Consider the following 144,179-nt stretch of genomic DNA (forward strand, 5'->3'; position numbering starts at 1 on the left):
AATACATACTATACGATTCCATTTATATGAGACTCTAGAAAAGACTAATCTATAGTGATGGTAAATCATTAATTACCTGAGGTGGGATGGCAGGTTGGCTGTACAGATACAAAGGAATTTGGGGGGGTTATGGAAATGTTCTGTATTTCTATTGTTGTGATGGTTACTTGGATATATTGATTTGTCAAAATGCATTGACATGTACACAAAATGAGTGCATTTTGTTGTGCATAGCTTATACTTAGGTAAATTAAAAGATGGGAAAAGATAACAAAAAATATGCTGTTTGAATATGCAATATGGAAAATATAGAGGGTTTTTTAGTGGCATAATGTCAATTTTATGAACAGTCCATGTACACTTGGAAAGGAGGTACAATCCCTATTATCAGGATATTATCAGGGTAAAAGTTTTGATATTTATCCATAAGATCTACTTGATTGTTTAAGTCTTCTGTATCTTCTTATTTTGACTCTTTGATCTGTCTCAAGCTGAGAGGAATGCATTAGTTTCCTAATATTAGTATGTTTTGTTTATTTCCCCTTGTACTTCTTAAAGTTTCCACTTGATGAAAGTTGCTACTGTGTTATTTTGTGCGTGGGTTCTCATAACTGATATATTTCTTGTGAATTGTAGCGTTTAGCATTATATTGTATCCATTTTGTCTCATTTAATGCATTTGGGCCTGAATTCTATTTTTTCTGATACTAAGAACAGGATCTCTGCTTTCTCTTTCTTTTTTGTAATGCATTTGCCTTATATACCTTTGGCTATCCTTTTATTTTTAGCCTTTTTTGTGAATTCCTTATCCCGAAACCGAGGTGACCTTGTGTGGCTTATCTTGTAGACAGAATTGCTGAAAACCAGTCATTTCTATGTGCTCTTTTTTCTTTCTTTTTCTGAGTGAGAGTGTTCACTGTGGTTGTCCTGTTCCTGTTCCAGCAATTGTGTATTTGGTATATGAGGGCAGATAATTTGCCCTCTTGGTGCATAGGTCTTTAGATCAAAAAAAGCCACACCTCCTGATAATGATACTACTAAATACAGTACATAATGATATACTACATATACATATGCTTTACCTAGATATCCTGGACTTTGAGCATGATGTCATGACTGGACAAGATTTTGAGGATGTCTCTGTGGGGAAGGGGGGTTGGCCTCTGGTAAGGAAAGTGAGAAAGTGAGCTCAATATTTGGTAACTAAAAGGGTGGAAGTGTAGCAGTTGATTTGTGCTGTTCAGCAAATATTTCCAACTCTCTGTTCTATGGACCCAGGGTAGGACTGCTCTTCCCCACCAGCTTTGAAGTTAGGTGTGGCAATGTGAGTGAAGATGACATACTCATTTCTAGGCAGACACTTTAAAAGTCATTGTGTGATTAGCTTTGCCCCCTTTGTTTTTTCTTGACAGTCATGAAAACAAAGATGGAAACTTGCTTTGCCTGGATCCCAGCCTAATGATGGGAATATTGGAGTGAATGATAAATAAGCATTTGTTATTTTAAGCTATGAGATTTGGTTGGCTTTTTGTTTGTTTTTATTACTGTAGCATAACTTAGCCTGTATCAACTGATAAAGCACATGTTAAAAAGTCTGGGTTAGAATAATTAGACAAGAAAAAGAAATAAAAGGCATCCAAATAGGAAATGAAGTAGTAAAATTCTCTCTGTTCACAGATGATGTGATCTTATATGTAGAAAGCCCTAAAGAAACCATTTTTTAAAAGTTTTTATTGTAATTCCAGTTAACATACAGTGTAATATTAGTTTCAGGTGTACCAAAGAAACCACTTGTAAACATGTTAGAACTAATTAATATTTCAGCAAAGTTTCAGGACATAATATCAACATGGAAAAATTAGTTGCACCTCAGTATACTAACAATGATCAATTCAAAAACAGAAATTAAGAAAACAATCCCAGTTTACTATAACATCAAAAAGGATAAAATACTTAGGAGTAAACCTAACTAAGGAGGTGAAAGACTTGTACACTGAAAATTACAAAATGTTACTAAAAGAATCAGGGAAGATACAAAGAAATAGAAAGACATCCTTTTGTTCTTGGATTGGAAGACTCAGTATCATTAAAATGTTCATATTGCCCAAGCGATCTACAGATTAAGTGCAATTTTTATCAAAATCCCAATGATATTTGTTTGCAGAAATAGTAAAAAAAATGCTAAAATTCATATGGAATCCCAAGGGATCCCAAATAGCCAAAACAATCTTGAAAAAGAAGAACAAAGTTGGAGACCTCACAATTCCTGATTTCAAAACACACTACAAAGCAATACTAATCAGGACAGTGTTGTACTGACATAAAGACAGAGATACAGGCCAATGGAACAGAATAGAAGGCCCAGAAATAAACACTTGCATATAATGCCAAATGATTTGTGACAAGGGTGCTAAGACTGCACAATGGGGAAAGGACAGTCTCTTCAACAGATGGTACTGGGGAAAACTGGATATGCACATGCAAAAGAAGGAAAAATAACTCCTACATCATAAAAAAAATTAAAGTAGATTAAAGACCAAAACATAAGACCTAAAACTAAAAGAACATGGGGGGGAAACTTGAGGACATTGGATTCGGCAATGATTTCTTGGATATGACATTAAAAGCACAGGCAACAAAAGCAAAAATAGAAAAATGGAACCACATCAAATTTAAACAGTTCCTTCTTTCAAAGGAAACAATCAATGGAGTGAAAAGGCCAACTTTGGAATGGGAGAAAATATTTAGAGATCATACATCTGACAAGGGATTAAAATCTGGAATTATAAGGAATTTCTACAACTCAACAACAAAAAACCAAATAACCCAATTTAAAAATGGGCAAAAAGACTCGAATAGACAATTATCTGGAGAAGATACACAGATAACCAATAAGCACATGAAAAGATGCTCAACATCACTAATCATAAGCAAGGTGCAAATTAAAACCATGGTGAGATACCACCTCACATCCATCAGGATGGCCACTATTCAAAAGAACAGAAAATAAGTGCTGGCAAGGATGCAGTCAATATGCGATTAATTGGAACACTTTCACTGTTGGTGGGAATGTAAAATGGTACAACCACTATGGAAAACAGTATAGTGGTTTCTCAAAAAAATCAAAAATAGAATTACCATGTGATCTGGCAATCCCACTTGTGTGTATATATCCAATAGAATTCAAAGCAGGATCTCAAAGAGATACTTGCGCACCCATGTTCATTACAGCATTATTCACAATAAGCAAGAGGTGGAAGCAACCCAAGTATCCACTGATGGATGAATGGATAAAGAAAATGTGGTATATTTGCACAACAGACTATTATGCAGATTTTAAAAAGAGGGAAATCCTGTTACATTCTACAACATGGATTAATATCAAACATTATTCTAAGCAAAATAAGCCAGTCACAAAAGGACAAATACTGTATAATTGCACTCATCAAGTATCTAAATTAAGCTAAAGTCAGAGACAGAGAGTAGAAACATGGTTGCCAGGTGCAGAAGAGAGGGGGGTAGGGGACATTAGTGTTTAATGGATATAGAGTTTGTTGTGCAAGATGAAAAAGTTGTAGAGATCTGTTGCACAACAATGTAAATATACTTAACACTCACAAGCTGTACACCTAAAAATGATAAAGATGATAAATTTAATGTGATGTGGTTTTTAGTACAATAAAAAAATAGATGTAAGATCAAAGCAATACACAGTCTGAAATGAAAGTTTAACTATCAAAGGAAGTCCCATTCCCATTAAGAACTGCTTCTTTGTTTGATACAGGCCTGTGGACATAAGCCCTGTTGGCTTTCAGAGCTAGGTGTTTTGGGGACCCATCCCTGGTGTGGAAGCCTTAAAAGTTGAGGCACTAGATGTGTAGTCCAAACCCTTCACTCCTCAGGAAGAAGATGGGACTTGGGGGTTCCCTCCCAATTTGGTGCTATGCTGAGGATGAGCTTCATGATGACAGTATGTCTCAGCCCTTCCTACCCTTTGTGAGGTGAGTATTTCTCATTTGCCTGATGTATAGTAGTCACTCAGCTAGTTTCTGAATTTCTCTCAGAGGCAATTGCTTTGTGTGTACATTCTGTGTGTCCACGGGAGGAGGGAAGTTCAGGAGCCCATGATGTCAGCATCTTGGTCTTTCTCCAGGATAAGGAATTTTTTTAATTATAGAAAAATGAAAAGAAGTGCTCAAAAACTGATGGGGACCTATGAAAAGAAATAGGAACCAGCTTGAAAAGGCTCATGCTGGCCACATTTGAGACAGTTTAATCATCAAAATTAATAATGACAGTAATGGATTATCACATTGATTTTTTTAACTATATTTGACATACAGTGTATAAATTTAAGGTGTACAACATGTTGATACATACTGATTTTTATTTTTTTATTTTTAAAGATTTTATTTACTTATTTGTCAGAGAGAGAGCACAAGCAGGGGGGAGCGGCAGACAGAGGGAGAAGCAGGCTCCCCACTGAGCAGGGAGCCTGATGTGGGACTCGATCCCAGGACCCTGGGATCATGACCTGAGCCGAAGGCAGATGCTTAACCGACTGAGCCCCTCAGGCAGCCCCATACTGATTTTTAATAAAGAATCCATGAGTCCACAAGATACTAAGAATAAACAAATAAAATGGGATAGGAGACCTTTCATATATAGGAATATCACAACTATTAAGTGTAGAAGAAATGATAGGAATATAAAATTGTTGTTTTATAATCACCATTGTAATACTGTTTCAGGCAAGAATCATCAGTGAATCCTAGAACCATTGGTTGAAAACTGGAGGGGAACAAGATATTTCCAGAGCCTGGAAGTATCACCCTACAGATTAGTTTACCAAATGATCAAACTTGATATTACTATTAAGGTGATAAACTGGCATAATGTATGTGATGTATAGAAGGATACAATGTGATGTGAAGTATAGAAGGATACAGTACCCATGTAATATTTTTGTCCCCCAAATTAAATTTTTTTCACCTGAATCTAATTATGAAGAAACTATCTGTCAAACCCCAAATTGAGGGACATTCTTCAAAAATTGTCTTGGATTCTTTTTTTTTTTTTTTTTAAGATTCGTTTATTTTAGAGAGAGAACCCTGAAGCCTCCCCACTGAGCGCAGAGCCCAATGCAGGGCTTGATCCCAGGACCCTGAGATCATGACCTGAATTGGCTTGGATTCTTAAAAAATGTCAATATCATGAGAGAGAGGGGAAAAAAAAAAAAGGCCGGCGAACTATTTTACATCGAAGGAGATTAACAAGGCATGACAACTAAATGCAATGTGTTATCCTTGACTGGACTCTGAATTAAAAAAAAAAAAAAAAACAAGAAGGGGGCACCTAGGTGGCTCAGTCATTAAGCATCTCACTCTTGATTTCAGCTCAGGTCTTGATCTCAGAGTCATGAGTTCAAGCCCTGTGTTGGGCTCCACGCATAAACAAAACAAACAGGGGTGCCTGGGTGGCTCAGTCAGTTGAGTGTCCAACTCTTGATTTTGGCTCAGGTCTTGATCTCAGGGTCATGGGATTAAGCCCCACATCAGGGTCTATGCTCAGCGGGGAGTCTACTTCTCCCTCTCCCTCTGCTCCTCCCCCCACTTGCTCCCTCTCTCTCTCTCTCAAATAAATAAATAGATAAACCTTTAAACAAAAACAAAAAAACCAAGAAGCCATAAGTGATATTGTTGGGACACTTAGGGAAATTTAAATATGGACTGATTGCTAGATAATATATTTATGTTAAATAGCCTTAGCGTGAACATTATATTGTAATTACATGTAAGGATACTCTTGTTTTAGGAAATACATGCTGAAGGTTTATGTATGAAGGGTCACAGTGTCTTCAAGTAACTGATGGTTTGGGGAAAGATGGATGGATAGATACATACATACATACGTACATACATACATACATACGTACATACATACATACATAGATGAGAGAGAAAGGAGGAGGAAGAAGGAGAACGTGAGAAAACGTTAACAAATGATGTGCCTAAATGAAGGGTAGAGGGATGTTTATTTACTATTTTTACAACTTTTCTCTAGGTTTGGCATTTTTCAAAATAAAAAGTGAAAAAATAAGTGAAACACACAGTAGAGAGAAAATATAACTGACAGAGTAGTGTCAAGGGATGGAATTTAGAACATGAAGACCAGCATTAACTTGGGACGGGAGAAGAGCCACTCAAAACTGGAGGATAGGAGGCTGGGGTGGCTGCCTGTAAAGATTAGTATGTAGGAGTGTGAGCAGAAGTTGAAGGAGTTTGTGCCTATTGGTCTCTCTCTGTAAAGTTGAAAGCGAGGCCATTTATTGAGGGTCAGGGCTTGAGGTAGTGGTGAAGGATTGAAATAGCTACTGTACTGAGTGGGAGAAGTCGATGACATAAAATGATGGCAAAGTAATGGTGAAAACTATGGGACTGCAGAACCTGAATTAGTAGTAGTACTAATTGAATGCTTAGTGGTTTCTCCATAACCATTCAGCAAAAGAAAGTTCAGTAAGCTATAGGGGAAATTTACAGGTCAAGTACCACAGTAGAACAGAGTTGAGGATGCATGCAAGAGAGATTGAATTGACATAACATAGGTTAAAGGATTGATAGGAAAAGAAGTAAAACCACTGAGAGGAGCAGTGAACTGGGGGTTAAGGACCAGTCAAGGGGCTGGGGCTCAAGAAGGTTGACTAACAGAAATATAAAAAATTGGGAATTGAGAGGCCTATAGAAATAAAAGATTGAGATATGTAATTAAGGTATCAGAGGTTCCAGCAAAGATAAGGGCTGATGTTGCATTACAGGTACCATTTGTGGATAAAGATTTTGAGATTGACATGATGAAAAAACTTTGAGCCTAAGTTATTCAGTGATTAATCCATCCATGTGCTGAACAGAAGCCTAGCATGAATAGCACATACACAGGTCAATTCTAAGAGGTTCCTTCAATATAAATTGCCAAATTGGTCCTTCATGATCACAAACTTGATTCTGTTAATTGAGTCAAAGTTACGGGCAAATTACCCACAAATATCCAATGTACAGATTGGCCAAGAGATCATGAGGTGGGCTGTTAGGAAAGTTCTGTCCTAAGGAAGTAGATCCTCTCTTTGGGGAATTTAGATCCAAAGACATGAAGAGTTGAATAGTCATAGACAGAATAGAAGCCATACATAAAAGCAGCGGTCCATCTAACACCAGAGTACCACAATGTTGGAGTCCCGGGGTAGGAATCGATCAAGAACCTCCTAACGCTGAGGGAGTAACAGCTACATCTACTTTGGGTCCTAAGCACCACTGAGATCCTGAAACACATTCCAATCTCTGTAAGATCCACATATGCAGCCCTTCTTGTAGTGCCTAGTAGAGTTTCTGAGTTTCCATGGGGCCCAACTGTGTGTCTGAGATTCCTGTTTCCATATGTATCCTTAGAATATATATCCAGATTTAAGTTATAGCTCTTTCAGTGCAAACAATAAGGAAATGCATCTTGAATAACAGGAATTTCAAAAGTAGTGTAGCTCTACACACAGTACAATCAGCTGAAGTTCTACATCCCTCAATTCTTAACTTGTCATCAAACCCCCCAGTTGGCTGTAAACAGCAATTGGAGCAACAAGCTCCTTGTTCACATCCATTGGAAAGAAAGAGGGCTTCTTTCCCAATCATGTAATAAAAATCCTTGTCTTCAGTATGATTGTATCAACTTTGGGTGGATGCCAACCCTTGGGTGGCCAAAGAAAGATCATGTGCTGATTCAGTTACTACAGAATCTCCCAATAAATGGCAAGAGGGAAGATAAAATCATGATTCATGGAGCTGGAGATGGTCAGCTTTTTCTGAGTGACATGGGATATATATGGGGAGATGTGAACACATGAGCAAAATTGGAATTTTATTAAGGAAGAAGGAAGAAAATGGATGTTCTGGAGGCAAACAATAGTATTCACTACACCTCATTCTCAAACACTTGAGTTTGAGGTAGAATTACACAAGTTGAAACTATGTTTTAGAGCATAGAACAAGTGTCAACAGTTTTTTCTAATTTTTCCTCAACCCACTTTAATATTTCTCCATTCTCCTTTAATTTTCCTAAATTAAAGATGTAATCCTTTATGCATTTAAGGGTATCAATTTATGTTATATATTTAAATATGCCTTTGAATTATAAAATATTGTATGATATAAATATTGCATATAGAGAGTATATTTAAGATATAAAGAATATTAGTAGGGGGCCTGGGTAGCTCAGTCGGTTAAGCGTCTGCCTTCAGCTTAGGTCATGATCCCAGGGTCCTGGGATCGAGCCCTGGGGTCAGGCTCCTTTTTCAGCAGGGAGTCTGCTTATCCCTCCCTCGGCCCCTCACCCCCAGTTCTGTTCGTGCATGCGCGCTGTCTCTCACAAATAAATAAAATCTTTTAAAAAAAGAATGTTACTAAAAGAAACACCCTTGCACCCTATCCCAATTTAAGAAAAAGGATGTTACCCATAACTTTGAAACTTTCTATGTAATCCTCCCTGATTACATTCCCTTCCCTCAACTCCACCTTACCTCTGAGGTAAACACGGTCCTGGATTTTGTATTTTTGTCCTCTTGATTTTCATTATAGTTTTACCCATCATTTGAATACCTTGACTATATGTTTGTAAGGTGTATGTTTTTGAGCTGCCTATAAACGAAATCATATATAGTATTTCTTAATGTGGTAACACAAAATTTACCATTTTAACCATTTTTAAGTGTACAGTATGGTGGCATGAAGTGCATTCCCATTGTTGTGCAACCATCACCATCATCCAACTCCAGAATTTTTTTCATTTTCCCAAACTAAAACTCTGTCCCCATTAAACAACAACTCCCTATTCCTCTCTTCCCCCAGCCCCTATCAATCATGATTCTATTTTTTGTCTCCATGAATTTTAGTACTCTAGGTACCTTATTTAAGTAGAACCATACAGTATATGTTCTTTTCTGACTGGCTTATTTCACTTAGCATAATGTTCAAGATTCATCTATGTTGCAGTGTATCAGAATTTCCTTCTTTTAAGACTGAATAATATTCCACTCTATGTATAAACCACATTTGTTTATCCATTCATCTGTCAATGGACACTTGGGTTGTTTCTACCTTTTGGCTGTTATGAATAATGCTTCTATGAACATGGGTCTACAAATATCTCTTCAAATCTCTGCTTTCAGTTCTTTTGGGCACATTCCTAGTATATATAGTTTTTTTGTTGTTATGTTTCTGAGATTCATCCATGGTAATAGGTGGAGCTGTTGTTCATTCACTTTAATTGCTGCATGATATTTCATTGTGCGAATATTAAACATTTTGTTTATCCATTCTCCTCTAGATGGTCATTTGAGTTTCCAACTTTTGCTGTTACCAACAGGGCTGCATTCTTTTACATGCCTCCTTGTACATATGTATAAAAGTATCTCTAGTCCCCGATATATACTTAGAAGTGAAATTGTGTCATAAGGCATTATATATCTTCAGTGATAATAGATATTGTCAAATTACTCTTTATGTACACATTTGTACTTGCATCAACAGCACATGAGAGTTTCCGTTGCTCCACAGCCTCATTAGAACTTGGTATTGTCAAGTTCAGTACTTGAATACAGATACTGCCAGTTGTCCCCGGTATTTTCTCTTTCATCTTCCCTTAATAATATATCTCATGAGTTTCATCTGTGTTGCCCCAGGTGGAAACTTTATTTCCAAGCCGTCCTGAGGCTAGGCAAGGCGAACCAACTAAGTTGTAGCCAACAGGATGTAACTGAAAGTGATATGTATCTCTTCTGGGTCCTTACCTTAAAAGGCATGCTCTTTAAAAGGTATGCTTCCCTAACCCATCTACTTGCCTACTGGCTAGGTGCACATTCGATGGCAGGAGCCAGAGTAGCCACTTTGAACCCAGAAATGGAAGCTTTATATTGAAGATGGCAACTTTGGGCTGCTTACCTCTGAACTGTCCTTTGAGTGAAAAATGAACTTTTGTTTAAGCCACTATACTTTACTGTCTCATTGTTACAGCAGCTTAGACTGCATCCTAATTAATACATTAATTATTCAGTTTTAAAGTCATTCCCAATTTTACCCTTGCTCAGAGGGCTTGTGTTTGTTCTCTCTCAAGATCTTTCTGGTGATGTTCTTTTTGCATTTGATCTATACTGCTAAACTCCTTTTTATGCTCCTGTCCTTACGCATATTTGCCTGACAACAGTGGCCCAGGGTAGTGGATGCTTGTTGTTGCTTATCCACATCCACTCCTCCTTCCTAACAGCATCCAGACTTTTTTGTTTTGGTTTGATTTTGGAGTGTTACATTTTCCCCAAACTGTATGCAGGATTTGGATCAGAGTACCCAGCCCTTTCGCTATAGAAGATGAGGGGAACATTGGAGGCTCTTTCTTCTAGAGCCTTCCTCTTACCAGTGCATATATCTGCAAAGGCACTGAGTGGCTAAAGGTTAAAAAAAAAAAAAAAAAAAGTTGAACTTTGTTTCTTATAGCATCCAGAGCTTTGATGATAGAATAGCTCCTGCCTTGGCTTTTTCCTACTCCTAGATCTAATTAAATGACCTTCTTGTCTATTGCATGACTCCCACAGTATCTTTTCAATAACATTTTTTAAGTTTCAGCTGTTGTTATGGATAACATCCAAAGAACTGTAATGGATACAACCACCCTCAAGTTCCAGGCTCTCCTAAACTGTGATCCATCGGGAATGGTTGGAAGGCCTTGCTACATGTTAATTGGGATTACATATGAACACCTATGGGTTTCTTTAGGATAAAGTGAGAACATGATTCTGTAATAGGGAGGGGAAGAAACACTAACATTGCCAAGGTTATGTGTGACCAGGTTACTCTTAAGTCTAGACATTATCCATCTAAAATCCTGGTGAGTTGCCTGCCTAAGGATGCATAGGTCCAATAGTAGACAATCTGCCTCTAGATCCCGTTGTTTAGAGCAATAGAAGCTGCAAGAGCTAGCAGAGATTTTTATTCCTCAAAATGGCATGTAAGCCATCAGCCAATCAGAATATGGCCTCAAACCACTAACCATTCAAATGCCACCCCCTCCTCCAGGCCCTCCCCAAGTCCCCGTAGCAACAGCAAGGATGAAACATAACAAGAAAGAAGTACAGCTGGGTTATAAAGCTAGACCAGAGAAGACTCATGCAAGTTGACTTTGACAGCACTGACAAGAGCTAACCCGCTCTGGAGTCTCCCACACAAAACCTTCTGTGTGATTTGTGCTTCAAATCATCCCTTAGTTCATTTTGAATAGGAGCACTTTATTTTTGTTGTTGCTTTTTTCATCCTAGATTAGTAAAATTCATCTCTAATAACTTGGCCCAGGGTTGGTCATATAGTGTGAAATCAGTGTCACTAAAATGTCTTGAGGAGAGCTTCTTTTCAAGAACTTTCTGGTATGGATAGGGGTTCTGTATCATAAAAGATGGCTGTGATTTTTTGAAAAGTGTGCAGGCTAGAAGGGTTGAGTAGCCAACTATATATTAGTTCCCTAAGAGTAAGAATCTAGAGGATAGGATTTCCTATAGCATCTAAAACAATTCCCAATTGGATCTTTATCTTTATCTAAACAATGAGGGGAATGTGGAAGGGCCTGTTTAAACAAAGGTGCTGTCTCCCAAGTAGGTGCTGAAAGACCCGTGGTTGTTGAGGGATGGAATAGAGGACAGGACAGCTAGAACCTACCAATGCCAGGTGGGAAAGGAAAAGGCAAAGAGAAACCTTTTACTTCCCTCCGTCTAATCTCATCTTTCTCTGTCTTCTACTACTATCACTTTCCTCCTTCCCACTTTTTTTTTTAACTTTTAAAAAAATCATGAAGTGAGTCATACAAAGAGGAAAGCACAAAGGATAAATGTACAGTTCAATAAGTTTTAACAAAGCAAATATTTGTGGAATTACTATTTATTTGGTTCAAGAAATAGAACATTGTTAGCATTTCAGAAACCCTACTTGTACCCCCTTCCAGCCACTACCTTTTCCCTCTCCCCAAAGGCAACCACCAGTCTCACTTTTAACATTATCATTTCATTTTGCCTATTTTCGAACTACATGTAAAGCCAATTGTACAGTAAATATTCTTTCGAACTTCTATCTTCCAAAAGTTTCTTGGAGATACATTTATTTAATTATACGAACAGGAAAGTACATAAATCATAAGTGGTAGAGCTGGATGAATATTTCACAAACAAAACATACCTATGTGGGCGCCTGGGTGGCTCAGTTGTTAAGTGTCTGCCTTCGGCTCAGGTAATGATCCCAGGGTCCTGGGATCGAGTCCCGCATCGGGCTTCCTGCTCGGTGGGGAGTCTGCTTCTCCCTCTCCCTCTGCCTCTGCTTGTGTGCTCTCTCTCTCCTCTGTCAAATAAATAAATAAAATCTTTAAAAAAACACAAAAAACAAACAAAAAACATACCTATGTAACCAGCACCCAGATCAAGAAACAACATTACCAGCAGCTGCCTTTTATGCCCCCTTTCAATCACTACCTCTTCACCCCAAGGGTAACTACTATCCTGAATTCTAACGTTGCATATCAATTATGTCTGTTTTTCAACTTATATATGTGAAAACATACAGTACATATTCTTTTTTGCCTAGCTTCTTTTGTTCAACATTGTTTGTGAGATTCACCTGAGTTGTTGCATGTGGTTATAGTTTGTTCATTTTCATTGTTCTGTATTCCCTTGTACAAATGTACCACAATTTCATTATACATTCTAGTGTAGGTGGACATTTGGGTTGCTTTCCAGTTTTCAGCCATTACAAGTAGTGCTGCTATGAACATTCTTGTACATATCTTCTGTATAACATATGCATGCACTTCTCTTCATTATATGCCTAGAAGTGGGATTCCTGGGTCATAGGCTATGGGTCTGTTCAGCTTTAGTAGATACTGCCAAATAGTGTTTCAGAATGGTCGCCCTAATTTACACTTTCACCATCAGTGTATGAGAATTCCATTTGTTCCACTCTTTAGCTTGCAGCTGCATAACTCCAATCTCGGCTTTCAGCATCACATGGGCATTCTCTCTGTGTGTCTGTGTCTTCACATGGCCATCTTTTTATAAGGACACTAATCATATTAGATTGACCCTATTACAATATGATCTTATCTTAACTAATTAGATCTGCAACAACCTTATTTCTAGAGAAAGTCACATTCTGAGGTACTGGGGATTAGGACTTAAACATTTGGGGGAGGGGGGTGAGGCACAATTCAATCCATAACAGATGTGATGGTAGTGAACATCTGTTGTTGATCCCAGTGGGAAAACTTTCAACTTTTCACAATTAAGTGTGATGTTTGCTGTATTTTTAAAAAATAAATACTCTGCAAGATTAGGATGTTCCCTTTTATTTCTGGTTTGCTAAGATTTTTAAAAAATCATGAATGGTCGTTGAAATTTATCATGTTCTTTTTCTTCATCTAATGACATGATCATCTCATAGTCTCCTTTAGGCTATTACTATAGTAAATTACATGTGTTTTTAATATTTTCAAAAGAATTTCAATAGAAAATATTAAAATTGCAAGTAAGTGGGATTTATGAGTTGGACAATGTCCTGTTTCTTCTCTTTTTCTTTTCCTTTTCTCTTTTAGGGAAAAGAAGGGGCACAAGGGCAGGCAGGCATCTGACCTGGCCCTAATGTTCTGTTTCTTGACCAGGGTGCTAGTTACACAGGGTGATTGGTTTGTGAAAATTCACTAACCTGTACATTTATGATGTTTAATTTTATGTATATATGTTATACTTCAATAAAAAACTAAGAGAAATGCAACTAAATTCCTATTTGAGAATGAAAACTCTTCTGAAAGATACTTAGATGCCCCACTTTCCACTCACATCTACCTCCTAAGAGAGGTGAAGATCTGGGTTGCTAAGACGGAAGGAAGGTCAGATCTTTAAGTGGTGCACAACTGACACACTGACACACTTAATATTCTCAGAGTTAGTTTTTTTTTTCTTTCCAGAATTCAGTGTGTATCAGCCTTGTTTTTCAGTGATTCACTCAAGCCAAAGTTGAGTATTATGTTGACAGATTGGATTACTTTCTAGGTCACCCTCTCCAAACAATCTTTTAATCTGGTTTTTGCTATCTTTGCTTTAGCTGAGATTCTCCAACATGAATTTTTATGCATTTAGTTATTCTAAAGAATTCCATCTCTCACCTTTTACAATAACTGCAGATGTTACCTTTCATATACCTGCAGGAATTGGTGTAGTCTTACATTCTGTCTTCGAAATGTTTCTATTCTTCAGAGATTTGTTCCCAATTGGATTTTTGTTAGAATTGAATTAAATCTATTCATTTAATTTGAGAAGAACTGACAACTCTATAATTTTTCCCTTTTCATTCAGGATCATGGTAAGCCTCTCCATTATTTCAAGTCTAATTTATTCCCCTCGGATATGATTCTGTATGGTTCTGTAGTTTCCTTCATATGAATTATACATATTTCTTATTAGAGTTATTCCTACTTGTTTCATGGCTTTTTTGTTGTTGTTGAGATTGTTGCTATTGTGAATGGAACCTTTTTTTTTTTTTTTCATTCAAAAATGAACCCGTGGAGCGATAGGATCTCTACCACCCCTTTCAGCTGTGAGACTCTATGGTTCCTCGGTTCTATGAGAACATTCTACTCGCACGTCCATTATCCAAACCTGAAGGAAGATGGCAACCGAGAGTCACCAAGCAAAGGGTCGCTCTATCTCGCCTTTGTTCTCCTCTCGGTGGCTACTGCGCAGGCGTAGTCGCTCCAGTGCCGTCCCCGCCTTCCCGGTCGCGGGCCCAGCTCGGTAGCGCCGGCGCAGTGGCGCGCTCCGTTTACACGCTCCGGGGCCTGTAGGCGCCGCGAGTTCCGGCTGTCGCCGTCGCCGCCGCAGCTCCTGGAGGTCGGTTGCGACGAGTAACGGCGCCGGGACGAGCCCTGCGCCGCCTTCAACGATATGTACCCGAACTGGGGCCGGTATGGCGGGAGCAGCCACTATCCGCCGCCGCCGGTCCCGCCGCCGCCACCGCCGGTGGCGCTTCCTGAGGCCTCGCCGGGGCCCGGGTACTCGAGCTCGACGACTCCCGCGGCCCCCTCCTCCTCGGGCTTCATGAGCTTCCGCGAGCAGCACCTGGCGCAGCTCCAGCAGCTGCAGCAGATGCACCAGAAGCAAATGCAGTGCGTGCTCCAGCCCCATCACCTTCCTCCACCCCCCCTGCCGCCCCCGCCGGTGATGCCGGGGGGCGGCTACGGGGACTGGCAGCCACCGCCGCCACCGATGCCCCCGCCACCTGGGCCGGCCCTCAGCTATCAGAAGCAGCAGCAGTACAAACACCAGATGCTCCACCACCAACGAGATGGGTCTCCTGGTTTGGTTCCCATGGAGCTGGATTCCCCCCCTGAATCTCCCCCTGTACCGCCGGGGTCCTATATGCCCCCGTCTCAGTCTTACATGCCCCCACCTCAGCCGCCACCCTCGTACTACCCGCCGGCCTCGTCTCAGCCCTACCTGCCTCCCGCTCAGCCGTCCCCTTCTCAGTCCCCACCTTCCCAATCCTATCTGGCGCCCACCCCTTCTTATTCTTCCTCTTCCTCCTCCTCGCAATCCTATTTGAGCCATTCCCAGTCCTACTTGCCCCCTTCTCAGGCATCTCCTTCCCGCCCCTCCCAGGGCCATTCTAAATCCCAACTACTAGCTCCACCACCACCGTCCGCCCCTTCTGGGAATAAGACAACTGTCCAGCAAGAGCCTTTGGAGAGTGGGGCCAAGAACAAGAGTGCTGAACAGCAAGCTGCCCCAGAGCCAGATCCCTCAACAATGACTCCACAGGTAAGAACGCATCAGCCTGAGCCGCATCTTTCACCTAGAGGGCCCTAAGTGAGCAGGCCTCAGGGCTTTAACCCGTGCTTAGGCTAATTCCAACACAATGAGTAGCTAATTTACACTCCAAAGGATTCCTTAAGAGTCAGAAGTCTGACATCGCAGCTTTTCAAGTAGCTAAATGTGGATTATTAAAAGAACAGTGTTTGAAGATGTTTCTGAACGCCACAGAGTAGTGGGGTGGCTGAAGAGTTACTAATCAGATATATTCTTTGGTTCCCTTTGACCGACCTCCTAGATTTTGTTGCTTTTGCAAAGCGCTTTTTTTTTTTTTTAAATTGTATTTTAAACTCAAATTTCCATTTGAGAGGCCGCATAAAAAAGAAGTTTCCCAAACGGCTGATACTTGAAATATATACAAACCTTATGACCAGTTAGCTTCTTTAAAAAGTTATTTAGGGGCCACTGATAGCTGTCAGCTTCGTGAATTCCCTAAGTGTTAGCAAATGAGGAATGGAAATCTTGTTCTTATCAGGAGCATCCTAATTATGCATATAGATACGTATGCGGTAGATAGGAAGTCTTTTCACCTTTGACCCTTTTGGGAGTCTCTTGGTTATTTTAAGGAGTGGACCCATACCTCCTTTTCTCACATCACTTAAAGTTTTAAGACATAACCAGTTTGCTGCATTGCATTGTTACCATTCACTCCAGAGTAACTGCCTTGGAATTTGGCCAAGGTGAAAAGAAGTTAGTGGTATGTCTTCCTTCATGAGAGAGCCATTCCTCTAAACTTCTGTTTTAAGTGATGCTTCCTACAGAGCAAAGATGGATAGGATGGCAGTAACAAATGAATTCCTCCCTTAAGAAAAAAGATAGAACTAAAGTGGAATAAATAACTTGTTAAGATTTCTTAAAATAGACACTTTTAGCAATTACTAATCTACCTTAGATTCCCTAATGAAAAGAGAGTTTTAGTCTACAAGCTCAGATTTACATATAAAAGATTTCCAAAAGATAGGGATGTGGTACTCTAATGGTTTGTCATTAGAAATTAAGAACACAAGCAAGTTGTTTTAAGTAAGTAAGATGTTGTGCTTGGCACATCATCAGGAGAAAACACTTGTGATGCTGGAGTACAATAGGAGAATAAGGGATTCTGTTGGCTTACACCACCAGGTTATTTCCCCCAGATGCCTCTATTATAGAGATGAAATTTCTGTCCCCATTCCCAACCCATTCTGAAATTCCCAGTGCTTTTGTTGTCAAACACTCTCGGAGTTAGTCCAAGCCAAAGTATAACATCCATATCCTCCTCTCTACTAGACTTTTTCTGGCCTTTTGAGAGACAAATGAATTGTTTTTGGAGGGAGGGGAGAAGGAATCAGACCCGTCTTTAATACAAATATATGAACACTGGTTCGCTGGTTTTGCTTTTCTGCCTTTGCACCCTTGTCTGTATTGAACTTCTTTCAGTACTTTGAGTATTCATTGCCTCCAATTCTTTGGTGAGAGCCAGAAAAAAAGAGTGGAAGGTGAGGCTTGAGAAGTGTGGGGGCCAGACCAAAAGGGCCTTGTAAGCTTGTTTAGGCTTTCTTACCTCTGTCTAGAATTCATCCCAACTCTCTCAACCCTCTCTCCCTGCCTTATAGTTGTATTGTTTTCAAGGTACATCTCAAATATCAGGGTCTCTGTGAAGCCATCCCTGAGCTCACCTATCTGGTTGGTTCTGTTTTTCAGATTTTAAGTCCCTTGCAGACAGGGACCATCTCATTCATCTTTTTATCCTCTGTAGCACCTAGGACAGTGCCTTGCAAATTGTAGGCTCTCCACAGAGATTTGTTGAATAGCTACAAGAGTGGTCATGTTCTAGACTTAGGGTACTTTGGCTTATTAGATCACACAGGTTTTCTTCATACCAGTGCCGATCTCTGACAATGAACCCTTCTGCAAATTTATTATTCTTTGGTTCATATTTTATTTTTGGAATATGTCATTACAAATTTTTATGGCAAAAGATTATAAACACACACAAAAGTAGAGAAAATGGTATGGCTTCTACTTTAAACCCATCATTCAGATTCAACAACTGTCAAGATTTTATCATGTTTACTTCACCTATGCCTTTTTTTTTATTGCTTCTGAAATATTTTAAAGCAAATCTTAGATCTCATGTCATTTCATCTCTACAATTTTAGTCATCTTTTTTAAAAAATGGACCTTTTCTTAGGTGAATACATTATAACACCTACAAAAAGTAACAACAGTTTCTTTGTATCATCTAATACCTGACCCATTCAGAATTCCCCTATTGTCTCATCATACTAATTGGAATTAAAAATAATTCCTTGATAGCATCCATATTAAAATTCCCCAGTGGACTCAGTCATGTTTTAATGGTTTATTCAGATCAGGATCCAATATAGACATTGTGAAGCAGGATCATTCTTTGTTGTGGAAGACAGTCCTGTGCATTGTAGGATGTTTAGCAGCATCTCTGACCAGTAACTACTAGATTTTGGTAGCAGCCTCCAATGGGAAACAAAAATGTTTCCAGACATTGCCAAATATTCCTTGGGGGTTAAAATCACCCTCAGTTGAGAACTCCTCATACAGATTAGTCTCTCCTATTCTCTTTTTCTACCCCATGCCATTGAACTTGAGAAATCTATTTCCGTTGTTCTGTAGAATGTCCCACATTCTGGATTTGTTTGCTTTCTCTTGGTTTCTTATCATTTGACCTGTTCTCCTCTCTTTCACATTTCTGGTAAACTCTGAAAGCTTAGATTTAAGTTCACCTCTCTTTTGGCAAGTGTACGTCATAACCAGGGTGGTGCTATGTATTTCATTTGCATCCCATCAGGAGACATAACAATGCCTGGTTGTCCCACTGTTAGTGGAGCCAGAATTGATCAGGGGTTTACAGTCTGGTCCCTCCATTGTAAAGCTTTCCATCAATTTTGCCTCATCTGGTGATTCATCCACTGATAGTCTTTGCCTAAGTAAATTAGTTCTTCATTGAAGGTTATTACATGGTGATTTTTTCCTGCCATTTCTTTTACTATATGGAATTCTGTAAAGAAAAACTTTCATGAACTAGGATTATTTAATTGGAAATACAGTTGGTATAGGAAAGATAGGATAAGTGCTTAATATTCTTCCATTTAATTTCTAGTTTTCAGAATAAAACATTGGTAATATAATGGAATGTGTCTTTTTGAAGAATTAACTTTTCTGTGTGTTTAAAGGACTGGCTAGGTAAAGTGCATACTAGCCTTTTTTTCATAAATTGTGACTTTATTTATCCTTTTATTCTCAAATCCAAGGTAAAGCTGTTACCTTGGATTAGAATTTTTAGTCATTTATTTAATATTCAAGTAGTTATTGAGTAGCAACTATGTGCCAAGTGCCACGCTTAGTTTAGTACCAGAGATGAAATGGTGAAGAAAATAAGACATGGCACTTGCCCTCATTGACTTGTCTCAATGGGAAGAACAAGACATTTAATAAGTAAGAGGAGTACAGGGTGCTGTGGGATTATAAAATACACAATGTGACTAGATTGTTCCATGAGCAATGGGAAAAGGTGAGGGATTTTTTTTGTTTGTTTGTTTTCTGGTTTTAAACTCACCATTGTATTTACAGTGCCTTGCTCAGGGGTCTAGCATGTAGTAGGTGAAGAACAAATATTTTTTAAGTGATTGGATATAGCTGAGAGCTGTAACCTAATTGAAGAAGCCTCCCTTTGTAAGTGATATTAAGTGAAACCTGAAGAATGAGTAGGAATTAACCAGATAGCATTCAAAGTAAGGCTTACTGAAAGCTCAAGGTGAGAATGGTAGACACAAACCAGATCAGGGAGGGCCAATGAGGACTTTCGGGCAGGAGGAAGCCATCAAATGATTTTATATAGTCGAATGTGACAAATTGGCATTTTTGAAAACTCATTGTGTTTGCTGTCTGGAGAGTGGAATTGAGAAGAGCAAGGGTGATATAGAGAGAATACTTAATAGAATAATCCAGGCAAGAGATAATAGTAATAGTGGCTTGGACTTGGATGGATGGTGATAGTGGAGATGGAGAGAAGTGGAAAGACTGGAGAAATATTTGTGTACTAGAATCTAATTGGAGATTGAGTAGTAGTGGAGAGGGAGGTGTCAAGGATGATTCCTGAATTTCTGGAGTAGACTTGCCAGGTAGGGGATGGTCCCATTTACTAATAAAAAAGGAAAACTTGGAAGAGGAGGAAGAACAGGTTTGGGAACAATGTGAAAGGATGAGTTTAGTTTTAGACCTACTGAGTTTGAGATCCTTGAGCCACATGATTCCAAATGGAGATGTTCAAATGGAAGTTAGATATAGGTCTGGAGTCTAGAAGTGAGATCTCGGGGACATGACAGACTTGTGAGTCATCAGCATAAAAATGGTATTTGGGGCACAGAAATAGATGAGGTCTCCTGAGGAGTGTGTGTAGAGTAAGGGTAGAGTTTAAAGGACATTGAGCCTAGCCCTGCAGAATCTCAGTATCTAGGGGAACCAAGAGAAGAAAGACCAAATGGGTAGATGGAAAGTCAGGACGGTGCAGTCCCACAGAAGTGCAAAGAAGACTGTTTCTAGGAGGGAGTGGTCAGCTGTGTCACTACCAGTGAGAGGTCAAGCAAGATAAAGACTGTGAGTTATCTTTTGCATTTACTGACATGTAGATTATTGTTGACCTTGGCAGGAGCAGTTTCATAGTGACTGAAGCCATATTGCATTGATTTGAGGAGTGATGGAAGGTGAGGAAATGGGGATGGTGAGTATAGACACTCTTTCAAGAAGTTTGACTGAAGGAGAGAGAGAGAGAGAATGAGGGCAGGAGCTGGAGGAAGAGGTGAAGTAAAGGAGCTTTATTTTTTAATTTTAATTTTTTTTAGATGGAACTAAGATTATCTGGTGACCTTAATTTCCTGGAGTGGAATGTGAACCTCAAATATATTGAAAATAAATATGTTTTAAATAAGTCTAAAAATGGAAAACCATTCTTTTGCCAGATTTCTCCCTACCCCTTGCTTTAGGATGTAGGACATAGTACATTTAGTGTTATAGGCATTTATAATAACCTGGATAGGAAAGGCAACCTTCCAAAATTAATCTCTAAAACATCTCTCTCTCTCTCTTTCTCTCTCCCTCTCCATCTCTCTCCCTCCCTACCCCACCTCACACATTCTCTGCTTTGTATTTCCCTGCTTGGAAAATCATTTAGTACCTAGTTTATTACTGTACTGGTAGCAAGTGGTCAGTAAATGCTTGCTGAATAAGTTAGCATCTTTTCGATAATGATATTTGTGACAAATAGTTCTTACATCCTTTTTAACTCTCTTTGTTCAATCTTTTTGAATGTGACATATGCAATGACTTTCCTCTACCTGAGAACTAACATCCCATGTGAGATGGAGTTGTCGGATATGATGGGACAATCAGAAAAACTGGCTACTAGTTTGGCTTTGGCTTCATTAGAAGTCCAAGCAGGTTTTATTCCTTTGTAAAATAGAGATAAATCATTTTTCTCTTTGGGTCACTGAGGACATGTCTGAATGATGCTCATTTGTAGAGCTTTAAAAATGTGCCGAAGCCTAGTCCTAGGACTGAACTAGATCTGGTTTCTGCTTATTGGGTTCATACATAAAATAGAAATTGACCTACAGTGCGTACTGTCAGCAAGTCAACAAGTACTTGAGCTCCTAATAAGGTTCTTAACCTTAGACTGGGTCTAAGACAAAGATGGGAAGCATTGACAATAAGATGGGTATGTACAAATTGATCAAGAATCTAGATCTGTACAGTCTTCCATGTCTGTAGCCATGGCTTCTAGTTTATTATGAAAGATGCTTTGTATCTTTTAGTGATGCTTTCAAAGCAACTAAAAACGAGGGAAACTTTTAACTTGTATTTGAAAGAGACTGAGTTTATTAGTTTTTTTAAGCTGAAAGATAAGCCTGTTGCTATTTTCATAAAATAGTGGAAGAAAATTGAAAATGTTTTAATAGTACGTTATTGTCAACTATCGTGGTCAGTGTGCTGGGTTTTTTTTTATGTTCAATAGGAAAAGTAATTATATCTCTGGAGCTGATGGTTATGTACATGGTAATTAAAAACAGAATAGCCCAATCATGACCCAGACTTCAAGATGTAGGTAGTGAGATGGAATTTATTCCTCCCAATAGTTTGGAGCAAGTTTCAGGTCATAGAAATGAGTGGCCTGGAAGGGAAGTCTTCAGTTGATCAATAACCATTTATTGACATTCTCCTGTGCTCCAGCACTATGCTTAAGCACCAGGTAGGATATAAGAAAAGCTTGAGACAGCTCTCTTCCAAGAAAATTAGATTCTGTGAGTGAAAAAACATAATAAAATATTATGTTTAGTGAGAAAAGAGTATATATTGTATATATTTTATGTATTTTGTTTGCATGTGGGAAACTGGAGAGGATGTGTAATAAAATATTAACAATATAGGAAATCCTGGTTACCCAAAGATAGTGAATCCCGGTGAATCTAAGCAAAACGAATCCATTTAACACAGGTACCAAAAGTTTTTTGTAAAAAGTAAAAAATTTGATTTGGGACACAATCTTAAAAAACAAAGCTCAAAATCGTAAGGGATAGCTGAGTCTTAGAATGAACAAAGAATAGTGTTGATTTGGTTTCTGTACTATAATTTTTGTCATAATACCAACAAAATTATATGGCAATATTGTATATCATCTTTTATTTTGGTTTTGGATATATTGAAAAAAAGTAGAGATTTATCAGTTTTCCTAGGGGCTATTATCAACCTTTGATATTCATATCATCCTCTTTTGCAGTTCCTGTTATAAAAAATGTTTTGGTTGTTAACTGGCAGGACTTCTGCTAGATCCTCAGCTATCAGTAATGGGTTCCAAAGTTCTCCAACACCACTTTCATAAAATCCTGCATCCTTATAATTGTAGTAGAAATACATGCTGTTGTTAATTATGGAAGTATAAAGGGTAGTACATGAGTGAATATTTTAGTGTTATGAGAACTTTTTTCCTTATGCAACCTTGTAACCATAGGGAGTTATGTAATGAATACTGGGAAATGAAGATCCTGTAGTTATGTCTGAGTGGTAAGATTTTTTATTGATTTTAATTAATTAGTTATTGCTTATTTGTACAGTCTGTTTTCTTATTTGAGGTATTTGTGTTCCATAAAGTTGCCAAGAACATTGAATTAGTGAATACTAAACCATTGCTCCCAGGGGAAATATGAGCCTTTGGTTTGGTCTCATTTTCATCAACCAGTTAATACATAACCTTGTTTTATATGTGTTCCTGTTTAATGACACCTTATTTAATATATTTTGTTGATTCATTAACATTGAACTCACAGCCAACAGCGTAACGCATGTCTGAATGAAATTAGTATGTAACACACAGATTTTCTGTGTGAAACATATCACAGCTTTCTTGCACTTAGGAACACTAGACAGCACACCACACTATGCTTGCAGCCATTTTAAACAGCAAAGTCACCAACAAAAAGCACAGAAATCTGAAAAATGTGGTCCTAAATAGACCATGAAAAGGACACTTATTTACAGTATGAGAGCTAAACAAAAAGGCAGAGCATAGCCTTGTTCTGCCACAGCAGGAAATGTGCAAGTCAGGCAACTCAGATTTTTCAGTGCTCTATTACACATGGCCACAAATGACAGCCAAAGTTTCCTGAGTATTGATTTTGGAGTTAGAAATACACGTTAGCAAGTAGGCATATTTGCAAATATAGAATCCATGAATAATGAGGATCAGCTGTATTTTCTAATTACTTCTGCATTAGACTTATTATTGCTGTAACTTTTTCAAAGTGGAAGTACACAACAAGCTTCCAGAAAGTTAAATTACAGTATAATTTGGAAGACAAAGCTGAGACTTTTAAAATAAATAGTATTCTAAAACGCAGTATATTCTCATTTACGTGTATATAGCTGTCATACAACAGGTGTTTAAAAGAGGGAAGGGCACTGGAGGAGAGAGAAGGCAGAGAAGAGACAGAACTATTTGGTTATATTCATTAATTACAAGACCCCTTGGATAAATCCACACCAGCCTACGGCAGGTTAAAAACAAGCAGCTGTGAATACTGAAAGGATTTCCTCTGAGCATTTATCAAAAAGATTGCTCTCACTTCCAAAAGTGTGTGTGTTGAAAGAGTAGAGAAGTATGTTGAATTAATATGTATAGTTTAACTTAAATGTATAAATTTGGGGGAGGAATTGAAAGATCTTGTTTACTTATTTACCTTTCACAGTCCAGCTTTACCTTTTCTTACATATAGACATGTGAACACAAATACAAATGCAGGTCTTTGTCAGTACCAAGTTGCAGATATATAGATTTTCAATTAAAATTCTTAAAAATGCCTTCTGTTGTAGGAACAACAGCAGTATTGGTATCGGCAGCACCTGCTTAGTTTGCAGCAGAGGACAAAAGTGCATTTGCCAGGACACAAAAAAGGTCCTGTCATAGCAAAGGATGCACCCGAGCCGGTAAAAGAAGAAGTTACAGTACCTGCCACCAGTCAAGTACCAGAACCCTCTTCATCTGAGGAGCCCCCGTTACCACCACCTAATGAGGAGGTACCACCTCCTCTCCCACCTGAGGAACCCCAGGTAACCATAAAATTAATTGCTTGGTGTTTAAGAAATTGTTTAGCTTTTGTTCTGATTCTTTTATAAATACCTTTGTCAAAATGGATATATGTTTTTGTGTGGGTTTTTTTTATAAGTACATGTAAAATTCTGATACGGGAAAATCCGATGAATGCCTGATGGAGTTTAGAAAAGGCATTTTTCTGATGGTTGAAGTGAGTGGAGAATTAGACACTCTTCGGAATTGAGGCTCTCTAAGCACTAAAGGGATTCCGGGGTGTTTTCATATTGGCAGCCCAGGGCAGTAGTAAAGAGCTTCAGCTTCTGTTGTCAAACTGCCCCAAGCGGTAGTCGAGGCACCGCCACTTGCTGGTGTTAGGGACTCTGCACAAGTTAGTTAACCATTCCGTGCTGCAATTTCCTCATCTGCAAAATGGGTATATTCAAATAGTGGCTGTCTTACAGAGCTATTGAAGCATTCAGTGTGATCATCCTTGTCACTTAACATACTAACTGAGTACACACGGAAAGTTCTCACTTTGGTCCAAAGGTATCTGTTCTCCCAAGAGCCTATGGGGAAACTTTGTTGAGCCATAATGATGACATTGTAGTCTATTGGTTAAAAGTGGCTAATGTGAAAAAGAAAAAGATTTCTCATAGAGTGCAAAGGATGTAGCTGTAAACGGACTTTTTTGGGGAAATGGTTGCCCTGTTTAGGAGCAGTGAGGTGATTATTCCAATGAAGACTATGGAATTTATAACTCCTTTGTATTAGTATTCATGATCCAGAGTGTAAGTAGAGCCAGGTCTTTTATCTAAACATAAAATAACTTTTCTCAGTCAGCCAGAGTTGTAGACATGCCGGACTTTATAATACAATACTTAATAAAACGTTCAGGCTTTTTGTTAAGTTGGTTGCTGTTTTATTCCTTACATACAAGTGTATTCCCTCTCTGATCTTCAGTCCGAAGACCCGGAGGAAGATGCCAGGTTAAAGCAGTTGCAGGCGGCGGCAGCACACTGGCAGCAGCACCAGCAGCACCGCGTTGGCTTCCAGTACCAGGGCATAATGCAGAAGCACACTCAGCTGCAGCAGATCCTCCAGCAGTACCAGCAGATTATACAGCAGCCGCCACATATGCAGGCAAGTGCTTCCTCAGCTCACAGGGGACGTTGCCCCAAGTCACTCCAAGGAGTTGTTACTCCTGAAAGAGATTGAAATGTGAGGAGGGAGCGGAATTAAATTAGGTGTTTCCAAGGGGGTTCCAAATCACCAGGGATTTGGGAAGTACAGCTCTATGAAAATGCTCTTGGGATGGGGCGGGTATAGTGGAATTTTCTGGTCATGTCAACCCAGGCAGGCGTTAGAGGACCGTTGCTAAGGGTTTTAAGAACCAGAGATTCTTATCATGTAGTTTCAAGTTGCCTACAAATCACTTCAGTGACAGACAAGCAAAAGTCCACCAAAAAGATCACAGCAACCACCACAGAAACCTAAGGAAATACACCACAAAAGATACTTGTTCTTCTTGTATCTTGAAGACACAAACTTGTGTCTGTATGTCTGTAGTAATAGATCATTTTTCAAATTCTTAAAGTGATCCATGGTGATATGAAAAACTTGAAAAACAATTATTGCTGAGATAGGTATTTGCTTTAGTGTTTAGTTGGTTTCTCCAACTCTGTGGTAACTTATAGAAATGAGTCAAAGGAAGAAAGAATGATCATCGTTAAGGAGATGTAACAAGTTTATCCTTACTAGCCTCCCAAAGTCTTTAGCGTTTTAATTTCCTAAGCCTACAAATGCCCTTGATTCATTAATATTTTAACTTATGATTAATTCTCTTACATGAATGTCTTGAAATAATTGTCACCCCTTTGTTCGTAGACCATGTCTGTAGACGTGCAGCTGCGGCATTATGAGATGCAGCAGCAACAGTTTCAACATCTCTACCAAGAATGGGAGCGGGAGTTTCAGCTGTGGGAGGAGCAGCTCCATTCTTATCCTCATAAAGATCAGCTTCAGGAGTATGAGAAGCAGTGGAAAACATGGCAGGGACATATGAAAGCGACTCAGACCTATCTCCAGGAGAAAGTCAATTCATTTCAGAACATGAAGAACCAGTATATGGGGAACATGTCAATGCCACCTCCTTTCGTTCCGTATTCTCAGATGCCTCCACCTCTACCAACAATGCCCCCTCCGGTATTGCCTCCATCATTGCCCCCACCAGTGATGCCCCCTGCCCTGCCTGCTTCAGTGCCACCGCCTGGCATGCCCCCACCAGTGATGCCACCTTCTCTGCCAACCTCTGTGCCCCCACCTGTGATGCCTCCATCTCTGTCCTCTACAGGGCCACCGCCCGTTCTTCCCCCGCCTTCCCTCTCTTCTGCGGGGCCACCACCCGTTCTTCCCCCACCAGCTCTCTCCTCAACGGCACCTCCGCCTGTCCTGCCCCTCCCACCATTGTCTTTAGCCACACCTCCTCCAGGATTACCTCCCCCGGGGGTTCCTCAAGGGATACCTCCTCAGTTAGCAACAGGCCCAATCCCACCAGCCTCCAGTTCTCAGAGTTCACAGGTTCCAGAGAAACCTAGACCAGCACTGCTTCCCACTCCTGTGTCTTTTGGTTCAGGCCCACCCTCAACCTACCATCCTCCATTGCAATCAGCTGTTAGCCCATCCGAACAAGTGAATTCTAAAGCCCCTCTGAGCAAGTCTACTCTGCCATATAGTTCATTCTCATCTGAGCAAGGACTTGGGGAGTCTTCAGCTGCTCCATCTCAGCCAATCACTGGAGTCAAGGACATGCCAGTGAGGTCAGGTGGACTGCTTCCAGATCCTCCTAGAAGCAGTTACTTGGAAGGCCCAAGAGGCCCAAGGTAGGTCTGCCTTTGTTTGGTTGGTTGGTTTGGTTTGGCTTTTTTGTTGATTTATGCTGAGTAGGCCTTGATGGTATAAAAAGCTGATTTTTATATTCTCTTTGTACTTTTCTATACAATCCTGGTTTATAGTTAATAATGTTAGTATTGTTCACTTATTAGACATAACATAATAAAATCTAGAAATAGTAACATGCCCCCATTTCTTTGATGTCACTGCTTTTATCCTACATGTAGAGATTATAGTCCAGGATGAATGTCTTGTTTTAGAGTAATGCTTATCAATTTCTTATTGACTTTTTAGCTTCAAAAGTAGTATTTATTAACTTTATCTTTTTTGGTTTTTTTCTTAGACAGATAACTGAATTGGTAACTTCTCTTTGTTAGATAATACGCAAGATGTTGGAGATAAAGATGAATAAGCCAATATTCTAGTGAAATAGGCAACAAAATTTAGTATAAGGGTAAATAGGACTTTTATCCATTTGGTCAGCAAATATTTATTCCTGCTCTGTGCTTATAGCAGTGAATATAACAGAGCAGACAAAATCCCCGCCCCCATGGAGCTTATTCCCTGTATATCTCCCTCAGTTTGGGAGATGTTTTCCTTTTGTCTGAACCACATTTTTTTAGAAAAGCACACAGAAAAATTTACTAGTAGTCTAAGGTTTTTGTTTTGTTTTGTTTTTTTTGCTTTTTAAAAAGTGTTAAATTCACTTTTCCAAGTTTGTAAAAGTATATTCCCCCCCCCACGTTGACCTAAATGTTAATTTTCCTATAGAGAAACCTTATCAATCATGTTTTTTTCCAATTGGAAATTGTGATAGAAATACATACTCCTTATACTAAATTTAGATAATATAGAAAATATTTAAAAAGTGAAAGTCACCTAATTCCACAATCTAGAGATAATAATTTAAAAAATACATGTCATAAAAAAATGGATCATACTGAGCATATTGTCTTGTAAACTTGCTTTTTCTACCCGTCAGTACGTTGGTTAGTTTTCCGTCTCAATGTCAATGTATCTATATTATCATTTTTAATTTAACCTTAATTTTGACTTTTGGAAACAAAATATATCTTTTATTTGTTCCCCAAATTTATAACTCTTAAAAAAACATGGCACAAAACTCCACCATCTTATAAGGTGTTGACAGTTCTCTAGAAAGTTTATTTCTTGCATTGAACCTAAATGTGTTGCTGTAATTTCTACCTGTTGATTCTAGATCTGCCTCTGTGGCAACATATAATTAACATGAGTTCCTCTGGGTGCCAGAAGCCTTGCCAGAGGCTTTACATATGTTATCTCATAGAGTCTTCTCAGCACCTTTGAAGGAGGTGGCATGTGAACGAGGCAGGTTCATACCCTACATTTACCCTTTACAGACTGGGGGTGAGAGGTTTGAGTAACTTGCTCAGCATCATGTAACTGGAAGAGTAGAGCCTGAGTCCACACCTGGTGGGAGGAGAATCCGGGGGGTTCCCAGAGCAAAAGCACTAGTTAAACACTGTGTTTAATGCCATGATTCAGTGATATTCATACTGTCAGTGATTACAAGTGCATTTTGTAGTCTTGATTTATTTGGCATGTGTAACTTTTTTATTAGAATTCCTACTTATCTCTTTGATTAAGCATTGCCTTTTAGATCTGGTGACTAATTTGCTATCAGAAAAGTACATTCTTAACACCTTGTGAAACATAGATCTTCTGCTCCCTTTTTTTCTATCATATTAATGTTTACTGTCTTTGCCTACCCAATCTTGTAAATTTAGGACCTATTTTAAGTTTTTTCTTACCTTAAGGTACAGTTAATAATTTCACTGCTAGGAGGATCTTAGCAATTATCTAGTGCAATATCCCCTCTATAGCAGCTCATGTTTGTGTTGCATTTTAGTGTGTCATCCTGGGTCTTGCACATATTACCTTATTATTTCTCCATAATCTCATGAAGTTAAACATATAAGGGAAGCTGAGATTTGGAGAGGTTCTAAATAAATTTCCCCAGATGACATTGCTAGTAAATGATTGAGATGGAATTAAATCCAAGGCCTTCTGGTCCACTTTTTTTTTTTTTTAAGATTTATTTATTTTGAGAGAGAGAGAACAAGCACGTGCGAGTGGTGGGAGTGGGAGGTGTAGAGGGGGAGGGAGGGAGAGTCCCAAGCAGACTCTGCGCTGAGCGTGGAGCCCAATGTGGGGCTTGACCTCACGACCCTGAGATCATGACCTGAGCCAAAACCAAGAGTCAGACACTCAACTGACTGCACCACCCAGGTGCCCCTGATCCACTTTTGAGTTCATTTTACTTCCTGTGACAAGTGGTTGATGACCTCTGCTTAACATTGGCACTGTGATAAGGAATACCACCACATAAGGTGTTGACAGTTTTCTGGAAAGTTTATTTGTGTTGAGTCTAAATGTGTTGCTTTCACTTCTGCCTGTCGATTCTAGATCTGCCTCTGTGGTGTAACACATAATGAATTATCCTATCCCCCTTCTATAACGTGTCCCTACAGTTCTTTAAACAGTGCCCTCTTGTCTCCCCCATCCTGCCATACCTGCTCTTCTCTGCCATCACAGAAACTCAGATTCTTCTTTTCTTTTCACACTAACATTGGTTCTAGCCTCCTCCTGCTACATTGCTGCTTGTCTTGTGAAGGGCCCTGGATTTGTCAGTCTCCTTCAGATGCAAGGAACCATAGAACCTGTTACCAACTTTGTTATAAATAATGTACGTGTATAGCTGAACAAATTGCTTTTTTTGGTCGGCTCCGTCACAGTGTTGACTCATGTTGGGCTTAAAATCAATTTGGCTTCCCTGGTCTTGTTCACATTAGCTGTTATTAAGCCAAGTCTCTCTCATCCCGAACTTGTGTAGGTGTTTTTTGTTTTGTTTTGTTTTTCTCTTTTTCTAAGACTTTATTTTACATTTCATCTAAATTAGGTTTGGGCCAACGTTCTAGTCTGCTGAAATCTTAATAAATGTTGATTATATTGCTTTGAGATATAAGATGTTCCTCTCTAGCTTTTTCACCTGTAACTTTCATAAGGATGGCTTTTTTTTTGTTTTTGAATTGGATCCTGCTCATATTCTCTACCCTGTTTTTAAAACCTTTCCCTAATCTAGCTTATGTCATTTCCATTTCTGTTACCCTTCTACTTCTTTTGCTCACTTAGCTCATATCGAGTATAGTTTGTGACTATTGCCCAGGCGTGGTTCTTTTTCCTCCTGTGTAACTAGGTTAAAAAAAAAAAAAATCAGTGAGAAGCTGGTAAGTGAGTGAAAGAGACTTGAGGTAGGAATAATCCACACTGTCAAGGAAACTTGCGAATTTTTCTTACTAGTTGAATTCAGAGTTTGCTATAAACACGTAACTGATACAGTAAGCCACTCTGTTTTGTTTTGTTTTTTTAAACAAAGCTGGGTAGAAAAACAAGAATGGAGAACACAGATAACTGACTTACCAATAATGCACTACTAAAATAATGTAAATTACTTTGAGTTTTTGCAAAATCCAAATTTAGGCTGCTTTCTAAAAATTGTGAAGGTTTCCAAAAAGCCAAGTGATAGAACTGCATCATGTGTAAATACCACACTGTGGAGCATCTGGGGCAGCTGTTTTGAAATTGTGTGTATGTATGTGTATCATTTGATTCATCAGGTCTTCTAGAAGACTACCACTGCTCTAATAAACTGTTAAGTCAGTGGATGTTGGTTTCCCAGAACCTTTTATTTTTCAATCATAAAATTTATTTATTAAAGGGTAACATGCAGAGATGTGCACAATCCTGAGTGTATAGCTTAGTGAATTTTCACAAAGTAAACACACTCATGTTATCACTACTGAGATCAAGACATAAAGATTACTAGGGTCTGAGAAGTCCTCCTCATGCCCCTTCCCATTTTCCCTCACCCCAAAGATAACCACTATACTGACTTTTTATACCATAGATTAGTTTTGCCTGTTTTTCAAGTTTATATAAATGGAATCCTACTGCATGTACTCTTTTGAGTCTGGTGTCTTTCACTTGACATTACGTTATTGTGAGATTCATCCATGGTGTGTGTAGCTGCCGTTTGTTCATTCCCATTTCTCTACAGTATTTTATTGTGTGAATATACCCCAATCTGTTTATCTAGTCTACTACTGATGGTCATTTAAGTTTTTTTGTTATTATGAAGAACACTGCTTTGTGTCTTTTGGCGCTGTATGTGTCCCTTTAGGGTGTGTGTGTGCACGTGTGTGTGTGTGTTTAATTTTGTTTATAAATATACCAATGATTGGAATTGCTTGATTGGGGGGTATGTATGGTTCTACTTTGATAGATGTTGTCAAACAGTTTTCCAAAATGATTATGTCCATTTACATTCTCGCCAGCAGTTTTTTTGCATCCTCCTCAACACTTGGTATTGTTAAATTTTTAAATTTTAGCAATTTTGGTGGATGTCTAGTGGTATTGTAACATGGCTTTAATTTGTATTTCCCTGATGACAAATGAGGTTAACTTCTCTTTCCATTTGATTATTGTTAAATTGAATTTCCTCTTTTATGAAATGCTGATTGAAGTCTTTTCCCAGTTTTTCTGTTGGGTTATGTATTTTTCTTATTGATTTGTAGGAGTTCATTATGCATACTAGATATCATTCTGTCTAGATTGTCTCAACTATTTCTTACTCTATAGCCCTTTGTCTTTCTTATCCTCACTATACCAAGAAAGTACTGTATAGATCCAGCGGACCCTTTTTACTTTTCACATTTTAAAGTAATTTTACAAATAATTTATGGAAGTAACAGTAAAGGGATAGTGAAAAACAATTTATTAGAAATTTTTATAAAAATTTTACAAGAGCAAAACTCTGCATCAAGTAAATTTTGGCACATAAACGTAAACATAAAAGATGAAATAATCCTGTCACACATTCTTCTGGCAAAGCAGAATGGTCCAGCTTCTTGGCACAAAATATAATGTAATGACATCCTTACAGTTTAATAACTATGTGGGGAGTACATTTCCTTTCTGTCCTTAGAAATATATTGTTCACTCATCGAATGTTGAGTAGAGAATATTAATCTAGGGTACTGTCATCTGAGGACTTACAGTTGGAGATTTTACTGATATGATCAGTTTCACATGTTTATTAGAGACTAGAGTGCTTCTGTCTCTGTGTTTATTTTTTTATTTTAACACAGCTTTCTCTCTCACTTTTCTTTGCCATTCTAGTCAGGAAATGAAAATTTCTAAATTCTCAATTGTGTTCAATGAAGCCTAAAAGTAGGCTGTAATATTTTGGGCACTACAAAGCAGGGTGAGGTGACAGCTGTTTCCACCTTTGCTTCATCCTTTAGGCAAATCCATCATTCCTTCCTTATCTTTGTATTTTAATCTTCTTTGGCATAGTTGGGGATAATTGATAAGCAATGATGAGTGAGTAATTAATTCTAGGATAAGGAAATTGCAGAATGTTTTAAGATACAGAAAAAAAGTCACTTAGGATCTCATAATGTATCTTAAATTTATGAAAGGATCTAATGGACCCATATAGTAATTCCATGATAATATAAGTTTTATTCTCTCTCTCTCTTTTTTTTTTTAAGAGCTAAATTTTCTCTTTGTTCTTGGGAAAGCCTATAAGAAAAAAGTCATGTTTTTTATTTTTAAATAAAATATTTTGGTTTAAGTGTTTATTTAAATTCCAGTTAACATACAGTGTAATATTAGTTTCAGGTGTTAAAATACAGTGATTCAACACTTCCATGCAACACCCGATGCTCATCACAGCAAGTGCACTTCCTAATCCCTATCACCTATTTAACCCATCCCTCCCACCCCCCACTGTCCACCTCCCCTCTGGTAACCATCAGTTTTTTCTCTATAGTTAGAAACTGTTTCTTGAAGGGGGGCATCTGGCTGGCTCAGCCGGTAGAGCATGGGACTCTTGATCTCGGGGTCAGGAGTTCAAGCCCCATGTTGGGCATAGAGCCTACTTTAAAAAAAAGTCTATCTTGGTTTGCCTATTTTTTTCCCTTTACTCATTTGTTTTGTTTCTTAAATTCCACATATGAGTGAAATCATATGGTATTTGTCTTTCTCTGACATTTTGCTTAGCATAATACTCTCTAGCTTCATTCACATTGTTGCTAATGACAAGATTTCATTCTTTTTTATGACTGAGTAATATTCCACCACACACATATGTACGTATATGTATATATACAAACACACACACACATCTTTATCCATTCATCAGTTGATGGGCACTTGGGCTGTTTCCATAATTTGGCTATTGTAGGCAATGCTGCTGTAAACACTGGGGGGCATGTATCCTTTTGAATTAGTACTTTTGTATTCTTTGGGTAAATACCTACTAGTGCAATTCATGGATCAAAGGGTAGTTCTCTTTTTAGCTTTTTGAGGAACATCCATACTGTTTTCCATTGTGGCTATACCAGTTTGCATTCCAACACTAACAGTACAAGAGGGTTCCCCTTTCTCCACATCCTCACCAACAGCTGTTGTTTCTTGTGTTGTTGATTTTAGCCATTCTCTTTATACTATAGTGTGAGTATAATAGACTGTCTAAAAAAAACAAAACAAAACAGTTCTAAAATTAGGATCCAGTGAACCCAGAGGAACCCCAAAGATTAATGGAAATTATTGATTAATAGAAATTATTGATTTTAATTTAGTAGTCTAATTTATTGATCTTTTCCTTCATGGTTAGTGCTTTTTTGTGTCGTTTAAGAAATCTTTGTTTACCCCAAGGCCATAAATACATTATCCTATTTTATCTGCTGTCTTTTATTGTTTGACCTTTTATTTTTAGGTCAACAATCTATATAGAATTGATTGTTAATGTATGGTATGAGGTAGGGAGTCATGGTTTATTATTTTTCATATGGCTAACTAGTTGAGCCCAGCACCATTTATTGAAAAGGTCATCTTTTCCTTACTACTTTGGTAGTATCTCCTTCATCATGAGTCAAATGACTATATGTGTGAATTTGTTTCTAGACTCTATCTGTCCATCTTTGCACCAGTGTCCTGTTTTAATTACTGTAGCTTTGTAATAAATCCTGATATCTCTTAGTGTAAGTCCTCCAGTTCTGTGTTTCTGGATCAGAGGTTGGCAAACTTCCTCTGTGAAGGGCCAGATGGTAAATATTTTTAGGCTTTGCAGCCCATGTTTGGTTTCCGTCAAATATTTTTCTTTCTTCCTTTTATTTTTCACCTTTAAAAATGTAAAAAATCACTCTTAACTGGATTTGGCCCATGGGACATAGTTTACTGACCCCTGATCTAGAGCGACTTGACTATTCTTGGTCCTCTCTGTTTCCCATGTGATGCTTAGAATCAGCTTGTCGGTTTTCGGAAACCTGCTGGAATTTTCATGAGCATTGCATAGAATCTGTTGACCATTTTGCGGAAGAATTGACATCTTTGTAATATCTCGGCTTCTGATCTGTCACACATACTTTTTGATTGGTTTTCGGATTGAAATTGTGGACCTCCTCCATTCTGTACCTGTCTTATTAGGATTAGCAAGGGATTATAAACACTATAATTTTACTCTATGCTTTCATATGTCATGGTTGTTCCTATTTATAGAGATTACTCTTGGGGGGAATTTTGATTTTAGGATCTTGGTTATACATATTAGAAAATAATTAGAAAAATTATCTCACATGAAAACTAAAAGGGCAGGAATTTGATTCCAGAATTTAATATTTTGTAAATCCCATGGTCAGCTGATTTGAGTATGGTTAGTAACTGTTGTGACAATAAGATGTTATCTTGTTTAAGGGCATTTGTATTTCTGCATACCTCTTAAGTTTTTATACCCAATTTGGAGTCTGTTTTTTTATGTCAAATCTTAAAAGTTTTATACATACCTCTAATGGTTTCATACCTAGTTTTAGGGTTTTTATTTTTTAGAAGTTTATGAAATGCCTAACTGTACAAAAATTTTCTAAATATTTAAACACCAAATATTTGTTTTTCTTTTCATCTGATCAATGGGCAATGCATGTGTTTTTATGTGATTGTATTTAGTGAATATATGCTATGTTTGTACTTTATTTCAAATGTTTTTATATGTTAAAAAGGTCATAGCATTTCATTGTATTGATGTAAATATGACTTATTTTTGTGCACACTTTTAAATTGAGTATCTCTTAATATATTGCTTTTGCAAAGGCTTAAAAATTCTTTACTTTTATAAATACAAAAGGTTTTGATAGTCTAACATTTGTTACATCCTTGAGCTTTGAAAATTTGAAAGTGCAGTATTGATAAATAATTGCCATTTACATGTAGTGTTGAAAGTATATTTCAATTGCTTTAACATTTTCACCCCCCAAATAAAAATAAAATGATGACCTTTGGCTGTTGATCAGCAGTTTAATCTGAAAGCAAAGTGCCCTCCCCTTTCAGGAAACTGCATATGTATGTGCAGGCATGAGTCTTGCAGTAATGAGTTCCTTAACTTTTATAACCTTGCCACTGTGCTCTTTTTCCTTATCTCATCTGTTAGTGCCTCTTCCTTCCTTTATCCTTTCCTCTGGCCTTGACACATGCTCTTCTCTTTGTCTGGAATCCCTTTCCTGTCAGTTTTTGCTTTACTAATTCCTATTTTTCCTGCCCTATGGGGCAGGGAGTGCTTCAGTAATTATGTGTTGAGATCCTTCAGTGAGTCAGACACTGGGGATACCTCAGTGAACAAGGCCAACATGTCCCATTTTATCAAATTGTGTGCTCATTGTTGATTTAGTTGCCTCACTCTTCCCATGGATATGAACTCCTTGAGTTAAGTATCCGTTTATTTCCAGCACTAACATAGTGCCTGACAGTTAGGTGTTCATTCACTGTTGCTTATGCCAGAATGTCTCAGTTATGGATAAAATTCTGAAGGCATTCACAGTTTGGTTAGGAAGGCAGTTCATTTGTATTCAGATTTGCTCATAATACTGGGTAATGAGTGGACAAGGGTTCTTACTGACTCCTGTACCTTGTGGAGGATAGTCTTCTCTTATCACTTATATGAACTAATGATTGCTGAATTAAATACAAAGCAGATATCTTTACACAATTTTAATGATCTAAGATGTTTTTCCAGGCACTTTGAATTAATAAATGTAACTTCAAGAAAAGGAATTAAGCCATCACAAGCCCTGAAACAGTATCATAAATAGGTAAATAAGTAAATGAGTGGCCTCCATCCTAAGCATTGAGGTGCATCCTTTGACAAGTCCCTGGTCAGCTCCTTTCCCTTTGCCCAACAATAACTGTGCCAAGCCTTCACCACTTTGCAGAGACCATCTGTACTAGTGCTGCTTTCTTTGTCTCCGCAAACATTTTTATTTTGCTTTGTATCTTTATTTTAGCTTCCTGCCTCCCAGAGAAAATCGAGGCTTTCAGGCCCAGTGAAATTCACTTCCTGCCCTTCTGTTTACCTTACCTTACTACCCTCATCTTTCTTCTTCTAGCCTCAGAAGAAGCCCTTCTTCCTCCTCTTTAGGGCTAATTTCTCTGTGCCACTTAAAGAAATTCATTTTACATTTTTATCAAAGCGGAACATACATAAAGTTTTTAAAAATCAAGCAAAACAGCCAGCCTAGATGTGTTTTCTGATGACATCTTTTAATTCTTTAGCTGTTTCTTTTGGTAGTTACCTTCCTATCACTAAATAATATGCTTCTGCTTTCTTGATTTACACATTTTAAATGTTATATATTTACTTCCAGGTCTGATAAAGATTGGTTCTTACACTACTTTAACCCCATCTGTCTAATATATTTATATCACTGTTTTTAGATAAGTAAACCATGTTTGCTGTAGACATAAGCAGTGTGTTATAATTATATTTTCTTTAGTGTAATGACTTTTCTAGGATTTCCGATTGTCTTCCTGAAAAATGTTTAAAATAATTCTCCAACCCCAGTCTCAAAAACACCAGCTCTTTTTTTCCTGAGGAGATCTCTCTCCCAAATTTATGCGTCTTCTTTCTTTTCACCTGCTGGGTTGGGTGGTTGGTTGCCCAAAATATCTGCCATATGGCTGTTACTCCAGCATTTCCCTTGACTATCCTCCTGGATTGGATTCACTGTTTACTGAATCTCATGCCTTCCTGTGGTTTAGTGTCTCTTTTTCCCAGAATGCGTGCTCAAGTAACTTACTAGGAGACCGTGGGTTGGAGGTAGGTACATTTTTTGAGTCTTGTGTGTCTGAAAATGTTTTTATTCTAACCTCACACTTGATTAATAATTTGGATATAGAATTTGAAGTTGAGCATTTAAAATTTTTTGATTTATTTAAACTAAAAACAAAATTAGTTCAACCATTTCTCCCATACCCCACCCTTGCCTCTGGCAACCACCAGCCTGTTCTCTGTATCTATGGGCTATCTCATAGATATGAGCTATCTTTGAGGTTTTTTCTATTTATTTATTTTTACATTCCACATATAAGAGAGATCATACAGTATTTGTCTGACTTATTTCACTTAGCATAATGCCCTCAAGGTTTATCCATGTTGTCAAAAGTGGCAAGATTTTATTCTTTTTCATGGCTGAATAATATTCACTTCAGTATTGAATTTCTTTATTCCTTCTTCCATCGATGGACACTGAGGTTATTTCCATATTTTGGCTATTGTGAATACTGCAGTGAACATGGGGATGCATATATCTTTTCAAGTTAGTTTTGTTTTGTTTTGTTTTCTTCAGGTATAAATACTCAGAAGTGGAATTGATGTATCATATGGTAGATCTACTTTTAATTTTTTGAGGAACCCTCATACTGGTTTCCATGTGGCCGCACCAATTTACATTCCCACCAACCGTGTACAAGAGCTCTTTTGTCCATATCCTTGCCAACACTTGTTATTTTTAGTCTTTTTGAAAATAGCCATTCTAACAGGTGTGGGGTAATATCTCATTGTGGTTTCAATTTGCATTTCCTTAATGATTAATGATGTAGAACATCTTTTCATGTACCTACTGCCATCTGTATGTCTTCTTTGGAAAAATATCAGTTCAGATCTTCTGCCCATTTTTTAATCAGATTGTCTGTATTTTTGCTACAGTTGTGTGAGTTCTTTATTTTGGATGTTAGCCCCTTATCAGATATAATATTTGTAAGTATTTTCTCCCAATCAGTAGGTCGCCTTTTTGTTTTGTTGATGGTTTTCTTTGCTGTACAGACGCTTGGTAGTTTAATGTGGTCCCACTTGTTTATTTTTGCTTTTTGCTTTTGATATCAGATTCAAAAAATCATTGCCAAGACCTATGTCAAAGAGCTTACCACTTATGTTTTTTTCTAGGAGTTTTATGGTTTGGGTTCTTACTTTCAGGTCTTTAATCCATTTTGAGTTAGTTTTTGTGTATAGTGTGAGATGGCACTATAGTTGCATTCTTCTGTATGTGGCTGTTCGATTTTCCCAGGATCATTTATTGAAGAGACTGTCCTTTCTCCATTTCTCCATCATATATTCTTGGCTCCTTTGTTATAAAGTAATTGACTGTATATGTGCAGGTTTTTTTGGCGGGGGGGCTCTCTGTTCTGTTCCATTGATCTGTGTGTCTGTTTTTATGCCAGTACCAAACTGTTTAACACCATTTACATACCAGACACTGAAGTTGAACATAATTATTCCTCAAGGTTTTAGGGTCATCATCCTATTTTCTTCTGTCACTTAGTGTAGGTGCTGTACTGTTCTGATTCTTTTCCTTTTTAGCTGACTTCTCCCTATTGCCAGAAACTTTCCCCCTGGTATTCTGAAAGTTCATAGTCGGTTTTGTTTTGTTTTGTTTTACTAATGATACTGGGTACTTAGTGAGCTAGGCCCTTTCTGTCTGGACATGGGAATCTCTTAACTCTTAAATCTTTATCCTATTTCTTTATTAATTTTTTTTCTTGTTTTCTGTTTTTTTCTTTCTGGAACTCCTCATTAGTAGGTTTCTGGACCTGCTAGATTGATTATATTTGTTTCTTTTTCATTTGGTTTTACTTTCTGAGATACTACTAATCCTTTTATTGCATTTTATTTGGAGAATTTAAAAAACTTCTGTAGTTCTTTTGGTTCTGATCCTTTTTTATATATAGCAAATTGATTTATAGGTACAGTACCTTTAAGAATCTGAGGATATTATTTGGGTTTTTTTTTTTTTTAGTTGTCTTCTGATTTTTGCATTATCTCTGTTTTCTCCAGATTTATGACCTTGTTTACCTTTGGTCTCTTCCTTTTGTTTTGGAGACATTCCTCAAATATCTAGGTATTAAAATAAATACCCATTTATATTTAAGAGTGGGGGACACAGACAAGCTAATTGGAAGCTCTGTGTATATGTGGGGAACTTACCAACTATTGTTGCTCCCACTCAGTAACTTCAGGTTTTGTTTTAGGTGGTAGGGCAAAGAACTGCTAATGTTAGAGGGCCCTCAGATTCAAGAATTTAGGGACATTCAGCCTAAAGAAAGTCTGGTTGATGGTTCTGAATATAGGTTTTATTTATTTATTTATTTATTTATTTATTTATTTATTTTTAAGTGCTTTGAATTGTATTTTTTTTTTAAGATTTTTTAATTTATTTATTTGACAGAGAGAGAGGGAACGCAAGCAGGGGAAGTGGGAGAGGGAGAAGCAGGCTTCCCGGCAGAGCAGGGAGCCCGATGTGGGGCTCGATCCCAGGACTCTGGGATCACGACCTGAGCCGAAGACAGATGCTTAATGACTGAACCACCCAGGCGCCCCATGAATATAGATTTTAATTTACATATTTTTAGCCCGGAAGTCTTATTCCTCTCCTTCATGGTATCTAAGAATTTTGACTCTCTGGGGTTCTGTGAGCAAACCAGCCCATTTTTATTGCATCCCCTTCTACTACCAGCATTCTAAACTTCTAAGCTTCTTCTTGCTCCATATGTTACCACTCATGTTTGCTCTTTGTCTTCCAGAATTTAAAAACAAAACTCTCATCTGCTGGCGGTCCCTTTTCTGTTTATAATGGGTTTATGTATATTGAAATTCCTTGTGATGACTCTGTGTTCTGTCAGTTTGACTCGGCTGTAGTACCTTTCCCAGAGTTCCCTTATATGTTTCTGATTAGGATGGGTCACAAGGGAGATTTCTGCATCTGACATGAAATATTTATCCCTGGACAACTGAAAAAAGATTCTTACCTATTCCCCAGAAAAGGATATAAAGTCCCTTTTTTGTCTTTGGAGAAATCTTCATTCTTCTAGCTGGGTCACACTCTCTCTTTGATACTCTGTAATTTAAACTCTGAGATATAAAATTAACTATTATTAATACATCTTATGTTAGATGATAAGGAAGAAAAATCAGCCAAAGATATTTGACTAATACATATGTATATATTTAAACATACTAAATTAAGGAAGAAATATTCCTAACTGTTACAGTCCTTTCTGCAACTGGTCATGTAACCATAGTTGGTATTTATAAATAACTACCTTCTTCTGCCAGCCATTTTGTAGTCCCTTTGTTCTCAGCATGCACCTCAGGTGGTCCTGGTTTTTTGCCTGGTGGAGTGACCCAAACCTTCATTCTTGAAGGGTCTGGGCTGTTGACAGTCCTGTCTGAATTGAGTTATTGTAATTTTTTATTGACTTTAATCACAGGACATGGAAGTGCTGAGAGGTGTTCTAGAGGATCTCCATTCCAGACAGTCCTCCTTACCCTCATTGTGCAGTAGTAACCCAGTTTCCTCTTGCAGCTCAGGGCCAATCACCCCCAGCCAGTACAGTAACTCCCTTCTTTGCCTGTTGATTCAGAACCCAAAGTAGCCAGGTGACAATCTCAACTTGAGTTTAATGGGAGTTACTGTTGTCTCCCCTGATGGGAGCATTCCTCCCTTTGAAACTAAAAGACTTCTAGACCAGCAAAGCCTGATGTCAACAGGGATAGGAAATAAATGTTTTATCTGAAACTGAACTTATTATTCTTCATTGATTTCCGAAACAAATAAGAGAAAAACTCTTCTCTTTCTCATTAAAAGCATGGAAGGTATCATCATCCGTTTAGGCCTAAGCCAGAAACCTTGGAATCATCCTAAATTCTTCCCTTTTGTTATCATTTTAATCTTACCTGTTAGAAAGTCCTATGCATTTTACCTTCTTTCACATCTCTCACTTTTATCTCCTCTACATCCTCATGTCAGTCACTGCCTTAGAACAGGCTTCACTTTCATTTACCCAAATTGTGGAAACAATCTACAATAAACTTTCCCACCTATCCATCTGCTACTTTTCTGCTAGAGCAATCTTTTAAAAATCAGACCATCTGTAGTGACTCTAAGTCTCATTAAGTAATTCCCAACTTCTTACCCAGCTAAATTAATTCACCTATGGTAACAAATCTAAAGTCACATGCCTTAATAAATTAGAGGTTTATTCTTTCTCCACACTTATATGATGGTAATGTCAAGAAGCCAGGTTCCTTCTAATTTGCTACTTTTCTTTTTTTTTCCTTTTTATTTATTTATTTTTTTAAGATTTTATTTATTTATTTGACAGAGACACAGCGAGAGAGGGAACACAAGCAGGGGGAGTGGGAGAGGGAGAAGCAGGCTTCCTGCCAAGCAGGGAGCCCAATGCGGGGCTCGATCCCAGGACCCCGGGACCACAACCTGAGCCGAAGGCAGATGCTTAACGACTGAGCCACCCAGGAGCCCCTAATTTGCTACTTTTCATCCCCTAGTATATTGCTCTTATCTACATGGTCCAACATGCTTCACCAGCATGTCCGAGCCAGCATGAAAAATCAAAGGGTGAAGAGGAAGATGTGCCCTTCCCTTTAAGGGTATAACCCAGAAGGACGTGCTGGTCATTTTCACTTTCAGCCCATTGGCAAGAACATGGCTACAAGTTCTAGCTGCAGGAGAATTTGGGAAAGAGAGTCAGTCTTGAGTTTGGCTAGCTTTGTGTCCACCTAAAAATGAAGAGGCTCAGTTACTGTAGGAAAAGGGGGAATGGCCATTGGAGGGGCACCAGTAGTCTCTGCTACACAAGGCATACAAGGTCTCCTAGAGATTGATTCTTGCCTACTCTTTGCCTTGTCTCTTAGTTCCCTCCCTTTCCACTCCTTTCCCAGCTCTCCCTACTCTGTCTCCTCTTTGCCAAAGCCATACTCAACTGTTGCACTTCTCTGCCTTTCCTCACAGTGTTTCCTTAACCACTTCCTTGCCACCCATTTCCCTTATCGCCAATATGCTCTGTTAGCCTGGCCTCAGAGAATTTGTCTTTCAAGACTTAATGTAAGCATCATCTATTGTATAAAGCCTTTATTGGACAGGAACCCCCCCCCCAACTCTGGTAGAATTGAACATCCCCTCCTCTCTTGCCCTTGTTATATGCAGATAGACTTCTGTCATTGCACCTTATTTACACTTAGATTCTCTTTCTCCTCCATTGTAAACCCTTTGAGGGCAACAGATGACATTTTATTTGTATATCCCTTGGATGTACTGTAGTGCTTGGCAGGGGATGTGCACTAAAAATTTACAGAATGAGCAATTAGGTCCATAGCAAATTTTCAGGGCACTGTCCAGACTTTAAAATGTCAGGGTGAACTCTTAAGATACAGCTGGCTACTGTCTTTTTGAATTTTTGTCAGTTAGTCCAGATGATAATGTTAGTTCCAACAATATTTATAATCATCCTATATTATCTTACTGATTGTTTCCTATTTAGTTTTTAGTTATATTTTAATTCTGAAAGTACTCTCAGAATTAGCTGTGGCATTTTTTTCCCCATTAAAAATGAGTGGACTTTTCTGTCTACTAAGTCACAATGTTTATAATTGCTTTTTAACAATTTAGTGTATCAGTGACTTGCTGCAGGAGATGTTTTGAAGTGAATTACTGACATGATTTCCAAAGCCTGTCCTGAGACCTTCTGAGCACTGCCATTTTAGCGTACTGATTCTAAGATAGATGCCTCAGGATTTATATGATGACTGAAAGAGTCATTTTTGTAAACAGATTCTAAGGCACGATTGCCTTAAATATTCTTACATGGAGAATATTTTTTTTCTGCTTTACTGTCTTGAGTAATATCTTTTGTTTTACTTGTAGATTTGATGGTCCTCGAAGATTTGAGGATTTAGGGTCAAGGTGTGAAGGACCGAGACCCAAAGGGCCTCGTTTTGAAGGAAATCGCCCCGATGGGCCAAGACCCAGATATGAAGGTCACCCAACAGAGGGCACTAAAAGCAAATGGGGAATGATTCCCCGGGGGCCAGCATCTCAGTTTTATATTACCCCCAATACATCCCTCAGTCCTCGACAGAGTGGACCACAGTGGAAAGGCCCCAAGCCAGCTTTTGGACAGCAACATCAGCAGCAACCTAAATCACAAGCAGAACCTCTTTCAGGAAACAAAGAACAATTAGCAGACACCAATAGTAACCAGCAGAAGAATTTTAAAATGCAGTCAGCTACATTTTCCATTGCTGCAGATATAAAGGATGCCAAGGCGGCTCAGTCAAATGAGAATCTAAGCGACTCTCAACAAGAGCCACCTAAAAGCGAAGTCTCGGAAGGGCCCATAGAGCCTTCTAATTGGGACCAGAATTCTCAAAGTATGGAGACTCAAATGGACAAAGCCCAAGCTGTTACTCAGCCTGTATCCCTTGCAAATAAACCTCTACCTTCTCAATCTGCTTTTCCCTCAAAACCAGGGGGGATGGAGGGAGGAGCAGCAGTGACAACGTCATCATCATTAACTGCAGATAATGATTTTAAACCTTTGGGTATCGGTCTGCCCCATTCAGAAAACAGCCAAGAGAAAGGGCTGCCTCGGCCAGATAATAGAGATAATAGGTTAGAAGGCAATCGAGGCAGCAGCTCATCTTACAGAGGTCCTGGGCAAAGCAGAATGGAAGACACACGGGATAAAGGACTAGTAAATAGAGGTCGAGGCCAGGCGCTCAGCCGTGGCCCAGGGTTGGTCAAGCAAGAAGACTTTCGTGATAAGATGATGGGTAGAAGAGAAGACAGTCGAGAGAAGATGAATAGAGGAGAAGGCAGTCGAGACAGAGGGTTGATGAGGCCAGGAGGCAGTCGGGAGAAAGTGCCGGGTGGTCTGCAAGGCAGCCAGGACAGGGGTAGAGCTGGCAGCCGAGAAAGGGGACTACCTCGGAGGGCTGGCAGTCAGGAGAGAGGACCTCCTCGAAGGGCTGGGAGTAGGGAGAGAGTACCACCACGAAGAGCTGGGAGTAGGGAGAGGGGACCACCTCGAGGGCCTGGCAGTAGGGAAAGGGGACTGGGAAGACCAGATTTTGGTCGTGACAGAGGTCCATTTAGACCAGAACCAGGAGATGGTGGGGAAAAAATGTATCCATATCACCGAGATGAGCCTCCTAGGGCTCCATGGAACCATGGAGAAGAGAGAGGGCATGAAGAGTTCCCATTAGATGGTAGAAATGCTCCAATGGAACGAGAAAGACTTGATGATTGGGATAGAGAAAGATACTGGAGAGAATGTGAACGTGACTATCAAGAAGATACACTAGATCCATATAACAGAGAGGACAGGTTCTCAGCACCACCATCTCGATCTCATGATGGAGATAGACGAGGCCCTTGGTGGGATGATTGGGAGAGAGATCAGGATATGGATGAGGACTACAACAGGGAAATGGACAGGGACTTGGACAGGGATGTGGATCGGATTGGAAGACCCATGGATATGTATGATAGAAATTTGGATAATGAGTGGGACAGAGATTATGGGAGACCACTGGATGAACAAGAATCACAGTTTCGTGAACGGGATATTCCATCTCTTCCACCTTTACCACCCCTCCCACCTCTTCCACCTTTGGATAGATATCGGGATGATAGATGGAGAGAAGAAAGAAATCGAGACCATGGGTATGATCGAGATTTTCGTGATAGGGGTGAGTTGAGAATCCGAGAGTATCCAGAAAGAGGAGATACATGGCGGGAAAAGCGAGATTATATCCCTGACAGAATGGACTGGGAAAGAGAACGGTTGTCAGACAGATGGTACCCATCTGATGTGGATAGACATTCCCCCATGGCGGAACATATGCCCTCCTCACATCATTCTTCTGAAATGATGGGGTCGGATACAAACTTAGACTCTGACCAAGGCCTTGGAGGGGTAATGGTTCTCAGTCAGAGGCAGCACGAAATCATTTTGAAAGCTGCACAAGAACTGAAAATGCTTCGGTAAGTTGACTACTTAAGATCATTTCTTTTAGTCAAAACCACATGCAGACTGCTCTTTTAAAGTGATGTGATATATTTGAATGGAATAATTTTGCTTCAAGTTCTTATCTTGTAATTTTTAAATTTGTAACCTGGCCATTTGGTGCTGTTTTAGGGTTAGGATATGTATTTAGGAAGTGTGTTAATTGTAAGCTTATGTCCTGAAATCTGAAAATTTGATAGCCACTCTTGGCTTTTATAAATGTGTTGCTGACATACCATTATACTTGTGCGTGTTTCAGGTGTCAAACTTCAACTCTCCAGTGCTCTGGACTTCACAGAGCTCATATGTAACATATCTTTTTTTTTTTTTTCCAGGAGGCATTTTTGTTCTTTGGTATTAGATCTGATAGACTTCATATTCACTAATCTTTGATAAAACTTTGGAAAGTGCTGTAAGGTTTTTCTCTGTTGAAGCTAAGAATGGTTTACCTGAAAGCATCCTCAGATTTGTCTAACCATTGATACTTTCTTTCTGGGGTGTTTTATCTTTCCTTATAACTAGAAGCAGATATCTCTACTTGAGGATGTTACTTGTTAGTGCATAATCAAATATTTTCTTTGTGAAATGGAGAATAGATCTTGGATTTCTTGATTTGCAATCACCTAACTATGTATAGGTATCTATATAAAGCTTCCCAGGTAGTAGCAATAAAAAAAAAGCTAACATTGCATGCTTACTATGTGCCAGGAACTATACTGAGTACTTTGTATATATTCATTTAATCCCTAAACCAACCAAATCCTGAGATAAGAATTTAGGAGTCATTGATAGATTGTCACCTTTTGAGTAATTTCTTAGGAATTAACAGTGTTTTGAGAAAATAAATTAATGGTTAGCTTTTGATATATTCCAGTGTATTATGTTTCCTTTATTTTTCAATTCCGGTCTACATTTGTGGATTATATCAATTGAAATTATAACTGAAGCTTTATGACTAGAAAAGTATAATGAGGAAAAACACCTGTAGGTGAAGATGAGACATCTGGTCTGTCAGGCAACACAGCAGATTTCTGTCTATAGAAGATATGCTCTGAGAGATTGGACTCTTCCAGATTACTCACAAAGAAGATGTGAAAGCATGCTAGAGAACATTTAGTTACTACACTGTTCACTTTTAAGTTATTGACACCTTTAATTTAATCCCCACTGTGTGCGGGGCACTGTGCTAATTGTTTAGTGTATATTATCTCAGTCCTCCTGTCTCAAATCCTTTTATCTCAAAGGCCTGCAAAGATCCTCGCTTCACAGACACTAAAGCTCAGAGAGGTTAAGTCCACTTGGCTAATCAGTGGCAAACCCAGAATTTGAATGCAGTCTGTCCAGCTCTAAAATCTGTTTTGTTTATGGAGAACACCAAGCTGATTGGTGTTACCAAGCTGCCAAGGTTTCTTTCCTTTTCTTTTTTAAAATTTCCTTTTCATCCATTATTGCTTTATATGGAAATGCTGGATAAAAGGTGCTTCTTCTTCACCATCTTTTTTTATAAAGCTCTTTCTAGGCAACATAAACATAATTAAAATATATGAAGTGATGGGTAAGAATTATCATAGTTGAATACAAGTAAGCTATGTTGTGTTGGTATAAAGTCATAATATGATTTATATGAGGCAGAAAATAAACTTTATATTTGACCCTTATTTTGTATCTATTTGAGTCACTACACCCAATGTAAGGAAAAAATTGTAAAAGGTCTGAAGAGGTTATAGATGTTACACCTGCTTAAGGTGGGCATTGTAAGGAAAAGTTAAAAAAAAAAAGGGAATTTGACCAGAGATTTGAAGACTAGCATGAAGAGTTATAGAATTACTCTTTAGGAATATGAAGTGTTATTTGTAAGCATATAGACTGACATTTGTTCTCACTGTATACAGTAGGGCCATAGACTAAAATACCCACAAGAACCAGACAAGTAACTAAAATGAGTGAAAGTGGGCCAGTACAACTCTACTTACTGAGTGTGATGAGGATTGTGGCAAACTGCTTCATCTAAAGTGGACAGCCACTACTCCAATCATTTCATTGTTGACATGTGGAAACATAGGCCAATTCATTATTACCAAATCCCTTTAAAATTTGAATTTATATGTGAAATATTTTGCTTTGTAAATAATGGCAGCTAATTCCGATTTTAAAAACTGATGTGAAAGCAAACTTAAAAAAACTTTCTAGGCCATATTTGGCCACCATTTTGCAACCACTGGTCTAGAGTCTTCAACAAAAAATATAGCGAGAGAACTTTTTGTTCAATGAAAGAAAAATATGACAAGTAGATGATATTTTAGAATAGACTAATGAGGCAGATTGTAGATTCTGCCCTTGAAGATCCTTAATAATTTGTAGTCATTATAGGTTGTAGATGACTGGTCAGTTAGCTATATAAAGGCAAGAAGAGTGTTACCCTGCAGGTGCTCTGTGGGCACTGTAGAGGGTTTTAGAACTAGGTGTTTAGGTCTCTTTTTTGTTCTTTGATATCAATTGTAGTCACTTAGGAATGGAGTAAACATGCCTTAATGTACCATGGCAATTTTATTTGTTCACAGGGAACAGAAAGAACAGCTTCAAAAGATGAAAGACTTTGGGTCGGAGCCCCAGATGCCTGACCATCTGCCGCCCCAGGATGCGAGGTTGCAGAACGCATCTTCAAGGCCTGGAATGTACCCGGTATGGGAAAATGTGTGTTCAGGGAATGAAATGATTCCTACCTTGTATGTTTGTATGTTGTTTGATTTTTTTCTATTGTAGTAAGTATAAAATTTCCTCTATAAAAAATGTAAATTTGGGGAAAGTAAAAAGCTAATGGTAATTGACCTTTGAAAATCTTTTAAATGTGGTCAGAAGTGTGACAGATGCATTTTTCCCCTAGGTTTTGATAAGTACACCAAGCACACCTGAGCTACATGGCTTCATGTTCACAAAACTGTAGAATTTTCCTAATAATCTCTTTTGTTCAAATAGTCCTGTTTTTCATCTGGGCAGTGCAGGGGCTCCCCATGAACCTTGTTCCTGTGAGCCTCCGAGTCTCCCCACCTCCTCGGGCTACTGGTTCCTCAGCTACAGAAGAGATCAAACATTATGCCCCAGTTCAGGCAGTAAAGTTCTGTTAAAGACTTGTTTGATCAAGTTCTCCCTTTGTTTTGCATTCATTTTTGTTGTTGTTTGTTGTTTTTACCTTTATGCCAATGATGGGCTTTAAAAAATGTTTTCATGCAAATAACTTTATAACAACACGAGAGAAAAAAACTCAAACCATTTCATGAAATTAACTCTTCATTTTTCAATATTCCCTTTCATCCCAATCTAACACATAATACTCATACATAGTTGTTAACACCAGCGGCCACCATGATGTCACCTCTCCATGTCCCATGTCCCGACCTGTGTGTGCATCCATCAGCATCCGGATGTGTCTCCTGTCACTCAGCATATTCAAAGTGGAGTTCATTATCATTCTCCATTAAATTTGTTCTTTCTTCTCACCATTACCTAGTCACCCAAGCTGGAAACCTGAAAGTCAGCCTTAACTCTTTCCTTTGTCCTGCCCTTCCATAGCCAGTCATTCTGTTGATTGATTTTACTACCTTTTTAATATTGTTCAGATATACTGTCCTGTACTTCCCCACAACCTCAGTTCTAGTCTTCATCAGCTCTTGCCTAGATTATTTAAGAAACATCCTCGTTCATCTCCCCATCTCATTCCCCTCTGATCCATTCTCCATTCTGCTACTAGAGTGATTATTTTACTATATTTTTTAATCAAAGATTGAGGTATAGTTTACATGTCATAACTCATTTTAAGCCTACATAGGTTGAGTTTTGACAAATATAAAGAAGAACAAAATTTCCATTACCCCAAAAAGTTCTCTAGTGCCATTCTGTACCCTTGTGCTTCACTTTAGACAGCACTGATGGGACTTCTGGCCAACTGGACATGCAAAAACATAAATCTCACTCTGTTGTGCACCCTGGCTTTAGAATGCTTCCCTATTCCCCCATGGCTTTCAGGATAAAATCTAGAGTCCTTTGCATGACCTTTTATGTTCTTCCTGACCTGGCCTGACCTCTACTTACCATTACTTAACCATTACCATCACTCTCCTACACTCTGCTTTCCTTCCACATGGAGCTTCTTACAACTCTGCAAGTGTGCCAGGCTCTTACCTCTCCATCCCTTTGCCACATGCATGTTGTTCTCTAAAGCCAGAGTTTCTTTTCTTTCTCTTCTTATCCCCTTCTCCACCTAGTTCATTCTTGTTCATTTTTAGAACTCAGCTCCGTATCTTCCCTTCCACTTGTGTAAGATGGTTGCCTTCACATGTACCCCTCTAACATCTTGTACAAGCCTCTGTCATAGCCATTATCCTGTGGTATTTTGTCTGTTACCTTGTCTGTCTTTCCTTCTAAACAGAGCTCATGGGGTGCCAGGATGGCTCAGTCGGTTAAGCGTCTTCTTGGGCTCAGGTCGTGATCTCAGGGTCCTAGGATTGAGCCCCACGTTGGGCTCCCTGCTCAGCGGGGAGTCTGCTTCTCTTTCTGCCCCTCCCCCTGCTTGTGCATGCACTCTCTGTCTCTCAAATAAATAAATAAAATCTTTAAAAATAATAATAATAATAATCTTAAATTCCCAAAGTGGGATACTTCAGTTACAGAATAAGGACATTTTTAATGATTCCTGGAATACAGCCAGGGGCTCTTGAAAATAGTTGTATAAGATGTATACCAGAGCCTTGCAAGTATCAGCTACTTAATATTTTTGGTAGATTTAATAGTTTTAATAAAATGTTTTAATATGCATTTTTGATAATTAGTGAACATGAGTTTTTTTTTACATGTTAATTATATTCTTATAAAAATTCTGTTTTGTTCTTTACCCATTTACTCTTTGACTCTTGAGGTTTTTCTTACCAATTTATATTATTAATGTAGATATTAATCTTTTCTCATATAAAACTGTAGGGATGTTTTGTTTTTTAAAAAATGTATCTATTGCTTTCACTGTGTAGTGTGAAGAAAACACCTTCTATTTTATTTATAGACATAGTCCCAAGAGTTCTTAAGATATTTGAAACAGGCCTGGATAGCTCCAGACACGATAGTTTTTGTCTTATATTGGCATTTTCTTGAAGTTTAAAATGGCATAATCGAATGTTTACTCTTAGGTAGTAACCCTTTGTCTTTAACTGTAGCCTGTAGCTATCTCTAGTTAAACAACATTTCTTATGTATTGGCCAAATCCATTTTGTTACTCAAAAAGTTTGTTTTTAAAGTACAGCCCATACATGAGTAAATATGTAAGTAATATATATTGTTGGCTGGTCTATATAAGGTCTAAAATAGCTGTCAGTGAAGAACAAACAAACCAGACACAATGAACTAAGAGAAAAGTATAGTGACCATTTGAATCAAGCTTGCAAAGATTAAAATAAAATTTGACAACTGGATTTCAATATTGAGTAGATAGGACCTATCTGTCGAGAGGTTCTACTATCTCTTTAATACATATTTCTGTTGACATTTGGTGATTGCTTTGGGAAAACAAATGTGAACATTGCACGCTACAGTGGCACTCCCTCTTGGAGAGGTTACTCAATGTCCCATTCAGTTTCTTTGTTTTGTTGTTTCCTGGTGTTGATGTTGTATGTTGGTACCAGTCTTGCCACAAACTACTCTTGTCAACCAGACAACTGAATAGAAATGAGGAGGCTAGCTCTAGTTTATTTCTCTCACTGGAAATCACTCTTTTTGTAGAGATAGGTCACCAGAGTGAGAAAGATAGTTTATAGCAGAGGTTCTTAACCAAGTGGTCAACATCAGAATTATTCATGGAGGTTTTGTTTTTAACTAATGCTAGGATCTCCCCCTACAGAAATTCAGTAGGTATGGGGTGGACCTGGGACATTTATATCTAAGTGGCTAACTCCCTAACTAGGACGGAGAAAAAGAGGGTGGTACATTGGGGGAGGGGATGGTAGTGTTGAGGACAACTTTTTTTTAAGTGGGTATTTTATTTATTTGTACTTAAACCTATAAACCAACTAACCAACTGGTACTATTATCATAATACATTAAAATATAAAACATCTTTCTGCAAATACTAGAATAATGTACAAAGTAGGAGTTATAGTAAAAGAACACAAGGGGCAGAGGAAATCCATGAAGCACATTATAGCTTAACCCTTCACCACAACAATTGAGGTTATTAACAAGTAAAGCCTCACAATGTCAGAAAATACAAATAATCCTTCATCACACACCTTTGTATTTTTACTTGCTATTCTTTTTTTTTTTTTTTAAAGATTTTATTTATTTTTGACATAGAGAGTGTACAAGCAGGGGAAGCAGCAGGCAGAGGGAGAGGGAGAAGCAGGCTCCTCGCTGAGCAGGGAGCCCGATGTGGGGCTCGATCCCAGGACTCTGGGATCATGACCCAAGCCGAAGGCAGACGCCCAACCATCTGAGCCACCCAGGCGCCCCTTTACTTCCTATTCTTGAGGTTAGATTCTAGAGCCTAAAGATATCCAAATTAGTATTGTATCTAGTTATCTGTAGCCAGAAACATGCTACATTGTCCATAGCAGCCAATGCTACTGAAACCTCTTTGATTATACTCCATTCATATCCCCTCAATTGACACAATAAGCATAGTGAGAAACAGAATATCAAGGCAGAGATACAGGACCCTAAAAGACAAATCCTAGGAGAAGTAATACAGCCACTGCCCAAATTGAGATTGAATAATATACTCATCGTCACACATATCCAGGCTCTATGTTCACAGAGTCATTTGGGAATAAATCCATTATTTGCTGGGTGCTAAGATACTTAGCAGTTTGCTGTATTACACCATGGCTTTCCCCAGCAGTTTCTAAGATAGACTCCACATCACTGACCAAAGTTGACTGGAACTGGATCTGGGGCTGCAGGGATTCCTCTCCACAGTTGTGGAGCTGATTGTTTCAGGAATTGTTGTTCCAGGCCTGGGGACACCAGGTCTGACTGTTGCAGGAATGGTTGTTCCATATTGAAAGGTTCCAGAAGTGTTTATCAGTTATCCCTAGTGATAGGAAGAGAAGCCTGGGTGTTCTGTAGTTGCTGAGCTGTCCTGAGTCACGCTGTTGCTGTTTGGCCAGTTGTGTTTCTGCCACCTCTTATTTCATTCTCTGGTTCTGGAACCAGTTCTTAACCTGCTTATAGCTAACGTTCAGAATGTTGGGAAGTTCTTGGATCTGCTGTAGACTGAGGTATTTCTGTCTCTGAAATCTGTCATTGAGTACATATAGTTGGGTCTGAGAGGACAGGGTTCTGATCTTCTGTTTCTTGCCCAGGGCCATATCTTCCTTCTTCACTGTTCCTTCCTCTATAGAAGTGGGTAGTAGTTTTACTCTGGGACTGGTGGAAGAATCGGGCTGTCCCGAATAAGCAGATCCATGGAAGGAGGAAGAGGAGAGACAGTCTCCATGTAGGGTGTCTCAGCAGATGATATTTGCAAGGATGCATAATTTTCTTCAGGCCCATAAATCTCAGGCATTGGAGAAGAGTCCCTAGAATTGGGTGCTTCAGGGCAAGGCGGACATTGGGGCTTAGCTGGATCCACACTCCTGTTGCTGAGTTGAGGGTAGAAAAAGAGTGAGATTGGTTTGTTTGTTCTAAGATTTTATTTATTTATTTTATTATTTGAGAGAGAGCAGGCAGAGGGGCAAAGGGAAAGGGAGAGAAAGCTTGTCGTGGGACTTGATGCCACAACCCCGAGATAATGATCTGAGCCACCTAGGCATCCAAAGAGCGTGATTGTAAGAAAAGCCCTAGGCTTAAGTATCTAGGTGGGAGAGCTTAGAGAAATATGAAGATCTCCAGATGTAAGAATATCAGACAGGATGAAGTGGGTCACCACTGCAATAGCAAGAGCCAACCAACCCAATCTAGCAAAAGGTTGAAGACAGTTTTTTTTCCTTTTTCTAAATAACCTAATTGAGGTATAATTTACATAGCATAGAATTTGCCCATTTTCAGTGTGTGATTCAGTGACTTTTAGTAAATTTTACCAAGCTCTGCAATCATCACCATTACCCCGTTTTAGAACATGTTCATTATCCCAGTTAGATCCCTTTTGCCAGTTTGCAGTTAATCCTCATTCCTACCCCAGGTTCCAGGCAACAATTAATCTACTTTTTTGACTCTGTAGATGTGTCTTTCTGGGCATGTCATTTAAATGGAATTCATACAATATGTGGTCTTTCATGTCTTTTAGATAGCCTAATGTTTTCAAGGTTCATCCATGAATCAGCACTTCATTTCTTTTTATTGCCAAGTAATATTCTATTGTATGGATATACCTTGTTTTGTGTATCCATTCACCAATTGATAGACATTTGGGTCATTGAATAATGCTGCTGTGAATACTCGTGCAAGTCCTTAGGTGGATATGTTTTTCTTGGATAGAGACCTAGGAATGGAACTGCCGAGTGTATGGTAAATTTATGTTTAACCTTTTGAGTAAGTATTAAGCCATTTACCGAAGTGGTTCCACCATTTTACATTCCCATTAGCAATCTAAGAGGGTTCTTGTTTCTCTACATTCTTGCCATCATTTGTTATTGTCTGTTTTATTAACTACAGCAATTCTACTGGGTATGAGATGGTATCTCATTATAGTTTTAATTTGTATTTCCCTAATGACTAATGATGTTGAGCATCTTTTCAAGTGCTTATTCTGGTATCTTCTTTGGAGAAATGTCCAAATTTTTTGCCCATATTTTTTTTCTATTGTTTGTCTTATTAAGTAATAAAAATTTTTCATATTCTAAGTATAAGTTCTTTATCAGATACATGATTTGCATATTTCTCTCCGATGGTGTATTCTAAAACAAAAAGTTTTTAATTTTGAGTGACTCCAGTTTATCAACTTTTTCTCTTATGGATGGAGAATCGGATTTTAATTTCTACTAATGTGTGAAAACATGATGGTATGCTTATCCACTAAAGCATTTACTCTGTTCTCCAGCCTCCAGGGTCCTATAGACCACCCCCTCCTATGGGTAAACCACCAGGTTCAATTGTGAGGCCTTCAGCTCCACCGGCAAGATCATCTGTTCCTGTGACCAGGCCGCCTATCCCAATACCACCACCACCACCGCCACTTCCTCCGCCTCCACCTCCTCCTCCAGTAATAAAGCCACAAACTTCAGCTGTGGAACAGGAACGCTGGGATGAAGATTCTTTCTATGGTCTCTGGGATACAAATGATGAACAAGGACTGAATTCAGAATTTAAACCAGAAACTGGAACAATTCCATCTGCTCCAGTGTTACCACCCCCACATGTTCACCCTTCCATTCCCCCTCCTGGCCCATTGCCTATGGGTATGCCACCAATGTCCAAACCACCACCAGTGCAGCAGACTGTTGATTATGGCCATGGCCGAGGTGAGTGATGGTGACAGGTTTGTATTTGGGATTCTCAAGAAATTGTTAGCTTCAGCTTTGTCTTCTTTAAGCTTCATTCTTAATAATGTTTTTTCCCTGATTTGGTTCACCAGATATGTCCACTAATAAAGTTGAACAGATACCCTATGGAGAAAGAATAACCTTGCGCCCAGATCCACTACCTGAAAGATCAACTTTTGAGACAGGTAGGAGTCCCAGAGAGATCAGTACTTTTTTTTATTATTAACATATAATGTATTATTTGTTTCAGGGGTACAGGTCTGTGATTCATCAGTCTTACACAATTCACAGCGGCTCACCATAGCACATACCCTCTCCAATGTCCATCACCCAACCACCCCATCCTTCCCACCCACCTCCACTCCAGCAACCCTCAGTTTGTTTCCTGAGGTTAAGAGTCTCTTATGTTTATCTCCTTCTCTGGTTTTGTCTTGTTTCATTTTTTCCTCTCTTCCCCTATGATCCTCTGCCTTGTTTCTCAAATTCCACATATCAGTGAGATCATATGATAATTGTCTTTCTCTGATTGACTTATTTCGCTTAGCGTAATACCCTCTAGTTCCATCCATGTCATTGCAAATGGCAAGGCTTCTTTTTTTTTTTTTTTTAAGATTTTATTTATTTATTTGAGACAGAGAGAATGAGAGAGAGAGAGCACATGAGAGGGGGGAGGGTCAGAGGGAGAAGCAGGCTCCTTGCTGAGCAGGGAGCCCGATGCGGGACTCGATCCAGGGACTCCAGGATCATGACCTGAGCCGAAGGCAGTCGCTTAACCAACTGAGCCACCCAGGCGCCCGCAAGGCTTCTTTTTTGACGGCTGCATAATATTCCGTTGTATATGTACACCATATCTTCTTTATCCATTCATCTGTCGATGGACATCTGGGCTCTTTCCATAGTTTGGCTCTTGTGGACATTGCTGCTATAAACATTGGGGTGCAGGTGCCCCTTCGGATCACTACATTTGTATCTTTGGGGTAAATACCCAGGTTTGCAATTGCTGGGTCATAGGGTAGCTCTATTTTCACCTTTTATTTATTTATTTTTTTAAATATTTTATTTGAGAGAGAGAGACACAGCAAGAGAGGGAACACAAGCAGGGGGAGTGGGAGGAGAGAAGCAGGCTCCCCGCCAAGCAGGGAGCCTGATGGGGGACTTGATCCCAGGACCCTGGGATCATGACCTGAGCAGAAGGCAGACGCTTAACGACTGAGCCTCCCAGGCGCCCCTATTTTTCACCTTTTTGAGGAACCTCCATACTGTTTTCCAGAGTGGCTGCACCAGCTTGCATTCCACCAACAGGGTAGGAGGGTTCCCCTTTCTCCACATCCTCAAATATATCTGTCGTTTCCTGACTTGTTAATTTTAGTCATTCTGACTTGTGTGTGGTGGTTTGAGAGATCAGTATTTTTAAACCTTTTTAGGACCTCATTTTCATGTGATTTTCCTTTCGATAAGATTATCTGGGCCTCCTGGGGCGCCTGGGTGGCTCAGTCAGTTAAGCGTCTGCCTTCAGCTCAGGTCATGATCCCAAAGTCTTGGGATCGAGTCCCACATCAGGCTCTCTGCTCAGCGGGGAGTCTGCTTCTCCCTCTGCCTGCTGCTCCCCCTGCTTGTGCTCTCTCTGACAAATAAATGAATAAAATCTTTAAAAAAAAAAAAAATTATCTGGGCCTCCCTTTAATATAGTTAAAAAATTCATAAGTTGAATTTAGAACAATAATTTATACTAGTTCTAAAGTTAGATTTTCATCTTTCCGCTTTTATTCAGAAAAGGGGATGTAGCTCTTACCTTGTATTAATTGTTTTCATAGAGCACACAGGCCAACGTGACCGTTATGATAGAGACAGAGACCGTGAGCCTTATTTTGATCGTCAGAGTAATGTCATGGCAGATCATCGAGATTTCAAAAGGGATCGGGAGACACACAGAGACCGAGACCGGGATCGGGGTGTGATTGACTATGACCGGGATCGATTTGATAGAGAACGCCGACCTCGAGATGATAGGTATGTTATGAAAAATATCTTTTTGCCAGGTGTACAAATTACCATAGACTTAAGTTCAGCAAAAGTCATTGTATCTAAAGGAAATTCAGTAAATGATGTATTCTTCTTATACATGTGTATATATAATGTGGAGATGGAAGAACAGTTCCAGACCAATCTTCAGAAAACTAGATCTTTGAGCTTTGTGAGCTTGAATTCCAGAGAATTAAATGGGAGATGGAGATAGCCAGTAAGGAAAAGAAATAGTATTGTCAATAAAGGTGCAGTCATTACTTAAGTAGTAGGCATACAGTGTATTTTTGCAATTCATGAGCTCTTTAGATGTGTGTATGCAAGGCAGATCTAAATGGAAAAGCAAAATAAAAATAAAAATATTTACTATGTGTAGTAACTACACATGGAGAAAATTGGGCAGATAGTAATATTGCATTGTAAGACAGAGACCTCCATTTTTTCTTTTTATTTTCTAAAGCACTTCCTGTTACATCTTGTAGGACTCAGTCATATCGAGACAAAAAAGACCATTCCTCATCCAGAAGAGGGGGATTTGATAGGCCATCCTATGACCGAAAGTCTGACCGACCAGCCTATGAAGGACCATCCATGTTTGGAGGTAGAGCAGTGGCTTATTACCCATGAGGATGTTGAGAATGCAAACCACTGGAGATGTTTCCCACTGTAGCTATGGATTTAAACTTTCAATAACGTGTACTCACAGATTTTTCAGAGATGGCAACATTATTATCAAAAATAGCAGTGCAGGGGCGCCTGGGTGGCTCAGTCAGTTAAGCATCCAACTCTTGATTTCAACTCAGGTCTTGATCTCAGGGTCATGAGTTCAAGCCCCGAGTTGGGTTCCATGCTGGGCATGGAGCCTACTTAAAAAATTTTTTTTTAAATTTAAAATTAAAAAAAAATAGCAATGTAATTAATGAAAGAAAACATAAATTGTTCTTTTGTATTATTAAAGAAATTTGGAAAACAGAAATAAAATCAGTTAAAATCCCACCACCTACACAACTATTATAATTTTGTATATTTCTTATCATTCTCTTTTCATGTACATATCAGTGAAGTTGTAATCAAAGTGTATATATCATTTCTTTATCATGCTTATTCCCAGTGATATTGTACGATATACATTTTTCTATATGTAAACCTACTATAATAATGGCTCTATGATATTCCATTGAGTGGATAAAATATAAAACCTTATTGTTGGACATTTAGGTTGCTTTTGGTTTTTCACCACTATACACTTAAGCTAGAAACACATACCTGTTTGTAAGAACAAGCTTTCCAAAGCTGGTGACTCTTGTTCATAAAACTGTAAAGCTGAAGTTACAGACAGATTATAAAAATCATACTTGGGACTATCCAACAAAGTGCATACTATTCTCCTTCCATGTCCTGTTGCTTAATTTTTTCCTAAATTTAATACAAACAAAGATGATTTTGGTATTTTTCAGAACATTCTGTTTGCCTGAAATCATACCTAAATCTTTTCATTTTCTTGATTTTAATAGATTTACATTACTTTAAACTTTCTCTCATTAAGGTTAAAAGTGGCCCCCAAATCATTATTTTATATTATATTACCTTAGCATGAGTGAAGAGAATTAAAATTTAAAATAATCACCATATAAATAGTAATTTTGTTCAACTGCTGGCCTCCTAGGAGAACGAAGAACTTACCCAGAGGAGCGAATGCCTCTGCCAACTCCTTCACTAAGCCACCAGCCACCTCCAGCTCCACGGGTCGAGAAGAAACCGGAATCTAAGAATGTGGATGATATTTTGAAACCACCTGGCCGAGAGAGCAGACCTGAGAGAGTGAGTCCTATGTAGTTGACTAGCTTTCTTGCAAATCAGAGGCTGATAGGAGATCTTTTTCATATCCTGAATAGAATTTCTCTACTTTTCTGTGACATGGTAATATCAGATTCAAAGCATCTTACCATCTCCAAATCATCATTTAATCTCAAACTGCTTACCCTATAGAATTTAAGAAATTAGAGATTAATTGCTTGGCAAAAGAAGATGTTGAAAACTTTAGAAAACAGTTCATAAGAGGTTCATTAATTGCTCTGTTATTTTGAAGAGGAGGAAAGTGGATTTGGTTTTATGGCATGTGAAACAAAAAGAGGGAGAATTAGGAGACTTGATTTGCTTGGGCTTATTTTCCTATTTTCCTAGTGACCTCCAAATGTGTATGTTCTTTTTTTTTTAAGTTTTAATTTTCATTCCAGTTAGTTAACAAACAGTGTTATATTAGTTTCAGGTGTACAATATAGTGATTCAACACTTCCATACATCACCTCTGCTCATCAGGACACGTGAACTCCTCAATCCCCATCATCTGTTTAACCCATCCCCACACCTTCTTCCCCTCTGGTAACCATCAGTTTGTTCTCCATACTTAAGAGTCTATTTCTTTGCTAGTACTTTTGGGGGATTTCTGCATCCATATTCATAAGAGACAATCTGTGGTTTTCTTGTGATGTTTTTGTCTCGTTTTGGTTTTAGAGTATCTGCTTGATTTGAAATGCTGGCCTCCCAAAATGAGTAGGGAGTTGTTCCTTCCTGTTCTGTTTTTCGGAAGAGCTTGTAAAGAGTTCTTTAAATGTTTGTTGGAACTTAGTGATGAAACTATGTGGGCCTCTGAGCTTTTTTTTGCAGGTAGTTTTTAATTACTAATTTAATTTCTTCACTTGTCATGGGTATATTCAGATTATATATTTTTTCTTGAGTCATTTTTGGTTGTCTCCGTCTTTCAAGGGATTCGCCCATTTCACCTAAGGTGTATAATTTGTTGGTATACAACTGTTCATAGTATTCCTTTATAACAATTTTTTATTTCTGTGAAGTTGGCAATTGTGTTCCATCCTTCATTTCTGATTCTAGTAATTTGAGTCTTTTCTCTTTTTTCTTAGTCAGTCTAGCTAAAGGTTTGTCAATTTTGTTGATCTTTTCAAAGAACCATCTTTTGGTTCTATTGATTTTTCTTTATTGTTTTTCAGTTGTCTATTTTATTGACTTCTGCCCTAATATTTCCTTCTTTTTGCTTGTTTGAGGTTTAGTTTGCTCTTTTTCCAACGTCTGAGGGTGAAGGTTGGGTTATTGATCTGAAATCTTTCTTCTTATTAATATGGGCACTATGGCTATAAACTTCCTTATAAGCACTGCTTTACCTGCATCCCATAAGTTTTGGTATTTTTATTTATCTCAAAGTATTTTCTGATGTTTAAATTCTTTCTTTGACCCATTGGTTATTTAGGAGTATGGTGTTTAATTTCCACATACTTGGAATTTCTCAAATTTTTCCTACTATTAATTTCTAATTTCATTCCATTGTGGTCAGAGTCATACTTTGTATTATTTCTGTCCTTCCAAATTTATTAAGGTTTGTTTCATGACCTGTCATATGGTGTATCCTGGAGAACAATATGTCACTTAACTATAAGACATCATTGTAAAAAAATATTTTCTGAGTGATTTTTTGGTTTTTCATTGTGTTTCAGATTGTTGTTATAATGAGAGGATTGCCTGGCAGTGGAAAGACACATGTTGCAAAACTTATTCGAGTGAGTATGGGAAAGTCAAAAAATCAGTTGCTTTTGTTAGCCACTTGCCTTCTTAGCAAGCAGCGTGATTTTGATACTAGTATTTCCTGTTTGATCCATTCTTATTGGCCCATGTGGGAGATGCTGTCCCATAAACATTTTGTTCTGCTTAAACAAATATCTTTGCCTCGGCTCGATTTGAACCACCAGAAGATTGCATATTATTTAGCCATGAGAAGGAACTTTGCTGTGAGCATTCATTAATTTATTCTATAGGTTCTCTTTAACTCTCTTGACTGTATGATTCTTAGGATAAAGAGGTAGAATTTGGAGGACCTGCACCCAGAGTTCTAAGCTTAGATGATTACTTCATCACTGAAGTGGAAAAAGAAGAAAAAGACCCAGATTCTGGAAAGAAAGTGAAAAAGAAGGTATGGCATATTCTTCTCAGATTGTACTCTGATTCATTAATAATTTTGAAAGGAAAACATGTTCAGGGAGTAATGTGGCTTTTTTGAAGACAAAGAAAAATTTCTCTTTTTTGAACACAAACTTTAGTACTTAGGTGTGAAGGAAAGACTACAAAGTTATCTCTGTCCAGAGGCTAACCAGGGAAGAGGTTTAGGATGGTTCTTTGTTTTTGTTAACTCCATATCTCTTTTGGGGTATCTTATTAGGTCATGGAATATGAATATGAAGCTGAGATGGAGGAGACCTACCGCACCAGCATGTTCAAAACTTTCAAAAAGACTCTGGATGATGGCTTTTTCCCCTTTATCATCCTGGATGCCATCAATGACAGAGTTAGACATTTTGACCAGTTTTGGAGTGCAGCAAAAACCAAGGGTTTTGAGGTAAAAGAACTTTAGAGTACTTTGTGTCATCATGTAAGTGTTGCATTTGCTTGCTTAATCACTGTTGATTCTTTCTTAGGTATATTTGGCTGAAATGAGTGCAGATAACCAGACTTGTGGCAAAAGAAATATTCATGGAAGAAAACTTAAAGAAATAAATAAGGTGATTTTTGGAAACATAGGAAGTGTTATATTCTAAACTTCATTTTGTCTGTATGATCACTGTTGTCTGGAAGTTCTTGTTTATCCCCTTTACTTTCAGAAAATCTTTTCTACCTTCTTAACAAATGATTCTTATCCTTTTATCTAAGTGAAAGAGGTGTGGCCTAGCTCTTCTAGGAACTGGCCTGTTAGACTTCACAGTATTAGTTAAATTTGTCTTAAATGCTCACTTGGTCTTTCTTTGAGTAGTTTCCCGAGATAACTTGACCTCCTAAATCTTGCAATAGATGGCTGACCACTGGGAAACTGCACCTCGTCATATGATGCGTCTGGACATTCGTTCTCTGCTGCAAGATGCTGCTATTGAGGAGGTGAGTGTCCTTTGCCTTGAAAGCAGTACAAAAGGGACCTTTTTTTTTTATTCATCTTTTTCTTTGGAACAAATTTTAAACTCCAGAAAAGTTGCATGAATCGTATAAGAACACCTGTACAACTTTCATTGAGATTTTCTGATTGTTAATATTTTGCCACATTTTTCTCTATATAGATATGTATGTCTTCTTTTTTTCATTTAAATTCATTTAATTAACATATAGTGTATTATTAGTTTCAGAGGTAGAGGTCAGTGATTCATCAGTCTTATATAACACCCAGAGCTCATTACATCAAGTGCCCTCCTTAATGTCCATCACCCAGGTACCCCATCCCCCCACCCCCCATCCTTCAGCAACCCTCAGTTTGTTTCCTGTGATTAAGAGTCTCTTATGGTTTGTCTCCCTCTCTGATTTCATCTTGTTTTATTTTTCCCTCCCTTCCCCTATGCTCCTCTGTTTTGTTTCTTAAATTCCACATGTGAGTGAAATCATATGATAATTGTCTTTCTCTGATTGACTTTTTTTGCTTAGCATAATACCCTCTAACTCCATCCATATTGTTGCAAATGGCAAGATTTCAGTCTTTATGGCTGAGTAATGTTCCATCGTTTATATATACCACATCTTCTTTATCCATTCATCTGTTGATGGACATCTGGGCTCTTTCCATAGTTTGGCTCTTGTGGACATTGCTGCTATAAACATTGGGGTGCGGGTGCCCCTTCAGATCACGACATTTGTGTCTTTGGGGTAAATACCTAGTAGTGCAATGGCTGGATCATAAGGTAATTCTATTTTCAACTTTTTGAGGAACTTCCACACTGTTTTCCAGAGTGGCTGCCCCAGTTTGGGAAGTTTGCATTCCCACCAACATTGTAAGAGGGTTCCCCTTTCTCTGCATCCTCGCCAACATGTGTTGTTTCCTGAGTTGTTAATTCTAGCCATTTTGACTGATGTGAGGTGATAATCTCATTGTGGTTTTGATTTCTATTTCCCTGATGCTGAGTGATGCTGAGCATTTTTTCATGTGTCTATTGGCCATTTGTATGTCTTCTTTGGAGAAATGTCTGTTTATGTCTTCTGCCCATTTCTTGACTGGATTATTTGTTCTTTAGGTGTTGAGTTTGGTAAGTTCTTTATAGATTTTGGATACTTTTGGATACTTTATCTGATAAGACATTTGCAAATATCTTCTCCCATTCTGTCGGTTGTCTTTTGTTTTTGTCGACTGTTTCCTTTGCTGTGCAAAAGTTTTTTATCTCAATGAAATCCAGTAGTTCACTTTTGGCTTTGTTTCCCTTGCCTTTGGAGACGTGTCTAGCAAGAAGTTGCTGTGGCTGAGGTCAAAGAGGTTGCTGCCTGTGTTCTCCTCTAGGATTTTGATGGATGTGACATAAATATATATGTCTTCTTATTACTACTATTGTTATCACTGTGATTGTGGAACCGTTTCAGAGTTAAGTTGTAAACCCTTAACCCTTCACCCCAATACAGTATTTCAGTATGTACCTCCCAAGAACAAGGGCATTCTCTTACAAAACTAGAAGTCCCAATTATCAAATTCAGGAAATTTAACACTGATAGAGTACTACATTAAGTAGTACAAATTTCCTGAATTAAATTTCCTGAATTATCTCATATATCGTCCATATTCACATTTCACCAAATGTTCCCATAATGTGCTTTACAGCAATTTTTTAAAAATCCAGGATATAGTCCTAATATAAAAAAATACTTTCTCAGCCATGTCATTGTCCAGAAAGACAAAGAATTTTTGAAGAGTACAGGCCAGTGGTTTTGTAGAATACCCCTCAATTTGGGTTTGCCTGGTTGTTTTCACATGATTCGTTTTAGGTTAAACATTACCAGGAATGCTACATAAGTGATGTTGGGTCCTTAGTGCATCATATCAGAAGCCATATGATGTCAATTTATTTCATTCCTGGTGATTTAAATGTTGATCACTTGGTTCAGGTGGTATCCATCAAATTTTTCTACCTTTATCCTTTGTAATAATCTGTAGGGAGATACTTTGTTAATAGCCTATTCCTCACCAGATTTTCACTCATTGATAATTTATGCCTAAATCAGTTATTAATTTGGTGAAAGTAAATCTTTATCATGGAAAAGGAAAGATTTTTCTCTTTTAATCAGTTGTGTACTTCTGTTTGGTTTGAGCTCCTGTGAATGAGAGTTTTCCATACTTAATGTTGTCATTGTGTTTTTATGTGTTTTTACCTCCCAAGGCCATTTCTCTACCTATTTCCTCTGGTTTCTGCCCCAGCCATTCTCCAGATACTTTCTCAGCAAAGATTTCCATGACAATAGATAATTCTCACTTCTGTTGCTTAATTTTGCAGCCACATATGACTTAGTTGACCATGTCTACCTTCTTTACAACATTTTTCTTTTGGCTACTGTGAGTCCACCTTCTCTTGGTTTTCCTCTTGCCTCTCTGGCCATCCCTTTCAGTCTCCTTTGCTGGCTTTTCTTGCTACTCAGTCCTAAAATGTTGGAGTTGTTTAGGGCTCTATTTAACTTAGGATCTTACCATTCTGCACATTATAGATAATTTTTCCGGTAGCTTAGATTGCCACATATGTGCCCTTAATATTAAATTGTGAAGAATCAAATTAATTTTATCAGTATCTTAACACTAATTATATCTTAGTGGAGGGATTATGGGTGATTTTTATAATTCTGCCATTATTTTCCAAATTCTCTACCAAAAAACATGTTACTTTAGTACATCTCAAATTCAACCTGTCCACTGTGTAATTCATACAAACCTGTTCCTCTTCTGGTATTCTCTGTCTTAGTAATTAGACCCACCAATCACTTGGTTGTTGAAACCTTGACTCTACTCTCTGTTATCCTTTGCTCTTTATTCTGTTATACAGACTTTCAACCTTAACCCTCCAGCATGTAGTCAGGCTACAAGTTTTGTCAGTTTTACCTTATAAATACTTCTCTAATCCATCTACTCTCTATTTGCATTGCTACCATTCTGGGCCAAGCTACCATCATCATCTTTTCTTTTTTTTCTTTTTTTTTTTTTTTAAGATTTTGTTTATTTATTTGACAGAGAGAGACACAGCCAGAGAGGGAACACAAGCAGGGGGAGTGGGAGAGGGAGAAGCAGGCTTCCTGCGGAGCAGGGAGCCCGACGTGGGACTCGATCCCAGGACCCTGGGATCATGACCTGAGCCAAAGGCAGACACTTAATGACTGAGCCACCCAGGCGCCCAATCATCATCTTACTTTTCACTATACCCTTTCTTACATTTTGAAATTTGAATCATACACATGTTTTACTTGATTGGAAAAATACTAGCTAAAGGTTTTAAAGAGAGATCCTAGTAATCATAGGCATTCAAAACGGATAATCATCAACTTAGCAGAGATTATTATACTCAGCTTCATAGGGAATTATAAAGTTGGATATCCCGGGAAAATGAAAGGCAGGACTATCAGTCTGTCTTTTTATAAGTTCTGTTTCAAAGTTTAGGGTTTAAAAATTACTGAGGATGTAACAGTGATTCTGTGCTGTCCTGCTTTGGGCACCTGTGCTGTTTCAGATCTCAGTGAGGGACTCAACGTTTTCCTAAATGTTAACGCATCTTTTTTTTTTTTGGGGGGGGGTGGTATAGGTAGAGATGGAAGATTTTGATGCAAATATCGAAGAACAGAAGGAAGAAAAGAAAGATGCAGAGGAAGAGGAAAGCGAACTGGTAGGAGACAGACCAACCACTTTGAACAAAGTGTCTCTATTAAAATTTTTAAGGGTTTAATCTCAGATCTATGGTCAGATTACTACTGTTGATTTACACCTTAATGGTAAAAGTTTCCATAATCATCTTCAAGGAGACATTTGGATACCTTTTCTTTTTCCCCTGACCAAAAGAACCCTCTACTGTGTTGTTACACGAAAATTTTAAGAATGCTAAGAAACTTACCCTGTACTCACTCATCTACTTGTGGGTGGCTTTAGGGGAGTATACTTTTTAAGAAAATCAATTACATATGAAAGGGCATTCTTACATTCCAGCAGATATGTGGTACAGCCTACCCAACATATGCATAATTGTCTCTTCTTTGCTATGAGATTTCAAAATTGAGTTGCTGTCAACTGAGGCAGAAGAACTTCTAGAATGAGGAGGCAGAGGGTTGTCACTGACTGCTGGATTTGTTCTTCTGCATTTTATCCTTTTAAGTGATTGGGAAAATGATTTGAGTGTGTAGGCAATGCATTTTGTTTAGGCTGATTAGAGGCTTCCATAGTGTGAGTTCAAAGTTCCCGTGTACCTACTGTAAATGCTTTTGATCACACCTCTGTAGAGATGTTTGCCTTACCCTGTCATTGAAAAATATGCGACCTGTAGAATTATGTTACTTTTCAGTGTTTGCTAATGAGGCACAGAGATTAGCAATGCCTTGAAACAGTGTTGCTTTTTTAATTCAAAATATTATTTGGTTTATTTAATACTTCAGCCCTTGCTAAAGCTGCTTCTCATATTCTTCTGGAAATGTACAAAGCGAGAACCCTGATTCCTACCCTAGAGAATACAGACTCTCTAAGGAGTGGTCCCATCAAACCCATGTGTGATATAGAGGACTCTGAAAAGAAACTGTGTGTACATAGAGATGGTGTCAACCTCTACATTCCTAGATTTCATATGCGGATTAAAAAATAAGCTTTAAAGTTAATTGCATTTGAGTCTCAGTATGTTTTTTCTTTAAACAAAATATTTTTTCTTAATTAGGTTGTTTTTTTTGACATATATGATCTAAAATGTAGGCAGGAAGTTCATTTAAAGGCCCACGCTGTTCTGGAATATGGCTAATGACCTCTTCAGCTACTTGCAGCGTGTGTACTGGAAAGATCATGTGAGAAGTCTATAATGTTAGCTTTCTGAAGCTCCGTCTTCCTTTTGTGGAGATTTCAGTTCAGGATATGGTTCATAACATCTGACTTGTTTAGGTGTAGGTCAAAGCTCGGAACTTTTAATTGAATGTGCTACTTATTTTGAAAAGTGAAACACACTGTAATACTCTATTATTACATCAAAAAACATGGCAAGGAAGCCTTAGAATTCTACTCTGCTGGACTATCTCTTTTATTTCCAAGTGGCCTAACATTTCAACCAGTGAGAAGATGATACAGTTTTAAGGAAGAACAGGGTGGTTCCAGCAGGAGGAAATTAATATACTCATTTTGCTTATCTTTACGTTATAAAACTTCTCTTAACCCATTCAAAAATGCTGAATCCAGGTCTTCTACTATTGGGTTCTATTCCAAGAGTAAAAGATTCTTGGAGAATTTTAACCAAAGGGTTAAGAGCAAGTCTAATGTCATTCAGACCATTTTAATGGAATTCTCAATAAACTTTGCATTTTCTGCTTTGTACTGATGACTGCAACTGGGCGAAATCTAAACTTTTCTTGGTTAAGAGAATCCTTTTGGGGGATCATTGGTATGATATTTTTCCTTCTTTAGTGCTTCAGTGAACCTAGTAGATATGATTCAGAATCTATAAATATGTTATTCTAGTGCTACTTAAGGTTTTCAGGTATTTCTGAGATATCACTTGTACAGATCTCATCAGTACTTTTAGCGCCATCATTTCAGCATAGCTTTGTCTTGGTTTGTTCTAGAAATGTATTTGGGAAAGATGGTATGATTTATAACCTGAAGTACTACCTAGTAAGTTGAAAGTGAATTATTAGTCTGGCTTAAAGACTAGAAGCGTACCACACCTATAGGTTTCCTGGAAGAACTCTGATGCTCCAGTACTCTTACCCAGCAGCTATTGTCATGAAGCGTTCAGCATCCTTTCCAGCCTACCTTTGTGTCAGTCTGTTCCATGAACTTGGATATTCCCAAGAGTAGAGATATTAATTCTTAAAAGAAGATGCTGACACCTGTGATGAATCTGTTCTATATAATAAGCCCTAATATTAAAGTTCTGTATGTTAGGATCTAATAGAGAACAGAGTCCAAGTGAAGGAAAAGAGGAATCATAACTGTACACTTGCTAGGTGAATAAGCTGAAAGGATTAATACATAGTTAAATAGATATATTGGGAAATTTGAAAATCGTATGGGACTTTGTTTGAAATAAACCACCCAGGTCTTTTTTTTTATTAAATAAAATGTAAATTGCCTGTGGAGATTTCTGGTTTTTCATATATTAGGAAAATGTCATTTTAAAAGACATTGAAAATAATAATCTAGGTTCCAACCAATGAAAAAGAAATGCTGTCACACTGATTCAGTAAAAAACAGCCTTTGTAAGATCTAACCGGTAAATGGGTTGAGTCATTTTTAAATGAAGTTGGAACTTCATAGTTGTGTTCAGTGATACCATGTTTTCTTCTTTCGAGTACTGAAAATTACACTGCAATATAAAGTAGCTGTCTTGAAGAACACTCTTTGTACCTCATGGCTACTATCACTTGAGAATCGCAGTTGTATTTAGAAAAATAGCTAGTTATTATAAATCCTCTGCTACTCTGAATGGTATTAATACTAGCACAGTAACGACCGTACATCCTCACCATATTTGCTGTCCAGCTGTTGTTCGGACTACAACTGTGTGTCCCGAACTGTAGCTGCCTCAAAGCGCCTTCATGATACTATTTTGAAGTGACTACTCTGAAATCCGGGCAGTGAAGTTGGGTGAATTGGGTAATTCAGTTTCTTCAGAGATAATGAGACCGTGTTTTCCCTAAGGATATATATATATACATATATATATATAAAACTAGTGAGTGGAAACTGAATCCGTTCCCAGTTTTAATGCTTTTCCAGTTCAACAGTGATATGCATGTATGTGTCTCTTTCTAACCCTTCGAGCTTCTCTCTGTGTGCGATTTAGGGTTACATTCCGAAAAGCAAATGGGAGATGGACACATCTGAGGCCAAGCTAGGTGGGTATCTCCTTTTTCCTGTTTTTATATGTGATACCTGATGGTAATGGTCATAGATCTTTCTGCTGTAAGAAGAACAAATTTCCCCAGATTTCTGCTTTAAACCAAGATTTTTGGCCTACCTTACATCCTCAGTCTATTTCGCTAGCTTTCAGTTTAACTAGTTATATCTTGTGACAGAGTGAAAGAAGAGTATTTACAAGAATTGCCTTCACTATCACTTCAAGGGTTTAGAGTAAGCGGAAGTGTGCTGAATTCAGCAATAAAATATTGTCACTTCTAAAATCCATTCTGTTACATTAATTAGAAATGTTAGTGCTGATGAGATTTCTGCTTTTTTAAAAGAATATTTAACTGCAGTCCAAAGCTGAACCTGATTATGAATACTTTGGGAAATAATAGTAGTAATCATAATAAATACTGAAGTTTAAACATTCATTAAAAGGCAGTTATTTTCCTTGTATAATAAGAGTTTCTGGGTGGGGGGAGGTAGGTATGTTATTCAGGTTTTTGAGGAGCCTACTTTATAAGATTCTTTCCTTCAACTTGTTTTAAGTGGCAGATTATAAGGTAAACTGGTTAAAATTACTGTCTAAATCAAAAGTTGGAGTTGCTTAATGTGAGGTTGTCTGTCAAGCAGAAAATCAAACATACCCAGTGGATTTTCCTCTAATATTTCATGGTAATAATTGCAAAACATTTTTTCTTTTCTTTTTTTTCCCACCTCACTTAAAGAGAATCATTTATTACATTGACTAAGATGTATTAATAAATAATCTAAAAAAAATGAGATAAGGACTTTTTGGAAGATTGACCTTACTAATGTATGAAGTATAACTGTCGGTCTCTGCGTTTCTCTTCTAGTATCATGCTGTTACTCCAAAACTGAAGTAACCATCTAAATATCTTAAGTTCATAGAACAAATCTGAGTCATTTAGCTGCTTCACTGTTTGGGATACATTGTGTTTCTGATGTAAGAGGAGTGCATTTTACACAAGTTGCATAAGTTTCTGCCTTTTATTTTGCCCAACTGATCATGTTAGCAATTGATGTTTACTAGGTCCTATGTAAAAGGTAGTTCCATAAACTTTAGTATTACTCCATTATTGGGATAGGTGTTTTGATATAAAGTCTAGGATTTTTTTCTGGTGTGTGGCAGGTGAACATTATATGTGCTTACTGACATATTCTTAAACTAGTCTTCCCTCTTTGGGAAATCTTAGTGATCTCTTCCTCTAAACTTTTAAAGCATTTGTAAATGTTTAAGTGCAATTAAATGTGTAGGAAAATAATAATCACAAATTACTTTTTAAATAATAATGCTTTAGATATGTTTATTTTGATATTAGATTAAGTCTGTTTGAAGTTCTATACTATATTTTGAGAATAACCTGTAATACTGTAACACCATTTTCCTCTTCTGGTTCTCTAAGTAGCAGTTACCTTTTGGGGCAAAAAGAGATCATAAATAAAGAGACAAGAGGAATTGTTAAAGTGATCAATATTTTAGCTAAGCACATAATGTTCAGAGGCATCGTGTAACATATGATCTATGATAATGCTTTTTTAAACTCAAGCCAGTTCATTTTCTGTTTTTCTTTCTAATTTCTAAAGAGAAAGGAAAATGGAGTTTAGCTGTGATGAGTATTCAAGAAAATATGATATTAAACTTCTTCTTGATTTCTGGAAAAAATTCTGGCCTGTCTACCATTTGCTTCTCAGAAAATGCATTTTATGCAAATTCAGTCCATCTTAATGAAAGAGTGTTAGGCAATTAATTCCAGAAATGGATTTGTTAAATAAACCATTTCAGTTACAGGCACTGAAGGTCTAGTAATGAATCTAGAATATAAACCCACCATGTTTGCTGTTGCTGCTGCTGTTGTTTTAGTAAGAGTGACAGTGATGTTTCAGACAATGACCGACACTTTGTACCACTCTGTTATCTTGAGAGCTAATCTACCTGTGGAGGAAGGCAAAATGAGTGTGAGCATTCTTGAAAGTGCTTGCTTCTTTGAGATTGGTCCATGTAGCCAAATGAGACGAAGATTCTTCTCTAAAACATGAGGCGCTTCATCAGAGAATTAACCTATTTATGGTGCCTTCCTTATCATAACAAATTCAATAGATTTGATTACCAGATACAATTAATTTTTCTGAGTACTTCACCAACATTCTTAAATTACTTTTGGTAACATGATTATGCGAGATGGAAACATACTAAGCTTCATCAGTGTCACACATTGAGCCAGAAGAGCTAAATCTGTACCTGGGGAGTTTTGATTCACAAATGAGTCTGCCAATGAGAAAGTACTTGTCTACCTTTCGTACAGCTGGTTAAATCTCATTGCAGACTCTTGATCTGTGTTCATTAAGTACAGTGTGCAGTTCAGCCGGTGTTTGAGTGTTACATCAGAAGTGGTGTAATTATAGAAAGATTCAGAACCAGCCTGAAATACATCTGGCATGGGTGTTGTGGAGTTGTTAACGGCTGCCTGTGGCCCACTCCAGTTGCCCCTGACTGGCCCCTTCTCAGCTGGGACACAGGCACCCTAATACAAGGGTGGGTGTTACATGCCACATCAGATACTCGGATTCGGCATTGAAGCTACTTAAATTCGGACGATACAATTTTGGTTTCTCAAACTGTGGAAACCAAAAGAAGGTTTGAGAGTGTTATCCTAATGTAGGTTTCTCCATACCAAGTACTTTTGCTTTTCTCATCTGTCATTTGTCTCTGCTTATTGGTTATTGTGTATTAGCCTTCTACATGTCAGGCAGTTTCATCTCTTAACAGTTGGAATGCAGTTATTCATATAGGCACATAACCCTTGTATGTTTACCATGAACAAATTTTCAAAAACACCATTTATGTTTAGAAAATGCATAGATGTATCTGCAAAAACTTGCGGTTGTACTGTATAATATTTACTGTTCTGAAGATGTGGGAAAATTCTGCGACTCTGCCAGGTTGGATGTTTAGACCTTCATCTTCATCTTAAAACTTCATCTTTTGAAATTCAAACCTCTGAAAATCATTAGTATGGGTGTATGGGACACCAGCCGTCTTCTGTAATTAACACCCCAGATTCCTCTTCCCTCACCTTATGCCATACATCTGTGTGTTTGGGTTTTCAGGATGCCATGTGGAAGAGGTATGAACCTTTCTTCAGCCCCAAGAAGGAAGCTTTAAACATGCTGTGCACAATGAAATTTCAAATTAAACATTACAAACAAGGGTGTTCAGACTAGAAGTACATGCTCTTCTGATCTTCCATGTTGCAAATATGGGACTCCTGGTCTGTAACTCCTGTCACATACCCAGTGTCTGAGGAAATGTTCTTGCAGTTTTCACACTTGCCCTTCTGCATTGCTGCCTTGGCCATGCTCTATTCTTGGAATTCAGATATGAATTTTTTCCTTTGAAATATGTTAATGTCAAAGTTGATCTTAAGTTTGGAAATCCTCTGAGGTTTATTTACTAAGTGTGTTAGAGCTTCCTACTCTTCTAGTAATACTGTATGCTGTGGAACTAGAACAGTTTTATTGTTTGTGGGACTTCATTGGTTTTCTAATACCATAATCTTCGTCCCTGTGCACTCAGGGGATCACTTCCTTAAGAATCTGTATAATACGGCCTGTCATACACATGAAGATAGAGCCATTTGGTATAGCATGTGATTTACAGAGGAGATTAGGAAACTGTTTGTGTTGAACTCATCCATGTTAAAAGTTTTTCCAAAGTGATATGATTAAAATTTATTGAGTTTAAAGTGTTGTAGTTTGCTTGCAGATTTTTCAGTAATATTGGTTTTATGGGGGAGGGTTTTAGGAAATAAAAGCTTTGCCAAGTATGTGAAATCTTACTGGTTTTTTAAGCCTGTATGGTATGGTACAATTAGTTGTGTGTGAATCTTTTACATTTGAAGCATAAACTCACCCTCTCTCCTGCCACTGCTTCCATTGTACTTTCCTTTTCATATCAAGTTCTCCCCAACTTGGTGCCTAACAGATTTTTATCATATATACACCCCGCACCCTCTATGGAGTTTAATGAAGTGTGGTTATTATGTATTTCTGACGTTTTTAGGTTTTCTTTTATTGACTTGCTTAATAATAGTGTGTGTATATAATCACAGATGATTCAAAAGTTTAGTGCTTCAACGTAGCTAAAAATATATATAACTCATATTTCACATAGGGAACTCAAAATCAGTATTAACAACCAATTAAAAATGACTACACATTTTCATTGCTTGTTCTTGAAGACACCTAAACTCATGTCTCATAATTTCTGAATCTGCAATCTCTCTTCATTTAATTAGTTACAGTTTGGGGCCCTTGGGAAGCCTAGCCCTCTCAAATTGAGGATTCAGAAAGAAAATTTAGATCTGGTCACTTGGACTGACTAGCTCTTAGCCTCAGGATGGTCAATAGCACTTCATAGTATAACCGAAGAATGTGATTTGTATAATCAACTTACTCAGAAACATTAACTCATGGCGAATCCTCGCACACTGGTCAAAATCCCAAGGAGCTATTAATCTAAAACCTTTTTAAACATTAGCTTGGCTCATTAAGTTGTTGGTACTACCTACTTTTCATATGACACAGTATCACACGTGATTGCAGATCAAATGGGTGGTGTTAATATTGTGTTAAAGAAAAAAAAAGAGTGGAAGAAATAGCTTTTAGAAAAACCCGTCTTCGCATTTTCCTTCAGAACATGAGAGCTGAAGTGTGATTTGGTGGGGTGGGAGGCCAGGAGACAAGTGACTTTTCTTGCTCTACCCGTATTTGTGACTTAACATTGTAATGTAATGCCTGCCAGTATGAACACCAAATAAACAATGGAAATTGCACAGAACTATTATCTCAGCCACGAAGATAGTTGGGATCTGCAAGTGGTGCTGCTCTCAAAAATGTGGATCTGCCCTCTGACAGTGTTCCAGACTTCTTTTCCTTTGTTTGTGTGTTGTATGCAAACTCACACTCTTCCTTAATGCTACGGCTCTGTGTTTGTCCCTCAGACAAGTTGGATGGCTTGAGAACTGGTACTAAAAGGAAACGTGACTGGGAGGCAATTGCCAGCAGAATGGAGGACTATCTTCAGCTCCCTGATGATTATGACACTCGTGCTTCTGAACCTGGGAAGAAGAGAGTAAGAGACTTTGTCAATAATTGCCATTAGATGAAGGGCTCCTTTAGGCATCTGGTTTTAGAAAGTTACAGGCAGATAAGAATATGAATGCTATTTTGTAGAGTGATTTAGTTTATACTGTATCATATTACAGATCAAAAAAAAGGAGTCAGACCTTACAAATTATCAGATTAAAATGTACAGGTAACTTCACAAATGGAGAAGAGAATCTCATGGCCAGCATGTTGTCAACCTTAACGGAGTTTGAAATGGCCCCTTGTGCTGTTTTGTCATGGGGCAGAATAGCCAGGTGCAGAAAGAGAATCTGTGGAGTTCTTTTTTTTTTTTTTTAAGATTTATTTATTTTTGTGAGAGAGAGTGAGCAAGGGCAGGGGAGGGGCAGAGGGAGAGAGAGAATCTCAAGAAGACTCCCCGCTGAGCACAGAGCCCAACGACGAGGGGCTTGATCCCACAACCCTGAGGTCATAACCTGAGCTGAAATCAGGAGTGGGACGCTAAACCGACTGAGACACCCAGGCGCCCCAAGAATCTGCGGGATTTCTTAATGGATTAAGTATAGAGGGTCCAGGAGTGGATGGAACCAAAGGTGAATCTTCAGGGTTCTGGCCATAAGCACTCCATGTGTCGGGTGCCCTTCATTGACTCAGAGAAAACTGGGGGAGTCCAGTTTGAGACTAAAAAATGAGGTCAGTGAGGGACCATTTAAGTTAGAAATGATAATAAGACACAGGACCTTAAAATTTAGAAATTCAGGTAGAGGTAAATGTTTCAAGAAGTAAAGAGTAGTCAGTTGTTAAATGATACAGAGAGGGCAAGTAAATTGGGAGCAGAGAAATGACTATTAGATTTGGCAACGTGGAGATCATTGATGATCGATCAGTAATCAGTCAAGTTTTCTTAGAGAGTTGAAGGGCACAAGCCAGTTTGGAGCAGACTAAAGAAGTAATAGGAAATGAAATATAGAACAAATGGAGACACCTTTTTGATGAAGTTTTGCTGTGAAAAGGAGCAGAGAAATGTAACCAAAACACTGCGTAGGCCTTCCACATAGACATCAAATTCAGGAAAAGTGACCTTTGTGTATATCCTTTAAAACAAAATAACGAAGTAAAAAAAGATCATATTATATATGATCTGGGTAAGCCTTTTCTAGCTAATTTGTCTTGATCTTTCTATATAAGTGTATACAGACCTTTAAATAGCTGCATAATATGCCATTGTTTGGTTGTACAATTATTTATCAGGTCCCTTATTGGTGGATACTGATGCTGTTTTCACTGTATTGTTAATATAAATAACCGTGGTGAAAGTCATGGTGCATCTGTTCTTGGCTTCGTTTTGAAAGTATATCCCTAGGGTAGATAGTTAGCACTAAAGCTACAATCTTATAGAGTATGATATATCATTTTGACAAATACTGTGAGCTTTTTTTCCAAAAAGGTTACACCTGTTTATACACCCACATGTAAGTAAATGCCTGTTTTTCCACACTTGGACCAAAGGTGCTATTATCAAACTTTTAAACTTTTGACAGTTTGATAGGTAAGACAAAAATGGGATCTGTTTGCATTTCCTTAATTAAGATGAAGCTGTGTATCACTTCTTTATCTTTACACATCATTTCTTTTTTATGAATTTCTTCAGTACTTTTAATATTGAAAGAGTATTTATTGAAGGGGAATAAAAATGCCAGTAACACTTCATTACACTGGATAACATTACAAAGAACTCCAGTTTTCCAAGCTCTTTTAATACTTCAGACAGTCCCTAGGCCCACCCTTGTCCATGTGACTTGAGAGGAGGACAGAGGGAGATGGGGCGCCTTCTGTGTGTGCCCACCTCCACCCAGGGCTCTACCTGTGTGGATTCCTCCTATTCCAGTCTAAAGGTTGGAGCAATAGAAGTAGAAATAGCTCCTCCTTGGGAATAATAATTTGGCATAGTTCAGTAACAGTGAATAATCTCAAATGAGAAATATTTTTCTCTAGTTTATTTTTAGTCAAATAACTATTACTCTACGGAGTATGTGATCCCATATAATTTACTTTGTAAGCTGGGTGGACAAAGAATTAAGCTGTGCACATCCTAGTTCTTTTTTTTTTTTTTTTTTAAGTTTTTATTTTAATTCCAGTTAGTTAACATACAGTGTTATATTAGTTTTAGGTGTACAATGTAGTAATTCAATACTTCCATACAACAGCTTGTGCTCATCATGACAAGTGCACTCCTTAATCCCCATTGACTGTTTCACCCATCCCCCTGCTCACTCCCCTCTGGTAATCATCAGTTTGTCCTTTATACTTTTAAGAGTCTCTTTCTTTCTTTCTTTCTTCTTTTTTTTTTTTTAAGATTTTATTTATTTGAGAGAGAGAGAGAAAGAGCACAAGCTGGGGGGAGGGGCAGAGGAATAGGGAGAGAATCTCAAGCAGACTCTCTGCTGAGCATAGAGCCCAATGCAGGGCTCGATCTCAGGACCCATGAGATTATGACCCGAACCAAAACCAACAGTCGGATACCTAACTGACTGAGCCACCCAGGTGCTCCAAGAGTCTGTTTCTTGATTTGTCTCTCTTTTTTCCCCTTTGATCATTTGTTTTGTTTTTTAAATTCCACATATGAGTAAAATCATTATGATATTTGTCTTTCTCTTGTTGACTTATTTCGCTTAGCAATATATATATACACACACGCATATTATATACACACACCCCCCCCACATCTTTATCCACTGATTAATTCATGGACACTTAGGCTGCTTCCATAATTTGGTTAATGTAAATAATACTGCTATAAATATAGAAGTACTTGTATCCCTTTGAATTAGTGTTTTTGTATTCTTTGGGTAAATACCCAGTAGTGCGATTGCCAGATCATAGAGTCGTTGTATTTTTAACTTTTGAGGAACCTCCATACTGTTTTTCACAGTGGCTGCACCAGCTTGCATTCCCACGTGTATGAGTGTTCCTTTTTCTCCACATCCTTGCCAACACCTGCTGTTTCTTGTGCTGTTGATTTTAGCCATTCTGACAGGTATGAGGTGATACCTCATTATAGTTTTTATTTGCATTTCCCTGATGATAAGTGATGATGAGCATCTTTTCATGTGTCTGTTGGCCATCTGTGTGTCTTTGGAGAAATGTCTGCTCATACCTTCTGCCTATGTTCTAATTGGATTATTTGTTTTTGGGGTGTTGAGTTTTATAAGTTCTTTATATATTTTGGATACTAACCCTTAATTGGATATGTCATTTGCAAATATCTTCTCCCATTCCATAGGTTGTCTTTTAGTTTTGTTGATTTTTTCCTTTGCTGTGCAGAAGCTTTTTGCTTTAATGTAGTCCCAGTAGTTTATTTTTGCTTTTGTTTCCCTTGCCTCAGAAGACATAGGAAGAGGTTGCTACAGCCCATGTCATAGAAGTTACTGCCTGTGTTCTCTTCTCGGATTTTTATGGTTTCGGGTCTCACATTTAGATCTTCAATTCATTTTGAATTTATTTTTGTATATGAAACATTGTCCAGTTTCTTTCTTTTACATGTTGCTGTCCAGTTTTCCCAACACCATTTGTTGAAGAAACTGTCTTTTTCTCATTGGATATTCTTTCCTGCTTTGTTGAAGATTAATTGACCATTTAGTTGTAGGTTCATTTCTGGGTTTTCTGTTCTGTCCCATTGATTTGTGTGTCTTTTTTTGTGCCAGTACCATACTGTTTTGATTACTGCAGCTTTAATGTAACTTGAAGTCCAGAATTGTGATGCCTCCAGCTTTGCTTTGCTTTGCTTTGCTTTTTCAAGATTGCTTTGGCTATTTGGGATCTTTTGTGGTTCCATACAAATTTTAGAATTGTTGTTCTAGTTTTGTGAAAAATGATGTTGGTATTTTGATAGGGATTGCATTAAATGTGTAGATTGCTTTGGGTAGTATAGACATTTTAACAAGATTTGTTCTTCCAACCCATGAGAATGGAATGTCTTCCCATTTCTTTGTGTCATCTTCAGTTTCTTTCATCAGTGTTTTATAGTTTTCAGAGTACACTGGGTCTTTCACTTCTTTGGTTAGGTTTATTCCTGGGTATCTGATTATTTTTGGTGCAGTTGTAAATGGGATTGTTTTCTTAATTTCTTTTTCTGCAGCTTCATTATTGGTGTATAGAAATGTAACAGATTTCTGCACATTGATTTTGTATCCTGAGAATTTACTAAATTCGTTCAGCAGTTTTTTGGTGGAGTCTTTCAGATTTTCTTTATGTAGTATCATGTTGTCTGCAAATAGTGAAAGTTTTACTGCTTACTTATTGACTTGGATGCCTTTTCTTTCTTTTTGTTGTCTGATTGCTGTGGCTAGGACTTCCAGTTTATGTTGAATAAAAGTGGTGAGAGTGAATATCCTTGTCTTGTTTCTGACCTTAGAGAAAGAGCTCTCCCTTTTTTCCCATTAAGGATGATATTGGCTGTGGGTTTTTCATATATGACCTTTATTATGTTGAGGTATGTTCCCTCTAAACCTACTTTGTTGAGGGTTTTTATCATAAATGGATGTTGTACTTTGTCAAATGCTTTTTCCGCATCTATTGAAATGATCATATGATGTGATGTTGATTGATTTGCATATATGAACCATCCTGGCAACCCAGGAATAAATCCCACTAGGTTGTGGTGAATGATTTTTTTAATGTGTTGTTGGATTCAGTTTGCTAGTATTTTGTTGAAAATTTTACATCTATGTTCATCAGGGATATTGGCCTGTAGTTCTCTTTTTTAGTGGTGTCTTTCTCCGGTTTTGTTATGAGGACAATGCTGCCTCATAGAATGAATTTGGAAGTTTTCCTTTTCTATTTTTTTGGAATAGTTTGAGAAGAATAGTTATTAACTTTTAAGTGTTTGGTAGAACTTGCCTGTGAAGCCATCTGGTCCTGGACTTCTGTTTGTTGGGAGTTTTTTGATTACTGATTCCATTTCTTTGCTGGTTATCAATCTGTTCAAATTTTCTGTCACTTCCTGTTTCACTTTTGGTAGTTTATATGTTTCTAGGAATTTATCCACTTCTTCTAGGTTGTCCAATTTGTTGGCATATAGTTTTTCATAATATTCACTTATAATTGTTTGTATTTCTGTGGTGTTGGTTGTTATTTCTCCTCTCTTGTTTGTGATTTTATTGAGTCCTTTCTCCTTTTTTTATTTGTTAAGTCTGGCTAGAGGTTTGTCAATTTAATTGATATTGATTGATATTGAACGAGCTCCTGGTTTCATTGATCTTTTCTATTGTTTTTTTAGTTTCTATATCATTTATTTCTGCTCTCATGTTTATTATTTCCTTTCTTCTTCTGGTTTTAGGTTTTGTTTGTTCTTTTTTTCCTAGCTTCTTTAGGTGTCAGGTTAGGTTGTTTATTTGAGATTTTTCTTGCTCCTTGAGGTATGTCTGTAATGCTCTGTACTAACCTCTTAGAACCACTTTTGCTGTATCCCAGAGGTTTTGGACTGTTGTATTTTCGTTTTCATTGGTTTGTTTCCATGTACTTTTAAAATTTCTTCTTTTATTTCCTATTTGACCCATTCATTGTTTAGTAGCACGTTATTTAACCTCCACATATTTGTGCTCTTTCCAGATTTTTTCTTGTGGTTGACTTTTAGTTTCATAGTATTGTGGTCAGAAAAGATGTGTGGTATGACTGTGATCTTGAATTTGTTGAAGCTTGTTGAGGCTTGTTTTGTGGGCTAAATATGTGATCTCTTCTGGAGAATGTGCCCTATGCACTTGAAAAGAATGTATATTCTGCTGTTTTAGGATGGAATATTCTGAATATATCTGTTAAATCCATCTGTTCCAGAGTGCCGTTCAAAGCCATTGTTTCTTTGTTGATTTTCTGTTTAGATGATCTATCTATTAATATAAATGGGGTGTTAAAGTCCCTACTATTACTGTATTATTGATTAGTTCCTTAATGTTTATTATTAACTGTTTTATGTATTTAGGTGCTGCCTTGTTGGGTGCATAAATATTGACAATTGTTATATCTTCTTGTTGGATTGTCCCTTTCATTCCTATATTGTGTCCTTCTTTGTCTCTTGTTACAGTCTTTGTTTTAAAGTCTATTTTGTCCAATTTAAGTATTGCTACTCTGGCTTTCTTTTAACATCCATTTGCAGGATAGATATTTCTCTATCTCTTCACTTTCAATCTGCAGGTTTCCTTAGGTCTAAAATGAGTGTCTTGTAGGCAGCATATAGATGGGTCTCATTTTTTTTATCCATTCCATCACCATATGTCTTTTGATTGGAGCATTTAGTCCATTTACATTCAATGTAATTATTGATAAATATGTATTTGTTGTCATTTTATTATTTGTTTTGTCGTTGTTTCTGGAGATAGTCTCTGATCCTTTCTTTTCTTTCTCTCTTTCATGGTTTGCTGATTTTCTTTAGTGATATATTTGATTTCTCTTCATTCTTTGCATATTTATTAGTGGTTTTTGATATATGGTTACCATTAGGTTTGTTTATAACCTCTTCTGCATACAGCAGTCTATATTAAGTTAATGGTCATTTAAGTTTGAACCCATTCTTTTCACCTCTCCTCCTCACATTTTAAATATTTGTTGTTATATTTTACATCCTTTTATCTTGTGAGTTCCTTGACTGATTTTTAACAGAAATATTCATTTTTACTGCTTTTGTGTTTCCTACCTTTATGCTGTCACTTTGGGTCTCTCCTTTCCACTCCAGTCCCCTTTAATATTTCTTGCAGGGCTGGTTTAGTGATCATGAACTCCCTTGTTTTTGTTTGTCTGGGAAACTCTTTGTCTGTCCTTCTTTTCTGAATGATAGCCTTGCTGGATAGCGTGTTCTTGGCTGCAGATTTTTCCCATTTAGCACTTTGAATGTACCATGCCACTCCCTTCTGGCTTGAAAAGTTTCTGCTGAAAAATCTCCTGCTAGCCTTATGAGTTTTCCCTTCTTAGTTACTGCCTTCTTTTGTCTTGCTCTTTTTAAGACTTTTTCTTTATTATTATATTTTGCCAGTTTAATTACAATATGTCTTGGTGTGGATCTGCTTTTGTTGATTTTTGATGGAACTTCTTTGTGCTTCCTGGATCTGAATATGTTTCCTTCCCCAGATTAGGGAAGTTTTCAGCTATTATGTCTTCAAATAAATTTTCTGTCCCCTTATTCTGTCTTCTTCTTCTGGGACTCCTATAATAAGAATGTTACTACATTTGATAGAGTCACTGAGTTTCTGCCCCAGATTAGGGAAGTTTTCAGCTATTATGTCTTCAAATAAATTTTCTGTCCCCCTTTTCTGTCTTCTTCTTCTGGGACTCCTATAATAAGAATGTTACTACATTTGATAGAGTCACTGAGTTCCCTAAGACTGTTTTCATTTTGCATAATTCTTTTTTCTCTCCTTTGTTCAGCCTGATTACTTTCCATTACTCTGTCTCCTTAGATCACTAATTCGTTCTTTTGCTTCTTCCATCCTGCTGCTCATTCCCTCAAGCATGTTTCTCATTTCATTTATTGTACTCTTTATCTTTGCTATGTTATTCCTTCTCTGTCTCTGTTAAGGGTCTCACTGATGTCCTCCATTCTTTCCTCTGGTCCAGTGAGTATCTAATGATCATTACTTTAAATTCTTTATCAGGCATGTTACTTATATCTGTTTTGCTTAGATTTCTGGCTGTGTCCTTGTTCTTTCATTTGAGATAAATTTCTGTCTTCTCATTTTGTCTACGTCTCTGTGCCTCTTTCTGTGTGTTAGCAAAGTCAGCTACATCTCTCATTCTTGAGGGTAATGGCCTTATGAGGAAGAGGTCCTGTAGTGCCCTGCTCTGTGGTGTCCCCTGTTCCCCAGGGCCTGGCAGTTCTGGGAGTGTATGCTGCATATGCTCTTTTTTCCTGGTCATTTCATCCTTCAGGCCAGTTATCTGCAGAGGCTCTTTGCCAGTTGTGGGCAGTGTTTGGTCCCTGGCCTGAATGTGGTACATTTTAACTAGGTGTGCTCTGGTCTGTTTGTGAAATGAGACCTGTCGCCACCACTGCCAGAACTGAAGCTCTGCAAAACTCCCTCCTCAGGAGATGGCAGTATGAGCAAGGGTTTGGTTCAGTCTTCTGGGAGAGGGTTTCCGCTCACTGGGACTGAGGCTAGTGTGAGTGGGAGAGGCAGTTCCAGCAGAGTGCATGCGGTGGGGGGACTGGGGAGCTCAGTTTAGGCAAGTTAGGCAGCGAGTATCGGTGCTGATTCCCACAGGTAGTCCTGTGCTTATGCTAAGGGGCAGGGGAGGGAAATGGTGCTGGCCAGTTCCTTTGTTTCTAGAGGGTTCTCTCTCTGAATGCTGTCTCTCCAGGATGTGCTCCAAGATGAGCAAATAACCTTCCCACTGTATGCCACAGGCACTCTTCAGATTGCTGTTTCCATGCTGTATGTTTGCCTTCCTTCTCTCCAAGAGCAGGGCAATGCCCTCAGGTCTCTCTCCCAGCCAAGCCTGCTGACCTTTAAAACTCTCCACTGGTTGCCAGAAGTCATGAAATTCAGCCCCTCTTGCTTTCCAAGGCAATTACTATGGGGATTCGTTCTTCCCTCCCGGCCACAGCAGCCACCATCTGTTTCTCTCCCAAACCGCCTTTCCATACTTTCTACCTTCTTCAGTGTGGCCTCTTCTCTACCTTTAGTGTGCAGTTTGTTCTGCCAGTCTTCAGATCGATTTCTGGGGTATTTAGGATGATTTCATAGTTACCTAGTTTTATTTGTGGGCCAAGGCGAGCCTACTTTGCTGCCATCTTCTTAACCCCCACATCCTAGTTCTTTGAAGTGGCTTATCTTTGACTCTCCTCCCCTGCCTCACATCCTCATTTCAAATAGTTTTTAACTCTAAAACCACTCACCAAAGTCAACACCAGACTACAAGGAGATCCTGCGGGTGGCAACGAATGCAGAATTCATAACTGTTCCTTTCCTGGGGTCTCTTGCTTTCTCTGTAATTGAGTTTTTTACAAATACCAGGCAGGTTCCTAGGATTAATGTCCACTATAACAAAAAGGTAGTTCTGTAGGGTTGATCATACTAGAATTTTACCAAAATAGCTAGATTTTTTAAATATAGTTTATTTTTTAAAAATTTCAGTCGCTTAGGGGTGCGTGGGTGACTCAGTCGTTAAGCATCTGCCTTCGGCTCAGGTCATGATCCCAGGGTCCTGGGATCAAGCCCTGCAACGGGCTCCCTGCTCGGTGGGAAGCCTGCTTCCCCCTCTCCCACTCCCCCTGCTTGTGTTCCCTCTCTTGCTGACTCTCTCTGTCAAAAAATAAAATTTTTTAAAAAAATTTTTTCAATTGCTTAGTTGGGCATAAAATGGTAGCTTAAGTGGACTTTGTGTTTCTTTGATGACTGGAACATGAGCAGTTCCCTTGTTTGTGGGACTCACACGTTTTAGAAATATTTTTAGTGACAACGGCTGAAACGTATGTACCTCAAACCTTTAAGTGTTAGTCAAGACTTCTCTGTATTACACATTTTTTTAATGGTTAAGATAAATGGCAAAAAAAAAAAAAAAAAAAAAAGATGGTAAAGTCTCAGTTAAAGTACCTCTAGGAAGATTAGGAGAGACACCGACATTTAAGAAACCATTTCAAGGGGCGCCTGGGTGGCTCAGTCGTTAAGTGTCTGCCTTCGGCTCAGGTCATGATTCTAGGGTCCTGAGATTGAGCCCCGCATCGGGCTCCCTGCTCAGCGGGGGGCCTGCTTCTCCCTCTCACACTCCCCCTGTCAAATAAATAAAATCTTAAAAAAAAAAAAAAAGAAACCATTTCAAGTTGAAAGTCATTATTCTGCCCCTGATATATTTAGTGTTTTGGTAATCAGTCATTCATTCGACAGTGTTGAGTGTGTGTCAGGTCTGTGCATGAGGCCTCTTAAAGAGCAGACCTCCAGTGGTGAGTCCAAGATGTAAATAAATAATGTTAATATAGCACCAGTGTATATTAGAGATATGAACAAAATACAGTAGTTTCCAAAATATTTTAATTTCAACTTAAAATTGTGGGCATTTGTGCTAAAACATATTGCTTATTTGAAAAATAAGCAATAATATTTAAATAACAATTTAGGTTTTCTACACACTAAAAATCTACTTTAAAAAGAGTTGGGTGTTGGGGCGCCTGGGTGCCTCAGTCATTGAGTGTCTGCCTTCGGCTCGGGTCATGGTCCCCAGGTCCTGGGATCGAGCCCCGCATCGGGCTCCGTGCTCGGCAGGGGGCCTGCTTCTCCCTCTCCCACTGCTTGTGTTCCCTCTCTCCCTGTCTCTCTATCAAATAAATAAAATTGTTAAAAAAAATTACATACTTTTTCTTCTAATCCTGTGTTCTTTATTTTATCTGAGTTTTAAAGACTTAATTTAAGCTGCAGACTTAAAAGTTAGCTCTTAGTTTATTCAGGGTGAGATTGACCAGTATGTTTAACTCTGTGCTAAGGATGTACTGTGGACTAGTTACCATTTCTTTCCTCAGTGGCCACAATCTGTCCATCCTTCATCCTCCTTAACCATAATCATCTTTTGCTAAAATGTGTCCCCTTGATCCCAAGGGCAACTGAGAGAGTGTATGAATCTATCAAAATAAATACAATGAGCATAAATATGTAGCCGAAAGCCCAGAGATCTCTGTATACAAAAGGCCACATTATTTAAGATTTAGGCTTTTTTTTTTTTTTTTTTAACTAAAGTCCATGAAGGAAATTTAGGTTTAAAAAGAGTTGGGTGTTGGGGCACCTGGGTAGCTCAGTCAGTTAAGTGTCTGCCTTCGGCTCAGGTCATGACCTCAGGGTCCTGAGATCAAGCCCTGCATCAGGCTCCCTGCTCAGCGGGGAGCCTGCTTCTCCCTCTCCCTCTGCCCCTCCCCCTGCTTGTGTTCTCTCTCTCTCTGTCAAATAAATAAGTAAAATCTTTAAAAAAAAATTTTTTTTAAAGAGTTGTGTTATCAATTTTTCCCACTCCTGTTACTACATATCTTCTCTTTGACCAAGTGGGTGCTCTTTGGAGAAGCCTAGTCCTTTCATTACCAGTCCTATAAATGATAATAGGGAAGGTCAGTGTACCTCTAAGAGCAGTAATGCATTTCTGTGTCCAGTGTGAAGAACATGGAGTATGCATGCTCTGGTTTTCTTTCCTTGTCACAGATAATAAATCACAAGCTATATTTAAGATACAATCTTGGGGGCGCATGGGTGGTGCAGTCAGTTAAGGGTCCAACTCTTGGTTTCGGCTCAGGTCATGATCTCAGGATTGTGAGATCGAGCCCCATGTCAGGTTCCATGCTCAGTGCAGAGTCTGCTTGAAATTCTCTGTCCTGGGGCACCTCGGTGGCTCAGTCGTTGGGCATCTGCCTTCGGCTCAGGTCATGAACCCAGAGTCCTGGGATCGAGCCCCACATCGAGCTCCCTGCTCAGCGGCAAGCCTGCCTCTCCCTCCCCCACTCCCCCTGCTTGTGTTCCTTCTCTCGCTCTCTCTGTCAAATAAATAAATAAAATCTTTAAAAAAAAAAGAAAGAAAGAAAAAATTCTCTCTCCCTCTCCATACCCCTCCCACGTGTGCACTTGCTCTTTCTCTCTCAAATAAATAAATCTTAAAAAAAAAAAATACAATCTCTGTAGACGTTGGTGCTATGTCCACAGTTTCATAGTTTCTCCTTAAGTATTTCAACTTTTGCAGAATATGATATGTCTGCTTATTTTTTTAATTGTTAATAAAAGACTCTATGTTTGATATGTTACTAAAATTCAAAATGTATCTGCTTACATTCTAAAAATATCAGAATACCAACCAATGGGAAATATCCCTGATCTATGTATTTGTAGTTAAAATCTATGTATTTTCATAAATGCCAGCAGTTGAGTCCATCTCTTCGTCTCTTTATCTCATGAATGAAAATAGTAATACCAGCTCCCTATTTTCTAAGATTAGATTTTAAGAAATATTTATTGTGTAGAGATAAATAAAAGTCCACTGATCTAAGGTATTTATAGTATGTTAGGGAAGACAGGTCTATAAATAGATCATGGCAATATAGTGTGAAAGTTCAAAAGTAAACGTGTCAAAATCCAGAAGTAGCTCTAAGGAAGCAATGATTGATTAATTATTTGATTGGCAAAGAACAAGAAAGATAAAGCAGTGGTTGATGACTAGACTCACAGCAGGTGGACAGGGTTAAGGCAAAGACATTTCAGGAAGGAGACTAGTATATGCACGATTACAGAGATGGTAAATGGCCCAGTGTGCTCTGAGAGCTAGAAGTAATTTTGTACTGCTTATATAAAAGGCTGTAGGCACTGCCCAGAAGTGCCACTGGAGAGTAGACAGGGCCAGATCCAGAGGGACCTGTGTGCTTGGATTTTATTCTTTAGGCAGGGGAAGGATTTAAAGCAGGTGAGAGTCACAACAGTGTGTATTTGGGGATCACTCTGGCAGAATGGATTGGAGGGAGTGAGCATGTAAGGTAGGAAGACTAGGCAGAGGGAAAAATAAGATCAGCGAACCAGAAAGGAGGGACAGAGGAAATGGAGGTGCCAGGACTGAGCTGAGAGCTGAACTGTTCAGGAGCTGGAAGGGTTAGGACTTGGTGACTGACCAGAGAGTTTTCTTTCTGTAACTTAAGATATATGGCTTTCTCCACTTCTCCCCAGTTAATTCCTAATGTTTTTATCTCTTAGTTTCAGATTAGTTATCCTACCCCTTAGACTATCGAGAGAGTGAAGAAGCTCGTTGCATATTGATTTTTCCTAAAGCCCAGCCTAACGCTGTGTTCTTTTTAGGTGAGATGGGCAGACCTGGAAGAAAAGAAGGACGCAGATAGGAAAAGGGCCATAGGTTTTGTGGTCGGACAGACTGATTGGGAGAAGATCACAGATGAAAGTGGTCACCTGGCTGAAAAAGCCCTCAATCGAACCAAATATATATGATACTTAGTTTTTGAACGGAGTCATTGTTCCTCTAAGGTAAGATTGCACAGTCATATAAATAGCCTACTGTGTGGTTGTTTTGAAGGGTTTGAGATAAAGGAGACAGCATGCTTTGCTAAAAATGCTTCTCTTCTTGTATTATTTTCTGGTTCTTAACAGAGTAAGTATGTGCTACTTGCCAACATTTACAATGCAGGGTGTTGGAAAAGGGAGCAATTTTCTGCAACCTGGCTCCCTTAATATAAGACTTGAGAAAAGCTTGGAGTCTGTAGATTTGAGGAGGAGTGGAGTGATGAGATACTGGCATCTGCTGAACTTTCTGCGTGCTGTTTCGTGGTATGACAGCCTTGTCTTTTCTTTCCAGGTGGTTCGCTTTGAGGTGATCTGAAGCCACGGCCTCATGGAGCTTCGTTGTGTGTCACCTTGCCTTCCACGTTTCAGTTTTTGTTTTATTTCTACCACTTTAGTTTTTTTAAAGTTCTCCAGTGTCCCCAAGAGGTCTTAGAATCTTGCTATACCCAAGCAAGACATTAATTTTTCTTTTTAACTATTTTGGGGAGGGAGGGAGTGATAGCTTAACTGCTGAAGCCAGGTGGGGGTCTGCTGGAGGATTCCAACAGAAAATATTTCCTCCACTGTACAATGTCACAGACTATCTCTATCATCATTGCTTTGTGGCTGTTTTTGTTTTTTACTGTATGTAACTGGTAGCTGATTGTACTAGGATTAAAAACAATAAACTTTCACGATAAAGCCGATGAGATTCATGGGCTATACAGCATGGGCCCCTTTCTCTTGTTTTCTTAATTTTATTTTTTATTGCTTTTTTAATATGGTGTGTTCTAATTACGTGCTAGCCGAACATCCCAAAATCTCTTTCCTGTTGAATGTTATATAGCTTAGTGATTCCATAGCACATATTGTAAACACAAGGAAAGCTCAGTGATCTTTGATAGCTGATTTCGTTCTCTGTCTTTGCGTGTTGAAGACCAGTAGAGACAATTGCAAATATTCAGTGGTTCCCTGGAGTACATCAGTTCTATAGCATGATGTTTTATTGTTTTATTTTTTTGATCCTCTTGTTGTTCCTCCCTCTTTTCACTTTCTCCCCTCATGCTATGTTATGTTTTGATTTTTCCCTCATCTGGCTTTGATTCCTGGTGGGCAGAACTGATGTACTCCATAGAACTCAGGAGTTTGTTGCCTTATTGCTAAACTTGAATGGTTGATGTTTTCATCAAGATTGCAGGGGAGAGCGAGTACGGAGATGTGCAGCCCTCTGGCAGGCAGCCTCTAAGCCTGTCAAGTTTTCAGGTTCTTGCCAGATTGCTCATTATTGGAAAGCATGGACTTCTGCACAGAATTTCCTCTCTCGTGGATAGTACCAGGTGGAACCTAGCAATGCGCAGAGCTAAAACCCAAATATCATTCCATTTTAAAAGCAACAAAACCTCTTTTCCCTTTTCCATTCTGCAAAGAAAAAAAACGTCATTTTCTAACATGAGAGAAGACAGAGAGGAGCTTTCTTCCTCAAACACCGTTTCCACTTTGTAATCCAACTCAGCAAGTGTAAATTTGTTCACAAAAGGCTTGAATATTTTGAAATATTCACTTTTGGGCTATGGACAAAAACCTTTTAATTTTATGACCTACATTAAGTACTGTGTGACCAGAAATGATATTTATTAGCATTCAAATAGTATAACTTTGGGTTCAAGAATGTGAAATTACAGTACTGAAGACTAATGGGAATCCTAACAACTTTCTGTTCTATCTTCTCGAAGTTCTGAGTGTTTACATGTAAGAGGCTTTGAGATCATTAACAAGTCAATATTGAATGTATAATTTCCTACATTAGATAACTTCCACTGTCTGTAGTATTTAACAAGCTACTCTCGTTGCTTATTGGCCGACAGTACACTTCTATGTACCCATCTTTCTCAGCAGCTTTTATGATGTTGAATGAAGGTACATCACAAGATAGCCAATAGAATTATTGTTTGTACAGAGACCCACTTGAATCTACCAAATGTCTGGTCTTAACAAAAACAGTATTTCCAGAATGTGTTCTCTAGTTCAGAAGACAATGGAAGCATATATATTCTTATAGAGGATGTTTTACTTTAGTTTTCTTAACCTTTTTAAGTTCTAACAGTATTCAGAATGCCAATGAAATAAGTGGTAATCACTCATGAATCACTTTAAATCTGCCATATTTTTGCCTTGCAGCCATGGCTTTGTGTCTGTGATCTTATACCAAAGGGGGTAGGGAAGAGGGAACAGAGTCAGAAATGGCCTCTGCTGGTTTTCGGAAGATACAGATTAACATGACCTTAGGGGATGAACATAGAATGTTGGCTACTTTAGAAAGTTGGTCTAACAAAATAACCTCAATGAAAGAAGATTAATGAAAAAAAGATTAGTCCCCAAAAAGAAAGTAATAGAGACTGTCAGTTGATATTTGACTTTGTTAGTCTAATGGGACTATTAAAAATTCTTGAATTTGCATTGCCACTAGACAGAGAATAGACGAGAAAGCCCAAGAATAACTTAGAGAAATTTAGTATGGGTAGAAAATGCCTTGATAACACAAATATTTTAAGTTTATTAAGAGATGTCCTTGGAATACAGAAGACCAAACTTGGGTTCCATTTATTTGCTAGCATTTTACTGTTGTTTTATTAACATTGTTTCCCTTATCATCTCAGAAAACTGCATGGTATGTGTTTTAAATTTTTTATTTTAATCACATTAAGTTGATTTAAAATCCTGTGTTGTGTCTTAATACAGAATAATCTGGTGTTGGGGAAAGTTCCTGGTATCTTTAATGTTTCACATCTTTTAAACTAAATGTGAAAAATCTCACTTTAGTGATTCAGCTCTGCTTGATGAGATGCAGAAATTTTTTCTATTTAGAAAACATTTTATTTAGGGGTAAGTTGGCCTATTCAAAATACATTGTGACTGATTACAAGATCAAAAGCCATAAATTATACACAGTAGTCTGTTTGTTGACACTTACTTGATGCACATAATTTTCAAGAAGTTATATTTGATTTAGATAACAATGATTAATTCAGAAGTTTATTGACAGAGACAAAAGTCTTAAATTTTCTGGTTGGATTTCTTTCCTTTGTGAAAGAATTCTGGTGGTTGTTTGGGTAAACCAAGTATTAAATTCTGAATTGGATTGACTAAAAATTTCAACCTAGGTTTTCTTACTTCGGAGGTGTCTCAGCTTTTATGTTAAGTATTTTATCCTGCTGACTGTGCAAATTGCAGGTATTTTGGTAATATTGGTGTCTAGCGCCTGGCTTATTGGTAGGACTGTAAAAGTAACAAGTTGTCAGCTACAAAGAGACTGTATGGTTGTTTCAGATACAGTTTAGAGCTACCAAAACTGAGATGAATTTTACTAAGCCACAGAAGAATGATTCCTCATTTAGTATTGACAGACCTTGGTACAAGTTCAAGTTCCTCTCTCAGAAGTTATGTGACCTTAAGCAAATCATTTAACCTATCTGAGCTTCCATTTCCTCATCTATATAGTGAACATAACAAAACTTACCTAGCAAAGGTTGCTGTGAGGAGTAAATTGAGATGACGCTCGTCAGCCGCTTGGCCCAGTACCAAGCACAGAGTAAAAGGTAAAAAACTGGTAGCTGTCATCATCGTCGTTATTACTTTTGGACTTGTTCCTTTTTTTGCTTTTGAAATCTAAAATTTTCACTTGGCTTGAAGATAATTGTCATCTTTTATAGTCAGCTACTATAGACCGAGCTATGTCATATGAAATAGTGCAGTGTGTGTGTGTGCGCGTGCGTGTGTGTGTTGGAAGAGTAATAATTCAGAAGCATTTTCAGGTAAGCTGTGAAACTGATCTTCAGAACCAGTATGGCGTCTTAAGAGGCTTAGGTACAAAGGCTAAGTACTAAGTACCCAGAGGGGATAAGTAATAACAGAAAGCAGTGGCCAGACCACAGGTGTGTACAAAGGTGAAGACGCTGAAGCATGGATTTGCTTTGATTTTCATATATTGAAAAAGAAAATGGTAATTTTATGAATAAGTAATACATCCATGTGGTATAAAATTCAGAAGGTTCAAGGGCTATGTGTTAAAGTCTCCCATCTCAACCCTGAGCCTCCCACATCCCATCAATAGAGGTAACCAGTGTTGCCTGTTTCGTTTCCTTTCAGAAAAATTCTGTGGATAAGCATTAAGTATTAACATTTTTGTTTTTGTTTACCCAAATGGTAGAGTGCTACGCAAACCACCATATTTTTCCATTTTCTTTTAATAGTGTGTCTTAGAGGTCATTCAGATTTTGTGTATAGAACATTCCCATTCTCGGAATATTCCCCTTCCTCCTCTTCTCTCCCTCTCTCTTCTATCCTCTCCTTTTTCCTCCTTCTCTCTCCCTCCCTCCCTAATTTCCCAAAGGTACCTTTGTATTGTAAGGAGCTTTACTGAAAAATTTTAAGCAATTGCTTCACTTATGTTTCTGTTCTTTTCATGGCATGGAATATATATTGTGTAGGTATATTGCTATACAGTTTTATCACATGTGTAGGTTTGTGTATCCACTCCCATCTTCCACATACACCTCCCCATCTCTAGGGGCAACCATTAATCTGTTCTCCATTTCTGTAATTGTATCATTTAAAGAATGTTATATAAGTGAAATCGTTTAAGATGTAACCTTTTGGGATTAGACTTCTGGCCTTTTTTTACATGGCGTAATTCTCTTGGCACTCATTCAAGTTGTCGTGTGTATCAGTACTTTGTTCCTTTGTATTGCTCAGTAGCATTCCATCCCTTTTTCCTTTTACAGCTGCAGAATACCGTATCATGCGATTTAACATACCAGGTTTCTGTTGATGGATATCCGTGCTGTCTTTTGCTCTTATAAAGTTTGAATTTCATATATCATCGTCACTCTGCCACTTCCTGTGCTTGCCTAATTTCTAGCAATGAAGGAACAGTAGCAATGGCATCCTTTACATAAACATCTTCAGAGGGTGACAGGTGCTTAAGAGCCAGCACAGCAGAGGGGTGAACTATCAAGAGAAATGCCATAATGAAATGACAAAGGCAGATCTTATTTCCTGGAAAATCCTGCATGATAGGATTCTGACAAAGCAAAGAATCATGATGCATCTTAGAGGGCCAGAGACTCTGATGAGTCCCTCGTCCACACATGACTGAAAGTTAAATCCTTAGGCCACTGTCCTCTGTATCTGGATATTTATGCACCTCAGTGACTGATCGGGTTCTGTTCTCAGGCTCCATTGCTTTCACGTTAAACCATAGTCAATGAGCATCCTCTTGAGTGGAGCTGAGCTTCTGCAGTTATGCACAGCCCTCTGCCTGCCAGCAGGACCTTGCATCTGTGATCCTATGAAGAGCTTGTAGATTTAATGGTTTATTATATAGGGAAGGACTTGGCTTTGAGTCTTCTACTTAAGAAGCTTACACTTTCTACCAAATATGCACATTCTTGTTTTGACAATATTGATCTAGATTGCAGATCCTTTTCCTGTATTTCAAGAATTGAAGTAATCTCTTCCACCATAACTTGAAATCCCTCTCACACCTATTATTTCTGATGGAGAGTTCTAATTCTTAGGTATGTCTAATGTTTATTTCTTTTACAGCATCTAGCTAGCTCGGTGCATGGCTCATGTATCTCTTGAGTGAATAGAGGAGATGTCTCCCATGAGCGTGGCAGTAGTCACACACTTAACTCAGTTGGACAGGTAACAAAGGAGTGAGTCAGAGGGTGGAGACTGGCAAGCTGGAGAACAAGGTAGGTCTGGTCAAAGGGGAGGCAGCGCCTGCTCAGCCACAGCAGATTGTGGCCATGTAGGGATGTGGGTGCTCGTTGCCCGATTTTCTGGGTTTTCGAGAAAAGTGCAAAATCTGGGTTTTTATGTGAAATCAGTGTTTGGATACTAAGAACTTATTTTGGTTTTGGTTTGGTTGGTTGGGTTTTTTTGCAAATGCTTTGGCCTGAGCAGTTTGCCTGCCATTTCTGACTTGAAGGCTGCCAGTTTGAAACTCTTGATATTTAGAGAAGAAGTTGGAAAGACCTTAGGGCTCATTCCTGTCAAATTCCTTCATTTCAGAGATGAAGTTTCTAAGGCTGAAAGAAGATAAATTACTTGCTCAAAGTCTACGGTTACTTGGTGGCGAAGCAAGGCTGGAACTTGGGTTTCCTGGTCACCTGGCACTTTCTTTCCCCTTAACTATGATCCCTTCTTTCTGAGGCCTTCATAAGTTCTAGGGTGGTGGATGCTCCAGTACTGTGTGTGTTGTATGCGTGTGCACATGTGCGTGTTTTCTAACTTCTGTGGACCTGGAAGTACATTCAGATGTAAATATATCAGGAACAATATGATTCAGTTGGTTACCTCTGAAACCATCTTCCTTGCACTCCCACAAGTATAACTATACACTTGGGGTCTCATTTATTTCTTGTTAGGTTGTTTGATACCTCTTTTTAATCATAGAAGTTTAAAATTTGATGAGTATTTAATTATTGTGTAAGAACAGAGGAAAGGAAATCATGTTTTACGTTTTATTTTCTGTAATTTGTAATTTCTTATGTAATGTAACTAGCCTATTTGCTCTAGCTCCAATGACAAGCATCTTAACCTCTTTCACTTGGAAGTTCCCTATTACCCATCTTATTAAGGACAAGTCATCAGCTTGGCAGTCAAGTCTGTCAGTAACGTGATCCCAGCGACTTTGCCAGCTTCCTCTTCCACTCTTCTTACCACATGTACACTACACTGCAGGCACACTGTGTGATTTACTGTACCCTCAGCTTTCCCTCAAATTTCCCGTGTCCTTTAGGAATTGTGTCTTAAGGCCCAGCTCACATGCTCCTTTCTCCCTGAAGCTATGTTCTCCCTGATCCTCCTGGTTTGCTCCCTCCTTCCAGCTCTCACAGGGTTTTGCTTGATTTGTCCTGTGATCTCTCTTTTTTTCTTTTTTGGATGTGGCTTTCATGTATTTAATTAAGTAGAATTAATATCCACAGTTTCAGGTGTATAATATAATGATGCAACAGTTCTATACATTACTCAGTGCTCACCACAGTAAGTGTGGTCACCATCTGTCACCGAACAACATTATTACCATCTTATTGTTGATGAGAATGCAAATTGGTGCAGCCACTGTAGAAAAAGACTTTGGAGGCTCCTCAAAAAACTAAAAATATAATTATCAAATGACCCAGTGATTCTACTACTGGGTATTTACCCCCCCCCAAAAAAGGAAAGATGTATGCACCCCTGTGTTTATTGTAGCATTATTTATATTAGCCAAGATATGGAAGCAACGCAAGTGTCCATCCATAGATCTATGATCTCCTCTTAGTTTATCTTTCTAGTAGAGTAACTTATATGCCTGTCTGTCCTTCTTCCCCATCCCTTCCCATTCCCAAATGCAAACTCCTAGAGGGTAAGCACTATATTTTTGCTCCTCTTCCATCCTTATAACACCTAATATGCAGTACCTGTTACGTACAGCCGGTGCTCAACAAGCATATTTAGATTTGGTGCGATGGATTTAAATATAAAGTTAATTAATATAAGTAAACATACGTGTAATTCACAGTACTCCAGTTCTTGAGTTTGCTTTTTCACTGCCTCTGTATCTTCCAGTTGGTGGCATTTCTATAAGTGTTACATAAACCACGCATCACGAGTTCAAATGCCTGCTATGGACAGGAAGACATAAGTGAGAGAATTGGTCAGTAGTTCCATAATGGCATGTTCTGTTCTTCCATCAGGAACATACTTTGTTTGCAAATTGGACATGTAGGAATATTCTTCATTCTCATGGGAAAAATGTTCTCTTTCCAGTTTTTCTCAAAACATTCTACACTATGTATCTTTACTTTTCCCACATTTGGTAGAGATAAAAGTACAAGTGTTCATTTTCTTCTTAACTCTACTGTGAGAAAATCAGCAGTGGAAGCAGAATGATAATGGCAACTGGCTCTCAGCCTGGGGAGGCAGTAGGGCATGGTGGGGACTGAGAAGATGCAGAGTGCTTGCCCTATCTCAATGAGATTGTTCTTCTCCAGACAGTGGTTGCCATGAAGCAAGGTAAACCAGATGTAACCAGATGAAGATAAAAGTGGAAAGCTGGATTTTTATGAGATGCAGTCTTTTCAAAATATGATGAGGACAATAGAGTAGTGGCAAATCAAGCCAGCTTGAGGCCACATATTACCTACAGGCCATCATTTTGGGACTTCTTACGTATATCATAAAAGACATCTAAAAGATGATTACTGTAAAGAAGGTGTCCATAGGAGAGGAAACATCAGGTTATATTACATAGATTGCATGTCAGTGTTTTGACCAGTACCTTGTAACTGATATTTTGGAGTAAATAATTCTGTTTTCACTTAGCCAGATAGCAATACATACATAATACACTGATGTTGAATTTGCAATAAGTTATTTTTTGTTCATTGCTTGCTGGCACATGGATGCATGTATATTGCCTCCTCCTTGGGTGACATCCTTTCCGTGCCTCCATTCATCAAGATGGCAGGTAAGCACCTGTGTATGCACAATTAAATAGTGTGCACACACTTGTCCCAGAGAAAGAAGACAGCAAGAATTCCCTTTGGTTAAGCAGAGCGGCTGAGCAGCCATACCCAGCTGTGAATTTGACCAGAATGTCCTCCTTATAACTCTCCATTGCTTTCTACTATTTCTACTGGGGAAAGAGGATGGATGTCATTAAAGCTTCTTTGTTGGTACCTGTCAGTGTCAAGGTGGGTATACTTTTGCTACATTTGATTTCTTAAAGTATGTTTTGGGGCATTATCTTTTTCAAATTTATTCCAGCCATAAAATATGAATTCATTCATTCTCATTATTAAAAAAAAAAAAATACTACAGATACTAAAACCCCATTAAGCAACAAATATTTTAAAATCTTGGAGATAATTACTGTTATCATTTTGGTGTGTGGCTTTCCAAATCTTTTTCTGTGCATTTATATACATATATATGTACCTATAAGGATATAGTTTTATTTTTTTTACATGAGTGATATTCTTTACATGTTGTCTGCAGACTCCTTTTGTCTGTGTGTATACACACACACACACACATATAAATATACATGTGTGTATGTGTGTATTCCATTATATCTATGTAACAGATTATTTCTCTTATTTGTGACAGCTTTTCACTGTCATGACAATGTTACATTGAGCATTCTTGTAAATGCCCTTTTGGGGCATAGTTTCAAATTTTTCAGGGAAAATACAGAAGAATTTAATTATTGGGCCATAGGGGAACAATTTCTCCTTTTATGTCCTCCTAATAATTATCTGTATGTATGTTTTAGAAAGAGTCCTAACTTAATGGCTGGGATATCAAAAATTCTTTTTCTTAGTACTTTAAAATCCAGTTTTTTATGCTGCTCTCATTTGAATTCAGTCTTTTGAATAAATTTGGAATTGATAAGGATAAGCAAAATAGGTTCAAGGTAGTAGCCATACATAGGTCAAGACTATTAAGCTTTTGGGAATAGGTGCTGTGTTTCAATGGTAGGGAAATTAAATTTTCAATTGAGAAGATTATCTCTCTTAATCATGAAGTTCTTTTTTCCAACTCTTTCTCTTCTCTGTTTGGAATTATGACAACTGGATCCACAGGTGCTATGAAAATATTTTCTCACATCACACATCTTCTTTAATACTAGTTTGAATAATCCTGGAAAATACAGGTTTGATACTGTACCCTCACTTTAAAAAAAAAAAGTATTAGTTTGGTCAAATCTGGAATACCCACTTGACATGAGAGAATCTAGTTCATTTTTTTAGGTATTAAAAGTTTTATTAAAAGAACATTCTTGGAGTGCCTGGCTGGCTCAGTCGGAGGAACATGCCACTTGATCTCAGGGTCATGAGTTTGAGCCCCGTATTGGGTGTAGAGATTACTTGAATAAATAATAAACTTAAAAAGAATGTTCTTTACACAAATAACTAATACCAGAAATGAAAGAGGGGACATCACTAAAGAGCCCATAGACGTTAAAAGGATAGCAAAGGAATACTATGAACAACTCTGCCCACAAATTTGATAACCTAGATGAAATAGACCAGTTACATGAAAGACACAATCTACCAAAACTCATAAAAGAAAAAAATACAATTTGAATAGGTCTGTATCTATTAAAGAAATCAAATCAATACTTACCAACCTTCAAAAACAAAAAGCACCAGGCCTAGATGGGTTTACTGGGATTTCTATCAAACACTTTAGGAAGAAATTATACCAATTTCCTATGATCACTTTCAGAAGATGGAAGCAGAGGGAATATTCCCTAACTCATACTGTGAGGCCATCATTATCCTGATTATCAAAACCAAAGACATTACAAGAAAGGAAAACTGCAGACTACAGATTTCTCATGAACATATATGCAAAAATCCCTAACAAAATATTAGCAAATTGAATCCAACAATGTATAAAAAGAATTATGCACCATGGCCAAGTGGGATGGTATGCAAGATATGATTCAACATTCAAAAATTAGTTAATGTTCATCACAACAGGCTAAAGAAGAAAAATCACATCATATAAACAGATATAAAAGAAACACTAGACAAAATCCAACACCCATTCATGATAAAAAAAAAAAACCCTTTAGTGAAATAGGAATAGAGGGGAACTTCCTTAACTTGATAAAGAATAACTATAAAAAACCTACAGCTAACATATTTCATCATATTTAATGGTGAGAAACTTGAAGCTTTCCTACTAAGATCAGGAACAAGGCAAAGATGTCCCTTCTCTCCACTGCTTTTCAAAATTGTATTGGAAGTCCTGGATAATGCAATAAGACAAGTAAAGGAAAGAAAAGATACGCAGATTGGAAGAAATAAAACTGCCTTTATTTGCAAAAGATACTATCATTTATGTAGAAAATCCGAATGAATCAACAAACTCCTGGAACTAATATGTATAGCAAGGTTACAGGATACAAGGTTAATATATAAAAGTCAATTGCTTCCCTATGTACCAGCAATAAACAAGTGAAACTTGAAATTTAAAACAATACCATTTATATTAGTACCCCTAACAACAAAATACTTAAGTACAAATCTAACAAGATGTGTACAAGATCCATATTAGGAAAATTACAAAACTCTGATGAAAGAAATCGAAGAACTAAATAAATGCAGAGATAATCCATGTTCATGGATAGGAAGACTCAATATTGTCAAGATGTCAATTCTTCCCAAATTGATCTATAGATTCAATGCAATCCCAGTCAGAATCCCAGCAAGTGTTTTTGTGGATATTGACAAACTGATTCTAAAGTTTATATGGAAAGGCAAGAGATCCAGGATAGCCAACACAATATTGAAAAAACAAAATTGAAGGACTGATGTTACCTGACTTCATGACTTACTATAGAGCTATAGTAATCAAGACAAAAACAGACAAAAAAGACAATAGGCATAAATAAAGGAAACAGAAATGAGATCCCAATGTAGACTCATATAAATATAATCAACTGGTCTTTGATAAAAGAGCAAAGGCAATACAGTGGAGCAAAGATAGTATTTTTGTTAAAGATTGATTGATTGATTTGAGAGAGAGCACAGGCGGGGAGAGAAGCAGAGGGAGAGGGAGAAGCACACTCCCTGCTGAGCAGGGAGCCTGATATGGGGCTCTATCCCAGGACCCCAGGATCATGATCTGACCTGAAGGTAGACGCTTAACCAACTGAGCCACCCAGGCGCCCGCAAAGATAGTATTTTCAACAAATGGTGCCAGAACAACTGGACATCAATATGCAAATAAGTTGAATCTGGACACAGACCTTATACCCTTTTACAAAAGTTAACTTAAAATGGATCATAGAACTAAGTGTAAAACGTAAAACTATAAAGCTCTTAGAAGATAACATAGGAGGAGTAAACTTAAATGACTGAGTTTGGTGATGATTTTTTAGATCACCAAAGACAACCCATGAAAGAAAAAATTGATAGGTTGGACTTGATTCAAATTAAAATTTCTCTTGAAAGACACTTTCAAGAGAATTAAAAGACAGGCCACAGACTGGGAGAAAATATGTGCAAAATACATATCTGATAAAGGACTATTATCCAAAATATACAAAGAACTCTTAAAATTCAAGAATAGGAAAACCCAACTTAAAATTGGGCCAAAGAATTTAACATATCGGTCATCAAAAAGATATACAGTTGGCAAATAAGCATATGAAAAGATGCTTCATATCATATGTCTCCAGGGAAATGCAAATGAAATCAACACATATACCATTAGAATGTCCAAAATCTAGATCATTGATGACACCAAATGCTGGTAAGGATGGGCAGCAATAGGAACTCTTATTCATTGCTGATAAGAATGCAACATGGATACTTCCACTCTGGAAGACAGTTTGGCAGTTTCTTAGAAAAATAAACATATTCTTACCATATAATCCAGGAATCACACTCCTTGGTATTTACCCAAGGGAGTTGAAAACTATGACCATACAGTAACCTGAACATGGATGTTTATAGCAGCTCTATTCATAATTGCCAAAATTTGGAAGTAACCAAGAGGTCTTTCAGTTGGTGAAAGGATAAGTAAATTGTGGTACATCCAAACAATGGAATATTACTCAAGCCATCAAAAGACATGGAGGAAACTTAAATGCATATTAATAAATGAAAGAAGAATCACACACTACACATTATTTAATCCCAACTATATGACATAGTGGAAAATGTCAACATTCTGGAAAAGGCAACACTATGAGGACCGTAGAGATTAGTTGTTGTTAGGGGTTAGTTAGAAGGGAGAGGTTTTTAGGGCAGTGAAACTACTCTGTATGATACTGTAATGGTGGGTACGTGTCATTTACACTTGTTCAAACTCAGAATGTACAGCACCAAGAGTGAACCCTAAGGAAGACTATGGACTTGGAGTGATGCTGATGTATCAATGTAGTTTCACCAGTTGTGACAAATATAGCACTCTGGTGGGGATGTTAATGAGGGAGCCTGTGCTTATATGGAGGCAGATAATATATGGGAAATCTATGTATCTTCTTCTTGATTTTGCTGTGAACACAACATGACTCAATCTCTTTTTTTTTTTTTTTAAAGGATATACTTTGAGGATGTTCTGTTTTTGATAAGAGCCTTCTGCTTTCACTAGATGTGAATCTGAGTGTGTCGATAGGGACTCTCTGGAAGGCATTCCTAAAGTTTATTGTCAGGGAAGTGTATTGACTATGGTGGCCTTAAACCAAGAATTGGTAAGGTTCTAGTTGAATAATTGCTTAGATTCCATAAGCACTTGAACATAGGAGTACTCTCTATGTATGTGTGTTTGGAAGAACAGCGAAATATAAACAGTGCTCCATGTGAAAAGCTGTATGGTAGAGCAGTTAGTTATAAAGCTTTACATCTAAGAATTACCTGGGGAATCTATTAAAACTCCCAAGGCTCAAGATACATATACCTCATACAATTAAGAGTCTAGAGGTAGGACTCAGGCATCAGTAATTAAAAAAAAAAAAAAGTTTTTAAAGTTTTTTTTTAAGATTTTATTATTTGAGAGAGCACAAGCAGGGAGAGTGGCAGGCAGAGGGAGAAGGAGAAGCGGACTCCCCACTGAGCAGGGAGCCTAATATGGGGCTTGATCCCAGGACCCTGGGATCATGACCTGAGCCAAAGGCAGATGCTTAACTGACTGACCCACCCAGGCGCCCCCTTAAGTTTTTTTTTAAGATTTTATTTATTTGAGGGAGAGAGAGCATGAGTGGGCAGAGGGGCAGAGGGAGAGGGAGAAGCAGACTCCTTGCTGAGCAGGGAGCCCAATGCAGGGCTCCATCCCGGGACCCTGAGATCATGACCCAAGCCAAAGTCAGATACTTAACCAATTGAGCCATCCAGGCATCCCTTAAAGTTTATTTTTTTAGCAATGTCTACACTGAATGTGGGGCTTGAACTCATGATCCTGAGATCAAGAGTCATATGTTCTACTGACTGAGACAGCTAGGCACCCCCACATTGGTAATTTCTATTTTTATTTTTTAAATGTAAGTTAGCCCTAAAGACTTTATTATTATTTTTAAAGATTTTATTTATTTATTAGAGAGAGAGTACAGGCAGGTGGAGCAGCAGGCAGAGGGAGAGGGAGAAGCAGGCTCCCCACTGAGTGGAGAGCCCAATGCGGGGCTTGATGCAGGGTCCTAGGATCATGACCTGAGCCAAAGGCAGACGCTTAACTGGCTGAGCCATCCAGGTGCCTCCACATTGGTAATTATAAAGCCCACCAGGTAGTTCCAGTGTGCAGCCAAGTTTGAGAACCAGAGGGCTAAAGGAGAAGTTTAATTTTATTCCATCTCCATCTAAAGGTAAGTTCAGTAATCATAATTTCCAAAGGCCCTGGTCTGTTAGTACTTTGCAGGTGTGGAAGATGTTGGAGTTGTTGGAAGGATACTTGTTAGTAACAGTAACAATTAATGAAACTCCTTAAGTGCAAAATAAAATCCGTATAGCTTGAAAGTTAATGCAATTTCCAAAGGTGCTTGATAGACAAGAAACAGTCGAGGCACATGGAGAATCTGGCTTCCTGGGAGCAAATTAAGCCAAGATTTAAATGTGAAACACATATGTGCCCCTGGGCCTGAAAACAAGCCACAACCTTTCCAGTTGTGGTGAAGGTTCCTAACAATAGAAGTGAGTTGTGGTACAATGTTATTTAAACTGGAAAGTTTAGAGAAGATTGATTTGTAGAGGAGTCATAGATGGGAGAAGACAAGTGCATTGGGTAGGCGGGACAAGCTATTTTTCTGATTCTTCTGATTCCGAGGAGAACAGAATTAGCTGATAGTTCTAATTATCTGTGTACGCAGAACAAAACCAAATAAACCCTAACAAAATGAAAATTGATATTTAATCAAGAAGGTAGAATGTATCTTATTAAATTAACCTGCTTTGGTATTTAAGATAATTAGTTATTTGTGGTTTTATTTATTTATTTTTAAGATTTTATTTATTTGAGAGAGAGAGAATGAGAGACAGAGAGCATGAGAGGGAGGAGGGTCAGAGGGAGAAGCAGACTCCCTGCTGAGCAGGGAGCCCGATGCGGGACTCGATCCCAGGACTCTGGGATCATGACCTGAGCCGAAGGCAGTCGCCTAACCATCTGAGCCACCCAGGCACCCTATTTGTGGTTTTAAATGTCCTTATAAAAGCACTCATTTATGGTGGCATGGACTTTCATTTGCTTCTTTCTTGGGAGACATCAGGCTTTCAGTAGAACTCTATCAAAGATTCTGATTCTACATGGGTTGTGCGTGTGTGTGTGTGTGTGTGTGTGTGTGGTTTGTTTTTTTTTTAACTTTGTATCTTGAAATAATTATAGATTCATAGGAAGTTACAAAAAATGTGCAGGGAAGTTCTCATGCATCCTTAACCAATCTGCCCCTATGGTAAAATCTATAAATCAGAGATGTCTCAAAACTAAGAAATTGACATTGGAATATTCCACAGAGCTTACTCGGATTTTTAGTTTTAAAAGCACTCATGTGTGTGTGTGTGTGTGTGTGTCTGTGTGTCTGGTTCTGTGCAATGTTATTGTGCATAGCTTCATGTAACACCACTGTAGTCAAGATACTGTGCTCCATGTGGGGTTTGAAGAACTATTAAGGGGTATGGAATGAATCACTTTGCTTGCAGTCCCATACCAGCTTGAGTTCAGGACTTCATATGTTGGGGGACTACTGCTTTGTGGAGGTAGGTAGCTTAGTTTTTGCAACAGAAAGTGACTTTTTTTATGTAATCATCGTTAAAGGTGTATTTATCAAGGACTGTGTTTTAAGGAGGTAAACCAACACTTCATGTGAAGGAAGTGAAATGATAAATTTATACGCCCAAACGTAAAAATCTGTTATTGGTCTTTATTTTGGGGGCAAATCCACCAATTCTGGCACAACAGCAATGGACTGAATGCTAGAAAGTTCCTTCTCTGCCAAGCTTTAGAACATCTGAGACTTGCTCAATAAATGGTGCATTTGTGTAATTACTGAAACAGAAGACTGCCCCCCGGAGAAATGCCCTGATGTGTTTGAAGTGAACAGGTATGATTCTGTAATAAAGAAATGGAAAGAGTCAATAGCATCTTCTCAGCACTGTCAATATATTAAACTCCGCCTCATTTATGTTTTGTAGGTAACTGCTGTCTCCAAAGCTTAAGGATACATAATCCTATCTACCATTTACATGGCATGAAGATCTTAATTGTCTTTGCACCTAGTATATCAAAACTAAGGTGTTTAGGAATGTAAATTCTGTGTCATTAAACTTTTTGTTCCCAGGATTTGCTGATAAATCTACAGTCTAGCAAAACTACTTATATGTGTGCTTTGTTCTAATACCTGTACCCCAGTCTTTCTTGGAAACTTATTTCTGACACCATTTTTAGCAAGAGTTCTATAGGAGAGAAGAGTTCTGGAGTTGGTTGGTTGGAAAATTCTGGTTGGTCCAGTAAGCTCGGCTCTGATGAAGTAATGGGGTAGGTGATGAGAAATGAAGTGTCTAAACATCAAGATAGTAATCTTGGGCAAAAGCAGCTTTAGGGTATTTATAAAGAATACATGCCACCAGGCATAATTATGGGGTTTCTGTTAGGGATTTAATATAGTAAGAATTCAGCAAAGCATCAAATTGGTAATCCCAATGTCTCATAACACTGGATTTGAAAAAGTCAATTTATTTAGGAACAGAGTAGCCAAAAAACATTAAGAGTCTTAAATATTCTGAAAAAGATAATCACCAACCCACATTCATGAAAAAGCAGAGGAGGAAGATCATCAACATTAACGACTATAAAATGAAAAAAAAACACACAACAGAAAAGGGGCCAGATTATTTGCAATAAAGAAGCAAGCTTACCTTTATGGAAATGTGATCCTGAACATAGATTTTAAACGTTAGGAGAGGGAAAGCATGGTTGTGTCCGTATATGCTCCCCTTACAAACCCATCCAACTTTTTAAGGAGTGGAACACCGGCAAAGATGTTTGAACAACTGTACAGGAGTTAATCAAGAAAACATTCAAGCCACACGGCCTATTCAATGGACATTGATACAGCCCCCAAAACAGCTGTTAAAGATGGCAAGTTGAATAATTTTAGAAATACTGCATTAGTCACTAAGCTTATAGTTAAGAGGATGTCAGACTGCAATGTATCAGCCTGTAAAAGACAAGCCTTTAGTAACCAACCAGCCAATAGCGATAGCAGTTATGTCAGGTGCCAAGTAGACACGTCAGCATAAGATTGTTATAGAGTAAATGAGGGAATGCATACAGACTTTATAGTACAAGGCTTTTTTAGCTGGATTTTCTTTCCCTCTCAGAAAACAGTAACATCTCAGTTTAAAGCTTAGTTTTGTGCTGTCACCACAGGTATTTGTGCATTTTACTGCATGGTTATAATAAAAACAAAATTCAGAATATGTCTTATATCCATAGCATCACACATCAGTGCCATTCTTAAGCTAAGAATTCTTTTTCCACTGTAAACAGTGCAAATTCCTGGCTTTGCTAACAGTTCAGGACTGCTAAGTAATAATATAGCTAACATCATTCTGTGCACTAGGGATGGGCAGGAGAATTTCACGTGTATTATTTTACCTAAACCTTTGAACAGTACTGTGAGGTAGGTACTATTTTATTATCTCTATTTTACAGATGGGAAAGCTGAGGCCAAGAGAGTAACTTGCAGAGATCCATAGCTGGTAGGTACTTGAGCCTGGTTTCATCCGGGATGAAACCAGGCTCCAGGGCTCATGCACTTAACTGAAGTACTCTTCTTAAGAAAGGTATTGGTGGAGAGGAAAGTGAAGGGGTTGGGGGGCGGGGGGGGCGACAGATCAGATCCCTGAGGATAAGGTGGGGAAAAGGTTAGGGTAGAGACAGCATTCTTGCCCAAAGCTAAATTTCCAGGCCAGAAGTGGTTATCAAGGAATAGGAGTCTGAGCCACAGAAGTCAGTAAATGGAGGGGAGGGGTGGTTCAAAGGGAAGACTAGGACCTGATGTGTGTTTGAGGGGTGACTGGAGAATTTGGAAATAACAAAACAAGTCTGTGAGCATAAAGGGGTGAGATTGTGAGAAACTGAACAACCCGGAAGACTCTTGGTGAAGGAGGAGGCAGATTCCTCAGAGAGTGGGTAGATGTGTGAACTGGTAAGGCTTGGGGTGGATGTTCTCTTACTGTTTTCATTATGTCTACCTGCCCTCAGTGTTTCCTCAGACATTCCCTTCTTCTGGAAGCTAACATCTGGGGTTTGGGGGTTGTTGTGTTGTTGTTGTTTTTATGACTGAGCATTCAACTCCTGCATACTTAGATTTGTATAGTCTGGGAGAGTTCCTTCTTGGTCGATAGGAACTGTGCACCCCTGAAAAATACTCCTCATGAATTATCTTTTTCCACAGGTGAGCACTATACATATTTTTTAATTGTAAGTATCATCTACCTCAGAGATACAGCATGTATTATTAATACTCTGAAATAGGTAATCAGAGCTGATTCTTTACAGTGTGTGTTATATATACTTAAATCTGACCAAGAATATTTTTATACTTTCATGAGTATTATATTTGCTCTATTTTCACAAGCTTATGTTCTCCCCAAAGCATCAAGCCCAGAAACAATTGTTAAGAATTGTAGAGCACTCCTTGAATTTAAATGTGCATAATTTAATCATCAGCCTGATAGAACTGTAACTTATTTTAGCCAACCTGTTCTTTATCTCTGTCCTACCCATCACTCTTTCATTGTTTTTTTATTTTCTCAGTCCTGAGAAAATGATCTTGCATTATGTGACATCTATGCAAATGCCTAATAGAGTGTGTATAAAAAACATCAAAGGGTTTTTTAAATTTCTATTTTGTTTTGAATGCATGTAACATGAAACTTTTGATCTACTTTATAGAGCAAAGAGTCAAAACTATAAAGAAAAGAGCTAGAATCAAAGACTATGAAAATCTGGAATATATAGGACTTTAGGAAACTCGTTACCATAATTTTAGCTAATTTTATAAGGATTTTAAAAGAAATATTTTCTAAAGGTACATATAAAGTTATGCCATAGAAGTCTTATTTTAAATTATTTTTTCTGATGATTCTGTATTTTGTTACTAAAAACAAAGACGGGTTTTTTTTAGAGTGGACCCGCGGACCTCCATAAAGTGAAGGGGCTGAGGTGCAGAACCTTATTAAAGAGGGCTGTGTTCCCTCAGCCCTGTATGCTTTGGCCTTCCTTGGATGGAAAGGAAACAGTTCAGGCACCATCCATATGCCCAGGAAGTGCCTTTGTCCTCACTGTGCAAATCTAGTTTGGAGCTGTGTATATATATGAAGCCATGTTTGCAATGGGGTTCCTAGTGAACCTTTTCCTGCATGCAATAGCCAACTAACTACCTGCTTTTAGTCACTAATTGGGCATTAACTCCCTAATAGTGCCATCGTCATAAACCACAGTCCAGGTCCTTCTGTCTACCATCGAAGGATTAGACAATTATGCAGTGTTTGACCAGACTTTGAAAATGTCTAATTTGGGAGAAAATAGTGCCCACATATACCTTAATGGAAAGAATGGCCAGATCTTTGGTAATGTTATGACAGCTAAAAGAACTTAACAACCAGCTCAGAATGTGTTCCCAACAGAGAAATACTTGGTAGAAACAAAAATATAAAAAAATTATAATTCTTGTGTTGGCAGAGCATGTATATTTATACATTCTTCTGTGTTTAGGTCAGTGGTTAGAGAACACTTCTGGAAGGACTGTCGTACACAAATGTTTTCAATTTGAGCTTGTACATTTCATCTAATTGGTCTCTGGGACAAGGTTCACTGCCCTGGAGGTGGCTTAGTTTAATCTTTCAAACACACGCTAATGAATTTCAGGTTTGGGACAGAAAATGGCTGCTCTGTATCAGACAATCATGTGAACTTGGAATTGTTTCCCAGGAATATCTTCAAGAGCTATGTAATACCACGCTGGATAGTGGGTTCTTCTGCCATCTCCAACCACAGATAACTGCCCTTGCTCAGGATACTCTGTGCTCGCCTACTTCTAAACTTAGGTTTGGAGATTGCTTCATTTTTGAAAGGAACATTGTGGGAGAAAATATGGCAAAGATCGTCTGAGTGCAACCAGATATATCGAAGGACATTTACAAATAACCTTAAAGCAACCCGAAACGATTGGTTTGGGCTGAATCCATCTGTTTTGGTTTTCTTCTCAGCTGTTTGAAGTAGGAGAAAATTCAAAAGAAAGTCATTTTTCATACCTTTTTATATTGATACATCTAGCAATAATTTAGGGATTTTTATTGCCTCTGATCCAGCCACCCAAAAAGTCAAGGAAGTGGGGGTAGTTGAATATAGAAACTGGTTTTATGTAGATGGGGAAGAAGTAAGCTAATGAAGTCACAGACATCCCTTAATCAGAATGACAGGCCCTGAGCTCTGTGTGGCCCCCAGCCTGCACACCTTTGCAGTGCTTACAGGACGTGGCCCTGACCAGTGTGGAAGACAGATGCCGTTACTCAGCTCGGCACAGGTCTTGCCTATACGCGCAGAGTAAGTCACAATTTGTGTTGAGCCAGTAGGGGAAGAAAAACTGTTGATTTCATGAATTCCTTAATCTGAAAGATGACCATGGCCTATGGTTTTCTTATGGAGTGGGACAATTCCTCCTTCTGTGTGTGATGCTGCGTTCCTCCCAGCGATGCCATCCATCATCTGTGAGACTCTGCACAGGCTTGCCAGTGTACTGTCTGGACCTCAGTTCCCTCCTTCCTAACTTCAGCACGGTGGGCCAGATAATTCCCTGAGGCCCCTTCCCGCTTCCAAGTCTGAAGTTTAGTTTCTTCTGCACATTAAGAGGTTGGGGCATCAATTGCACTGGTCTTCTAGAGCCTAGTTGGGTTGTCCCGCTGATAAACTCCCAGCAGATGAATGAATGAACAGCAACACTCAAGTCCGGCAGAAAGTTTGCTTTGGGCATGCTGGCATGATCAGCAGAAATCCTGGGTGATGAAGCATTCCTGAGTACTAGGCAGGGGGTGTCAGATGACAGTGCCCCATCAGGGCTGGATGCTTCCTGGGGACGGTGGCCTGTTTGAGATCACGAAAAGCAGCATGAGGTGGTCTCACATGTAGTCTGGCATCAGAAGGGCTTAGGTTCCTCCATGTTCCTGACCATCCCTGCTGACCCAAACGCCTTAGCCTTATACTCTGCCAGGTTACCTCACAGTTCTCAAACTTGGGTTTGGTTATTTTTCAAATGAAGAGAATATCTACTTTTGAGAGTGAAAAGCTTAAAGGTAATGTATTTGAAAGTGTCTAGCAAAGTGGAGCTCAATAAATAGGTAACAAAAACCAGCAATTTGTAAAAAAAATATAAAACACACACACACACACGAGATAACTTTATCTGAAAGCCAAGGGGAGAGAAAACTAACATTTGTGTAGTGAGTAACAGTTCATAGAGTACTTTAGGACAGAGTATCTTTTAATCCTCACAACCTGGCTTTACAGATACAGAGATGCTGGCAAGTTCCCAGGGTCACAACACCTGGAAACAGTGGAGTGGAGATTTAAGTTCTGATTCCAAACTGTTGTGTCCCTTTTTTTTTTTTTTTTTTTAAAGATTTTTATTTATTTATTTGACAGAGAGAGAGAGACAGCGAGAGAGGGAACACAAGCAGGGGGAGTGGGAGAGGGAGAAGCAGGCTCCCCGCTGAGCAGGGAGCCCAATGCGGGGCTCGATCCCAGGACCCTGGGATCATGACCTGAGCCGAAGGCAGCCGCTTAACCGACTGAGCCACCCAGGCGCCCCTGTTGTGTCCCTTTTATAATATGCTACCAACACACCAGTACGTTTGGTTGATATGTTTTATAGTTAGGATTAAGACTCTGAGGATTCTGAAAAAGGAAATAAATGATCAGAAGTGGGTAATAGTACCTATGTGGTGGGGGGGGGGGGATAGTTTCTCCTTATGCCCTTTTTCTACGACTACAGCTGTACTGACTGCCATTTAAGACAAACCTAGGAAACCCTGGCCAGTTGCTCCTCACTTTGTGGGATCTTAATTCTGAAACAGCTCCTGGGGATAGCTGGAAGATTTGAATATCTCTGGGATATCACTGTCCAGTTTCGAAATAATTTTATAAATGGGTTTCTTCCAGGAAGGATCTGAGTCTTTACCCGCGGAGACAGCCCTGAAGAACTCCTGCAACGTCAAGCTGGCAATTTCCAAGAAGCAGTCTGGGACCTGCATTCCCAAAGAGACCCAAGAGAAAGAAAAGACATGAGGCCAAGGAGCCCTGGCGCCGTGCAGACCTCGATGTTGCCTGTTCCTTGGGTAGTGGGCTGATAAAAGCATCTCTACTCTCCTGGCTCTCGATTTCTGCAGCCCTAAGAATCCCCTGCTCTCTCATCAAATACAAACCTTAAGATGATGGTACCCATGAGACAGTCCTGGGAAAAAGCATATTAGGGACACTCCCTTTGTAGGAAAAGCTGAATCTACTAATGGTGATGTTTTTAGTAAGTGGGAAACTCTGACTCCGATTGAAATTAAATTTGTGGTTCGAAGGAGGTCTTTAGTATTCTTTTCCTTAGTGCCTAATGTGGAAAGGCAGGCCCCAAAGTTTACAACTGTTGTACCTCATCCCACCATCTTTTGGGGTTGGACCCAAAAGTCTTGGAATCATTCCTGCTTCCAAAGCCAAGCATGAGGTGGAAGGGGGACTCAAGAATATGTTCCAGGACCTCACTCAGACTGGCACCATAAATGATGGGGAGTCCCACAGGTCCTCCAAATCCAGCCTGGCCCACAGCTTGCCACCACTGCATGCCACATGACCACCCCACGTGGACAGATGTGGCAGCCCTGCCCCATCCACACGCCCTGACCCCACGAGCCTCAGAAAGGAAGCTCAGGTTTCCAAACATATTCTGACAGAACATCTGGTAGATGCCAACAGTTCTTCCCTTTCTTGGAGGCATCTGGGTCAAGTGAGAAAGGCAAGGAGAGGGAAGTGTAGTCAGTGACCTGCAGAACGGGATGCCAGCCCAGCAGAGCTGTCAGCTGCACACAAGGAAATGCGTGTCTGGATTAGGAGTAATCACCCGTGACACCTAGGCCACTTGCTCACACTTTACTGATGCTTTACCTCTAAGGTGCCACCAGTGTGCCTTCACAGAGATCCCAGAAGGACGGAGAAGCTTGAATACTGTTTATTCAGTATTTCAAGAAAGGATCTGAGGTGACTTGCCATGAAAAGCCCACAAGTAAAACTGTTCAAGTGAGAACAAAGAACCAAATGATGACACGAACAGAAATTATAAAGAAAACGGAGGCCAAGTCTAGGTGCTACAACAGCCGGGCATTTAGTTGTGTGCCTCCTGGCACTAAGGGGAAAAGGTCAACAAGCTATGGAATTTTCCTTTTCCTTGCAGAGTATTAGATCTAAAATGGCACAACATCTGGTCAACTTCTGTTTCAGTTTCAGAATGCAGACTGGCTGTATATTCATCTTGTGACATCCACCTGTTGCCTCAGAGAAGGCGTTGAGTCTCGTCTTTGTGGGTGATACAGACACTGGCCCCAGGCTGCCCTGGCTCTCAGCAACTCAAGGACAGACACAGGAGGGGATCTTTTCTAAAACTCAGTCACGAAGGGAAGGCACTCATCAGACCTCATGGGACCCAAGTACATGGTCTTACCTCAAAATCATTTCCCTTGTTATAGTGCATATTGAGAGCTCGGAAAAGTTCTGAGTCGCGGAGTACCATCAGCATCTTGGGATTTGTGACACCATCTGAAATCGCTTGCCGGGCAAATTTCTCCATTTGGATGTAATAAAACTCACGAAAGTTGCTGAACCACTTGATCATCTGGGAGGTTATGCAGCGGTTGAACTGTACAAACAACAGGGTCCGTCAGGTCAGACGTCTGCCGTGAGGTGTTCAGAGTCAGAACTGTCAGCTTCCGGTTCAACATAGGGCTTAATAAGGATGGCTCCAACCACCATTAAAAAGGGCTTTCTTTTTTTGGGCGGGCGGGGGGGGGGGGAGGCAGGGCAGAGGAAGAGAGAGAATCTTAAGCAGGCTCCACGCCCAGCACGGAGCCTGACCCCGGGTTCAGTCTCACAACCCTGAGATCATGACCTGAGCTGAAATCAAGAGTTGGATGCTTAAACTGATTGAGCCACGTAGGTGCCCCAAAAAGGGCTTTCTTTAAAAAAGAAGCCACACCTGTTTTCCTAGCCTATTCACTTATACACAGAAAAATCTCAATTAGCTATGATTTCTGTTAGAAAATATTGTTTTTGATATACTGGATTTATGACTTTTTTTTTTAACCCATGAAATGCCTTCCATGGTGTCTAGTGTGACTTTGGGAGGGTCTGGGGTCAAGGTCAGATGCTTCTGCTGCACCTGGGCAGATTACATGGCAGCCTCAGAGCCTTCTGCCAGGTCAAGGGCAAAAGGAAGGGCTAAGGGTGTAGAGTAGAGAGCAGTTCATTGCCACCCTGGAGTTGCAGAATGAATTGAAATCTGAGTGTGGTGCAGGGGTCAACTGAGCAACTGAATATGAGGGAAAGATCTGGAAAGCACAAAGATGTAGATACAAAGTATTAGCCACCCTATCCCAACAGCCAGGGTAGAGGAGGTCATCAGAAACTTTACGGGAACAGGCAAGGTCTGGTTCCAATCATCAGAGCTTGACTTTCTTTATTGTCATGCTTGATCTCTATGCACCTTCAGTCAGTTTTGAAGTACAGCACTTTGAATATAAACATGACAGTGTCCAACTCTTTATATATTCTTTCTTTTTCGTGGTCTCCCCAGCAGAGACAAAACACTAGGCCAAAGGTGCCGTTTACTAATGTTTCCCTCTCCCTGCCACCTTCCCTCCCCGTGTGTTTCTGTGTATATCTACAGCTCAAAAGCTTAAAATTCAGATACCCAACTTTGTGGCCCAAAGTTATTCATGCAGAGTCTCAGCCCAAAACTGGAAATTGTACTGATTCCATCAGCAACACGAAGGGGACCTGACGTGCACATATGATGACCTAGGACTTGCCTCTTGCTGGCCAAAACCTACTGCCTCTTGGGAGTTTTGCAGATGCTTTCAGAGGTGAAGAATGACTTTACCTGGACATCGGGGAAGTAAGCCTTCAGGAGGTTGGAGCTGGGGTAGCGTGTGAAGAAAAACATCAGTTTGGCCTTCTTCAAGTGACCAGGATTTAGGCCCTCCTGGATTTATCTCAGTGTCAAGGAAAATTAACACCAGTTTATCAAATAATTGTATCAATTTATCCAAAGAATGAATTGTCCTGTTCCTTATGGTTTCTATTTTATTTTTTCTAGCTGAATGGTGTATTAATTCCATTTTTCTGTCTCTAGCAAGTGTGATCAGATAAGCTTTTTCTTAGGGCACCTGGCTGGCTCAGTCAGTAGAACATGTGACTCTTGATCTTGAGGTCTTGAGTTCAAGACCCCTGTTGGGCCTAGAGCTTACTGAAAAAACTAAAAAAAAAAAAGCTTTTTCCAGATGCTGAATACCATATGTGTACAGTAAATTTTCAGAATTTAAAAAACATTTGATGTACAAATGTTCTCTGGCATATATGACATCAAATACAGTTTGTTGTACTTTGTGCACTTTCAGAATAGAATGGGAAGAGATGGCAGGTCTGTCCCAGATTTCAAAACCCCATGGAGAGATTTCCTTCCTCTTCTCTGCCTCAGTTTCCCCATCTGTAAAATGAGACGAGCTGACCAGATGGTCCCCATTCTATTCTCATAGCTCCCTTGGCAGTGTTTAAGCCAACAAGCCCCTAACCAGCCTGAGTGCCGGATCACAGTTTGCTTGGGCTCAGGAAGCTTGATCATCTCGGTTGTGCCTGCTCCCCGTGTGCCCGGCAGAACTCTCCCTCACCCCTCCCAGCTCGGCTCGGACACCCCTCCTCTGTGACATACTTCCTTGCTGAATTAGGCCTTCCTTACCCCAGGCTATCAAGGCTCTTTGTACAAACCTCTGTTGTAGCAATGACCTTACTGGAAATTTTACTGCATGTTTGTCTCCCCATTTAGACTGTGAGCTCCTTGAGGGCAAGGACATTGTCTTTTCATCTTTGTATTCCTCGTGTCTAGCCCGGTGCTAGGAACATAGTACGTGCTCAATAAATGATTGTTGGCTGAAAGAATGAATGAGTGATTAGATGGTCGGCCTGAATCCATGATATTCCAACCCGTACTTCACCTGAGAACAGACCGCTTCTCCTCTAATAAGAGCAGGGCGCTGTGGTGTGACTGCCTAGCACCAGCATGGGAGGAAAGTCAGAGCCCATAGCATTCCCAGGGACAGTCCTGGGGCTGGGTGGGAAGCCTTATACAGAGTAACCTTGGAGTTCAGGTCAGAGAGCTGTACCTTTAGGACAATTAAGACTTCTCAGCAGCACGTATCAGTTTAGCCAAAGGAGACCAAGCCAAATGATTACAGTTATAACCGGCCCTGGCACTCAGGCTGCTGCCCAGAGGACCCCTGCCCTTGCCTCCTTGGGCCCACTTCTTACCCTTCTTAAAGGTTCACAAATGCTGTGGAAAGAAGACTGGATTTAGAAGTTCAAAGACCCAGTTTCAGACACTGATTTTGCCACCTATTAGGGGCAAGCCACTTACCTTCTCTGGGCCTCATTTCTTAAACTGTAAGCGTAGTAGTTAAAGCTTGTGCTTGGCAGTCAGGTCCTGGGTTTGAATCCTGGCTCCGCGTGTGTCTGTCTTGTGACTTTTGGCAAATTAGTTTTCTTCTCTGTCCCTGCCTCTCAGATACCTGATCTAGAGTGGAGGCCTGAAGACGGTGAGGTCACACAGGCCCACAACCCCTTCCCTGAAACGCTGGGCCAAAGAGGCTTCAGATTTCAGAATTTGTTATTTTATAATGGCCACATGGTGCATCTACCATATGTTAGTTAACGGCCAGAGCAGGGGCTGTGGCAGCAGTCCGTAATCCAAGACACTCGTATTTCCATAGCCAAGTGGACGGCTATTTACACTAAGTGGGATAGCCGATAAATAGCCTCCAATCAGGGCAGGGCAGGTTTTGCCACCGAAAACGTTTCCATCAGCCTTCGGGGGAAGAAATCACAGGGATTTTCAGAGCTCTTGAGTCTCAGAATTGTGGCTAAGAGGTGGTGGACTGATACCCGGGAACTGGGGCTTCCCTGCCGGCCACGCGGAAGGTGCGCAGCGCATCAGGTGCTGCCCCCTACTGCCTGGCCACCGCACCTGCTCTGCCTGTTGGCCGGATGTCGTATGAACGTGAACGTGCTTTTACGCTTTTTAGTAGCTTGCTTTTAGCGGCGGTCATTGCCCACAGGAACACATCTCTAATGCTGGAGTGTAGGCAACAGGAATGAGGGACTAGCTGGGGAACCAGGATGCTGCCTGGGGGCCCCAAATCACTGCACGCAGCCAGCCCTGTGGGTGGGCCTCCAGACCTCCCAAAGCTCTCTGAGTCCAGTCCTCATTTCACGGAGCAGGGCTACGCACACAGCAGGTGCCCGAGAAATATCAGCATGCTCCTGCCAAAGGAAGTATAGCGGAGAACCTTGGGGGACTGAGTCCCTTAGGTCCTTCCACCATTGCCCAACTTTAACAAAGTGGCCTCTTACCAAAGGTCCAGACAGGTAGCCTTTGTCACACAGGGCGCTTTCCTGACGATCTGTCTCTACACTTCCAAGATTTCCTACTGCCTGAGAAGCAGTAGTGGCCCCTGAGGTGTTCTTGGCCTTGGTTTTATAGCTGCTGCCTGCCTGCCGGCCTCAGTTTCCCTCCCCCCTCCACCCCGTGCCCAAGCTTTAGGGGTGTTTCCAACACCTGTGACCAGAAGAGGGCGCTCGTAGCCTTTAGGACACAAGGGCCCACCCCGTCCTGCCGCCCTTTATACAGCTTCCCCGGCAAAGGACACTACTGTTCACACCTGGATAGGCAGGTGTGACCTCTGGAGACTCAGTTATAGGCTGCCCATGAGAAGGAGCAGCATAAGCTCCGCTCGCTAAAAAAGCAACATCCAAACTAATGTTGTCAGGAACTTTAGTCTTGCAAGGATGCTTGTTGGAAGAGGATCTTTAGTCGTGTGCGTTTGAGGCTGCAAACCTTCTCCTCTTAGAGCTTCAGATAGGACATCAGCATGTTAAAGGCTCTGAGAAGTCTCCCGATCAAACTACCCAGTAGTAGAAATAACCAGTATTTAATAACCAGTATTTAAATAACCAGTAGAAATAATCTAGTATTTACCCAAGCTGCTTTTTTCCTAACTTAACAAACATTAATATCCTGAAGGAGAGTTACTCTGGGCAACACTATTTGAGAGAGTGGGGTCTGCCTGAGGATTGCAGTAAATTCCAGATCACTACAGACCTGCCTGGGCCCCTCAGCCTCCCCCATGGGGGCCTCCCCCTTTAGATTCCCAGCCCCCAAGCTCTAGTCCTCTCAGCTGCACCTTAGAAGCTGTTCCTCAGACTAAAGGCTTCCTACCGCTCCCAGATGCCTCTTGGGTCTAGTCCCTCAGGAAAGCATCCTCTCTTCCATCTGCCTCAGAAGTTTCTGGTCCCTCATGGCTTCCCCGTGAATTACCTGGACAACCTAGGAGGATCCAGAGGCTTTTTTGCCTGCGGAGCCAAGAGACTGGGGAGCCATGCTTCAGATGAGGTCATTCCTTTGACCCTCTCTGCCTAGGTATACAGGCCACTGACAATCAAGTTATGGGGTTTTTCCTTCCATCGGGTACTTATCATATTTTGGAAGCCCCTTTGAGTTTACAAACAAACAAAACTCTTCCAGACCCAAAGGAAAAAGTCAGTAATGGTAGAATCCAGTGTGTCACAGAAGAAGGTAAAAAGAAGGTAAAGAACCTTCCCAGCATCGTTAAATCCCAGAATGTGGCCACCACCTTGTTAGAACCTCATAACTATGAGCCACAGGGAAGGAGGGCCTGGGAGCAACATTAAGAAGTCCATGGGGAAAGCAAAGTGATATAATGCCCTGGAGTTATTTGTCCCCGCCTCCCCTCACCTTCCAGACTTCCCATTTCTCTGGGCTGTGGCGGTGAGAACTTCAGTTACCAGTAAAGGATATGTGGACTGAAGGAAGAGGCCGCACATCGGGGGTGGCCTGCAGACCGCCCTGTTCCATCTTCACTGAGGGGAGAAGGGGCAGTCTTTCCAAACGGGGGGGAGGGAAGGGCAAGGCGTGTTGCTGCTGGCTCAGGACTGATGGTCGCAGTTTGACGGCTCCCCATGGTCGCAGAGCAGACTCTGAAGAGGGGTGACTTTGGGAAGAGGAGTCGTGGGGAAGGGTGATGCTCCAGTGACCACTGGGTCCGTGGCCCAGTAGCTGGCTAAGAATCTGATTTTCCTGGATGTGGGAAGGCGCAGTCAAAGGACAGTTTGCTGGGGGACCCTGATAGGATCTGGGGATCATCCTCAGAGAGGCAGGGTACCTAGGAGGATCCAGAGACTTGGCCAGTGATAGGGTTCGCAAGGGGACCTCAGTCTGTGGCTGCGCCCTCCTGGGCAAGGTGGCCAAAGGAAATCGATCTTTACAGGCACCTCTCTCAGGAGGTGAGGGCTCACTTCTCCCCTCTGGCACAAGCCCCTGGAAGCTTCTGCCCAGCTGAGTCAGGTGGCCTGGTGGATCCAATAGTACCGTTCGTAATACTGAGTCCACAGCTTGGGACACTGCCCCGGTCAATTCTTTCCTCAGAATCTCCAGCAAAGCCCGCGCTCCACAAGGAAGGAACCTGGGCTCCTCAGACTGGTAGCCCACCTCAGACGCTCTGTGTTTTTCCTCCCCGGAGAGGTCCCCATGGGAACCCTGGAAATGGTCACTGTCCATAGCCCAGGGCCTAGATCCATAGCCCTTCCTCTGCTTTACGCTCAGAGGGCCCTTGTCCGTCTCGGAGCCTCCTGGGTCCTGGGCTGTGTCCCTGGGCTCAGCAGCCTGCAGGATGTGCTTTTGTAAATGTCTTAGCTGTTGCTTCAGCTGATGGAGCTGTTCCCTTACCCGAGGGCCCCCTTTCCTGCTGCCATGGTCTCCGGCAGGGCCTGGCTTCAGGGGGCCTTGCTGCGTGGGAAGGCTCTGCTTCCTCTTCCGCTCCCGGGCCTTCTCTGGGCAACAGCCACCATCCCTGGCTCGGGCGTTGCCCGGGACCAGAGCCAGAGCGTGAGGAGAGAGGCACATGCCTTGGACAATGGTCTCCACCCTGGCCCTCTTTGCTTGGATGTTCTCATCCCAAAACCAGTCAGGGTCGGCAAAGCTGGAGCTGGGGCCCAGGCTCCAGGCAAAGGGGGAGTCTCTGCCCTTCTCTCGAGGGGCTGGGCTTCTCTCACCTTCCATACAGGGTTCTGCCAGGTGGGAGCAAGCCCGGGACAGAGGAGGAAGCAAGCCAGGGTTTGGATCCATCTCAGAGTTGTGGCTCCCTGAGGGAATCTCTTCTCCGAACGTCCTCAGCTGGAGGGGTACCCAGAGCGAGCTGAGGGTTCCTCCTCTGCACTCAGAAGGATCAGAAGCAGCTGTCAAGGATTCAGACTCCGTGATGTCAGAGCTTACAAACCTGAGCAGACTCTGGAATTAGAGACCGGAAGAAAACGATAGCATATGTGATTTTGAACAGTGCTTTTCAAACCTGAATGTGCAAACAAATCACCTAGAGATCTTATTACAATGCAGATCAGATTCGGCAGGTCTGGGGTAGGGCAGATTCTGTATCTCTAACCAGCTCCCCGGTGATGCTGTACCGCTGGTTGGGATCCTACTATAAGAACATTCCTGAGGCACCCGGGTGGCTCAGTCAGTTGAGCATCTGCCTTTGGCTCAGGTCATAGTACCAGGGTCCTGGGATCGAGACCTGCATCGGGCTCCCTGCTCAGCGGGAAGCCTGCTTCTCCCTCTCCCTCTGTCTGCTGCTCCCCCACTTGCGCGCTCTCTCTGTCAAATAAATAAATAAATAAATCTTAAAAAAAAAAAAAAAAAAAAAAGAACATTCCCAAGAGTGATCCTTCAGGGAGAAATTCTCTTGCTAGGGCATAACCATAGAATAATAAAAATAAATGTAATAGCAGCAGCTAACTGCACAACTGCCATTGGGCCAAGAACTTTACATCCATGCCTAATTTAATTCTCATAACAACTCCCTGAGAATGTTGTCATTCTCATCTAAGAGATAAGGAAACAGGCTCAGAGAAGTTAGGTAACCTCCCCAAGTTCATACAACTAGGAAGTGACAGGCTGGAGTCCAAACAAGGTTTATCTGATTCAGAGTGACTTTCTTAGTGTCTATGCCACAACCCCCACCCCCAGGAACCTGTTAAAAATAGCAAATTCAGGAACCCCCACCAGTCCCACACAATCAGAATCCCTCCATACTGGGACAGGGAACCTGCATTTGAAACCAGCAAACCAGAGTTTGAGAACCAGCTGTCCTGCTCCTGGAAGAATCAGATTATGCATTCATTTTCATGTTCAACAACTATTTATTAAGCGCCTCCTATGCATCGGGCCTTTGAGCACTTGGAGAGACAGTGGTGAATCAGAGCAGCAGAATCCTGCTCTCATGGAGCTGGCTGCCTCCCAGGGGAAGAGGGAATGAACACGTCTATTTTCAGGTCGTGATACCTGTTATGAAGGAGAAGTGCGATAAGGGGTTGGAAGTTGGGATGAGGGTGTGGGAAGAAGCAGGGAGCTATTTTGGGAAAGCCTGCCTAAAGCTATTTTTTTTCCCCACAAAGTATGAAAATACACTGTACTTTAACCAGGAGGCTTCAGATAGCAAGTTTAAGGCACTTGGAGTTTACAAAACATTTGTACATGCCACCTCATTGCACCTGGCGCCAAACTTGAGAATCAGTGTAATTCTCCCATTTTACAGAGGAGGAAACCGAGGCTCAGTGAGGCTGAGAGTGGCTCTCAGTTACTAAGATCTCAAATCCTGGGGCCCCTGGGTGGCTCAGTCATTAAGCGTCTGCCTTCGGCTTAGGTCATGATCCCAGGGTCCTGGGATCGAGCCCTCATCGGGCTCCCTGCTCGGCGGGGAGCCTGCTTCTCCCTCTCCCACTCCCCCTCCTGGTGTTCCCTCTCCGCTGTGTCTCTCTCTGTCAAATAAATAAATAAAATCTAAAAAAAAAAAAAAAATTAAAAAAAAGATCTCAAATCCTTTGACACAACCACACTTCAGCGGCCCCCCTGGAGATGGAAAGACCTGCACAAGAGACTGACTTCAGGGCACCTTGGTGGTGCAGGCGTTTAATTGTCTGACTCTTGGTTTTGGCTCAAGTCCTGATCTCATGAGATTGAGCCCTGCATTGGGCTCTACACTCAGTGCGGAGTCTGCTAAAGGCTTTTTCTCCTTCTCCCTCTGCCCCTCCCCTCTGTTCTCTCTCTCAAATCAATAAATAAATCTTCAAAAAAGAAAAAGAGGCTGACTTCTCTGTCAAGTGGATGCCTCCTTTCCTACAAGAGGTAAATGAATTTCTTTCCTCCAGAAATTTCTACTCTCCTTTGCTTTGCTTGCACAAATGCTGGCAGGACAGAGTCTGCTTGTTTTCTTCCTACTCTCGATCTAAAGTTTACTTGGAGTTCTCTACCTCGGGCAAACCTTGGCTTTTCAGGAGCCTCTGGGTTCTTGTGTGGACGTGGCCACACCTCCACCTGGAGCTGCCGGGCGACCAGCAGAGACACCCGACAAGCTCCCCGGGAGCAATGCCGCTCCCAGTGCCAAGGCGGAGGGTGGGAGGTGGTCCTGCCGAGCCATCACGAGGCAAATGGCACTGAAAGCGAGGCTCGTGGGTCAGAATACGTAGAAGGTTTTTGCTTTGAGTAAGACATTTGTAAATTACTAAGATAAAATAGATGATTTGCCGAATTAATGTACATTTAAAAATGTATCGCTAAATTCATTCCAACAGTCTGGATGGTTTACCACCTCGTGAAGAGAGACACGTTTCTTAACTTCCTGTGATCATTTGACAATGAATGTATAGTATTTGTATAATATGAAAAAGCGATTTTTACATCAGCTCTTACCATCTGCTAGGCATATCTGGGTCATTCATTAAGCACACATTGGCTGCTTTCTAACTAATAATGATCACTGAACTGGCAGAATTGATATTTTAACCAAGAGAGACTCGCAGTAATACAAACTGTATATATTTTCAGGTAAGTACCTTCCAAAAAGAAGAGGGGATTGGTTATGATTATTCTAACTGCTGAGTGAACATCTCCTGCTTAAATTCAACATTTTCAAGCCCAAACTCTATAGTTGCCCCTCTGCCTCACCTTGCATACTACTGATCTTGTTTAAGCTGGAAGCTGGGAAGTCTCCTTGACTCTCCCCAACTCCTCATCCTCGACAGTGATTTGGTTACCATGCCTGGTCATTTATGGCAAAAAATTTCTCTGGACTGCATCCCACCGTGCCTTTCCCACTTTCTTGATTCAGGGTCTCAACTTTTTACCCAGAGAATTACAATACCTCATGACTGGTCCCCCATCCTCTAGCCTCTCCTCACTCTGGTCCTTCTACATTCATTCATTCATTCATTCATTCAACAAATGTGGATCGAGTGCTGACAACAGACAAAATCCTCTGCCCACGTGGAGCTAACATTCATGCAAAGGGAGCCAGATGTCGTAACATACTAAGTAAGTATGGAAGGCCATTGTAATGGGGCCTTGTTGGCCGCTGTGAAGATGTTGGCCTTCACTCTGACATAAATGAGGACCCACTGGAAGTTTATAAGTCATATGACCTGACTCAGTTCTGAAAGGATCATTTTTTACTGGATGGAGAATAGACTGGGGGTGGGGAGCAAGGGTAGAAACAGCCTTAGAACACTCTAGGCCTCTAGGCATCTAGACAGTGACCCAGAGGATAATAATGTAGTGAGGTGTCTCAGACTAGGATAGTAGCCATGCAGGTGGCAAGTTACATCAGATCCTGGTATATGTTGAATGGGGAGCCCACGGAATTTGCTAACAGACTGGATGTGGAGCACAGAGAGAAATAAAGTATCACCGATGATGACTCCAAAGCATTTGGCCTGAGCAACGCAGAGGACGAAATTGCATGAGCTGAGTCGGAAGGACTCTAGAGGAGTGGGTTTGGGGAGGAATATCAGGAGCTCCGTTTTGCACGTGTTGAAATTGAGATAATTATGAGACATCTAAATGAAGATGTTGAGAAAGCAGTTGGATAAATAAGCCTGGGACTTGGTGAAGAGATCTGGGCTAAAAATAAAAAGTTGATGGTTGTCAATATGCAGACGGACGAGCTCACCAAGGAATGAATGTACACAGAGAGGAGGAGGGCGCCAAGGTCTGAGTCCTGGGGCAATAGCAACACGAAGAGGCTGGGGGTAAGAAGGGAATGAGTCAAGGGTGAGAAGGAGCGATCAGTGAGGTAGGAAGAAACCTAGGGGTATGGGAGTTCCTGAGAGCCAAGTGAAGAAAGTGTTTATAGGAGCAGGGACAGCTCAAGTCACATAAGGATTGTTAGTAACATAGAGGCATTCGAGATCTTGATCAGAGAAGTTTTGGTGGAGCGCAGGGAGAAAAAGCCTGGTCAGAATGGATTTAGGGCAAAGGACAAGAGGAGGGGTTGGTGACGTTAACTATGACAACTCTTTCCAGGAGTTTTGCAGAGAGGAGAGAAACGGGACAGTGGCTGGAGGGAGAAATGGGGTCAAGATAGAAGAAATAGCAGCATATTTGTAGGCTAATGGTGATGCCGTAGAAAGATAGTCTCTTACTATAGGCCAGAGGGGGAGAAGTTCTGGAGCCCGTCCTCGGGTAGGAGGGTGGGGGCGAGATGTCACGCATGGGGGGAGATGGACTTTAGCAAGGAGGAGCCTCGGTTCGTCCATGGTAGCGGGGGAGGCAGCGTACATGGACAGGAGCTGCTGGCTGGGTAGCTGCGGTGATGGTGGGAGCCAGTGGAAATTCCTTTTTGATTGTCTCCGTCCCATCAGCAACATTGGCATCGGCATTAATTTTCTAAAACATGGGCCTGCTTATGCCTGTTCATGGAATCAGTCCTTGCCAGCTGCCCGTTGAATATGAGGTACGGATGTCTCAGCTCCACTTGCCTAAGCATTGCCACTGAGCTGTCCTGGGCTCTGTGTTCCCTGAGCACGCCAAACTCCTTCATGACTCCAGGTCTTGGCACTTACTATCCCATCTGCCCGGAAGGCCCTGCTCTCACTTTTCTACCTGGCAAACCTCTACTCCCTTTCCAAAATCCAACTGAAATGTCACCTCCTCTCTGAAGTAATCAATATCTCTTCTCCTTTATTTTTTAAAAAGATTTTATTTATTTATTTGAGAAAGAGAGAGCACAGAGGAAGAGTGGGAGGGAGAAGCAGACTCCCCACTGAGCAGGGAGCCCGATGCGATGTGGGGTTCAATCCCAGGACCCCAAGATCACGACCCGAGCCGAAGGCAGACGCCCAACCGACTGAGCCACCCAGGCGCCCTGTCTCTTCTCCTTTAGACTGTGAGTTCCCTCTTTGTGTCCCCAGGTGGTGCCTGACTTCCAAGGGTCGCCAAATAGATGTTTGCTGACTCAGCTGCATAAATTGTTTTTTGTGCTTCATGTACACTGATTTTCTTTCTTTTTTTTTTTTTTCATGTAGACTGATTTTCATCTCTTCATTAGAGGTACATTATTTCAGATCTTTCTAGCATCTACACGGAGCAAAACCAATACAGAGACAGATAGGACACAGAACCACCAACTTTGCCAAATCTCCCCTGTGGGTTATCTAAGGTTTTGGTTTTTTTGAGTTTCCCTGTAGTCTGTGTGCTCCAGAAGACAAAACTACTGGGGTAAGAGAAGGAGCTCAGTGTGCTTAATGAAGCAACAATCAGCAGGAATGTCTTGAGGCCAGAAACTAGACTCCAGCCAGACTCCACTGTGGTTGGACGCCCAGAGATGTTTACGCCCATCTCTGGAGGACAATCGTGGAAACTCTGCATCTGGGCAGCTGAGAAACAGGAAGCCTGTATGTTGGGCCAGCGCGCCACCCAGAGCCCTTTACCTGGGTGTGGCATGAAGCCGCGATGCTTTCTGTTTAAAAATTAACTAGCAGCACACTCACATTTACTGATGGAATAGCAATTGCCACAACCCTTTAAAAATAGCTTTACTGGGTATCTTAGATGATGAAAGCAATTAAGGGTCATTTTACTTCCCAAAGATAGACATGTACTGAGAGGAAATGAAAGATACCTGTAATGCTGCCTCCTAGAAAAAAAAAAAAATCACAGTTAACATTTTGGTTAACTTTTTCCATACTTTTTTCTCTGTGTACAGATAAACTTACATGATTGCTCCTAATCATATAAATTTTTAAAAATGGAATTATAAATACATAGTCCTATGGCTTCCTTTTTTTTTTTTTTTTATGTCAGTATCAATCTACAACATAGTGAAAGCTGACGATATTCCATTGTATGTATATATCATAATTTATTTAGTAAATTCCCTTTTGATCAGACAGATTTTTTCTTATGTTGTCACTAGTATAGTAATACAGACAATAGAGTATGGACCGTAGAGTCAGACTGCTTCGATTTAAATCCCTAGAGCCGCTTACTACCTTTGTGACCTCTCTGTACCTCAGTTTTCTCATCAATAACATGGAAATAACCATAACACTTACTGTTACCATAGGGTTGTTGTAAGGATCCAGTTTTTAGACCAATTCCTGGCACGTAGTAAATTACTGATAAGTGTTAGCTATTGTTCTTATGAATAATATTGGAATGAACAGTGTTGTCTATATCTCTGGGAACTTACACTGTTTTTTGCTTAGAATATATTTCTAGAAGTGGAAATTCTGGGTCAAAGACTAGGCATGTGTGAAACTTTTATGCTCATTGCTCAACTGCCCTTCAGAAATGTACCAACTGATTGGTAGTGGAGATGGGGGAGTGACAGAGTAATTTCTGTATATTTCTATATTAACCGAATTTTTATAAGGATCTATTCATTGCATTGTTTGCATGTATACTTTTAAATAGCCAGTTTTCTTTCTTAACAACATATCTATAAAACACACATATCCCCACAGCCCCTCATCCTCATCGACACTGGGCATTCCTGGTCCTTTAATTCTTTGCCAGTATGATGGGTGAAAATATCACTTCACCCTTTGTACCTCTGATTCTTAGCAAGCTGGCTCATTTTTCTCATATTTGGGAGGATATTTATGGGCTATATATTATGAAACTTAAACATGTTTATACCATTTGAGTCAATGGCTCTATGTCTAAGAAGTAAAATCAAGAAAATGATGCCATACCCACAGATTTATGTCAAAAACGATCATCCCACAATTAGAGTAGATACAGGTTAAATATAAATATGGTATTATCTATGTGATGTTATATTATGTAACCATTTTTTAAATCATGTTTAGGGGCACCTAGGTGGCTCAGGCATTAAGCATCTGCCTTCGGCTCGGGTCATGATCTCAGGGTCCTGGGATCGAGCCCCACATCAGGCTCCCTGCTCGGTCAGGAGGCCTGCTTCTCCCTCTCCCACTTCCTCTGCTTGTGTTCCCTCTCTCGCTGTGTCTCTCTCTGTCAAACAAATAAATAAAATCTTTTAAAAAATAAAAAATAAATAAATAAAACCATGTTTAGGAAGAGTTTATAGAACATTATTTTATAATAAGTAGGGAGAGAGAAAATCACTTATTAAAAATACAAAGGAGAAGAGATGAGAAAGAAATGCATTAAAATGTTAGCAATGTTGTTTAGAATAGGATAGAACCATGGATAGTTCTTTTGCTCTATTTCTTCTTTTTACTTTTCTGTATTTTCCATATTTTCAACGGGTACATTTTCACATTGTAATTTAAAAAAAGCAACCTTTGCCCTTGATAATAAAAAACTTGCATTTATGGGGAAGGCTATGCATGTGTGGGGACAAGGGATGTATAAAAAATCTCTGTACCTTCTGCTTAGTTTGTGAATCTAAAACTGCTCTAAAAATTAAAGTCTACTAAAAAAACAAACAAACAAAGCTTGGATTTTCTCATTGACTCTTTCCTGGATATACATTCCTGGGCACCAGATGTAAAAAGCTCTACTAGAGAAGCAAATTTAGCCACAAACATGAGCACGGAACACAGGGTTCATGAGATAAGTGCAAAGTTATGTAGGATTTTATAGCTAGAAAGTGTAAAGTGAGAGCAAGGTGGAATTTCAAGTAAATAATAGGCCTAAGAAAGAAACCGTGTGTCTGAAGTGTTAGAGGCCGTGGGCACGGGCTGAAAAGGCAGCCAGGGTCCGTGGAATTTTCAACTGCACAGATCACCTCCTAGCAGGGGAGCCTTTCTCCCTGTGAGTCTATGCCCTTCCAAGAAATCTTCCTTGATATCCGCTCAAGGGGGCAAAGGGAAAGGATAGCTCACATGCTGGTTGCGTGTCTCCCCTTCTGTGCTGTGCCCACAATTGGGGAACAGCAAACACCTCTGAAACACTCCAGCAGGACCACCAGAGACCCAATCAGTGAAGCAAGGCTGGCTATGGGGCATCACGCAAAGCCCGAGAGATACAACATTCTCATCGCTGCCAGTGATGCTCGATCCAGATTTATGCAGACGGTTGGATTCCGATGAGACCAGTCGTGCCTACCCAAAAAGCGCGCATAGTATGGTTGGAGAAATATGGAGGAAAATGCCTTAGCCTGAAACAGCCTCTCCCATGCAGATGGCACAGGATCTAAGGGTCCACCACAGGAAATTCATGTTAGTGATCGCACATCATGTACGAATACAGTATTCCTGAGCAGCCTCTCATCCAGGTATTCACCAGGCTTAACAAACTTTAACTGCCAATGTAAATTTGTTCAGGCTGGCACATCTCAATGTCATACAGCATATTTACATTTTACTAAGGTGTTTTCATATACAGCCTCATCTCTGTCTCATTCTCTGGGGGCCCCAGTATCATCCCCATGTGGCTCTGGGCTGGGGATGACCCCATCCATCTCTGGTCTAACCCTGGACAGCTCTCCCTGCATTGGCTGATGGTGAAAATGGGTAGAGGGGGTCAGTTTGACAGCCCAGTCCACACAGCCCTGAAACCCGGCTGGTCTGAGTCGTTGGTGTCTGTGAGGGTGATCCACTGGGTGCTGGACCTGGGCCAGACTCACTACTAACTCCTATGTGATCTTACATAGGTTAACTTTGCCTCTCTCCCTTCTTAGTTTCTTCATCTGTAAAAGGGGATTGGACTGATAATAGTGCTGTTTCCTAGAGTTGTGGGGGCTGCTCTCTCTCTAGTACTGACCATAGGCACTCCTTAATTTGCAATTTCCCTTTCCTCTAGGGCAGGCCTGGGAGGCCCCACAGCCCTGAAACTTTATTTAGCCCTGGAGGGGACTTGGGGATCATCTGGTACAGTGCCTGGGTTCCAGACTTTTAGATTTCAACCATTAATAAAATGAAAACAAACAAAAAATTGGACCAGCCTGAGAGGTCTTGATATTTTATTTGCAGGTAAGAGCCCCCCAAAAATAGGTAGGCAAAAGACTACAATCCACTATCATTTTTATTTCATAAAAAAAAAAAAGAATCTTAACTACCCTGGTTTAAAAAAAAAAGAAAAGAAAAGAGAGGAAGGGCGTAATACCCAAATTAATTTAGATTTGTAAAAACCTCTACACTGTCTTTTCTGAAAACCAATGAACACATCACAGACCAGTGTGAGGGAACCTCGGATCTTCATGCCCTGCTCTTGCTTTATGGATGAGGCCACCGAAGACTGGTGAAATGACATGCCCAAGGTCACAAAGTGGCTGCAATGTCTCATCACTATCTAGCAAAACACTTGTGGATGTGAGATCCTTTCCTGCAGCCGAGACCAGTGCCCTGGGCTGGGATTTAGGTGGTCTGGGCTCTATGACAACCATTGGCCCTCAAGCCACACTTTTTGCTTTTTCTGCTTTTCTAAAATGGGGATGAAATCGTCCCTTCACTCAAGACTGGTGTGAGAACCTGATGAAAGAAGAGTTTAAAAAGTGCTCTGGAGATGCCTATCAGGCTATTACAGAGTGAGGTATTCAGAGCAAAAATTCCTGCTGTCCGTGATTCGCTCGAAAATATTTCAGCCAACAAAAGCAGATGAAGCAAATACAGCACCATATGAACCCTGATTAAATCTAAGTCGTGGCTCTTGTGATGCTAGCTTCTCCACTTTTCTGCATTCTTGAACCTTTTTATAATAAACATTCCATCAAAAAAAAAAAAAAAAAAAAGGTCTCTGGCAAGGTTACTCACAGAGAAGATGCCCTCAGGGAGATCCAAGTCCTGGGCTCTGCAGCCAGGTGGGGTCTGCTACCCCAGAAGATGGAGCAGCCCACTCTTCACCAGCCTTGGGCATAAAGAACCATGGTCAGGAAGTGATTTTGGCTTCCTCCCCAGGCAGGCCCGGTGCCTGCGGCTGAGTGAGGGAAGCCTCCGGCCGCCCCTTCTCAGTGCAAGACACCAGCTGACAGACCCAGCCCTGCCGCAGCAGTGGGGACAGTGGGGGCTGCCTAGCGCAGCCAACCGGTGTGGGGGCTTATGAATATGCATTTAGAGGCCAGAGCTGGTTGGCTGCCACCCCCCACCCCCCACCCCGCCCCAACTCAGATGCCCAGGAAAGCCAGCTGGGAGAAGATATATTTTATAATAAAAAATGTTTTTTTTTTTTTTAAAATTCCCTTTTGATGGGGCGCCTGGGTGGCTCTGTCCATTAAGCATCTGCCTTAGGCTCAGGTCATGATCTCAGGGTCTTGGGATCGAGTCCCACATCGGGCTCCTTGGTCAGCGGGAAGCCTGCTTCTCCCTCTGCCTCTACATCTCCCCCTGCTTGTGCTCTCTCTCTCTCTCTTTCTCAAATAAATAAATAAATATAATCTTAAAAAAAAAAAATCCTTTTTGATGGGGCGCCTGGGTGGCTCAATTGGTTAAGAGTCTGCCTTCAGCTCGGGTCATGATCCTCCGGGGAGCCCCATGTCTGGCTCCCTGCTCAGTGGGGAGTCTGCTTCTCCCTCTGCCCCTCCCCACCGCTTGTGCACGTGCACTCGCTTACTCTCTCAAATCAATAACTATAATCTTTTAAAAAATAAAATAAAGTTCCCTTTTGAAATTAAAATAAAACATATGATCCAGTAATCATACTACTGGGTATTTACCCAAAGAATAAGAAAACACAAATTCAAAAGGATATGTGCACCCTTCTGTTTATTGCAGCCTTATTTACAACAGCCAAATTATGGAAGCAGCCTAAGTGTCACTGATAGATGAATGGATAAAGAAGACGTCGTATTGATAGGTATAGATAGAGACACATATATACACTGGACTATTACTCAGCCATAAAAGAGAATGAAATCTTGCCATTTGTAACAACTTGGGTAGATCTAGAGAGCATAACGCTAAGTAAAATAAGCCAGTCAGAGAAAGATAAATACTATATTGTTTCACTCATATGTGGAATTGAAGAAACAAAACAAAGGAGGGAAAAACGACAAATCAAAAACCAGACTCTCAGCTATAGAGAACACACTGATGGTTACCAGAGGGGAGGTGGGGGGATGGGTGAAATAGGTGAAGAGGATTAAGAGGTGCATTTATCTTGAGCACTGAGTAATATGTAGAATCGTTGAATCACTATATTTTACCTGAAACTAAAATAACATTGTATGTTAACTATATTGGAATTAAAATATTTTTTAAATGTGAAATAAATAAATTCCCTTTTGAGCCATAAACACAAGTTTATGAACTTATATACATAACTCCTGTCGAAATAGATGATGCTGTGTCCTAGGAGGCTCTAAATACAGAAGTGGGTGAGAGCTCATTGGGTTGCACCTTGGACTCCACTGAAGCTCATATATGAGTCTCAAGGAAATCAATTTCAACCTTTATCCTCTGAAAGAGACTTCACATGCTACTGTGCAAGTGTGTGCAAGTGTGCGTATGTCTAAATCGTAACATCTGAGATTAACTTGGGCGATCATTGAAATTCTATGAGAAATGCTTTGCCACGTCATCCAGGCCTGAGCTTCTAAACTTTAGATAAGAATCTCTAAAGGTAATTACTTAAAGATGAAAAAATTAAGTAGATGTCTAAGAAATATTAACAGCAAACCCTTCAAGGGATTCCTGTTTTGGGGACTCTTCAGCTGCATCTAGCAGTCTTGTAAGCACGATGTCTTAGTCATTCCACTTGTATTTCTTGAGTACCTACAGAGTACCAGGCACTGTGTTCTGTGCAGGGGATTCAGGAAAATAGAGTCATCATCTCTTTCCTCCTTCTGCTCTGCCCTGGAGAGAAGACAGGCAAAAAGCACATTATAATGCAAAGAAGAGATACGTGCATAATGCTTTGGAAGCACAGAAAAGGTCTCTGTTAACTCTGACAGAGGGCATTAGGAAGGGACTCAAAAGAGACTTAGAGGATGATTAGGAGTCCCTAGGCAAATGGGAGGTGGGATCAGCCCACACAAAGATGGGAAGGAGTGAAATAGCGCATGGGGGCGATTGCTAGTAGTGTGGTAGGACTAAAAAAACTCAGCACCTGTAAAAATCATGGGATGGATCACAACCTAGCCCAAGGCCAGGTTATCAGGTGCCCGGTCAAACTGAGGAGTTTGGACTTCATCCTCCTGATAGGGAGAAGCAATTGAAAGACTTCAAGCATGAGAGTGACAGGAGTAGATTTGTGTTTCAAAGGATCTTTGACATGGACATGGAGGATGGGTTAGAGAAAGTGATGTAGAGGCCCAGGTCCCTCTAGGAAGCTTTAAAAATAGTCCAGGTGAAGGATGCTAAGGATGTGATCAGGGGCAGCAGCTGGACAAGAAAGTTTTCTCTATTTCTAGTTTCTCTCTTTTCTCTATTTCTAGTTTCTCTCTTTTCTCTATTTCTAGTTTTCTCTATTTCTCTATTTCTAGTTCTGCTTCTGCCCATCCCTCCAGAATTCCAGTGGAAGTCCTTGCAGAGTTTGGATGAGTAAAGGCACCCTAAAGGTGCCTGAGGACAAGGTAAGATGACTCAGCTTAAGAAACCAGTATGAGCAGGCACTAGTGACACATTCATTCATTCATTCATTTTCTTTTTTTTTTCTTTTTCAAGATTTTATTTATTCATTTGAGAGAGAGAGCACAAGCAGGAGAGGCAGAAGGAGAGGAAGAAGCAGACTCCCCCCTGAGCTGGGAGTCCACCGTGGGGCTCAATTCCAGGACCCCAAGATCATGACCCCAGGCAAAGGCAGACATTTAACCATCTGACCACCCAGGCGTCCTCATTCATTCATTCATTCATTCATTCTTAATTCCACCAAAGCTTATAGAAAACCTTTTCTATTAGGAAGGTGAGCTGTAGGGGCACCTGGCTGGCTCAGTTGGTAAAGCATGCAACTCTTGATCTTGGGGTGGTGAGTTCCAGCCCCACTTTGGGCATAGAGATTACTTAAAAATAAAATCTTAAAAAAAAAGGAAGGTGAGCTATAAAGGTGAATCTGGGCATTCAAGGGGAGGGAAAACTAAAAAGGGGGAGGGGAAGCGATGTGCTTTCACTTTGAAGCTATCAGGCCGAATTGTTATTACACACCTACCTACCTATGCCAATCTCTGTTCTAAGTGCTGTGAATACAGCAGTGAACAAGACAGACAAGGTCCCTAATTTAGTCCTTTATATTCTAGGGATAGAATGACTAATAAACCACCTTCAAAATACACAGGATGTATGGGGAACAATTAGCTTGGCTGGAGAGAGTGTGAGTAGGACTAGGGAAGATCAGGAGATGTCGTTTCAGAAGTAAGGCTACTTGGTGATCTTTGTCTGGTAAAAGGGCAATGGGAACCCTTCAGAGGTTCCCTTGGGCTGTTTCTTTGTTCTGGAGTTAGAGAGGCAGGGAAGTGACTCTTCCTTTTTTTTTTTTAATATATATTTGAGGAACCTGAGGCTCAGGGAAGCGAGGTCACCTGCCCGAGGCCACCCACGTGTAAGATCAGGCAGGCTTGTCCGCCAAGGTCCGAGTTCAGAGCCCGTGCCAGCCTCCCGCTCTTTTCCGGTAGTGCAGAGGTGGAAACGCGCGGTGTCCCGGGGTCCCAGAAAGAGACGGGCGCCAAGCTCAGGGCCAGCTCTGCGGAGAGATGGGGGGGGGACCCCTGGGGCGGCCTGGTCTCTGGACGGTCGTAGGCACCCCCGGCAGTCCCGGCGCAGGCCGGCAGGCAGTGCAGCAGGCTCCGAGAGCGCTCCGCCGCCGAGGACTCCCGGGCGCAGACCGGTGTGCTGAGGTGGGGGCCGCTTCGCGCTGCTTGTCGGTCCCCCCCCCCGCCAGTGGTTCGCTCCGAACACCCCTCCCCGCGCGGCGAGTGCCGCGGCCCGCCCCGCTTCCGGTTGTTGCCGGGCCCTATATCCGGTGTCCGCCCGCCCTCGGCTCCGCCGCCGCCGCGATGCTGTCCCGGTCCCGCTGCGTGTCCCGGGCGTTCAGCCGCTCGCTCTCTGCCTTCCAGAAGGTACGGTCCGGTCGGGCCGGGGCACCGGCGGATGAGAAACCTGCCGGCGGGCAGAGTGGCAGCCTGGGGAGCAGGAGCGCGGCGCGCCGGTCAAGCCGGGCACCAAGGGCACCGGGACGCGGAGGCCGCGGGCTGGGCGGCCCGGGGCCGCCGTTGCTCTCGGGGTCGTCTTGCAGAGCCCAGCAGCCCCCCGCCTTCCCGAGGCAGCCGGCGCCCCGTCCCCTGCTGGGCCCCACCCTCCGCGCCCGGGCGGAGGAGCCGCCCAGAGCCGCGCCCGTCCAGGCACGAGACTCCGAGTTTGGGAGGAGGCGCCGCCGAGTACCCCGACGGGATCGGGGCCCGCCCCCACTCCCGTTAGTGGGTGTCAGCCCCGATGGGAAGTTGAGGTAGTTTGGCAGGCCCAGGGTGCTGACTGGGACTGAGAGCCTTGGCTGTTGCATGTGCCTTTTGGAGTCACGAGATTCACCTGTCACTAGCGCCTGGACAGCTTTGAGTCTCTACTTAAAAAGCTGTTTCTTCCCTCCTTTCATGGGTGACGTCGATGTCTTCTTTCTCAACAGGGGAACTGCCCTCTAGGGAGACGTTCCCTGCCTGGTAAGTTGTGCCCTTGCCGTTACCTAACGTGCTCTCCTCCTGGGCAAAGCAGTATTTGAGGAAACCGGGGTGCCTATGTTTCTCCACATGATGTGGAGCGAAACAAAGTGCTATTTAATAACAGCTATCATTTATTCATTTGGCACATAGTTACCGAGTTTCTACTGCCTGTCAGGCAGGCACTGTGCTAGGCGCTCACTAGGGATACAGCAGTTAACAGTTCTTATCTCCTGGAGCTTATGGTCTAGCGGGAAGGACAAAGTGTAAATTGCTAAGCAAATGAGGGATCATGAATTTTGGTTAAGTGCTGAGAAGGAAAATGAAGGTGGACAGAAGGGCCTTCTTTAGTAGGGGACATTAAAGCTGCAACCCAGAGGATGTGACAGAGGCGAGTTCAGTGAAGAGCAGGAAAAGGAAAGGGAATAGCATGTACAGAGTCCCTGAAGAAGGGAAGAACTTGACAGTGTTTTGAAACTGGAAAAGAGGTGATTCAGCCAGAGAATTTTGGTTAAAGGAAGGAATGGCATGAGATAGAAGATGGTGTAGGGACTATTGGAAGGAATTTAGGTCTTATCCCAATTTTTTGTATGCCTGGCATAAATATTTGTTGGATGAGTAGATCCTAGTAGGAGTTTTCTGTGGGCCAAATATGGTTCTGAGTGCTTTCTGTGCATTTCGCAGTTAATCATCAAGAAACAGTAAGAGGTATTCTCATTGTTTTACAAATGCATGACCCAAGGCTAGGAAAGGGAAAGTGCCTTGTCCAAGGTCATTCAGCCACCTATTGGTCAAGCCTGCTCTACCTGACTCCTCAACCTAAGTTCTTAACCCACCATGTTGTCATTTACTCATGTGCTCAACAGAGCATTTGAGTTCTTCCTACGTGCCAGGTGCTATGCTAGGTGACAGGGATACAGATGGTCTCTACCCTCCAGAATCATATGGGCTAGCTGGAGAGACAGCAAATAGACATTTATGCACACATAAGGCCGCAATTACATTGTGATGATTATGAGCGAGAAGTGCAGGCCATAATGAAAGGGTGGGATGTAACCCGTCTTGGGAAGGTGGAGAGAGTGGTGAGAATGTCAGTAAAGGCTTCCCTGAAAAAGTGATATTTAAGCCAAGTCTTTAAGAATACATAGCAGTTGGCCAAGAGAACAATATTCCAGGCAAAGGGCATTGCTAGTGCAAAGGTTGTCCGGCAGGAAGGGACTTGACCAGTCATAGAAATGGAAAGGAAGCCTGGCTGGCTGGAAAGATAGGGCTGGACAGTACAGGAATGTGTAAAGTTTTTGGACTTTATTCTAATAGTCATGAGAACATAGGCACCTAACAGAGTGTAAGCTTGGAGCGGACTGTCAATAATAATATTCTTTTAAACTAGGAATTCTAAAAGTAAACATTTTCTCCATTTATAGACCGGCAGGACAATGGAAAGAACCTTGTACTTGGGGTGTGCGTTGTGGTTCAGGGCTTCACCTTGGGCTAGTCCCCTAAACCTCCAGAAGCCCTACTTAGGTAAAAACTGGGAATAATAGCAGATGGTCGTTCTACTTTAGGGAGTTGTGAGACATGAAAATCAAAATGAGGTCATTATGTGAAAGCTTTTTATAAACCCTAAAGCACTGTACAAATGAGACTTGCTGTAAGATGAACTCTAAATTGGACTCAGGGTTCCAAACTCAGTATGGGCTGCTGGCTGTTCTAGCTCAAAGATACGCTGTACTTGGGATTTGTACTGCAGAGGCATGGACTGCTGGACATGGAAGTGATTTACTTGACTCTGAAACTCTGGAGATTTGGGGGAGGAAGAGACACAAGGGAGAGCTCTTTCTCCTCTGGTGTTTCCTGAACCCATGGTTTATTTAGAAGAGTTGTTAATAGATCTGAAAAAAAAGACCTCTGGAAGAATATGTTCAGGTGAGGCGGCAGCCCTTGTTAGTTGTAATTAGTTGTCATTTGGGGAAATGCAGTTATCTGTGATAAGGACGTTTGGTGGGGCAGAAAGGGACTCCCACCTTGCTGAGTTTGACCAGAGGGGACGACCTCAGAGAGCTCATGGGAAGGCAATAAACTGATAGGAGGGACAATGATTTGCTCAGTACCGGGGCAAACTGGAGACCCTGGGCTTAAAGTAGCCCAGTCTTTGCTACTAGGGTTTATGCAGTAAGACTTCCAGCTCAATGCATTTTAAGTAACCAGGGAAACAGAAACCCAGACCAAACATGCCCACTGCTTCTCAGATTAAGCTTTGTGTAGTCACAGGATAAGCCATGATGGGTCTTTCTCAAGCTTCAAATATATTTGAACACTTGGGGGAGTAGGGAGGTTTTATTATGAAAACATATAGGGATAATGACAGTTATGAATTTTAAGGTAAATATGATAAAACTACTTCAGGCTTTGCCCTTAGAATTCTCCCCTTTTTTCAAACACATACCCACTCTCAACCCCACATACCTGTTGCTCTTTGCCATTGAGAAGCAGGACTCTGTGTGATAAGGATTATATTGTTGCCTACATTTGATCTTGCTCCGTGTCAGAGTTAGGGGGTGAACAGATTTCTTTCCCATTCCCAGCAGGTATCCTGTATAAGAGTTGTTGGTTAAGAGTTGTTTTGTTTCTTGCAGGGGTCTCCTTATGTCAGGGACCAGGTTACCCTGACAGCAGGAAGATTGTGTAAGTATCACTGGGGAGCACAGATGCGTGGCCACGGGGTATTTAAGACACCAGTTCTAAATTTGACCACCTGCTTTCTTCACTGGCTTCCAGGCCTAGATAATCAAGGTGCTTATGTTGAGTCTCTAGACCTAACCTTGATGTTGATTTATGACATGTGATGTACGTTGAGCGTCAGCCCCATGTCAGGTGCTGGCGCTGAGTGTGCTTGTCCTCAGGTGTTTAGATTGTAATGAAAGTGAAGTTGGAACCCTCTCTTTATGGGAATAGATCTAGTAGGTTACTCTTGAGTATTCTGGTTGGATACAAGTGCAGCCGAGGGGCCAGAGGTTCACATTTCCTGTGGAGATTTAGAGCATCCTCTTGGTAGCATAGTTACTCAGTTTAGAAACAGTAAAAGCAAAAGACAGTGAGTTGAGTCCTGGGACTTTGACTACTTCAGAGGGAGTGCTATTATTGCATAATAGAGTTTGGAGAAAGGCCACCCGTGTGTGTTTCAGATTAACTTCTGCTTATGAGTGTTGCTTAATGCTACTTTGCATTCCAAGTATTTTCAGGTAGGTGGTAAGAGGATGCTTTCTAGGTATCTGTTAAACAGCTATAAAGCTGTGTTCTGCACAGGGAGAATCCTTAAAATGAAGGGTCACCAGATTAGTTCTTTCACTGTGCATCACAATGGGATTTTCTTTTCAATTGAGAAAATGATGCACTTAGTACTAGAAGTATGAATTTCTGAGTTAGTTTTTAGAGGGCAGTTAGCATTCATTAGTCTTGAACTGTGTGTATTTTTTGATCTAGCAATTCCATTTCTAAAAATCTATACTGAAGAACTCCTGGTATACCCAGATTTCTCTCAAAATGGCCAAACAACAGGGATTGCTTAAGCTATGTCATATTGACATGTTCACACTATGATAAGTGGGGAAACACAGGTTATAAAATGATTCTATTTTTTACTGTACAGTATAATCATGGTTTTTTTGCTGTTTCCAAATACTCTCAAGTGAACATCTAATACTTTTGTAACTTAAAAATTATTTAGAGCAATTCAAAATGTGCTACTCATCTGCAACTTTAATGAAAATTGGAACAACCACAAATTCCAATGCAATAAATACAACAAATAAGTATTTAAAAGTAAATTTCTTTTTTTAAGATTTTATCAGAGAGCACCAGTAGGGGGAGGGGCCGAGGGGGAGGGACAAGCAGGCTCCCCGCTGAGCAGGACCCTGAGATCATGACCTGAGTCAAAGTCAAGACGCTTAACCTACTGAGCCACCCAGGTGCCCCAGTAAATTATTTGTTAAAAAAAAAAAGAAAAAACCCACAACATTAAACTTTGTGGGGTGAGAAAATAAGTACCCACCTTATTTTAAAAAAACTTTCATTATAAAACATTTTGGTTTTTCATGATTCAAAAGTAAAAAGAGACTTTACCCTTGTCCTGCATGCCCCCAAGTTCCTCTTCCTAGGGACAGCCAGTGCTCCAGGTTCTTGAGCGTCCTCACAGAGCAGTCTCTGCAATTGCAAATTACCCACGAGTTCTTGTCCATGACCACTTAACATATGGTTATAAACTTTATGCAGATCACTTTGTGTTCTGTGCTTTTTAAAAAATAACGTACAGGGGCGCCTGGGTGGCTCGGTTAAGCAACTGCCTTTGGCTCGGGTCATGATTCTGGAGTCCCGGGATCAAGTACCACATCGGTCTCCCTGCTCAGCGGGGAGCCTGCTTCTCCCTCTGACCCTCTCCCCTCTCATGCTGTCTGTCTCCCATTCTCTCTCTCAGATAGATAGATAGATAGATAGATAGATAGATAGATAGATAGATCTGTCTCCCATTCTCTCTCTCAGATAGATAGATAGATAGATAAATTAAAATCTAAAAAAAATAAAAAATGTACATTTTCCCCTTGATTTTTAAATAGATCTTACAGTTATTTTGACATTACAAGAGTAAAAATACCAAATGGCAACTTAAATCTGTTTTACTTCTGTATTATAAAGATGCTTGTTATAGAATATTCAGAATCCTGAAGTGTAGAAAGTGAAAGTCCCCATCGGTCCAGATCACTCTCCCAAAATGTGTATGGATGTAACATAACCATAGGTACTGTATGTATCTACATCTCCCACTGTCCAGAGTTAACCACTCTTACTGGTTTTGTGCATACAAAGTGGTATCATTCTCTAGTTTACATTATTTGAAGTTAGTGTCATACCAGAAAATACCTTGGTCTTTTGACGTTCCTCTTGAATGAGTCCAGAATGGACCAGTGTGCGGCCTCCTAGCAAGAGAACCAGCTAGGGGATACAGGAGGTTTGTTTTGTTTTGTTTTGTTTTTGTTGATTCTGCCCCCTGCCAACCACCCCCCCATAACATCTTTTTTTAATTCCAAGCTAATTGTCTCCTCTTGCTGCCTTATCTGATCTCAGTCTGTAATCCTGCAGACAGAAACTTCATTGTTTGTGACACAATGGCAGGTACTGCGAGGGCACCCAGTTTATTGTCCTTGAATTTCGTCCAGAAAAAAACCTAATTGGGAAGCTAATTCCTTTTGGTGGGTGTGCAAAGGACCGAGATGCTTATCTTTTTCTTCGCTGAACCAAATGAAAGTCTCTATTTTGTGGGAGCTGGCATTTCACTGAGCACAGGGTTCTGGACTCACCCAAGGAGTTTACTATGTAGGGTACCCATGTCATCCAGGCTCTGCTGTAGACCTGCTGAGTCAGAATCTCTGGGGATGGGGCCTGGACATGAATGTTTTGAAAAAGTTCCCCCAGGGGGACACTCATGGGCACCCCTGGCTGAGAATCACTGATTTAAAGGGAAAGTGGTCCATGGTCCCTTGTCTAGACTACAATGCGCGTGGTTCACCTGCTAAAGAAGTTTACTTTTCTTATGTTTTTTTTTCTGTAGTATTAACAACAGTAGTGTCTTCAATGTTCGCTTCTTCAGAACTACAGCTATGTGCAGTAAGTACCTTCCTTCGGTTCCCTGCCTTCTTGGGAATGGCATTTTAATGGGAAGAGCAACAACTGACAGAGTTTAATTAAAAAGGAAAAATAATGGCCTACATGTGATTTTCTTTTTTGCTTTTTTTCTTTCCTAGAGGATGATGTGATTACAGTCAAAACCCCAGCGTTTGCAGAATCTGTCACAGAGGGAGATGTCAGGTGGGAGAAAGGTAAGATTTCAGGCCCTACTTACTTAAGTTTAAATACTTTATAAAGTTGTCATCACTGACCTCCCCCTCTCCCTGCCCCAATAATCAGGTTTCTACCTTCTCTTTACCTGAAATGTAATTTTTCCTGGCCCTGTAGGAAAGGGTCTTATAACACACCTATCAGAAGGGATTTTGTGGCTACTGGGGTCCCCCCCCTTAACAGATAACCTTTGACTGTCTTTTCAGCCGTTGGAGACACTGTTGCAGAAGATGAAGTGGTTTGTGAGATCGAAACTGACAAGGTAGGCTTGTCCTGTATCAGTATAATTTTTCATGTAAAAAAACCTAATTAAAAAAAAAGGGACTGAACGGTTTAAAGATAATTTTTAACTTGCTCTAACCTCAGTTGTAAAAGTGTTGGAATAGCTCATTAAAAAGAAAAAGGTTTAAAATTTTAATTTTGGATTGTTCTCGGTTATATGTATTATGACCTTTAGTAAAAGCTTTAGTTTTGTAGCACGTGTGTGTTTGTGTGTGCATGTGCACGAACTGTTTCTGTTTCCATTTGTTTTTTGTGTATCCCTTGGAAACACATTAACTGAACATGGCTTTAATGTTTCTGAGAAAGGACAAAGGGTGAATCTTCACAATAGCATTGACTCTTCATTACTCTGAGAGTGTGGCCTTGGTGTTTCTATAAGCAGAGTCTAGTATATCTGCTGCTACTGTTGTGACTCATGTTTGAGATTCTAGACAATTTTCTAATGCCGAGTAAAAATTCGGACTCTTTCTCCATCTGTCCTTGTTTTCCAGACATCTGTGCAGGTTCCATCACCAGCAAATGGCGTGATTGAAGCTCTTTTGGTACCTGATGGGGGAAAAGTAGAAGGAGGCACTCCTCTTTTCACACTCAGGAAAACTGGCGGTAAAGAAGTTCTCCTGGTTGTCAAGATCTCCAGTGTTCCCCCTTGGAATTGGGGCTGAGCATAACGTACTAATTCCTTGATACCGCAAAGACTGTTTGGCATTCCAGCTGCTGTTAGTTGAGGGACTAAGACAGGTGATATTTATGCAGTGGGTACTTTAAATGCCAAGTTCTAAAAGAAAATGGTATTTAAAGAAACATAAAACCTCATAATAACTGTTCTTTCCACGTATATTTCTTATGCTGGACTTTTTTTTTTTTTATGTTCTATTAATCACCATACATTACATCATTAATTTTTGCTGTAGTGTTCCATGATTCATTGTTTGCATATAACACCCAGTGCTCCATTCAACACGTGCCCTCTTTAATACCCATCACCAGGCTAACCCATCCCCCCACAACCCTCCCCCAGTTTGTTTCTCAGAGTCCATAGTCTCTCATGGTTCGTGCTGGACCTTTTCTTAAAGATATAATAGAATGAAGAAGATTTTAAAGATAGTGATTTTTTTTTTTTTCTTCCTGTCCTCAGCCCTGGCGTCAGAATCAGATGGGGGCTTTAAAAATAACAAATGCAGGGCACCCTAGGGGCTCCATTGGTTACGTGACCAACTCTTGATTTCCGCTCAGGTCATGATTCCAGGGTCCTGAGATGGAGCCCTGCCCTGGGCATGGAGCCTGTTTTAAGATTCTCTCTCTTCATGAAAAAAAAAAAAAAAAAAGACTCTCTCTTCCCATCACCCCCCCACACACGCATCTCTCTCTCAAAAAAACGTGTGTGTGTGTATCTATATAAACAAACACAAATGCGTAGACCCCATGGCCCAGGGATTCTGATATATTAAATCTGGGGTTATCAGATCCGGGTTATCTATTATAGTTTTTTTTTTTTTTTTTTTTAAATGCTCTCCAAGTGATTCTGATACACAGCTAGGGCTGAGAGCCACTATTCTTTTTTAAGATCTTATTTATTCATTTGAGAGAGAGAGTACAAGCAGGGGAAAGGGCAGAGGGAAAGGGAGAAGCAGATTTCCTGCTGAGCAGGGAGCCCAACATGGGGCTTGATCGCAGGACCTGGAGATCATGACTTGAGTCAAAGGCAAATGCTCAACTGACTGAGCCACCCAAGTGTCCCAAGAGCCACTATTCTAAAGTGAGGAGAAGTAATATTTCATGGTGTCTATTCTGGAGAATTCAGTGTTGTTTTTTCACGTCTGTGCTCATAGCATTTCTAAGGAAGGTTGCTCTTTCTCTTGGGAAGAAGTGAGAAGGAAATGAATTTGTATGGCACCTTACAGTCAATACGAGAGATTAGAAAAGAAAATTTTTTCTGATTCTTAGTTAAATGCTGTAATTACTAAAGTCTGTTTCTTTTTCCTTATCCAAATAGTTAAGGAGAGAGATAGTAGATTGCATCCTTTAGATTGATCAGGGTACGACCAGAAGCCCAGAATGGAAGTAGTGTGCAGTAGAAGGCTAGGGAATAAGATCAGTTCTTTTTTTTTTTTTATTTTTTATTGTTATGTTAATCACCATACATTACATCATTAGTTTTTGATGTAGTGTTCCATGATTCATTGTTTGTGCGTAACACCCAGTGCTCCATGCAGACGTGCCCTCTTTAATACCCATCACCAGGCTAACCCATCCTCCCACCCGGGAATACGATCAATTCTTTCACCTTCTGATCATTCCTTAAAAAGAATGTTCTTCTAATTTAAATATGAAATGTGAAACCAGGTATGTAGAGATGGATAAAATCAAAGTATCTAAAGTTGTGGTTTATGAGCATTATGCTAGATGAAATGCTTCGAGCTCTTTAAGTCTGAGTGAGCCTTTGATTACTTAAACTTTTATTTTTTTATAGTTAAAAGAGTATTAGGGGCTCCTGGGTGGCTCAGTTGGTTAAGCGTCTGCCTTCAGTTCGGGCCATGATCCCGGGGTCCTGGGATCAAGCCCCGCCTTGGGCTCACTGCTCAGAGGGAGGCCTGCTTCTCCCTCTCCACTCGCCCTGCTTGTGTTCCCTCTCTCGCTGTCAAATAAATAAAATCTTTAAAAAAAAAAAAAAAATGTATCCTTCCACACATGATTTTAAAATAGAAGACAAGACTGTCCATACTCCCATGACTAGAAATGTGTTACTTTCATATATGTGTATCAACATCTTCAATTGCCTGGGTTTCTTCTGCTTGGAAGTTTACATTGCCACGGGCTTAGTGGGTTCTTTGAAAGTACTTGCTAAATTTGATCATGAGTTGGTATTTGTGAAATCAGGAAGGCAGCTGAATGAGGTCAGTTATGTAACGTAGGATGTCTGGGAGCCCCGGGGAATGGAAGGACAGCGCCTTCCATCCTTGTGTGCGTTTCGTAGTGCCTTGTGTATAGTCAGTTAGCATTTGGCAGGTGATTGGAGATAGAGCTTTTGCTGCTAAACCTTGTTTAGTATCTGTGATTCGGTTGCTTTGCATTCCAGACGGTGCCAGTGACCTCTGCTTGTCGTGTTTTCCAGCTGCCCCTGCGAAGGCCAAGCCAGCCGAAGCTCCTGCTGCTGCAGCCCCGAAAGCAGAGCCTCCAGCCCCGGCAGTTCCTCCTCCCGCCGCAGCATCCATACCCACTCAGATGCCTCCAGTGCCCTCGCCCTCACAGCCTCTTGTTAGCAAGCCAGGTACGCCTCCCCGTCCTGCGTGTGTCTGTGTGGGAGAAGAACATCCCCTCCAATGCCATGTTCCCTCGCGGGGCAGAATCTTAGACCAGTCAGGGCTCCGAACAGGCTCCAGTGGCTGCTTTGTAGAAGGAACTCTAGACTTTGTATCAGAAGACCTGGGTTGGAGCCCAGCTTTCTGTTGACAGCTCTGTGACTTTGGGCTAGCTCCTTAACGTCTCTGAGCAGATCTTCATTTGTGAAGTGGGAATGGTACTAGTCCACCTCAGAGTATCCGAAGGATTAAGTGACAGGACAGTCTGACAGCACTGGCACTTAGTAATTGTTTCTCTGGTTGGTTGGGTTTTGTTTTTTGGAGGGGGGGGCAGAAAGGTGGTTTTATGAAAGCACGGGGGTGGGACCCATGGGCCGAAAGAGCTGCTGTCTCTCTGATTCTCTGACGCAGCTGTACCTTCTGTTCACTGTCAGTGTCTGCAGTGAAACCCGCTCCTGCCCCGCCCGTAGCTGAGCCAGGAGCCGGCAAGGGTCTGCGTTCAGAACATCGGGTAAGCCTCTGGGGAGCACTTCCAGGAGGAGGCTGAGGGGATAGGGTTGAGACGAGGGGGTGTGGGCCTTGTGGTGCCTGCCTTTGAATTGCTGGCAGTTCATGGCAGCCGAGTTTAGGAGGCAGCTGGTCATAGCCTCCTCCTTGTCATAGGAGAGGATAGAACCTGAAGTCTTTGGAACACCTGTCCAGTGGCTTTTCCCACGGTGCTGTGCGGCCAGCGGACTGCCCTGGCTGAGTGCGAGGTCTGCAGGGGGTGGGAGCTTAGTAGTGTGCCGCTCCCCCCACAGTACCGCACACTGTGGAGAAGAGGTTTTACTGAGCCCTGTTCCTGTCCTTCTGGGGCACTTCACTGAGGGCTCCGTGGTCGCAGTCACTGGCAGGGGCAGCTGTAAAACCTCAGGGAGGTATATGGTCAAGAGTGTGGGTTCCTCTGCCTGAGAAGACCTCCTGAAAATACTAGAGAGCCTGGAGCTCTTGTTTCACTTAGGTATCCTAGTCCGTGACACCTCAGTCCTTGCAAGCTGAGTGCCCCCTTGGACTGAGTGGGGAGGGCTTGATCCGGAGAGCCCAGACTGTTAATCCTTGTCCTACTTTCAGGAGAAAATGAACAGGATGCGGCAGCGCATCGCCCAGCGTCTGAAGGAGGCCCAGAACACGTGTGCGATGCTCACTACTTTCAATGAGATCGACATGAGGTGAGATCTCTGGGCCTCTCACTCCCCGCGCCCTTTTTTTTGGAGAACACTTGAACTTGCCCCAGCCCCTACGTAGTGCTGATTCCAAAACTAACAGCAAGAAGAGGTACTTCTTTGCACTGCTTGTTGACTAAAACAGAGTGACCCATGGGGTTCATTCTCTAATTGCCTGCCTCTGTGATTTAAAAAACTTTTAGCCTTTTATACCTGAATTTTGTGATGTCTGATAAATGAGGCTGGTAATGGTGTTAAATTCCGATGACTAGTGTCGAGTTGCCAAGTAGAGCTAGGGCAACTGGGCCTACCCTTGGGATGGAGAACCATTTGACTGCACACTCAGAGCCAAAGCCCAGTACCCTGCTGCTTTCTCACGGCGACTGCTCCTGATCTGTGTTCCGAAGTGGCTCAGATTTGGGTGGTGGGAAAGCACCGGCTTGTCCTAGCTTTCACCTTTCCCAGCTGTGATAATGAAATAGAAAGCAAGTTGTGTTTTTCAGTAAAAACCTCAGGATGTATAACCAAAGGGACAAATTTAGTGTACCAATTTCTAGGGTGAGCTGGCTGTTGATTGGGTGGCTCAGTTGAATTTCGACTCAGGTCAGGATCTCAGGGATCGGCCTGTGTTGGGCTCAGCGGGGAGTCAGCTTGGGATTCTCTCTCTCCCTCTCCGCCTCCCCTAACCCCCTGTGTACCTCTCTCTAAAATAAATAAATCTTTTAAAAATCACAAAGTAAAATCTAGAAAAAGAAGTATCAGTGGGTAAAAGTATGAAGTAGAATGAGATCTTTTGAGACGGAGAGCAGAAGTGGGGAGGGGAAGTCCCCCCCGTGCTTCCCGGAGAAAAGAGATCTTTAATAGGCCTGAGACTGACTAGCATTTTGACACAGGTGGCGTTGTGGGGAGGGTCATTCCAGGCGATGTAAGTAATACGGCGCCGACACGGGAAAGTACAGGGTACTTTTGAGAACTATCTGCTGTGAGGAATATGTGGGAAGGAATGGGAAGAAAGTTGGATCCATACTTTTGGAATGTTTTGAATGCCAGGGATAAGAGTTTATATCTAATTCGGGAGGTAAATCATGAAGTCTTCAGGTCATCCCTTTGCTTCTTTTTCTTCTGAGTGTTT

At 40.2% G+C, this 144,179-nt stretch overlaps 3 protein-coding genes and 1 pseudogene across 6 annotated transcripts in view; 2 read left to right on the forward strand and 2 right to left on the reverse strand.

The window, feature by feature from the left end:
* Positions 1-3,731: 3,731 nt before the first annotated feature.
* Positions 3,732-94,331, forward strand: YLPM1 (YLP motif containing 1). Of its 3 annotated transcripts, XM_032405583.1 has the most exons (22): positions 3,735-4,001; positions 14,641-15,883; positions 24,311-24,547; positions 25,491-25,670; positions 26,415-27,409; positions 43,508-45,628; positions 48,212-48,332; positions 54,670-55,090; positions 55,204-55,296; positions 56,926-57,121; positions 57,616-57,734; positions 58,800-58,954; positions 60,643-60,705; positions 60,996-61,115; positions 61,362-61,538; positions 61,618-61,701; positions 61,988-62,071; positions 65,725-65,805; positions 68,953-69,004; positions 74,036-74,166; positions 86,960-87,142; positions 87,471-94,331. In XM_032405583.1, exons 2-21 carry the CDS (start codon positions 15,011-15,013, stop codon positions 87,104-87,106), a joined length of 6,450 nt encoding a protein of 2,149 aa, XP_032261474.1. In that variant the 5' UTR covers positions 3,735-4,001; positions 14,641-15,010; the 3' UTR covers positions 87,107-87,142; positions 87,471-94,331. The 3 variants fall into 3 exon arrangements, with proteins under 3 accessions (XP_032261475.1, XP_032261476.1, XP_032261474.1); XM_032405584.1 differs by lacking the exons at positions 86,960-87,142; positions 87,471-94,331 and having other exon boundaries at positions 3,732-4,001; positions 72,144-74,129; XM_032405585.1 differs by lacking the exons at positions 68,953-69,004; positions 86,960-87,142; positions 87,471-94,331 and having other exon boundaries at positions 3,733-4,001; positions 74,036-74,152.
* On the reverse strand, positions 52,177-54,198 carry LOC116632566 (annotated as a pseudogene).
* Positions 94,332-109,014: 14,683 nt separating the features above from the next.
* Positions 109,015-117,662, reverse strand: PROX2 (prospero homeobox 2). 2 transcript variants are annotated; one of them, XM_032405586.1, is made up of 4 exons: positions 116,337-117,662; positions 112,350-112,457; positions 110,916-111,110; positions 109,015-109,458 (listed from the first exon to the last, which is right to left on the reverse strand). In XM_032405586.1, exons 1-4 carry the CDS (start codon positions 117,660-117,662, stop codon positions 109,273-109,275), a joined length of 1,815 nt encoding a protein of 604 aa, XP_032261477.1. In that variant the 3' UTR covers positions 109,015-109,272. The 2 variants fall into 2 exon arrangements, with proteins under 2 accessions (XP_032261477.1, XP_032261478.1); XM_032405587.1 differs by lacking the exon at positions 112,350-112,457 and having other exon boundaries at positions 116,907-117,662.
* A 14,018-nt stretch (positions 117,663-131,680) lies between these two features.
* DLST (dihydrolipoamide S-succinyltransferase) overlaps positions 131,681-144,179 on the forward strand; it is a 19,795-nt gene continuing 7,296 nt past the window's right edge. The window contains exons 1-10 of the mRNA XM_032405588.1: positions 131,681-131,781; positions 132,342-132,375; positions 135,009-135,057; positions 137,978-138,033; positions 138,171-138,245; positions 138,471-138,526; positions 139,038-139,149; positions 141,659-141,814; positions 142,280-142,356; positions 142,956-143,053. Of these exons, the coding sequence (XP_032261479.1) occupies positions 131,719-131,781; positions 132,342-132,375; positions 135,009-135,057; positions 137,978-138,033; positions 138,171-138,245; positions 138,471-138,526; positions 139,038-139,149; positions 141,659-141,814; positions 142,280-142,356; positions 142,956-143,053 (776 nt within the window). The 5' untranslated portion in view covers positions 131,681-131,718. The remainder of the gene's footprint in view (positions 131,782-132,341; positions 132,376-135,008; positions 135,058-137,977; positions 138,034-138,170; positions 138,246-138,470; positions 138,527-139,037; positions 139,150-141,658; positions 141,815-142,279; positions 142,357-142,955; positions 143,054-144,179) is intronic.

This window comes from Phoca vitulina, unplaced genomic scaffold (genome assembly GCF_004348235.1).
Source record: "Phoca vitulina isolate PV1807 unplaced genomic scaffold, GSC_HSeal_1.0 scaffold7, whole genome shotgun sequence".
Taxonomy (NCBI): Eukaryota; Metazoa; Chordata; class Mammalia; order Carnivora; family Phocidae; genus Phoca; species Phoca vitulina.

Excerpts from the sequence above, each read along its gene's own strand:
- YLPM1 (XM_032405583.1), top strand. The coding sequence starts at position 15,011 with ATGTACCCGAACTGGGGCCGGTATGGCGGGAGCAGCCACTATCCGCCG. Across the intron at positions 24,548-25,490 it reads TCCCACCTGAGGAACCCCAG|TCCGAAGACCCGGAGGAAGA; the intron begins GTAACCATAAAA and ends TCTGATCTTCAG. Across the intron at positions 25,671-26,414 it reads AGCAGCCGCCACATATGCAG|ACCATGTCTGTAGACGTGCA; the intron begins GCAAGTGCTTCC and ends CTTTGTTCGTAG.
- PROX2 (XM_032405586.1), bottom strand. The coding sequence starts at position 117,662 with ATGGATCCAAACCCTGGCTTGCTTCCTCCTCTGTCCCGGGCTTGCTCC. Across the intron at positions 112,458-116,336 it reads GGCCTCTTCCTTCAGTCCAC|ATCCAGGAGGGCCTAAATCC; the intron begins ATATCCTTTACT and ends ACACTGAGATAA. Across the intron at positions 109,459-110,915 it reads ACAAGGGAAATGATTTTGAG|GTCCCAGACTGCTTCTTGGA; the intron begins GTAAGACCATGT and ends TTGGGAATGCAG.